The sequence below is a fragment of the Loxodonta africana genome, chromosome 9 (genome assembly GCF_030014295.1).
Source record: "Loxodonta africana isolate mLoxAfr1 chromosome 9, mLoxAfr1.hap2, whole genome shotgun sequence".
In the NCBI taxonomy this organism is placed as follows: domain Eukaryota; kingdom Metazoa; phylum Chordata; class Mammalia; order Proboscidea; family Elephantidae; genus Loxodonta; species Loxodonta africana.
The window spans coordinates 71,481,083-71,585,229 of NC_087350.1; the positions used below are offsets into that span (position 1 = coordinate 71,481,083).

Consider the following 104,147-nt stretch of genomic DNA (forward strand, 5'->3'; position numbering starts at 1 on the left):
AGTTTTTGCTAAGGAAATAGCTGCATGCAGTATTGCTCATGAGGTTAGGGTCCTGCATGACACACCACAGCTCCAGCAGACAGTTAAGCTCCTGCTTAGGTCTGGAAATTACACACTTCTATAACTCTGGACCTGGTTCTTTTAACAGTATAATCCACAGGAATATTGTTAAGGATCATATATGAATTAATTTTGTGAATTTTTGAAAACACTAAGGCACTAAAATTACTGTAATGTTAAGTTCTTTCTATAGAAATTACTATTATCAGCCCATAATAAAAATAGAAAATACGCCTGTCATGGATTGAGCTATGCTCCTCCGCCCCAAATATGTGTATCAACTTGGGTTAGGCCATGATTCCCAGTATTGTATGGTTATCCCTATTTTGTGATTGTGATTTTATGTTGAGAGGATTAGGGTAGGATTGTAACACCACCCTTACTCAGGTCACCTCCTGATCCAAGGTAAAGGGAGTTTCCCTGGGATGTGGGCTGTACCACATTGTATCTCTCAAGAAATGAAAGGGAAAGAAGCAGAGAGTTGGGGACCTCACACCACCAAGAAAGCAGCACCAGGAGCAGAGCGTGTCCTTTGGACCCAGGGTCCCTGCGCCTGAGAAGCTCTTCAACCAGGGGAAGACTGAGGACAAGGACCTTTCTCCAGAGCCATTCCCTGGAGCTGACACCCTGAATTTGGACTTGTAACCTACTAGACTTTGAGAGAATAAATTTCTTTGTTAAAGCCATACACTTGCAGTATTTGTTGTAACAGTACTAGTTAACTAAGTCAACGCCCTTACATAATTTTTTTATACCTTAACAAATTCTATCAATACAAAAAGGAAAAGTATTTTTTAAAGTCTTTTTCTCACTTCCCATAGATTATCACTTATCACCTTCCTGTTTTTCCTTCCAGAAATTTTCTGTGTACTTATAAGCTTATTCTGTAGAAGTCCTCTTATCTGATGTATTCAGAAACAGGTTACTCAAAAAGATGGTAACACCAGAAAACAAGGAAGTTTTCAAATAATGGGGTCATTGGACACAGGTGCTAACTTGAAGGATCTAAGATGCAAAAATTTGAGCATCAAAACAAATTACTGCTAGTAATTGAAACACATCAAATATATAGAAATTCTTGAGTTCAGAATGATCCCTTAAATAAGCTCACTGGTTATGACTGAAGGCTGCCAGTGCAACAACTCATTCCAAAATGTAATAAAGGAAGAAAACATCAAGCATTTATCCTGACTTTCCTGTATGAGTTTATTTCAGGGTGGCAAAAATGCCAATGAGAATTCCAGCTAATAAATGCAGGAAGAATGATAGATCAATCCCATTTTGCAACTGCTACTGAAATAACAGAAAGGGCAGCAATTATCAATAGATTGTAAAATCAAGGTGAAACGTTGATAGGGAAATTTATAACGAAGAAATTGGGCTGGTACCAACTGGACTCACTGATCAACTTTACTATCATTAAGTCTGGGACAACCCACACATTATGTACTTTCTGATGTGATGCAATATACAGTACACCACCTGTGAAGGATTTGTGCCTAAAAAATTGAACCAAATTGACCAAAATTCTAAATCTAATTATACAGGGTATAGAAAAGCCTGGTAGCATAGCGGTTAAGTGCCACGGCTGCTAACCAAGAGGTTGGCAGTTCAAATCCGCCAGGCACTCCTTGGAAACTCTATGGGGCTGTTTTACTCTGTCCTATCTGGTCGCTATGAGTCGGAATCGACTCAACGGCAGTGGATTTTTTAAAGCAAGTTAAAAGACACCATGAGGGAAAAAACAGCTAAATTCAGAATGTGGGATATTCTACAAATTATCTACTTTCTCTAAAAAAATCAATGACTTTAAGAAAGGGGGAGGCTACTGTAAGAGACTGAAGAGACATAACCAAATGCAACGTGTGGACTTTATCTGGATGCTGCTTTGAACCACCAATGATAAAAACACACTTTTGAGTCAATCATAAAAGGACAAATACTGTATGAGACCACTATTACAAAAACTCATGAAAAGGTTTACACACAGAAACAATCTTTGGTGGTTAGGGAGAGGGGAGAGGAGGGGAAGGAAAAACACTAACTAGACAACAGATAAATGGTAACTTTGGTGAAGGGTAAGACATTACACAATAATGGGGAAGTCAGCACAACTTGACCAAGGCAAGGTCATGGACACATCCAAACTCCGAGGGACCTAATTACTGGGCTGAGGGTTGGGGACTACGGTCTCAGGGGACATCTAGCTCAACTGGCATAACATAGTTTACAAAGAAAATATTCTACATTCCTTGGTGAGTAGCATCTAGAGTCTTAAAAGCTTGTGAGTGGCCATCTAAGATACTTCACTGGTCCCAACCCATCTGGAGCAAGGGAGAATGAAAAAAACCAAAGATATAAAGGAAAGATTAGTCCAAAAGACTAATGGACCACAACTACCACCAGACTGAGTCCAGTACAACTAGATGGTGCCTGGCTACCACCACTGGCTGCTCTGACAGGGATCACAATAAAGGGTCCCAGACAGAGCTGGAAAAAAATGTAGAACGAAATTCTAACTCACAAAAAAAGGCCAGACTTACTGGTCTGACAGAGACTGGAGAAACCCCACAAGTATGGCCCCTGGACACCCTTTTAACTCAGTACTGAAGTCACTACTGAGGTTAACTCCTCAGCCAAATATTAGACAGGCACATAAAACAAGACTAAATGGGCACACCAGCCCAGGGGCAAGAAGGAGATGGCAGGAGGGGAGAGGAAAGCTGGTAATGGGGAACCCAAGGTTGAGAAGGGGGGAGTGCTGAAAGTCGTGGGGTTGGCAACCAATGTCACAAAACAATACATATATTGTTTAATGAGAAGTCAATTTGCTCTGTAAACCTTCATCTAAAGCACAATCTAAAAAAAGACATTTTTGAGACTACTGAAAATTTAATATGCAGTGAGCATAGATATTAAGGAATTACTGTTAATTTTTGCAAAAAATGTTAACAGAATGCGGCTGTGTTTAAATAAAGTCATCAGTGATGCGTATTGCAGTACTTATGGTTGAAATGAAAAAAAAATTATTGTTGTGTGCCATCAAGTTGATGTCAAAAACATGAGAAAATGTTAACAATTGATAAATCTAGCCGATAAGCGTATGGGTATGTTATTAATAGCCTGTTTTTCTGTATGTCTGAAAATTGTCATGATAAAAAGTAATGAGAAAATGAACAAATATTAGGTTCTCAGAAGTAAATACTTTTCAAACGCATATATCTAAAACACACACAGTTAAAGCAGAGGATACATGGGCCAATCTTTTTATTTCAGGCAAGGTTTTTTTAAAGTACAGGTCAACTGGAGTTCTCACTGTTTTATTACATAAATCACAATGCATCATCTATTTAAAAAAATGATAAATGGAGAAAATATTTTTAAGGATTTCATTTTACTTGGATCCACAACCAACACCCATGGAAGCAACAGTCAAGAAATCAAAAAACATTGCATTAGGCAATCTGCTGCAAAAGACCTCTTTAAAGCGTGGAAAAGCGAAGATGTCACCTTGAACACTAAGGTGCACTTGACCCAAGCCATGGAGTTTTCAATCGCCTCATATGCACACGAAAGCTGACAATGAATAAGGAAGACCGAAGAAGAACTGACGACTTTGTGGTGTTAGAGAATATTGAATATACCACGGACTGCCAAAAGAACAAATCTGTCTTGGAAGAAGTACAACCAGAATGTTGCTTAGAGGAGTGGTGAGGCTATATCTCACAGACTTTGGATATGTTATCAGGAGGGATCAGCCCCTGGAGAAGGACAGCATGCTTGATAAAGTAGAGGGTCAGCTAAAAATAGGAAGACCCTCAACGAGATGGACCGATCCAGTGGCTGCAACAATGGGCTCAAGCATAACAACGAATGCGAGGATGGCACAGGACTGGGAAGTATATCATTCTGTTGTACACAGGGTCACTATGAGTCAGAACTGACCCGATGGCACCTAACAACATAATTCCTAGTTTCTGTTGCTTTAAGGTGGATCAGGAACTTAAAGATACAAATGAAAGAACCTGAATTCAGAGTCCCAGAATTTTATTTTTTGCAAGCACCCCCAATGATTTACAGCTATCTTAGCCACAATTTGTCAGCAACTTTTTTTAGCTGTTCATCTCTGAAGTTTTCCCCACTTTCCTATTTCATTGGTTTAAAAATATTTAACTTACAAAAGTACAATGACTGTCACTGGCATAAACAGGTCTGAGCACAAACACTGACTCCAGATAAACATAAAAGCCAACTGGTGAAAGCAGTACTTCTGCACAATACCACAAGGTAGCCCAGTGCTGAGTCTTCAGCACATTGTAAGCATCAGTCAGTGTGCTTTAATCTGGCTAGTCAAAGCCAGAGAAGAATGGGGATGAGAACAGGGGCTCCTGTTGCCCAAGTCTAAGTGTACGTCCACACCCACAGTATTATACTATACATATTAAGATGACTTGCTTTTTCCATTTTGTATCACGAACACTGTTCCATTTAATAGCTCTTCCTTTAACAGCTGTGTAGTGTTACATGGAAGCACCATAAACTCATCATTCCCTGCTAACACTGTTCAAAAAGGGCATAACCTACTAGTACAGCAATTTCTTTTGGGACCCTGGTGGCACACTGTTTAAGAGCTCAAGCTGCTAACCAAAAGGTCAGCAGTTCAAATCCACCAGCCACTCCTTTGAAATCTATGGGGCAGTTCTCTGTCCTATAGGGTTGCTACGAGTTGGAATCAACTCGAGGCAACAGGTTTGATTTTGGTTTTCTGGTCCATGCAGTGTAATGGTAAAATTGGGGTAAGGAAAAAATTTACAGAAGAGTAGCAGAATGCACACAATCTCCTGAATTTTAGTCCCAGAGAGATTACAGCCAGGAACAGCAAGACTAGTACACCAAGGAAAGGGCTCTGAGAAACCCAACTCCTACAATGATCTATTTATTTAAAACATTTATAAGTGGAAGACAGAATATATCTAGACAATACGTAACAATGGTAGCTTCTTGGCACAGCAAATTAGAAGAGAGAAGCCTTTACAAATCTGGCAGCCCATTCTTTTACTGAGTTAAGCCTGCTGTCAGTTCTTTGCCTAGAAACTATAAAAGGGGGGAAGAATTGACTCCAGGGTTATCCAGATTTTCTCAATGAAAAATTAGGTTGCTTGTATTTGCTATCATAAACAATGCTGTAGTAAGTATTGGCTTATTTCTAAGTATACATGTAAGAGAAGTACTTAGAAATGGAGATTATGTGTATTTAAAATCTTGACAGTGTTAAATTGTTCTCCAGAAATGTTGCACCCATTCACACTCCATTTCCTGTATGTGGATCCTGGTTTCTCAACATCTTTGTCACACTTGTCTCCTTATAGCTCAAGACTATCCAATCTCCATTCTTCTTTTGGTGAAAATGATCTTAGTTGCAAGAGCTCCAGTCTCATCTAGTCATTGACCGATAATTCTTTTTTCTCTTACACGGGTCTCAAGTTAGAGTACAAATTTAATTTAAAAGGGCTTGGGTCCCAATTCTGACTTTTAGCTGCCATCTACCAAAATGTAAGCCAAGGTATGACAAGCTCCAAAAACAGAAATTAAGTTCCTAATTTATATTATAGTTATTACAACATGTTTCCATCTATAGTTGCACTATCCAAAACAGTAGTTATTAGCAACATGTGGCTCTTTAAATTAATTAAAATTAAAAATTGATTTTCTTAGTCACACTAGCCATATTTAAAGTGTTCAATAGCTGTCCGTGGCTAATGGCTACTGTATTGGACATTGCAAATATAGAACCTTCTATCACTGCATAAAATTCTGTTGAAAAGCAGTATTTTAAAGCATAAGCTCTTTGGGCAAAGGAACTATGACTTCTTAATCTTCTCTTCCCCAACAGCACACTGTAGATATTCAATAAAAGAGTTGACAAATGCAAATACTAATGCAAAAGAAAGCAGGAAAAAAGTTTATTTTTTAGATGACACATTCCAGGTGCTTTTGTACAGTTTAACTCAGCTATATCTATACAGAGCATACAGTCATTTCAGCATACAAGTTATTCCACTTTGAATACCTCTATTTTAAGGTTAAAAAACCATTTTAAAGGCTTTGTCTTATTTCTAAGGAAAATGAGTCAATATGCTTATTATAACTATTTTTTTTTGCAGTGCTGAGTACATCGTAAGTAGTTTATAAATTTTCTTCGTCAATAAATTAAAGGTAAAACCTGAGGAATTAAAAATTTTATTATCAGAACTGCATAGCAAAGCCATGTCCAAAAAATGAACCCAAAACCAATCCTGTTGCCATTCAGTTGATTCTGATTTCATAGTGGCTCTACAGGACAGAGCAGAACTGTCCCATAGGGTTTTCCAAGGAGCGCCTGGTGGATTCGAACTGCTAGACCTTTTGGTCAGCAGCCATGGCTCTTAACCATTATGCCACCAGGGTTTCTGTCCAAATAACAAAAAAATAACAGACATACAAAATAATATGTAGATTAAGACAACCTGTAAAACGTTTATAAATCCAATTTTAAAGCAAAACAAGTATGTTAGGAGAGATACTAAATGATACCCAGGCTAACTAACAAGGTTTCATCTTATTTTGAAAAATGACAATGCAACGAAGTTGTCCAATGTTCAGTCGGCATACCTTATCCAATGACAACAAACTGCTGAGCCATTTGGTTGTTTGGAATTATTTAGGCCAAAGTCAGTCCTTGTATGCGGCACTGGGCAGTCCTAAATTCAAAGTGCAAACGCCTGGATGGAGACGTAGCTTAATTTAGTTGTTTATTTATGCTACTTTCCCACACTAACACACAATGCTATGGGAGTAATTTTATAGCTCTAACAACTCCTGTTACAGGGTAACGGGCTTGCTGACAGAATACAAAAAGGCCACAGATCATGCACAAGCTAAATGAATGTTAGAGGACATTTTAATTGGCAATTTTCAATTCTGTTTATTTAAGCCTTTCATAATTTTTTTTCTTTTTAATCTTGTTTGAAATCACTGGTGATAACCACTTTTAAGTACATGCTTTATCAAAGTAAATGGCATGGAGAAGCACCCAAACACTTAAACTCCATTAGCTAAAAATAATACCTTACATGTACATAGCATTTTAGAGTTTTTGAAGCAATTCCGCACACTCCATTCTATTCTATTCCTCACAACAGCCCTGTGAGGTAGGCTAAACGAATTATAATTATCTTATAGGTAAGGCAGTGGAGGTAAAGAAAACAAATGACTTATACAGAAGTCATAAATATAGTACATGGTAGAGCTAAGGTGATTAATTTTAAGTACTTTAAAAGAGATGAAGCAAAAATCTTTTTTATATCAAATCCAGAGATTTTAAAGACTAGTGGTTTTTAATATAAATTGTTTCAAAAATTTAGCTCCTATATATCTTATTACATGAACTCATTATAAATTTGATTTTAAAGGTAAATTAGACTCATTGCTTTGGTACCTCAGAGATACTGGAAATGTGAAAAAAAAAATGCATTCTTTAAGCCTTTGCTCTCTGAAAAGTTCTGATACTAATAAAGATGCCTTTACCAATCGCTTACAATTTGACTTATTTTAAAATTGGTGTAAACTTAATAAGCTCCAAGCCAAAACAAACACATTCACCTACCTTCTGCCTACATACTGAGAAATGCTCTACATGTCCATTCCCAAGGACCCACTTACATTGAACAGGTGCCATTAAGAAAACGTATCAGTTTAAACTAACTTAGCTTAAATCATTTTAATCAAAAGTTAGTATCTCATATTGATTCAGAAATAACAAATACTGCTTCAGTTTAATAATTGGGTAGTCTGAGGAGAAAAGTACTATGGCAATTTCTGGTATTTATTTATAAATCAGTATTAACTTGTACCTGGTATGCTCAACAGTCTCTTTTGGATGAAAAACAATATACACCAACTGTTACCCATTTAAACTCTAACTTACTCAAAATTCTTAGAGTATTTAGGTTAATCAAAGATTCCAGGTAATGAAGTTATCATATGTGACATGTCAAGATCATAAATATTTTTAGAATGTGAATACTGTAAGATACACACAAAAGTAAAACTATTCTGAATATGAGGTAATCTTTCTGTGATAATTAAGAAAACATTCATGATTTCTTACAATGTTTCAGTGCCCACATTATGAAATGTCAATTTTGGTTAAACATAGCTGGAATAACTTATTGTTACCTGGATGCTTAGTAAACTTAGGTTGGCCATACACTTTCCTAAAAGAATACATCCACTATAAAAATAAAATCAAGGAAGAAACTTTTTCAAACCCAATTTTAGGTGACTGTATAAAGTGAACTACATTACATTCGGTTAGAATTTTTTTTTTTACAAACTATAACAAATTTACTTTTTTCATTTTCTGACTTACTAGCAAAACATCATTTTTAAGATGCAAACTTTGTTATACCACTCAACAGCAGCAAAACTATCCACACAATAAGTCAAACTTCACTAGTTTGGGAAATCTGAATACAAAGTACCATATTTTTACACAGATAATGCAAGTGTCATAAGCATGCTATGTGTGTGCACATCATTTACATGGGCGTGTTATTTGCAAAGATATGGTAATCAAATTTTGACTGCCACATCACTGACACTCAGATATTTGTTGTATGAATTACCCATGAATGAACACTGCTCTAACATTTTTTTCTTCAGAACTATTAAATATACTTGATGATCTTAAAACACAGTCCCTAATTTTTTTAAGTATGGCATCGCACATTTTAGAGTAATAAGTCTATACTCTCCTCTTCTAAAATCATTACTCTTTGAAATAAACATTTCCCATATATATCCTTTTCCAAAGTTTTCTCCCAATTGTGCCAAAAGAAACAATTAAAAATATATAAATAACTATAATTTTATGGGAAAAGTATATAGGGAAAAACTAATTATGCTAGGTAAGTCATGAAATAGAACATCAGCCGAATTAAAATATTTCATTACAAATATTTACTTTTATTATTTATACCACCAAGGATGAGCCTAAAAAAAAACAAATTATACATGATACCATTCATGCATTAATTTTATAAATAAGTAAATATAAGCAAACCAATATGTCTCTTTAGATGAAAACATGGGGAGAAATTACTGTTGGCAGAATAGAGTAAGCAGGGCAAGTCCCCACCATACAGCAGTTCATGTTTGTCAAAATGGTACAGATGCCATCAATTAAAACAATGTTCAGATAGATATGCCCCTAATACTCTGACTTTATTAACCTAACTCCTGGAGCATACGAAGAATCACTGTATGTTAACCCACCATATGCATTCAGTTATGAAATGCCTGGTGTATATGTGTACCAAGTTAAAGATATGGTGAGTCCAAAAAGTCCAAATGAATTATAAAAAATTCTTTTTCTAAAGTGCTTAAGGCAGCTCCTTCATTTCCTTATGCAGTTTACTAAAACTGGTTTGGGATGCAACTGTTAGAAGAAAAATGCAATACTAAATGCATGTTTTAATCAAACATGTCTTACTCCTGTCATACACCCATTACAGTCAACCTCTCATGCATTTCCTTTATAGAAAGCAATCATGTTTGATCTGTCAAAACAAAGAGTAAATAAAGCAATAAAAAATACCTTAAAGGGTTAACTTTTTACAAAGTATTAAATTCAGCAAAAGGGCCCAAAACTTTTAAATTTAATTCAAATGTTAATGAAAATGTTATGTATTATGGTCAGGTTAATAGCAACCTTATTTGGAGACTATTTAAATAGGCACTACAATTGATTATTTTCCAGTTTAAAAATGAGGGTGGCAAACTTTTGCTAGTTTAACTTAAAAGCAAATAAACTTAAAACAAAACAAAAAAACCTCATACATTCTGTTCTTTAGAGACCTTTAAGGAGAAGCATCAAACAAAGGAGAAGCAGAGGAAGAGAAAAGCCTCAGATTCTTATTTTGAAGTAATAATATTATAATTTAATACCAAGGATCACATGCGATGAGAACGTGGAGTCTGGATTTACTAAATTTGTATTTATTACTACAAAACCTCTGAGAAACGAAACCTCCCTAGTGAGATTAATGTATTTTCCAAACGAATATTATACATAGCCGTTGCTGTCGAGTTAATTCCGACTCATAGTGGACCCTACATTATGAATATTAGAAAAGCCCATGTGCAAGGTCTCAAACGATGGTATGAGCACAGGGAGAATCACATGCACTCCTCCAGCACCTGATTAATATCTCCCCCAACCCCCTGCAATAGAAGGCCCTCACCAGTATAATACAGTGCTTTCTGGCTTAAGTATCAGTTGACACTGCATGGGGCATGGAGCAAGAGCATGCCTAGAGGAAGAAGGCACTGAATTAATCAGAAGATACATTTATAATATATAAGACATAATCATAAAAACTGTATACAAGAGCTTCTGGCTTTTTCTGTCATGTTTGCTAAAGAGAACTCTGTAGCTGTTCACATAAAGCAGCTCGACCACTACATTACCGTTTCAGGTTGAATTCTATTGAAAAGGGATTATAAATTCCTGCTTCTTTAAGTCCTGGAATAATCCCACTATAGGGAACAGAACATAAAAAAATTTCTTTCAAGGTTCTCTGAGGAATAAAAACTGAAATTATATTTGCGAATGAAAAGAATACCTATGGGCATATTTTAATTCTCTAAACTTCCTTACAGTCTTTAAAGTTACCAACATATCATCAGAAAACAGTGAAGATAAAAATTTCCTCTGGAAAAATTATACTCCAGTTCAAATGAAATTTCTCATTTAGATTTGTTTTACCAACAGAACACAACAGCCCGTCAGTAAGCAGTAAACCTGAAGAGAGAAGAAGCTACCACTATTCCCCACATGTCTGTCTGTGAAAGCAACTCCAATGCAGGCAGCAACAGGCACTTACTGGAGAAGGCTGTCACAGCACAAGACATTTGAAATGAGAATCAAAGAAAGTCAAGGAGGAAAATTAAGTCTAAAAAATTAAGGAAAATAAAAATTCAGATATCTTAAAAATGCTCAAGGAATTCTTAAATACTGTAATCACAACTTTCTGTTTGGTTTAAAGGACTTGGGCTACAAGTTTTAATTCACTTTTTAAGAATAGATACGTTCTGGTCAATAACTACAGGTTTTACTCCTAGTTATTTTACACATTTTCCCCTAGTTTATGAAAGATTATTCTGTGTTGATTGCTGGAAGAATCATACCCCTTTTCATAGCAAAAGAAGTGAGAGGAAAATAACCTCTGGATGGTCATGTTTGAAAACTTCATGTACTTTTTTTTTTTTTTTCAAAACAATTTCATATCTTAAAAAAGCAGATACAAATTACTTCAGTACAGAATACTTTTAAGCATCTCCCTTTATAACCTGCCCTTCTAAGAAAAAAAGTGAACAGGGTAGGTTTTTCTACCCTCAATATAACTTTAATAAAATTTTACTCCTATTAAAAATGTTAAAAATCAGTATAACTATTAACAGTTCTTACCAAATTCAACTGGGAATTTTATCAAAGATGACTACTCAAAGTGGGATTAAACTTGGCAACAAAGTCAGAAAATTGAAAGCTTAAAAAAAAATCTTACCCATCATCCAAAGTGACTGAATGAAAAGAAGTCTAATTAAGCAGGGTAGCATATAAAGAATATCCCCTTGTCACCCTTTTAGTGCAACAGGTGCAGAACTGAAATTTGGGTGATCCTGGTAACACAGTGGTTAAGTACTCAGCTGCTAACCGAAAGGTTGGTGGTTTAAACCCACCAGCTGCTCCACAGAAGAAAGATGTGGCAGTCTGCTTCTCTTAAGATTACAGACTTGGAAACCCTGCAGGGCAGTTTGACTCTGTCCTGTAGGGTTGCATGAGTCAGAATCAACTCAACAGCAATGGGTTTACGCTATTACATCTAAAAACGCTCCCTATGTACTCTCTATTTTGATTTATAACCATAAGGGAAATATTACACAATTTTGGAAAAGAGAAAGTTATATACAATGTAGTCAACAAACAAAAGAGATAATCTGGCAAAACTCAACAAATTTATAAAAGGGGAAAAATAAACCATTATAAGAAAACCTTTCTAGCATCCTCAATCAATGATCTCAATTTCTAAAAGAACAGTATATTTTAAAGCTTCAGTGTAAGAACTGAATAATAGGTAATTATTAGATTTAAAAAAAAAAAGAAAAAGCACAGAGAAAAAAGGCAACGTTTAAAAGCTTTCCACCCCAGGTTCTACAGTTGCCATCTGTAATTAGACATATTAGAAGAGCCCCCCCCCCAAAAAAAAATCCAAGAAACACAAAAATAAGTTTCTATGTAAAAATTTAAACACTGCCTTTTTTCCCATTTATTCTTCAACATGTCAGTTTCTTGCTCGATATCTGCTTGTTTCTACGAAATTGCACGGTAAGTTTCTGCAAATGCTTCATACTAGACTCATAATGCTAATAGATTCCAGGCCTTAAAGCAGAAGGTAGCAAACCTGATTTGCACCACTCAGAAATTTCTGTGATTTGTAACTACACAGAAGAAGTCTCCCAATCAAAATGGGGGTAAATATTTTCTGAGTAGGCATTACTGAGTAACATTGTTCAGGCTGCTAGATGAACCAGTCATTCCATTTTCACTTTTCTGAAGTGTTCTAATAGCACTTGGAACCTGCATCCCAGTATTCAAAGAAAGTCCACCACACCAAACCTAAGAAAAGACAAAAACAAAGCTTCAGTCAGATTTCAAATCAAATTAGAACTTCAAGGATCCTTTAAATTTCCATTTAAAAGGCAAAATGTCACACTTATGAACATTAATAAGTTCCAAACTGATAACTTTCATATTTGAGCTGAGGGGAAGTGGAAAGGCTAACCCAGATTCTTGGAGAACCACAGAGGCCAGAGAAGTCTGTGGGAGCATTGCTCACTGGTGCTACACAAAAAAGAGGAAACTCAAAGCTGCAGAAATTTAGAGAATCCAATCTAGTCAAAAGATATCGGCTTATCATTACTGATCCCAATCTTCACAACCAAGAGAACAACTCAAAGAATCAACTTCTTTATCTCAATTACTGCTTCAGGTTTGATAAACAGGTAGCCTTTGAGGTTACATGAATCAAAGACCCCTCTGTAGACAGACATATTGCTGTTTCCTCCCTAACTTGATAACAATAAAAATTCTTTTATAATTCTTTAAGAAAGACTTCCAAGAAAAATGCAAATGGATATACTGATGAACTTGCCATGTTCTATTAATTATTATAAATGTGGATAAGTTTAAAAAAAATAATACTGCTTTGCTTGTAAATTTTGAACAGAGTCAAAAGCATTAGAATATGAAAAGGTAACACCAGCTGCCATGTACGTAGCAGGCACAACTTAAAGCAAGGGAGATTCTAGAAATGCTTTAGTATTCCCATCTTCAATTATACCCTTCAAGTGTTCAATATTTACTAAACAAGTAGAATACTGTAACAAAAATCTACAGACCTGTGGAATTTATAACTATATAATTAACATTCTAAATTATCAAAACAGGCTCAGTAACAACTTCTAAAATACATAAGCAATCCTCTGATTTTAAAACTACATTACTTTTTTTTTTGGAAATTAAGTGATTCAGAAAAGATTTACTCAAAATATCTAGCACAACAGTACAAAGGCAAATCAACAGAAAACAGTTTTTTCAATAAACGGTACTGGAAAAAATGGACATCCATATGCAAGAAAAATGAACTTCAAACCATACCTCATGTCATATACAAAAATTATCTCAAAAGGAATCACAGACCTAAATGTAAAACCTAAACTGGAAAACTTCTAGAAGAAAACATAGGAGAAAATCTCTGTGCTCTCAAGTTAGGAAAAGCATGATCCATGAGAGAGAGAAAAAAAAATTGATAAACTGGACTTTATCCAAATGAAAAAGTTTATCTCTCTGAAAGGCTATTCAGAAATGAAAAAGCAAGCCACAGACTAGGAGAAAATATTTGCAAAACAAATATCTGATAAAGGACTCATAACTAAAATATACAAACCAACTTAAAATTCAATGACAAGAAAATACCGAGTAAAAAATAGGCAAAAAGATTTTAACAGTTTACAAAAGAAATCATACAATGGCAATAAGCTCACGAAAAAATGCTCAACATCATTAGTCATTAGAAAAATAAAAATGAAAACCACAACAAAATACTACCACACACAGCAACAAAATCTGATAATACCAAGTAATGGCAAGGATATGGTAAATTCTCATCAACTGCTGAGAGAAATGCAAAATCATACAGTCACTTCGGAAAACAGGTGGACAGTTTCTTATACACATTCACTTCACTACATGACCCAGCCAGCAATCCCACTCCTAGGCAGTTACCCAAGAGAAATGAAAACTTACGGCCAAACAAAAATCTGTATGTGAATGTTTACAGCAGCTTTATTAATAATCACCCAGAAACAGAAACAACCCAAATGTCCTTCAACTGGCGAGTGGGTGAGTACATACATATATGGAACACTGCTGCTGTGCACCACTGAGTCAATTCTGACTTATAGCAACCAGTATGGCAGAGTATAACTGCCCCATGCTTCCTTAGGCTGCAGTGTTCACAGGAGCAGATTTTCTCTCACAGAGCAGCTTGCCGATTCAAATCATTGACCTTTTGGTTAGCAGCTCAGTATGGAACACTACTCAGAAAGAAAAAGGAAGATACACACATGATATGGATGAATTTCAAACACATCATACTACAGAATATAATTTTTATGTATTAACATTTACTTCAACAAAATATACAGTCTATACACAGATTTGGGTTAAGATGGATTAGGGTAAAGGAGAGGTATATTTGTGGAGAAAAATAAGAGCCTCTGTGTTCCTAAATATACAGTACAGATGATTCTCATTGAAGTTGTCAAACCAAACTAAATGTAAAGTAAGTACTAACCATAAAACCAGGAAGCACAGGCTGAGTAAATTTTGTCTTAAAGGAATACAACAATTGTTTTGAGTTTGCATCATAGAAAGAGAGTTGACCTAAAAAGAAGAAAAAAAAGCCTAATTTATTATACAAAAAAAATGACATTTAATGAAGATTAAGATATAATTCATGCAGAAAAGTAATAACTAATGCACATTTTGTCATTAATTTTTTGTTAAAAATTATAAGGACTGGACTTAATAATTCTCACTTGAAAATCAGTAATAAGCATGCTATAAGAAAAGGCTCAAATCCAATTCCATCTACCTGGTTTTTAAGACCCTCCATAATCTGGCATTATTCTACTTATTCAAGTATAAACTATTCTTTATCATTATTTAACAAATGGTTTCATTAGCTCAGTAAAAACCAAGACTATTCCTTTCTCCTTATTTTTACTATAACCAGCCTCTTTACCCAAATCCTACCACCATTTAAAGTTTACTCTATTAAACCTTGCCTTCTAACCACTTGAGACCATATCCACTACTCCAGCCATTGAAATCATATTATAGCCATCACTGCTTAAGCCTTGTTAGTTTTTAAAATCCTCTGACAGTCTCTTTCAAAAGGATCATGCCACTAAAATAACTCTTTGATCTTCTAATTTTTCAACCTAAAAGCCTCCCTATACCTGCTCCCCCTTCTTAGAAGTCTTCAACCATGGCTATCCTCTTGGTTTGTACCCTGACCTTGAGAATATCTTCAGCCTATTCCTGTTTCTCCTATGCAAAATGTAGATGCTTTGTCCAGGCCCTCTTCTCTACGATGTTCCCTTATTAAATCAACCGCCACCAGATAAGCAGGAAGAGGAAAACTATTACTTATTATGCTTACTAATAAAGCACTGGGTGCTTCATATACATTACCTCAAAATAATAAGCAACTACATGTGGTCACGAAGCTAGTAAACAGCAGAGCAGGAATGCTTAATTATATTATTCTGTGCAATCCAGTAGCCACTCTGTGAGACTGTCTCAAATATTTAGCTTCAGCTCTACTTCCTTCTGAGTTCTAGACCTGAATTTCTAAATGCTTGACACACATGCCACACGGCTGTTGGACTGGCATCTCACTCTTCCCCAGGACTCTATATTCTCTAACCTGTCGATGACATCACCATCCTCTTGATCACACTGGCTGGAACCTTAGAGTTACCTTCGATTCTTCTTTGTCTCTTCTCCCAACCCATATTTAGTCACACAGTCCTATGAATTCTACTTTTATAGCACCAAATCCATTCTTCCTCTTGATTCCCACCGCTCAGGAGCTTTTACCACTCAACACTTACTGAGGGCTTACTATGTAACAAAAACTTGCCAGGCAGTGAGGATACAATAGCCTCCAATCTCTTCCACCTATAACCATTTACTTTCTGACTAATGTTTGTAAAATTAGATTCTCATCACATGTATAGTTTTCTAAAACCATCAGAAGCTCCCTCCCCACAACTAAGGAAAAAAGACCAGTCCATTATACTTGTTCAAGGCCCTCAGAATCTGATGCCAGATCCTTTTTACATAACTTCCTTCCCCTTCTTGTAACCTATGCTCTAGGTTAACTTCTCATGAACCTTTGAGGAATCACAAAGTATGCATGGGAAAGGAGAGAGAAGAAAGAAGATAAACAACTGGTGTCTTGATAATCAAAAAAGAAAAAAAAAGTACACTAATACATTTGCCATCTATCATGAGGAAAATTGTTTTTTAACTGATTCAAGGTAAATACATACAAAAGAATGCAGCAAAACTGACATGTCATCACCAAAAATAGATCAAACCAAAATTAAGTTTTCTTTTTCATTTGAGTAGGTAGGTTGGTAGTTCATGGAATTATCTGGCCATAATGTTATTTAAAAGGTAAATTTTGGTTCAGAAAATGGATTTGGATGTGGTTATAAGACAGTAACCTAGGTCACTGTTATTTTTACTATTTATTATTAGCCTTAAGAGTTAATGTGGTGAGAAGCATTTAGGGAACTACGTTCATTCTTTAGCGCAATACTATATCATCTTTAAAAACTGATGCATTAGAGAAAATATTTATCAAATAAGATTCAAAGAGCTCAAAGCTTAAAGAAATTCTGCAAAAGATAAATATCAACTTAATTTTTAGATAATTTTAAAACGAGGGGAAGCTTAGCTAAATTCATTAAAATGAAACTTACGAAAGACAAATGTAATATTTCTTGAGTTTAAAAACAGCACAAATAACCCAACAATGCCTACTATAAGAGTAAAAAGAATTTGACAGAAGTCCACGAAAAAAAGATCTGGTGGGTCAGGTAGCTACAAGCTCAAAATAGGTCCACAGTGCTATCAAATCATATTACTAAAAATAGCATTGCCAAATCACTATAGTCCTCTGCTGGGCAGAGGTTTTGTGCCCTACTCTAATAAGAATCAATCTTTAAGAAATAAACTGACGAAACAGTATACAACCATATGAGATTATAAGGGTTTGGAAAATCAAACTGTAAGAGAAACAACTTACGGAACAGAAAAAGCAATGTCAATAGTTTTTAAATAAATAAGGATATCCATGTGAATTTGGGTTGGGGAGCATAGGATCAGGAAGTGTAATTCTACGTTTCTTCAAGTGACAAAATTGAAGAGCAACAGGACCATAAGTTACAGGCAGACAAATTGAGTCAATTTAAGAAAAATCTTCTAATCAAAACCTGTCTAACAATGAAACAGGCTCCCTTCTAACACAAACTTCACATACAAGGAAAAAAAAAATTCTTCAAGCAGGAGTGGTGACTACCTGCAGAGACAGCGAACTAAGGAATATAAACTGTGTGGCAGATGGACTAGGTAATTTCTAAGGTCTACTCCAACTTGAAAAATCTGATTAAACTACTTTTTACATATGATAAAACAAGGTAAGGAAGGGATTAAAATGGGCAAAAGAAAACAGTGCTAAAAATGAAAATTAGCCTTTCAGATTTACTTATTTTCTATCAGATTTACTTAGTGCTATAGATGATTCCTTTTGTAGAGCTCTAAGCCACCATCTCACACTCTTCCAGTCAATCCTACTGAAATTATGTTTGTGATCAAATCCTAGCTGGTCAAAACACTCTTACTACAGTACTAATGGAATCTCTGCATAACGGTTACCAATGAAAAGTGCTGAAACACAGGCAACTACGATTAAATATTTCTCTTAAGAGAAAATAAGTAAACTTACCTCCATCAAAATCACAAAATACGCCTATTTTCTCAGGAACAGTAACATCCAAGGCTTTGACTTTATTATTATGCTTTGCTGCAAATGTGTTTTGTAGCCAGTTATTGACATGGATACACCAACTAGTGTTTGTCTTTCCCAATTGGTCAAATTTCCCCAAAGTTTTGTATGCTACTCCCACACTGTAGGATTTACAGTCCTTCTGGGCCTTGACCTCCCAATAATGTTGTCCGTTTTCAATAGCAGTGTCTCCTACAAAAGACCAGAAAGGTAGATTTGACTATCTTTTCCAAAAAGCCAAACCAATTGCCATCAATTCAATTCCAACTCATAGTGACCCAATACGACACAGCAGAACTGCCCCCCATAGGGTTTCCAAGGCTGTAATCTTTATGGCAGTAGATTGCCACATCTTTCTCCCATGGAGTGGCTGGCAGGTTCAAACTGCTGACCTTTCAGTTAGCAGCCAAGTGCTTAACCACTGTGCTACCAGGGCTCCTTAAAACTCCTTACTAGTCACACAGATTTTTATCTATCACTTGTCCCACAAAACAGCATAAAAAGGTTGATTCAAGCACTCTTTCTGTAAGAATGAGCATATTAACACACAGAACTAAATGCAGAGTGCCTACTGTAACTTTAATATTTACTCCTTCTTCTGAGTATAAAATGCTTCAGATTTTTTCTTCCTTACTACCCTCTCAAAGCTTACACATATATAGAGAGCACTGTGTAAAGCTACAAGATTTTTATAAGTAGCAATAATAAGACAACTTAAAACTCCCCAACGTTAAGTAGACTTCATCAGGGAAAAATGTCTGCAAAGATTCTTCCAATACACAGACAGGCCCTCCAGCTCTGGGTGAGTGGAAAGCCCAGCAGGGTGAGTGTGACATCTTTAGTCTGAGGTAATGAAGAACTATTACACTTTATCCTACCCAGCACTGTGTATGATTCCCCAGTAAAACGATCTCTGCTGCCTCTTACTGCTGGTGGTCTGGAGCCTACAGATGTCCGTTTGGGGGATGGCGTACCACTTCTATACAAACAGGAACAAAAACAAAAACAAATATTCTGTGCTGTGTTTCAAATGCTAAAATTAAAAATTATGGTTTATAATATAATTATGTTTCAGAAATAGCATCATTTTATTTGATCTAAAGTATTATTAAAGACAGTTGTTGATTATAAACACTCAAAATTAAGAAACCATGAACACAAGGCAGGCTGAAAGCACCAATGTCATGCAGACTGAGCAAGGTTTATAGAAAGAACACAGAGTTAAAATAAAAAACAATGCCAAAATGAGACAAGATGTGGCTGAAGGAAAAAAAAAAAAAAAAGAACTCAAAAAAGATAAAATAAGTAAAGGCAAAAATGGGCTCCTTCTTATTATAACCACAGCTAAATAATCTTTTTGAAAATCAGTAGGCACTTTTGTTGTGGGTTTTTTCTTCTTGAAAAGAGAAATAGTAATTGTATAAATCCGTGCACAGGATAATGTCAAATATTATAAAGCATTTCTCCCACTATAATGGACAGGATTCAAGCTGACTCCCCTTATATCAAATTATATGACATGGTAAACTGAACAGTACTAGGCCTTTTACTAACTCTCAAAAACTCGAAATAGATCAAATCCCAAAGATGTTTATAAAATAACATTTCAATTATACTGAATCATTCTATTTAAAAAATAAGAAAAAAAATTTAGTGACGATTATCATAAGATTACTACTTAGAGGGAATAGGATAAATCCCTATCTACATTGTCAACACTAATTAGAAATAAAAACACTTTTCCAGTAGAGCTGCGCTAGAATTTTTTTCCTTTGGAAAAGGTCAATTTAGTAAATTTAACAGCTATCAACTAATAAGAGAAATCCCTGACAAGGGGGAGGCTAATATATAGATATAATTGTAAAGCCATTTCACATGATTTCGTGTACTGCATTCTGCATTATTCTGATGTCTCATTCTCAAAAAGAAGATTCACTGGACAGTTTCAAAGAATTAAACAGTGAACTCAGGAACTTTCTATTTAGCCAGAATGACATTAAGTAGCTTAATTGTAAGTCTACAACCACAGCCTTCCTACAATTTAGTTTTTCCCAAAGTTAAAAACATTAACTTTTAAAAATTTTCCAACATTAAAAATGCTAAGAGTAGCTCTATTTTCACACTCCTGCGGGGTCTGGCGGGGGGGGAGGGCAGTGTCTTGAAACTGGAGCTGTTCAAACCATGTTCCTGAACCCAGCGGAATCCACAGATGCCACCGAGACTGCATGCTGCAGGGCTCCGGGAGGAAGCGCCACTTTAACCAGCTGTATTTTTCTCTTTTTAGATTAGGCTTCTGGAAACATTTCATTTGAAGAAACCATTCTGTTGCTTTAAAAAAATGTGTGAAAATTGTTCTACATGCAACATTAGAAAGACATGCAAAGTAAGGGGCTTAAAGGAAAAATTGTTCTACCATGGTTTATAAATGACAACAAAGAAGCGTTAAGGTCTCCAGGACCCCCATGCAATGTAAGAACTCAATGTGATTTACAAAGTTACTCTCCAGAATGTCATCTGAAACTGATCATCTGAAATGTAAATACACTCTGCCCTAGAAACAACGGGTGGGCACTCAGGGCGAAAGGCTACCTAGCTGAAAGAGTCACTGAAATATCATTGCACATTAACCTTCCTCCTTCCAAGTTAACTCAATTAATTGTAAATATTGGCAATTAATAGAAAAGATAAACATAGTTTTTAATTGATCCTGAATGTCAATGTGGAAATTGTTTTTATAACTAGAGACAGAAGATGGGGCACTAGCTCTTCATTCTATTTAATTTCACTTCAAACCCCAAAGCTTTTTAATACTGCTGGTACTATCCTTACACTTAACAGTCATGACTACGATTGCTTGTTAGCTGACAGATGGGGCAAAGAAAGTAAAAAAGATTTTGTTGTGAGGCAAGAATCAGATGAAAGGAGACCAGAGGGTGGAGTAGACATGTGATTACGGGTGAGGAAGAATTAAAATAAGTCATGAAAGAAGAAGTCTAGTGGGGTAAACCAGTGGTCCTCAAAACCCAGCTGCACATCAGAATCACTCGAGGAACTTTAAAAAATACAAATTACCAGCCTCCACTCCAGACTACTGAATCAAACTATCAAAGGGTGGAGTTCAGAAATATTTATTACTTAAGAATCATAGGATTTTATACTCAGCTGGGATGGGGAGCCAGAAGTTAAAAAAAAAAAAAAAAACTCCCCTAACAAGGGGTGGGGTCAAAAAGGTGATGCAAAAGACATTCTTATACAATCTGCCCCAAGGTACCCCCCATACTCAGTTGCTATGGCACATGAGGAACTTGGCTGTGGGGCAGCTGAGGGAAGGGAAACAACTCCTGGCAGGAGCCACATCTTCTCATCTCTGAATCCTCAGTACAGAGCAGGTGTGCAATATCCAACTAAATGAATGAGCCCAGCTAACTGGGTAAAGAGAGTAAGTGATGTTATTACCTAAGGACTACCTATACCTTCCTGAATCATACAGTCCTAAACTGGAGAAACATAAACCTTTGGGATTTTATAATAAATTGGTTGTTGTCAATTGAGAAAGTTTAACAGAATCAATCAGGAAACTACTTCAGATACACTGAGATTTCAGCTCCTCAGACAGCAGGCCAGAAGGTCTGCTGGGATGAGACATGCATCCCCAGGTAATTCAGGGCAATTAGAAGTAAGTAAGAGAAGTAAGCAAGTAAAAGAAAATCATGTGAATAAGCAGAAAACTTTCACTTAGCACTGCCTCGAAATAAGATAAGGTTTCTTGTGATAGCTAGAAAAAGAACTTTTTTTCAAAGAAAAAAATTATAACTTACCAGTAGTAAAGAAATAAAGGGAAAGCATGGGGAAAAGAAAAACAGACATAACTATTCAGAATGACAGTTCAGTTTCAGTAAAAAGTCAAACGAAGAGAACTCTTCCATTGTAGCATTCCAGCCTTCTGACCTTAAGCACATTTGTGCAAGTACAACAGCTTTTATTGTCTTATGCCACACATGTCCCTCCCTCTCCCCCCACTTCTTAAGGATACTTTGGTTACTTAACTGTCTGAATTAAGGCTTTTTTTCACCAGATCCCGGAATGATCTTTGCCACCCAATTCATCTCGTTCACTGTTACTAGAGAAACCTCTGATCCCCCTACTTCAAAATCATTAAGTACTTCCATACTGCCTACAGACTACCTAGTTTGGCATTTCAGGTTTTTTTTTTGTAATTTGGTCCCAACCTGTCTTTCTAGTCTTCTCACCCCTACACAGCACTGTACAGCTAAAACACCAGTCAGTGTTCCTTAAATTCACTCAATCTGCCTTAGTGCCCTTCCTCTGGTTGCTCCCCGTCTCACTGCCAAGTCCAAATGTCACACATTCTTCCACTTCCTGGAGAACCAGTTCAAATACCATTTCCTTAATGAAGGTCTTCCAGATCCTACCAGGCTAAACAACCCTTCTGAGGAGTCCAGCTCCAGGTTAAAATGTTACGCGTGATCTTTCAGAATCTACTACATGCAGTTACAGAGGCTTTACCTGGCTGCCTTCCCTACACTAGGCTTGGTGCACAGCCAGTGCACTGCAGTTTCTGGACAGAGTTGTAGTCAAGGACTCATCCCCCACTTTTTACCACAGCACCTCCTGCCCCAACAGGCTGGCCAAGCTCATAGGCAATCCTAGCCAAGGCACCACCATCCAGAGGTCTCCTTGTGTGTGTATTTAGGGGGGAAGGAGATGGCTAAAGATACTTTTCTCCACTGTGACTCAGTACTTTTCCACTTATAGTCCTTCCCCTCTGCCCCCAAGCCCAAACCCTCAGGTCTATAAAATGGCTGAGGCCTTTTGTCTGGGGCTCCCTCAGCAGGGAGATAATCCCCCATTTGTGCTGATCCACCCAGTGCCATTCTGTGAGAAAAAAATGGAACAATGGAGGAGCCGGCATTCTTTCCTTTGTAGCCTCTTGATTATACTTTCACCAACCAAACCAAATCCACTGCCATCAACCGTATAGGGTTTCCAAGGCTGTAAATCTTTACAGAAGCAGACGGCTGGTGGGTGAAGAACTGCCTACCTTTCAGTTAGCAACCCATCCCTTTAACCACTGCACCACCAGGGCTCCTTTACACTTTTGAAGTAAGTGAATAAAGGCTTGATTGCTACATTCAATTTGGCTTGTTGTCCTAATTGACCACCTCGACACCTGGCAGCTCTCACTCTCTTCCTCTGAACGCCTGTATTCACACTTACCGTTAGGCATAGTCTATACCTTGCATTATTGCTACTGGTTTATATATATATATATATATATATCATCTACATGAATTACAGCAAATGTTTTGAAGGCAGAGACAGTGTTTATCCCTATAACTCCCATAGCCTCTAGCATGACATCCTGCACTCAACAACTATTTATGGAAAGAATAAATATATATAACATTCTAGCAATGGCCTACATATAAAATATCCTTAAAAGGAAAGGAAGAATGAAATAATGTAGCCTGAATGCTAAATACAAACAGCCTTAAATCTCCAAGTGACCAAATCAAATCACACAGGCTCTAGTAAATCTAGCACCACTTTACAATTTAAAGTACATTAACTATACAATCATTTTCACTAATGAAGAGCAAATAAACGGAAGAGAGAGGAAAAGAAGATAAATTTGAGAAGAGAATACAATATATCTGGTTTCTGGTAAAGATGTGTGTGTGGTATCTTCAAATTAGCACATTATTACTTATGCAACTTGAAATGATTCATCTTTCCGGCACTGTTTTAATATAAGCATTGACTTTTTTTTTTTTTTTTATCCTTGCTGCTTTTGAAACTGTAGGACTGTTGTAAAATACAGAACACTTCAAATCTGCCTAGTGTCAAATACAAATATAAGCAAAGCTATAATGTTAGATACACTGAGTACAGCACAACAAGAAAGGTGCCAGGTATGAGTAAATGCAGAAAATATCAGGTGTGGGAAAATAATTCAAGGAAGACTTTAAAGCAGAGCTTACTGTTTTGTTATCATATGCAATAAAATCCAAATAATATGCAGCACGCTATAATGCTATAAATTCAAAACATAAGCTACCAGTACAGACAGTCTACACAGAGCAATAGTTTAGCTTATAAGGGCTGCTGCAATGGCTTCTGCTTATTGATTTAAAAAAAATTAAAAGTTATTCAGCCAAGCTAGATACGCTAAGTCCTAGAACTAGACAGACATAGATCATCACCTTGTATGTTTCTTCAGTGAAGTAACATGGACACTGTCAGATAAAAACAGGCAACTGTTAAAAGACTGTTTTATAACAAATTTAACAGCTTATAGTAAAATTAGACCAAAAGCCTGCTGGGGAAACTTTTTCGATTCACTGTGTAACTCACAGTGACATTTACCTTGATTATATCATGTGAGCAAAAATTTCCTTCATTAAAAAAGAGGTTCTCATACCTTGGTACTAACTAAATGAGTCCTGACAATAACAAAAGGTCCTCAGGCCTGCCTCTTCTGTTCACAAGGGTGCTGATTAGGGCAAGACTCTGGGATTGGACACGTTAAAAGCTGTTATTCAGTGAAAACCTTCTGGTGACACAGGCTAAAATTCCGTAATTATACTAGAAACTTTTCTCTAAGCAGTTCAAGTTGTTACAGACAATGTTAAAGAAATGGGATACTGGAACAAAAATGTAAAAGTAAGAAGAGGATTAGGAAAGAAACTAAGAACAAAGTAACACAAATGACAAATTCAAGTACTGATAAACGGTACTGTATTTTTCACTTTGGTGCTTCTAACATATCATAACTCATCCTGGTGCACAGAAGAAGAATTTTATTGTAAGTTACTGTCAATAAGACGAATGTACAAAGCATCTGTCCAAATAACGGCTTTAATGAACTAGCTTACCTGCCCTTGTTCTCTTTTCCTTTACTTTTAGTTTCTTGACCTTTTCCTCCAGTAGGATCCCACTCTACACAGGTATCTTCAACTTTCAGGTTCAAATGGGACGATGAGTTATCCAAATTGAAGTTAAGTGCTATCCAAGACAAGATTTCAAGTTGTTTTTTTTTTTTTTAAAGTAGCATACCAAGAAAAAAAAAGGCATACCTCCACTTTCTGAAGCATAGCTTTCATCACTATATTATTTTCCTGCTCAATTGACTTAACATTGTATACAGAGAAAAAAGGTCAAATTCCTAATCCTAGCATTTAAGGCCTTGATGATAAGGGTGAAATTCACCATTGCTACCTTATTTCCCATTATTCTTCATTACATACCCTGTGCTCCAACCAAATACACTTTACTTGTATGCTCACTGTCGTTTCTGCTATTCCTCCTGTCAGAATCTCTATCACACAAAGTAGCCTCAATTTACTGTTAATTGAATTATCAGTTGATTACCAGGTGATTGCTAAGAATAAGAAGGGGAGGCAGGTAGAATTAAAAATGAGAATGTGATATGTTATAAAAAATTACAGAGCCTGGCACACACACATTTTCTCTGATGCTCTACTATTTAATAATTTCATACTTAAAGACTCATTAGTTTCAAGTTAAGGTAAGCAAGGAGAAACTAAGGCCAGTTAAGGTAAGCAAGGAGAAACTGAGGCCATGATCAAGGGAACTGACCCAGCTGATAATTTATGTGGCAATGGGCAGAGATGGGAAAAGGGCCACTTAAAAGGAAAAACAAAAACAAACCTGAAACAAAACTATGCTTTCCAGATGAGCTGGTATTTGGGGGGAACTACCTGAACTATTCAGTAATTTACTGAGAGCTGTTTAATTCAGAATATCAGCATAACCTTCTCCTTTTGGAAATTGATGCTAAAATCATTTAAATTTATTGATTCAAGGCTGAGCAATGCAGCTTCTCCTACTTTAAAAGGCAATTTCCCAGAACCTCTGTCTTAAGCAAGTTGTCACTAGTATGCAGTTATTCTGCTTCTGTTAGTTTTATTTCCCTCCAAATGTTCAAATTTCTGGTAATTACCCAAGGAAGGAATATTCTCTTACATACCACATTTCACTGAAGATACCAATTGATTTAGCTAAGGCTTCAGTATGTCTGTGAAGTACGTATCATCAAACAACAAAATAAGCATATAGAGAACCTAATGTTTGCCTAATGAGTTGAGAATCTTTTTATCCTCTATTGTTCTGTAAAGAGCACTTTAATTTCAACTATGCATCTGATGACCTATTGTTCATTGTCTTTATTTATAAAAACAACATTCTAAATACAAATTTACTGACCACAATAGTTTCTAGTAAATGTCTTACTCTGCAAGTTAATAGCTTTCAAAATCTGCATTGAAACAGAAATGAATTTACAGAAAGAAAGAATGCAGTTTTTCAGTAAAAATGGAAATAGAATTCCTTAGTAGGTAGGTTACTAAAAAGTTAAGATTCAATCTGTTTATGCAACGAAGCGGTTTAATCTAGCAGAAGGTACACTAAACTGCATTGAGACTCTGAACTGCCTTAAGAAAACAGGATTAATCCCTATATTAGCTATTAGGTAATTCATGTGAGGACATCCGCATATTTGAAGGAAAGAAATAAATGGATTAAACTGTAAGCTGCCATTAATTCTCAGCTGCCTCTTAAAATCCTAAAGCTGTTCCTAATGTTTGATATGCTGGAGAGAAAGGCCAACAGCAATCCTGGAGGTAAGGGTGGCAGGAAAAGGTACTATCCCCAAACCACCTGATGCCAGACCTATCAAATACCACAGCTCCCAAACGGAAAAATATGGGTTCAATCCCAGGGGTGCAATTTTTTTTTTTTTTTGGGAGGGGGACACTAATTCTTTATGGGACCTCAGTTCAGTTACAGAGCCTCTCTAAGGAAACTGAGATAACACCGTATAGCAAAAGAAAAAGACCGACCTCAAAAGAGTAGGTCCCAAATGTTAGTCTGGGCTTTGGTATAAGTCCTGTTACATAGCCAGATATTAATTTCCATATCTTTAAGAGTCTGTGAAAATAAGGTGCTAAAAATCAGAGTACAGATATGTTTCATGTGTTTTTAACTTGTGCTGGCAGCTGCTTTCTTGGTACTGTAAAATTATGCCACAGCCCTTTTTCATTTGAGGTTAGAGAGTAATTTGTGATTTATAACATGATTTACCTTTACAGGGAAGTAAGGGATACTATGCCTTAAAATTTTTGGTCATAAGAACTTATATTTCTCTTAAAACTTCAACAACATCAACGCCAGAAGAATGGTGTTACATACATTGGATGGACAAAAATTAACAATGTTTGCTATTTTCTATACCAAGGACCATAAGTGGCAGGAAATGACTTTTGGTAGGCCTCAATTATTTAATCTTCCCCTCTCTTCCTTTCCCTCCAGTTCTTCAGTTATACACTTATTTCTGTCCACTGGTCGAAAAGGCTGCAGCAAATCGAATAAATTAATGTTTATTCAACTTGCCATTTTCTTGAACCTGAACTTTTCTTATGGCGCTACTGCTCTCACTAATAGCCACTTCAATGATATAGAATAACCCTAGAAAATCTGTAACCCATAGCCACGTAAGAGACAAATTTTGTTCTGGGTCTCCCTGAAGGTCAGGTCCACCATTTAGTACACCTCAGTGTTGAGTTTCAGTCTAACTCCACCCTAGAGGGTTTACCCAACAGGGACAAACCTTAAAACAACTTAATCGCCTTAGCCCCTCTCTACAAATCCCGAGACCAAGAGTTTGACTAGTAGGATTTAGACATTGCTAATGTCTAGCAGTCACTCTAGTTCCAAGTAAACTATAAGTTAGCTATCTATCTTCCTGGGCCTGTGGAATTCACATAAAAATGTATAATTTACCACACTGAGGTCCAAGTTTGGTCACTAAATATAAAGGGTAAAAGAAAAGGAACAGAAGAAATAGATACAATGCTTTTGAGGGGGGATAATAATAATAATAATGCAATTTTACCTTGACAAGAGCTACAAACGGTTCAAGTTATGCAGAAAATAGTATTTGCCTGTAAATATGACTGTGCTTTGAATGGTAAAAGCCTCTGAAGAAATCTCAGTAACATCTCCATTTGATAACAAGTAATACAAATTAACTGCATTTCTTGCTTGATTATGTTATACATAGTTCTCAAATAAAAACATTTCAAAATTCACATAAATTATGTCAAGTTAGTCTTTTTAGGCCTTAGTGATGTAAACATATTTTTCTGAGTTTGTCTAGTCAATACTTATGAGCCTCATATTTTGTTTTATTCTGCTATGATATTTTTATATCATCCTCCAAATTATACCAAATTTATGGCATGCAAGCCTATTCAAATGTTATATTAGCTAGAGGTCAGTGACACCCTCAAGGCCAAGCACCTACAACATCTGGAAGTAAACCAGTCAATTATCATCTCACAATTGAAAGAATCCCTAGTTTTATGGCCTTTGAATAAATACCCGAGAAATCTTCTGTGCTCAAATATGTTATTCTAGGGAGTTTTAACTAAATCCAAATTGATCTTAGAGACTAGAAGAACCCAGGTTTCAAGTCCACAATAAAAGCTGGCAGAGAACTTGGAAATGGACTCTTGTTCACACTCTTCCCCAGCTAGTTCTAGGGATCCTGGAAAAGTCATTTAATATAGTTAAACTTTACTTTTGACTGCAAAATGGGTGTCAATAATGATCTCTCTAGATGGTTTCACTTATCAAATGAAGAATTATGAGAATGCTTTGTAAACATTAATAAACTATATAAATTTAATCACTGCAATAAGATTCAGGCAAACAGAAGGGAACCTGAAGTAAACTGAAGAGGTATTTCCCTGTTATTGATCCATAATCCATTCCTTGAGAAAACTCTAAGGAAATCTGTGATACTTACATACTTATACTATGATGAAATCTGTAAACTAAGCACCAGAGAACACATCATTATCAACTCAAGTCTATTTTACCCATCTGAATACAATCATAAAGGAAAACCTAATGGAAACCACTACCATAACTCGATTTTCCTGGTTTTATAATTCCTACTGTAGGGAGCTCTGAGGGAGTGGTGGTGGGGGAGAGGGGAGAAAGCAAACCATGAATGAAATGAATGTTTCTTGTCACAAAGTACCAAATAACATCAGATACTAAGTTGTTTTATGTTGTATAGTATTGATCTTACCTTTGGTCTCTAGAGTCACTGGATCAGAATACTCTCCAGCCACAGCCTTGTTACAAGCTCGAACTCTGAAATTCATATACTTTGCATCAAATTTTAAACCTGCAAAAATGATAATGGCTTTCAGTAAAGGAATCTATCCCAAAAGTATGAGTATGAACCTTTAAACAGATATTTTGTCCTCCTTCAGAGTATCGCCTTATTCAGGAAGAGTAAGAAATACGTTTTATCTATATCTTCTTCAAAAGAAATAAATTATACATTTTATCAATGGTTGTTTATTTTTTTTAACCATGTGATAAAAGGATACCTTTCAAGCCTCATTAAAAGAAGTATTTCTTTCAAGAGAGCACAATTTAAAATAACATAGCCAACTTCTGCAAAGTTGACACCCCAAAAGATTTTTATGTTTATGAGACACCGTTTCATGTAAAAAATAAATTTAAAGAGGAAGTGAAGCATACTGATTAACGGCATAAACTCTGAGGTTAGTTAGCTCTAGATTAGAATCTCAGTCCAAAAGTTACCAGATACGGAACCTTCAGCAACTTGAATGATAAAACCAACCAACTGTTGTAAAGATTAAAAGAGATGCACTATGTGTTAACCCTCAGTACAGCTCCTGACAAATGGTAAGTGCTCAATGATGGTAACTACTAAGGTTAACTGTTTGTATATAACAAGCACTGAACAACTCAGGCAATACTTAGCCATTTCAAATATCCAAAGTTCTCTTTGGAGATATCATTTTAAAGGCTTTTCAAAAGACCAGCCTGCAAATTTCTAATACCAAGTCGCAGCTCTACTTTAGGTATTAACATGCAGGTAATACTAAAACAGTAAAAACAACCGTATTTACAATATCAATGAAATACGGGGTTTTGTGTACATACGGTAATTTTTTTATTCAGGCAGAAAACGAAGGAAAAATTAAATGTTACTCTGAAATACTGTTTCCAGAACATCCCTTCATATTTGTTTAACATATATTCTGTTTTGCCAGGTCCGCAAACGTCCTGAAGCAATTATAACAAAGATTTTCTTGGTATTTCCATGAAAATTCACTTTGATAATGAATATATAAAAAGTCAGCTCGGCTACAGAAATGTAGTAATAACTCCATCCTTACAGGTACTCAAAAATACTTTTCATAAGTGCATTTATTTTCTGAGAATGACATTCATAAAATGCAGCTGTTTTACCTGATAGTGTATATTCAGTACCCTTAATATTATCGATTATTTCCCAGCATCTCTCATCCTTTACACGTGGAAGTCCGTCAAAATTTGTTTTCCTATATTCCAGTGTAAAATGGTCAATCTTATTATCTTCTTCTGGCATTCTCCATGCTACTGTTACAGAGTTGTCAGCCACCAAACACTCTACTGGATCTATCTCTGGAGCTTTGGGAACTGGAAAAAACAAACAAAAAAACCTCACTTATTATAAAAAACCAAACCCAGTGCCGTCGAGTCGATTCTGACCCATAGCGACCCTATAGGACATAGTAGAACTGTCCCATAGAGTTTCCAAGGAGCGCCTGGCGGATTTGAACTGCCAACCTTTTGGTTAGCAGCATTTATTATAACACTAGTCAAATATTTATTCGTCAAACTATATCTTTTCATTTTGCTTCTGAACCATTACAGTGAACCAGGTTAAGGGAAGCGATATCCTAGTAAATGCAAAAAAATTATTTTTTAAAGCACCTGTAATTGTTAAACTATAAAAAATTCAGGTTTCTAAGTTTTTCATAGATTTATTAAAAGTTTACTAAAATCCTAGTTGACAAAAAACAAATTCCCACATACTAAGGATAAAAGAATCGAGAATGACTTATTTCTGAACACACTGCACTTTTACTTTGCTGTGTCAAACATTTATATGGTAGAGCATATAAATCAGTATTGATAAATTGTTTTAAATCAAATGATTAAAATAATTCAAACTTGCATTTTCATTATATTTTTAAAATCTGTCTTTAAAAGAACTGTAATTTCTCAGTACTAAACAAAAACGAACTTCACGTCCCCTAAAAAATACTTTGTTGTGATTGTTAATTGTTGTCAAGTTGGCTCCCATCTCATGGTGACCCTATGCATGATGAAATGAAACACTGCCCAGTCCTACGCCATCCCCGCGCTTGGTTGCGGATCTGACGATTGTGACCAATACGGTTTTCTCTGATTTTCAGAAACAGACCACCAGGTCTTTCTTTCTAGTCTGTCTTACCTGGAAACTGCTGAAATCTGTTCAGCATTATACTGCTGAGTGCACAAGTGTACTATAACGTCTCTGTCTCCCTAACTACTAATGAACATAAGAGCTACTAATGCACACAAAGTATGTGCCTTAAGGGAATATGACCCACCCTGAAGAAACTCAGAACTCCATTAAACTATCTTAGTGGGGTAAAAGGGAAAGGAATGCTCCTAATGCCAGTAAATCTAGACTAGGCATCGGGAGATGGTCACCTGCCCTAAACAAGGGCAACAAATAACGTCCATTACCCACAGTGGACCTCCTACTTTTATTACCCTCTTTTACCTTTTATTACCCCTTCCCCCTACTGAATCTCTCTACATGCTTTTCGGCAGGCAGACACGGCTGTCCTGTTAAGTATATTAATCCTGGCAGAGAAGGGCTCTGGCATTCCTCTTCCATGGTGCAAAATGGGGCATACTTGGATGCGATCATAGTATCACACCCTGGGATGGAAACTAACATTGGAGACTCAAGGCTGATGAGAATGTTTGTGGTTCTACTTATCCCTGTCCTGTTTATTCTGTTAGGAATAAACGCCTGTTGACCATGCCATTAGAACAATATCTGGCCTATGCTCTGCTCCAAATGGTCTTCACTAAGAACTCGAGAATACAGCACACTGCACATAGCAGTGTGAAAGCTTCCGCTACAGACAGGTGGTGGCTGCATCTGAGGTGCACCGGCCAAGAATCAAACCCAGGTCTCCCATATGTAAGGTGAGAATTCTACCACAAAACTACCACTGCCCCTGTCTTAGGCCCCATCCTCCAGACTCTGGGTGTTGGCCATGCCCTCTGGATTCTGGATGGAGGCCCCTTGCCCCTGGGCTTCAGCTCCACCTTCCAGGCCCTCCCTCAAGGATGGCAACTCTGCTCCCTAGGCTTTAGGCAGCCTCATTCTCCTAGTCCATCTGAGTGGCAACCCCACCCCCTTGGCCCTGGCAAGCCCTGTTCCTCTGCCCCTTGAGCATGAGCCCCACTCCCTCAGCTCTGGGCGGCAGCCCCATCCCCCTGGAACACCTTAACGGCAGCCCCACACTCTGGAACCCAGTTGGCAAAGACCTGACTCTTTGAAACCTAGGAGGCTGTGGTCCCAAGCTCCAAGATCCAGGAGACTGTGGCCCCACCCTTTGAAATCAAGAAGGTCCTGCTTCCTGTGCTCCTTCTGCTGGTCTCTGAGCTGCTCCAGGGATGATTCTTTCCTTTTCTTGGAGGACAAGGGACATAGCTCCTCTGGCCCGTTTCCTGCCTGTAGAATTCCAAGAGGCAGACAGCATTCTTTCCTTTTGTTCTTTATCCCCTTCAGTCTAAACTGATGACTTTTCTGCTGTGGTAGTTAGTTAGATCTATGAGTTACAGGCTTAATTTCTTTAACAAAAGATTGTGTAGCAACATTCTTGGTGAACATTCTAGGACATGTGTCCTTAGTTTATACAACAGTATTTTCCAAAACATTAAGTTCTGTTTTCATTTTGTACACCTCATATTTAAGTCCATCTCTTTCCTCTCACATTTTACTATAAGTGGCAAGGAGAAACCACCTGGCCCCTTTAACATCTTGCTTAGAAATCTCATCAGCCAGATATCCAAGTCCATCATTTACAAGGTCTACCTTCTACCAAACATCTGAACATAATTCAAACAAGTTCTCTGCCACTGTATAAAAAGCATCACTCTTCCTCCGTTATCCAACAACATGCTCATCATTTTCTTTTAAAGCTTCACCAGAAGCACATTAATATTCACGTTTCTAGCTACATTCTGTTGCTACCACTGTATGTATTCTTTAAGATGACAGAAACTTTATAGCTCTCCTCACTTCCTTTTGAGCCCTCACCAGAACTGCCTTTGATGTTCATAATTCTACCAACAGTCTCTTCAAGGTAATCTAGGCTTTTACTATTAGGCACCTTAAAGTTCTTCCAGCCTCCACCCATTACCCGATTCTAAAACCACTTCTACATTGTAGGTATTTGTTACCGCAATACCCCACTCTTCTAGTATTAAATTCGATCTTAGACTTAGTGCTGCTGTAACAGAAATACCATGAGTAGGTGGCTTTAACAAACAGGAATTTATTTTCTCACAATTTAGGAAGCTAAATTCGAGGTGGTGGCTCCAAGGGGAGGCTTTCTCTCTCTCTCAGCTCTGGAGGAAGGTCCTTGTTTCTTCTGAGTTTCTGCTCCTGGGCAATCTTCATGTGGCTTGGCATCTCTCACCTCCCCTCTCTGCTTCTTCTCTTGCTTGTTTAATCTCTTTTATATTGTGTGAAACTATGAGTCCAACAGGTACTGTCTTTAAACATTTTGTTGATAAAAAGAGAATTTAAAGGCTTTATTCCAGGTATGCAACACTGGTTCAACACTCGAAAATCCATTAATGTAACCCATCACATCAATAGGCTACCGAAAAAAAAAATCATATGATGGTATCAATAGATGGAGAAAAATAATTTGGCAAACTCTAACACCCATTCATGATAAGTACTCTCAGCAAACTAGGAATAGAGGTAAACTTCCTCAACTTGATAAAGAATACCTACAAAAATTTACAGCTAACATCATATATAATGGTTAAGATCAGGAGGTCCCCTCACAGCATTCCTAGTCAATGCTGTATTGGTAGTCCTAGCTAAATGCAACAAAGCAAAAAAAGGAAATTAAAGGTATACAGATTAGGAAAGAAGAAATAAAAATGTTCTTTGTTCACAGATGACATGACTGTCTATATAAAAAACCTAACAGATCGACAAAAAAGACTGTCTTAGAATTAATAAGCCATTATGCTAAGGATGTGGGATACAAGGTTAATGTACAAAAGTCAATTGCTTTCCTATATACCAGCAACGAGCAACTAGAGTATGAAGTTAAAAACCCAACGCCACTATCCAGATACCATTTATAGTAGCACCAAATAAAAAGGAATACTTAGATATAAGCTTAAAATATGTACAAGATCCATATTTAAAAAACTATAAAACTCTGATGAAAGAAATCAATAAAGATCTAAATAAATGGAGTGATATTCCATTCTCATGAACAAGAAAACCCAATATTGTTAAGAAGTCAGTTCTTCCCAGCATGATTTATAGATTCAACACAATGCCTGTTAAAATCCCAGCAAGTTATTTTGTGGATACTAACAACCTGATTCTAAGGTTTAAATATAAAGGCAAAAGACTCAGAATAGCCAATACGACACCAAAGAAGTACAAAATCGAAGGACTGATGCTACTTGACTTGAAGAATTACTATAAAGTTACAATAATCAAGAATCATGGAACTTCTCATCTATTAGAATAAAAACCAAATTAAAATCTTAAAACAGAGTTTACAATGGTATAAATAACCAAACCAAACCCACTGCCGTCGAGTTGATGCCGACTCATAGCGACTCTATAGGACAGAGTAGAACTGCCCCATAGAGTTTCCAAGGAGCACCTGGCCGATTCGAACTGCTGACCTCTTGGTTAGCAGCTGTAGCACTTAACCACTATGCCACTAGGGTTTCCATGGTATAAATATATAGGTATTAAAACATTTTCAGAAAAATATAAACTGGTGAAATCTCTCTGACAATTTAATTATCTATCCAAATTTAAAATGAACATACACTTCCACTTCCACAAAATGTCCTCGAGGCACAGTGACACATCTCTGTAAACACACTAAGCATTTTGTTCATTACTACATTGTCTCTAAAGACTATAAATCTCAATACTTTTCAAGAAAAAATAATTACTACCTTCAGCCATGGGAAAAAAAAGGAATAGAGCTATAGTGATATGGAATAAACTTTTACATACTTTTAAGTGACAAAACAAAATTACACAACAGTGTATATACATACATATATGGAGCTCTGCTGGCACAGTGGTTAAGCGTCCGGCTGCTAACCAAAAGGTCAGCAGTTCGAATCCACCAGTCACTCCTTGGAAACCCTATGGCACAGTTCTACTCTGTCCTACAGAGTCACTATGAGTCAGAACTGGCTCTATGGCAATGGGTTTATGTATATTTTTATATTTATAAACTCTATTTAAAAAGGGGCTGTATATTAGGTTTAACAAGATGAAACCACCATTTTTGAGGGCCAATATTGTCAAATATTATATAGGTATGATTCTGTCTATACAATTATATGTTTCTATAGACTTTCTGGAAAGATAAGCACAGGATAATATCACTGGTAGCTTACAGGGAGCACTGGAGTCTGAGATGAGAGAGTTATTTTTTATTTTATATCCTTTTGTACTATTTTAACTTTTTTTTTTTTTTTACCACATACATATGTTCTTTTTTCTATTAAAAATAGTTTAAAAAAATAAACACTAAAGTAGCCTTAATATGGGAACAGATAAGAAGCAAAGGGCAACTTCCCTCTCTAGGTTGTTACAAATTTTTCTCTGCTCGTCCACTGAGATGAAAACTCTATTAAGAATGTTCTATATCTGATATGAGCCCTGCTGGTGCAGTGGTTAAGCACCCAGCTGCTAACCCAAAGGTGGGCAGTTTGAATCCACTAGTGGATCTGCAGGAGAAAGATGTGGCAGCTTCCGTAAAGATTCCAAACCAAACCAAACCAAACCCGCTGCCATTGAGTCAATTCCGACTCATAGTAACCCTACAGGATTTCCAAGGCTGTAAATCTTTACATAAAGATTATAGTCTTGAAACCCTATGAGGCAGTTCTACCCTTATTATGGAAGGAGCCCTAATGGTGCAATGGTTAAGCGCTTGGCTGCTAACCAAAAGGTTGGCAGTTCAGACCCACCAGCCACTCCATGGGAGAAAGATGTGGCAGTCTGCTTCTGTAACGATTACAGCCTTGGGATCTACACATACAATGTAACCCTGATCCAAATTCCAATGACATTTAACGAGATGAAGAAACAAATCACCAACTTCATATGGAAAGGGCAGAGGCCCCAGGTAAGTAAAGTATTACTAAAGAAGACAAACAAAGGGGGAGGCCTTACATTATCTGATTTTAGAACCTATTATACCACCACAGTAGTCAGAACAGCCTGGTACTAGTACGACAAGTTACATAGACAAATAGAACAGAATTGAGAATCCACACATAAATTCATTCATCCACGTATGGGCAGCTGATATTTGACAAAGGCCCAAAGCCAGTTAAATGGGAAAAAGACAGTCTTTTTAATAAATAGTACTGGCATAACTGAATATCCATCTGCAAAAAAATGAAACAAGACCCATATCTCACACCATGCACAAAAGCTAACTCAAGATGGATCAAAGACCGAAATATAAAATCGAAAATGATAAAGATCATGGAAGAAAAAACAGGGACAATGCTAGGAGCCCTAATACATGGCATAAAATAGAATACAAACCATAACTAACAATGCACAAACACCAGAGGAGAAACTAGATTACCGGGAGCTCCTAAAACTCAAACACTTACGCCAATCAAAAGACTTTACCAAAAGAGTAAAAACACAACCTACAGACTGGGAAAAAAATTTTGGCTATGACATATCTGATAAGGGTCGAATCTCTAAAATCTACAGGATACTGCAACATCTCAACAACAAAAAGACAAACCACCCAATTAAAGAAAGGACAAAGGATATGAACAGACACTTCAACAAAGAAGACACTCAGGTGGATAACAGATACATGAGGAAATGCTCAAGATCATTAGCCATTAGACAAATGCAAATCAAAACTACAATGAGATACCATCTCACTCCAACAAAGATGGCACTAATCCAAAACTACAAAATAATAAATGTTGGAGAGGTTACAGAGAGACTAGAACACTTATGCACTGTTGGTGGGAATGTAAAATGGTACAACCACTTTGGAAATCAATTTGATGCTTCCTTAAAAAGCTAGAAATAGAAGTACCATACTATACAGCAATCTCACTCCTTGGAATATATCCTACAGAAATAAGAGCTGTCACATGAATATATATATTCACACCCATGTTCATTGCAGCACTACTCACAGTAGCAAAAATGGAAACAACCTAGGTGCTCATCAACAAACAAATGGATAAACAAATTATGGTACATACACACAATGGAATACTACGCAACAATAAAGAACAATGATGAATTTGCAAAAACTCTCACAACATGGATGAATTTGGAGGGCATTGTGCTGAGTGCAATCAGTCAGTGGCAAAAGGACAAATATTGTATGAGGCCATTATTATAAGAGCTCAAGAAAAGGTTCAAACAGACAAGAAAACATTCTTTGATGGTTATGAGGGTAGGGAGGGAGGGAGAGGGGAATTCATTAACTAGATAGTAGACAAGAATTATCTTACGTGAAAGGAAGGACAACAAACAATATAGGGAAGTCAGCACAACTGGACTAAACCAAAAGCTAAGAAGTTTCCTGAACATAACCAAGTACTTCAAGGGACAGAGTAGCTGGGTCTGGTTTCTGGAGACCATGGTTTCAGGGGATATCCAAGTCAACTGGAATAACAAAGTTTATTAAGAAAATGTTCTGCATCCCACTTTGGTGAGTGGCATCTGGGGTCTTAAAAACTTGGGAACAGCCATCTAAGATGCATCCTATTTGTCCCAGCCCACCTGGAGCAAAGGATAACAAAGAATACCAATGACACAAGGAAAATATTAGTCCAAGAGACAAAAGGACAAAATAAACCAGAAACCCCATCAGGCTGAGAACAGAAGAACTAGATGGTGTCCGGCTACCATCAATGACCACACTGACAGAGAAAACAACAGAGAGTCCCTGACAGAGCAGGAGAAAAGTGTGGAACAGAACTCAAATTTATGTAAAAAGACCAAGCTTAATGGTCTGACTGAGGCTGGAGGAAACTCCGAAGCCATGGGCCCTGGCCACTCTGTTAACCTAGAACTAAACCATTCCTGAAGCTCACTCTTCAGAAAAAGATCAGACTGGACTATAGAACACAAAATAATACCCATGAAGGTTGTACTTCTTAGTTCAAACAGATACACGAGACCAAATGGGAGGCTCCTGTCCGGAGGCAGGATGAGAAGGCAGGAAGGGACAGGAGCTGGTTGAAAGACATGGGAAACTTGGCGTGGGGAAGAGGAGTGTGCTGTCACATTATAGGGACTTTAACTAATGTCACATAACAATACATAAATTTTTATATGAGAAATGAACTTGAGCTGTAAACTTGCAACTAAAGCACAATTAAAAAAAAAAAAAAAAAAGATTACAGCCTTGGAAATCTATGGAGGCAGTTCTACCCTGTCCTACAGGGTCTCTATGAGTTGGAATCGACTCAACAGCAACAGGTTTGGTTTGGTTTTACATCTGATAGCTATATAAAACCCAAAAACCCAATCCTGTTGCTGTTGAATTGATTCTGAGTCATAATGACCCTACAGGACACGGTAAAACTGCCCCACAGGGTTTCCAAGGAGCAGTTGGTGGATTCGAACTGCTGACCTTTTAGTCAGTAGCCAAGGTCTTAACCACTGTGCCACCAGGGCTCCGATGGATATATAAAGGAGGGTGAAACTTTGAGGTTTTAGGGTCATAGTGATGATAAAGACAGACATAAAATCAATATGACTCCTAAAAGTATTTTCTCTTCCTTTCTATAAAGGTTTTAGAAGTTGTTCTTAAGAGACTCCTATTTCAAGATACATTTCCTAGCCTGAGATTTAGGTCCATATCCCCCATAAGTAAACAACTGGATGTTCTTTTTAAAAATAAAAGCTCAGTTCACTGGTAATCAGTGGAATTTTGGTACTACAAACTTCAAATTTTCAAAACTAAAGCAAAATCCAGTCTTTTGCCAATGGAATTCCAAGTGTCAGATTGAGATGATCAAACTCATTTTTAAACTATTTGACAGTCTAAATAAACCCATGAAAAATATTATTTTCCCTTTCATAGCAGTTTCACTCTTAAATAGAGCACTGTGGATGACAATATGAAAACCAAAAACCGGTTGCCGTTGAGTCAATTCTGACTCAAAGTGATGCCACGTGTTTCAGAGTAGAGCTGTGCCCTATAGAGTTTTCAATGGTTGTGATCTTTTGGAAGTAGACTGTCAGGCCTTTCTTTCCAGGTACCTCTGGATAGATTCAAGCCACCAACTTTTCAGTTAGTAGCCAAGTGCTTAAGCATTTGTACCACCCAGGGACTCCGAAATGAAAATATAATTCTGAAGACCAATGTATAGGTAGATACCCACTGACAAGTATCAACAACTACAGTTTCTTTTCTCATCCTACTGTTATCTTTTCTTTCTATAAACTCCTCTAGAATTTCTGATCTACACCTCACAAGTTACTACTTTACTTGTGCTACCCTTACAGTTTCATGACTATTAACCTTGTGTTTCCAATCCTATTTTAAAGTTTCTGAGGGGAAAGAAACGGTTTCATATGGTCAACATTCCCCATTCGCAAACAGCTAACCTTGGGGCGGGGTGCAGGGCAGGGGGGAGGACAGTTTCTAACAGAAGACCTATAAGCAAAATACTTCACTTCCAAGATATTCCGAGATCTCCCAAATTATCATGTCCAAAACAGTTTTAACTATCACATTAACAGCATTACTTTATGCTAAGTAAAAAGAATACTAACCAAAAGGTCCTTAATTGGTTCTTAACTGGGCAATATTTTGAGATTCAATTTCAAATAGTTTGGCCATTGGAATATCCTCATACTAATACTCTAGGAAATTAACATTAACACATTATTACTGGAAATAAAAATTTCATCTGAGCCAATAAGAACCACACAATAATGACTGCAGCTAACACTCAACGAGTGTTAACTATGTGCCAGGACTATTTAAAGTGCTCTTTTTTTTTTTAGTAGTACCAGTTCATATAATCCTGATAAAAATCCTAGAAGGATAACATTCACATTTTAAAGATGAAGAAAATGAGACACAGTTAAGTATTTCAGGCTATATTCCTTTTCTCTGCCTAACTAGCAATAAAATATACACTCAGTGGGATATTTAGAAAGGAATTTTTACCATCACTAAGTAATTCTATAAAACTAAAAACTAGTAAATTTCATTAGCTGAATGAAGAAAAGAAATTGTGCTATACTTTTTAAATATTTATATACCAACGTGTTCATTACGGGAAAATCTTGCAGGAAAAAAAATTTTTATACTAAACTTGACATGTAATACATGTATTTACCTGGCAAAAACTTCAAAGTCTGCAGCATCTGTCTTTCCCGAGAGAAATCCACCATTAAGTGAGTCATGTTGTCACTGACCTTTGGTTTCAAAGAAAGGCGAAAGGCTGATGCCATTGTGACTCTATGGCAAACATAAACATTTTTTAAAATAAAAGAAGAATCAAATCACTTTTTTCATTTATAAAATGAAAGATAGAAATTGATTCGCTTTAATGATTTCGGGAACTATAACTAGATAACGAAGTTAAACAGAAATTTGCTCTTAAGGGGTTTTAAAAAAATTAAATGAAAAGCTACAAAACATCTCTTAATTTAAAGATATATTGAAGACTTTTAGCAATTTTTCTCCTGCCAGTTCTATAAAATTGCATATATATGCAAATTAACAGACCGAACATTCATCTGAACCTCTGCACACTCAATCTCACTGACTTCCTGATGCCAGCCTCACTTCTTTTCATATGCCAAATAATGAATGGTACATACACCCTGGTTTAAACGTTCTAATAGTCATAGCTACCCTGCATACCCTCCAATACTGTGTAGCTTGCACCTGCCAAAGATAGACCATGGATGCGAAAGGAGAGAAGTAAATCACGACCAGTGAATACCAAACTAGTAGGTGTCACTCTGACAGCTACGTGGAAGGATACTATGAGAAACAGCCCTGTGAAACTATATGCCATGAAAATAATGGGGCTTCAATAAACCAATTATTAGATGAACATGGAGAGAAAAACAAAAAAGAAAAACGTCATACCACACCTCACTTCACTGAAAGTATGGGGAAACTGGCCTGTCAATAAGAGCTGTCAATTAAAAGAACTCCTCATATTCTATTAATTTGCAATTTTATCTCAAATTTTAATTTTTCATTTTTCTAGTAAATTTCCAAAAACACCACAAAATAATTCCCCTTATTATCTTTGATCAAAGAATGATATAAAACTACTGTTCATGAATGTTGTCCTGCTTGTACACAATTTGGGAAAGGAAGTAAATAGAGCAGGAAGGGCAAAGGGAATACCAGGCTTAATCAAGCAGATGTGTCAAATCAACCCTACAGATCAACAGGATGAAAGATGTCAAATTGTTCTCGTATTCAGCTATTTTATTTCATCTTAAAGACAGAGAAGTAAACACCTCATTTAATAGTAAAAATGAATAAACAGCAGCTGATCTATTCATCAAGAAAGTGCTATGCTGAAATACAATTTATGAAGAAAATTCATATTTACTGAACACTTGATTTGTGCCAGGCATAATGCTTAGTGCTTCACACATAATACTTTAAAGTATTAATTCTCAAATAATGAAATACCAACTAGAAGTCAGAAACAAAGGCTATGCCTTCCATATACTGTTCTTTAAAGCCTCAAGTATCTTTTGATTTAACACCTTAGAGTTAAGTACTTAATAAATGTTCACTGAATCAGTAAATAAAGGAATCCTGGTGGTACAGTAGTTAAAGCACTCCGCTGCTAACCAAAAAGGTCAGTGGTTCAAAGAACCTACCAGCCACTCTGCAGAAGAAAGATGTGGCAGTCTGCCTTGGAAATCCTATGGGGTGGTTCTACTTTACCCTATAGGGTCACTTCAACAGCAGTGGGTAGGTGGAAACAGTAAATGGGTTCAAAACTACTTGATTCTTCTTTAAACTTAATCAACTATTTAAATATTTATAGAGAACTGTTGAGAAAAAAACATCAAAAAGTATTTTAGGGAATTTTAAATCTGTAAAACTTTAATCAGTATGACACCACAGAAAAGGAACGTACTCCCAAAACTACATTAGAAATGGTTATCAAAGCCTAAAAGACAAGGATAATGATTCTTATTTTTTAGTCCATGAAAACTTCAAAACCTCTAGGAATCAATTTAGATGTATAATACTATAGATACTTTTATGAAAGACTGAACTTTTGTTTTTAAACTGAATATATTTAGACAATTGTGCCTCAAAGCCCAAGCAATCATAGATCATGAAAATTCATACAGAATTCTCTACACTATAGGATCCATGTGGTTTGGGCATGTTTTAATTCACTTTGACATTCTTGGTTTATTTCTAACAGTACAAACTGAGTACAAAGACCCTTTCCTCCCTGGGTTTTTTTTTCCACAAAGATAAAATAACTAAAAATATGGATGAACTTTTAATCTCCTCAACCTACCAAACTAATTAACTTGATCTTCCCCTTCATAACTCCTCTCTTTGAAGAAACAATAACTCCCATAACATACTTCGATTAATCATCATCCAATATTATTAAGCACCCATAAGTAGTATACTAATGATTTATAAAGTTTCAGAGATTTGCTACATATTGTCTTCTTATTTCTGTCTTTACTTTTTCCTCTCATGCCCCACTTGCTCCTGTATAACTTGTTCACAGCAAATAATAAATACTGAGTTTTCATAGATATATTTACTTTTACGTATCTGACTCCCTGCTCAGGTGTTACACACCCTTCTTTAAAATACCCTCTTTGTCTTCAGATAAAGGAATAGCTTTTTCTTCCTTTGGAGAAAATATTTCATTATAACTATGTTTGAATTATTTTTATGTTATGAAGTTGCAATGATAGAAATCTAGATGTTCGCTCCCTGGAAAAGCACTTGGAAAATAAATGAGATGCTTGGACATTATGAAGCTAAAAATCAAGTTTTAGCAGTTGGTTACCAGGACTGGGGAGAGGGAGGAACGGGAAGTTACTGCTTGATGGGTACTGAGTTTCTGTTTGGGGTGATGAAAAGTTTTAGAAATAAGACAGTGGTGATGATTACACAATGTGTGAATGTAATTCATGTAATTCATGTAATGGGTGGCCAAAAATACACAGACTTTGAAACAAACAAAACAAACAAACAAGAAAATCATGGAGAAAATAGAGTTTACCCTGGGCAGATAAAAGGCACCCTAACTCCTGAGATCACCTAGATGCTGATGAAATCAAGACTAAAGACTGGCTCAGAACAGGAGGTAGAAAAGTCAAGCTTCAGTGAAGAATACATTCAGCCATGAAAACTGGCCAGAAAATTAAATTATGTCAAACAAATCTGAACAAAAAGGAAGAAGTCAGGGGCAAAGACAGGATTTGGGGTAGCACAGAGTCATACAGATCTACAGGAGAGGAACAATAAGATTTCTGCAAGGTCTCCTGCCAAGTCTTTGAAGAGCCCCAAGCCTGATTGGGAAGTAACTTCCCCAACCAGAAAACCAGGGACCACAGCTACACTTAGTGCAGTCATGGAGTAGGTGGCCGAAACAGGCAGGTTGGATTACTCATGGCAAATGCCAGCAGACACAACCCAAATCTACCTCATTCAAAAAAAAACTGAGCGGTGTAGCATCCATTCCTCATAATCAATACACCTTTCCCCTTCAAACTTTCATAGTGTTCCTTCTCCAACACCTTCTACATGCGGGATTTATAAGAATGACCTTTGTCTTTAACTACCCCCTGATATAAGATACACAAAATGTAAAAATTTCTTAACATTTGTACAAAGAATGCTGTGAGTGCCATGTGAACCTTGCCTTTAATCAAAGAAAAGACCACGAGAGAAAGGGAGATTTAGAATCAAAGCTTCAGTCAAGATTAACAATAGACACTGTTTTTCACACAAATGTATGATGTATAATTTTGTGAATTATCTGATAAATAAATTGATCTCGGATTCACAACGGTGCATCGAGGAGCTGCACCTTTCAGAGAATCTCAAATCCCCAGACGAAGAAACCTTAAGCAACAATTACACTACGGTGAATTCCCAGTGACTAACCAGGCAGGTTAAAGCCACCCCTTCTGTTGTAACCCATTCCAAATGTTGCCAGCAGCTCCTTAGCCCTTTGAGGTGTTCGTTACAGGAAGTAATAAATGCCCTTTCTTAATCCTGGCTCTACCAATTAGAAAGACCTTTGAAGCCAAAGCCTTTCATCATTTTCTTTAACTTTCTCCTGGTATAAACTAGACAGTAGTGGCATTAGAAGTAGACAGAGATGGCACCAGGAACAGGATGGAATGAGAATGCAAAGGTGTTAAGGAGGGCAGTGAAGTAGGAGAGCTTTAGCTCTTGTGGACTATTCAAAATGCTGTGACTTCTCAGAAAATAAGACCTTTATATTTAAAATTGAGAACAATGAAAAATGCATTCCAGGGATATATATATATTTCTAATTATTCAAAATGGTTCCCATCAATTAGTACAGCCAACTAAGAACTGCGCTAAAACTAAAACTAACTATATTATACCAGAAATGAAATTCTTTGGGAAATGCATAATTTTCCACCGTTATGTTTTAAAATCATGCTGCTATATTGATTATTCCAAGAAAATATATAGAGGAAACTTTTTTATACTTAGCCATTAGGTATTTCTAATTTTACCCAATGAGATTCTAATAAAAAGCTGTTTCTGAATTTCATTTCTGACTTCAATATTGATACTTAAATAAAAACGTAGGTTTTTATACCATACCTATCCTTGATCTGTCTGGCAGCCTTGGAGCAAGTCAGGGAGAAGAGAAAGAAGGCAGTTAGTGCTTTTCATGCAAGTTTCAATGGCAGTGACATGCAAGAAAAGTTAGGATATAAACCCTGCAATAGATTATTAGTTCATATTCACCGAAATATAAATTACAGGATATTTTTATAGTTCATATAAGCTTGCATAATGTGATGTTAGAAATATAGTAGAAAATTCATACCTGTGTAAAAATCACCTTAAAAAGAGGAAAATTTAACACTTCAAACTAAATCCAGATCAGTATAAATGTTTTTTCTTACCTTCAGATTATCAAAACACACCTCCACTTTCTCTCATTCAATCAGACATGCAACTAGAACAATCAACCTCCTTCATGGGACACAGTTCCACGCATCCTGATGGTTTCTTATACGTTTTAAATCTGCTCTCCAGTTTTTCTTCAGAGATCTCTTTCACAACTGATGTTGTTAAAAATGGTTGCTCCAAATTTTCTTTATATGCCTCACAGGGTAAGGACTTCATATTCTGAGAACCTGCCTCCCTACATATAAAACTAGGTTGTGGTGTTACAATCCTTTACTCCAAAGAATGAAGTCATAATGCAAAAATTCAGACTAGGAGAAATACTTTTTGCAATGGGGTCTTACCCTCACATAACTTCACAGAAGCTGCTACTTAAACCTACTATGCATAGGATTTTTTTTTTTTTTTGAGAGTGTTAGCAGAAGTTTAGGAATGAGACACAGCTATTACTTGGTGCTCTATAGTCATGAAAAACACAAAAAATGTTGGCCCATTTATTTACATATAGTATAGTATAATATATGGTGCAGTGTTCTATATATTATATAAAAAAATTGTCCCATATATTTACATATAATATAGTATAATATATAAGATATGGTGCAGTGTTCTATATATTATAATATATAAAAAAAAAATCTTGTCTCATATATTTACATATAGTAGTATAGTATAACATATAACATACGGTGCAGTGTTTAAGAGCTACAGCTGCTAACCAAAAGGCCAGCAGTTTGAATCCACCAACTGCTCCCTGGAAATTCTATGGGGCAGTTCAACTCTGTCCTACAGGGTTGCTATGAGTCGGAATCAATCCAACAGCAATGGTTTGTTTTTTTTTTTTTTAGTATAATATATATTTAAAAAATATTTCTCCCACACTAATCAGCATAATGATGCATCTGGTATAGACTACGGCTGTTTTACTCAACAATTTATCCCCAGTGCCTACCATAATGTTCGGCACATAGTAAAACTTAATAGTGATTAAATTTAATCAAATATTAATTAGATGTATATAACAACGTTTCTGTTGCCTCTCTTCTTCAGTTCAAATATTATTCTTACTTGTTACTGGTCATTTTTATACCCACCTTAAAATAGTTTGGTCTGAGTACCTTTCTATACAAAAGAACAGAATTGAGAATTAGAAAATCAGCATATTACACAGTTCTAGCACTACCACTAACCAATTCTGTGACCTTGTATACTAACTGTTCTAGTTCTTTCTTTATTAAGATATTTTTGGTACTTAATATTTCTAAAGATTCTTTCCAAACTCCATATTCTATAGCCAACAACCTAATTCTGTGGCATTTAGAATACGTGCCATAAGTCATGACACTGCTTTGGTTAGAATAATAAGAAATGTAAAGAGGGTCAATTATATTGATTTTTAAAAAATTGTTGTCATTATAGCTAGATTTACAAACCAAAGATTTTAAATACAAGTATTAAGGTGTAGCGGAAGGGGGCGCTACTCTGCTCCTGATGTTTCCTTACATGTGGAGGAAATGCCGCTAGCATTACTCCCTTAGCCTCTCTCTTTATCCCCTCATTTCTCCTGAAGATATTACATGACTTATGGGTTCCAAAGAAGAAAATGGAAATGACTAGCTCAGCACTTTCTCTTCTTTTTCTTGGCAGCTTACTCTGAGTCTCATAGAGAACATATATTTCGCTCTTTCCTTCTATGCCGTAGTATGTATCAGGTCACCTCCCCAGAGACCTGAGGTAGCCATGGGTGGGTAAGTATGTCTAATTATATGATTCGGCATTAGGAAGGCTGCCCATTAACATAAGCCATATTCTTCAATATCATTTTATCAGCTTTATTCTTCTTTTACCTTACTTCTTAGTTGGTTGAGAACTTGATTAGGAGTGTTACTTACCAGTCATCCTCAAATAACCTAACAATATAAACACCATTATTGTTTTTTAAATCAACCATAAAGATTCAATTCTGTGCCTAGTGTTGCTTAATATGGTGCCATTTTTGTTTTGTGTGTGCATGGGTGCACATGCACATGCAAAGCTTACATGGCTGGACTACATACATACGGACTGTTTGTGACCAACCAGAATACGCATAGATGAAAATCAGATATTCTAGGAAAAACTGCTGTCCCATATATTTACATACAATACATCCTATTGGTAAAACTGAAGACCCTGTGTTTCCTCTTTCATTTAAGTTCAAATTTTACTGTATACATACTGTGTAAGTGCAAGAGGGGTTGAAGTTATCCTGTACGATAAAAGGGTAGAAAGTACTAGGTCCAATTTCAAGAAATACCTTAAATCAAAATAGATTATATAATCTTTTTTCTGGAATTTCTTCATCCAAAGCAGAGAGCTGTCCAAAAAATACATATGACTACTAAGATTGATTCTAAGTTTCAATTTAAAGAGTAGTGGATTGTTTTAAATATCTGTTTTGTAGGTACCAACTAATCCCAGGATTTACCACTGCTCTGTCTCCAACACACTTATTTTCATATACATAATTCCATTTAGTGAGTTATAAAGAGGCTTTAGTGAATGCTTAGACTTATTTTGGGGCTATGGCATTGCATATAATGGAAAGCCTCCAAGAAGCATTAATCACATTACTCTGCTCAACATCACTATTTACCCCTTCCACTGAAATCTTGTTTGCCAACACTTCCCTTCTCTTTATTTGTGTAAGATGGCTCTTCTCTCCCTCCCTCCCTCCATCTCTCAGTTACTTATTTATAGAACAAATCTTACAGTTCCGATCTTTTATTTCACTGGTCATAGGAATCTATCACTTAAGACCAAATTTCCTTAAGCAGAGCTGCAATAAGAGTATAATATAAGAGTAATCACAAAGGGTGCCTCATAATTACCAATTAAATATGAAGAAATAAAATTCAAATTCTTTCCCAATCTGTCTTGCTTTTAATCTGCAATGAGTAGATATAAAAACTATTTTCATCTATGAATTTATGTACTTTGAAGATTAAACATCTTATTGTTTCTATATTTCTTCTAAATCGCATCTTTTTTTGGTTCTATAGAAAGATACCGCAGGCAAAGGATTCTAAAATAATTCTCTTTATGGAGCAGCTAATTGAATAGTATTTTCCAAACACATTTAAAATGGGAATAATGATAAAAAAAGAAAAAAGGAAGTTTAAGATCTTGCTTACTGTACTCAAGGTGAACAAAATTTGAGATTTCCAAATTTGTTTCCCATCATCAGAAATTCTGAAACTCATCAGCAAAAAATAAGGAACATTAGACCAAGGTTTAAGAGAGATGAGTTTCAGCCCAACACATTAGCCAACAAGTCATTTAACTGTTTCAGTATTCAGAATCCTAAGATATCTTTGAGCCCTCAAAGTTCATAAGCCATCTTACCTGTAGATGTTGAATTTTTTAAATTATCTGTTGACTCTGAAATGTGAACTAGATAATCTATTTTACTTAAGTGTTTTAGTGAATACATAAAAATTTTAACAATCTAAATAAAATAGAGGCTGAAATGGAGAAAGAGGCAGTAAGGTAAAAGTTAGTTGTAATTAGAGAACTGATAAACACCAGCAAAAATAAGAATAACCCTGTTACTGAATGATCACTGCTGAGAGAGAGGTACACTAAGACTGTGAAAACAATGAATCTGGCAAAAGCCAGGTGTCAAATGTAGTATTTGCCTGAAAGACTTATCTTTATTTTGATTTGTAGGAAAGTCCAATAGAGTTTTCAGTTAAAAACCTAAAAATCACACAACTCTGAGGAACTCTTCAAGTCTTGTCTGTGTGTTCAATATTGTTTCATTCTTCAGGTTTTCCTGTTAGATTTGGGACACCTAATTTTGTTGTATCTCCTCAAAACAATCTGAAAATGACGAAGGGGCAAACAATGCTTTTTCTTACAGTTTTTACAATTTTACACTGATGCTTCTATTCTAATCTCTAAAAATATATTAAGGAATAACCTGAACAAACATGGGGACTCAATCAAAGAGAGTGAAAGAGATAGCCTCAAATGGTACTTTCCTTTAGGTAAAAATATCAACCTTCAAAAAAAAATACACAACAAAAAAGTGGATAGTAGTTGAATCCGTACATTGCAAGTTTTGTTTTTTTATACATATATTTATCTATTTATAAGAAGAACTATTTTTCAAAGAACACGATCATTTAAAATCCTTTTGCAAACCAAAAAAACAAAACAAACCCACTGTCGTCAAGTCAATTCCTACCCATGCAAAGCCACAGTAAATAACTCGAAACTCTGAAATGCAGTACTGAATGAATTTGCTTGATGACCAACCATATTTGTATAGCAGGAGATTGCATCTTACATAAATATCCACAAATGAAATAAAAGGTGAAATCAAGTTGGAGCAACACTTAAATACTTAGATTTGTTTTTAAGTTGCCTCCATAACTGAAACATTCATGCTTTTATTAAAGGTTTCTCCTCTCCCAGCATTCCCGACGTCAGACCACAGAAGGAGCTTCTGCCACTAACAGCTGCCCTACTCCAGGGATACTTTCAAGTGATATTTCTGCTCCTTTGAAAGTGCTGAGTGAGCTTCCACCCACCCGTCTCCTTATTCGCTCCTCCCCGTGGTCAGAGCCCGACACTCAATGAACTATAAATATTCCAATGGTGAGTTACTGTGGGTCAGAAGTGGGAAATACACTGAGCCCATTCTTCCTTTTTTTCATCTGTGATCAAAGAGAGATGACATTATTCCCCTTTCACCTCACTCTGATCTTTATTCCTTCATAGTCACCTGTGGGCAGGCTATCATACTACCTTTTAGTCTGGCAAATGGGTGATTATGAGGCAAGACTGTGATGTGGTGATTGGTTAGTTAAGTTGAATTAGAAATTGTTCCACAGACCCAGCTGTTTTCATAGTTAGAACTCAAGGTCTAAACTGAGGGTAGAAATAGGAATACTAATTTTGACAAAGGACCTAAGCAGTGTTCTGTAAGCCAGCTACTGCTAGAAAACCCAGGCTTGGTGGCTTTCGGCTGCTTATCCATCCAGTAATAAAGCTAATGATCCGCATCCCATTTGCTAGTAACCTTTCTGCATATATTTACTATTAACCAAATTTCTAACTTTTTTTTTAATAAATGAAAGTATGTTCTAAAATCTATTTGTACTGTTTTCACTTGTTCACTTCAGACTGTATAATGCTAGTAAATGGTACAGCTTTACATTCAGTTCTCATGCTGAGGTGCTGTCACAAGATAATTTAAATATTAATACTTAAAATACTGTTTTTGAAGATAATGAAGGATTTTTGTTCTATAAGCTCTTCATATTAATCTGATTTCAGCACTTTTATATGAGATATTCACAAACAGCGAACCTTAAAAGAATTTATTTTTCCAGATATCTAACAATATATGGCTAGTTAAATAAATAACCTTCAAAATCATCTCTCCCTGTTCTGTCGGCAACTCAGTATTGAGACAAGACCATGCAGCTGACCATGAAAAGTGACCTTAGTTTTTGACTTGGAATCAAACCATCACCTGGATAGTATCTGTATAAACTACGAAAATAATTGCAAGCAGCTCTCAGTTAAGCATTTTTCTTGAAGATAAACTGAAATTTCTGACCGGAAACACTGAAAAATAACTCATTTCACCACATCTCCAAACTGTTTAAGCTACTAAGTAGTACCATAAAGTGACAGAAGACAAGACCAAAGGAGTAAGATGGAAGAAGCAAAGTGGCAGATTAAGAAAATATATTTAAACCATGATGTAAATTTGACAGAACCTTTCCAATTTACAATAAGCTGGGAACAAGTTTTAATGGAAACAAAACAGGAAAGAACAAAGGAGATAGTGAGGATTATAGCATATAGAAGAAAGAGAAGGAAAAGGACTTTAAAAATGTCATCGGAAAGAGAAACTTGGAACAAATTTTTATCATAGTTTTTCCTAGCATCAGACCCTATGTAAATGCAACTGGATTCATATGATTTTTCAGTACTTGTGTTCACATTTTACAGCTTTCCTGTCTTCTTCCTCACTGTACCAAGCTGGCAGCTGTTAATTCTGTTATGATTATGCCTGCCAGGCCCGTTCCACTAGAAGGGGAATCTGTTGACAACTAGGGAACAGAAAAAAAAAAAATTACTAGTACTATCTACAAATTTGGAGCACTAGTGGTGCAGTGATTAAAGCAACAGACTGCTAACAGAAAGGTCAGGGGTTTGAAACCACCAGCAGCACCATGGAAGAATGATGCGGCAGTCTGCTTCTGCAGAGATTTACAGCCTTGGAAACCCTCTGAGGTCATTATGAGTCAGAACTGGCTGAACAGCAGTGGGTTTGGTTTTGGCGGGTTTTAGTTTCAAAACAAGAGTCGACAGATGACGAGAAACAACCTGAGTGGAGGATATGAACGCCTGTCCATGAACTCTATGATACTGATTTTGACCACCCAGACACCTTTTGCATTCTGTTTGTTTCTTAGCTGTGTTCCAGATATTTGAGGTTATCATATATATGCCATCATATATATGCTTTTAGGAGAGGTGATATATCATACTTTTAAATACTTTAAGTATGATACATTTCCCTCATAATTCCTTTATATAATAAATTTCTATCAAGGACAAAGGTAAAATTCCTCACAGCCCACCTCCAAATTTTTAGAATTAGTTAGTTTACTGGTTTATAGCAAAAGAACTTTTTGCTTTGATTCATTCTGCTAAAAGAAGGAATCAATTTTTGAAGTTCAATTTCAAAATGCGGAGATGTAAGCTAGCAAAGTTACCTTCTCAAGGAAGTTTTTTTCTACCTCAAGTTCACAGAAAAATTATAAAATGAAAACATTATAGATGCAAAGGAATTATAAAGCCAACTTTCTAACACCAATACAGCTCACTACATAGGGCACAAAGGCCAAGTAAATAACATCAAACTCAAAGATGGGATGTCTTGATATGACAACTACAGATTCTATATTTTGCTAATTGTAGACCTTAATTTCCTACTCATTTCACATCATTTTAAAATATATTCTACATCCCTCTGAATTTTGATTTAATAAACTGGTAATCATTTAAAAATGACTATTTAAAATAAGAATTAGAATTCAGAATCTCTTAAACACTAGGATGTCAGTTAAAACATTAATAGGCTTTTTGTTATATTCTTTATATTTTTATATTAAACATAACCTTTACAGAAGGAACTACATTTTTCTTTTAATAAAGCATTCAAACAATTACTTAAGTAGTGAGACATCTGTCCCCAATAACAAATTTCACAAAGGTACAATGCTCATATGCATCAAGTGATGATATATTTTCCCAAGTGGCTCATAGAAAGAAATAGAAAATTAGATTTTTAATTATGCTAACAGCAATATCAACCTTTCCTTAGCCATGAAACACTTATAATAAAAGTATGACTCAGCTCAAGTACACAAGTATCACTAAAACAAATTACCAACAGGAAAGTAAAAAAGAAAATAGACGGGCTCATCTGAATTGAGTGTTAAGGTGAAAATTAAACTGAAATAATTAATTTGTTCATGACCTCAAATACACACACTACTAAGAATCTATTTTGGAATAAATAAACATCTAGTGTTATCAAGAAATTCCAAGCCTTTTTTGGTATTAGAAATGAATGAACACATCAAAATTACAGGGGAAAAACCATAGTTTTTTTTAACGTATGTTCCCTTTAAAGTAGATTTAGTTTTTTTCAGTTTGTTTTCTGTACCTTTGAAAATTCTTCAGGTTCCTTTATATCTAGTGACCGTGTTGCAAATTCTAGTAGTTCTTCAGAGTTCTCCAGGGCATTATTACATTGACTAAGCTGACTCTGGAAAAAAATTAAAAACCACTAAAATAAAGTTTTCTTTAACCATTCAAAGCTTATATATTATGTTAGAATGAACTTACACATTTAATTGCAATAATTGAACTAAAAATATTTTAGAGAGCTACTGAAGCAATGGAATCACGACCAGTCACACACGTATAACAAATTATTTTACTACTTTGTACTTAACATCTTTCCATAATTTGTCCAAAACAGCTTAACTGCATTCAGATAAAGATACACTCATTTAAAACACAAAAAAAGAAAATAAAGCAATTTGAGTAGCCAGGGCTAAATTTACTTAAAGGTTCTTTTCAATCAGAGTAGTCTGAAAATTATCTACAATTTAAATTAAAATACCAAAATCCATCTGCAGACAACAGCCTCTGTAGTGAAGACTAAATTTTTTGATATTTCACTATTTAAGCTTAAGTATAGATCCAGTGAGTTGAGAATTTTATTACTGCATTTATCCACTCCTCAAGTAATACATACTACTATAAATGTAAATTTATAGTTTCCAAGACTGGATAAAACGAGAACCACAAATGCAAGTACCTAGATTTCAAATGAAGAGGAATAAAAGATGGCAACCGTTATAGTGATATACTCTGTCTTCACTGCTCACATATTAATTTTACCAAATACAATCTTTCTTACTCAGTTCTCTCTTTCCCACTCTACCATCTGTATGTCTAAAACTAAGCCCAGTCATGTGAGAAGATTGTTAGCGGTACTTGTAAAAAAGAAACCTATTTCTAAACTTTTAAATGTATCCAAGATTCTTCTTCATAATCTTTATTAATATCTATTTATTCCACATGCAAATCTTTTTTCTTCTCCTTAAGATTAGGACTAAAGTTAAGCTACAGTTCAAAGATCAAAAAACCCAGATGACATGGCATGAATGACATTAGTGCTCTCCTTCAACTTAGTACTGACTTTGCTTAAATGTAACTATAAGACCCTTATGCACTTTACTCTTTGATTATCTTAACAACTGAACCGCCTCTTACCTCAAATAGCCTGTCTTCCCTTTACCAAGTAAGCCTTTTCTCCCCCCAAACTCTTCAAACCGCTTCTAAGGAACTATTTCTTAATTTGGTTCATGATCCATCTGGATTACATACAGCTATATACTGCTTATATTAACATTATTCTTAAGTCGGTTAAATATTATATACATTTTTTTGTTTACTCTGCCTTTCCCTCATAAAAGTCTAAACTCTTTGACAAAAGGATCTGAGTTTCCTTTCTTTTGCATTTCTTCCAAATCAACCTCTGTTAGAATAAGAAATCCAAGGAGCTACTTTGCTCACTACTACATACCCAAAATCTAGCACAGCAGTCACTCAAATTTTATTGAATGAATGTATGAAATGTAGTTCCCAGGCATCAAATATCACTAACTTACCCCCATAAATTGTGTTAGTAAGAAACTCTCTAAGCTAGGTTCTCAAATATGAATTCTGGACACTAAGATGTAAATATTTTCAAGGCTTTTCAAATTCCTTACAACTCAAAACTAGCTTCAAAACTAGGCAAGCATAACTAGACATAATGATGAAGGTAAAATAATTTTTCAAAAATCCAATGTAGTAGGATAATTATGAGTTTAATTTCTAATTATGCTTTTTTAAAGTCATTATTGCAAGAGCTCTGCTATCCAATATATTTGAACTTTCAGCAGAGAGAAGAAAGGAGAGAGGAGAGAAAAGAACCAAAGGGGAGGGAGGTAGTCAACTGCCATTAACTGAAAGCTGGCAATATAAGAAGATACATAAATTAATACAGGACAACTAGGAAGTATTTTTCTAACCCAAATTGCAAAATTTCTTATCTCAAGATGAATACTGTCAGTAGTTTAACCTACCCAACTGAAAGTTTTAAATGTGCCTTTTGGCTGCGTCTACATCCCTACTAACAATGCCAGAAAAACAAACTGTGCATATAGATATCTAAGCAAAAGGAAGATCCTTCATCTAAGTGACTTCACCTCAGTGACAATGTAATAAAAGAAACAGAACTACAGGTACCAACCAGGCATTTGGAGGTTAGAGGTAAGAGAAAAAGAAAGTATTAGCAGTACTGGATCATCCCTCATGCCAGGGATGGCTACAGGTAGCTGATAAAAACTGATAATAAGACAATGCATATTCAATATGCATGAGATTTTTGCCCTCACTAGGGAGAGAAAAAGGTACGATAAAAGATTTAACTCATGCTACTTTGATGGCAGAACTGAAATACATGATATGGGCTGGGCTGACAGAAATGTTGGCTGGTGGCAGGTGAGGACCGTCAGAGTTGCTCTAGCAGAGAGAAAGTATGGGGAGTGTAAAGGGGAGGTTTGAGATTAAGAAGTGAGAGCATAAAGGGTATTCCAAAGGACCTGGGTCCAACACAGAAGACCAGAAATCTGCACAGGATGAGTCCATGCATTAGGTCTTCAGAAAATGCTGAGTTTTCCTTTCTTCTCCAATCTTGTTTAGTTTTTTAAATGAATGATTTAAATAATATTGACCATCCCCTCCCCTTAAACATAAACAACAAACTTTAACCTGGAAAGTACAAACAGACTTGAGAGAGTATTTAACACTTGGAAATTGTGTGTATGCCATATGTGTGTAACAGGGAAAGAGAACATTTGTAGTCTCCCATAGGTTTCAGATTCTCAAGGGTATCTATGACCAAAACAAAGAACTACTACTCTTCAAGACAAAGGTATACTTACATACAGAAATTCAAGTTTTACTTTCAATAAAACATTAAGTATACAAAAATTATTCATATTTAAATAGCTGTATGATCTCACCTGTAACTCTTGTGATTTACGAGCTTGTTCCTGCTTGATACTGCTAACCATCCTTTCTTTCATCTCATCCAATATAGAGTACAAACTATCAAATTCTTCATCTAACTCTGAAAGGATGTTAGAGGAATTGTCCTGTTTAAAAACAAACAATGAAACAATGGTTTTACTGAGGCGCTATCAAATATTTAAAAAAAAAAACAAAACTAAAATATATGTATTTATCAAAAGAGAGAACAGATTCACACTATAAACTACCTGTTAGTGGGCTGACTGGTGTCCCTCAAAAAAATACGTTCAAGTCCTAACCCTCAATACCTGTAAATGTGACTTTATTTGAAAAGAGTCTTTGCAGATTTAAATAGTTCACATGAGATCACACTGAAGTAGGGTGGGCCCTAAACGGATATGAGTGGTATCCTTATACAAAGAAAAGACACACAGATACACAGAGAGGAGGCCATGTAAAGACAGACAGACACAGAGGGAAGCTGGCCATTTAAAGATGGAGGCAGAGACTGGAGTTATGGTACCACAAACCAAGGAATGCCTGAGGCTACCAGGAGCTAGAAAAGGAAGAATCTTCTAGAACTTTCAGAGAGACTTGCCCTGCTGATACCTTGAATTCAGACTTCTAGTTTCCAGAACTATAAGAGTATAAATTTCTGTTGTTTTAAGCTACTAGTTTGTGGTACTTTGTTACTGCAGCCCTAGGAGACTAATACACTACCTTGTTGCTGTTGTTAAGTGCCGTCAAGTCCATTCTGACTCATAGTGACCCTACAAGGCAGAGTAAAACTGCCCCATAGGGTTTCCAAGGAACAGCTGGTAGATTCGAACTGCCAACCTTTCAGTTAGCAGCCAAAGGCTTAACCCACTGCGCCACCACAGCTCCGGTTCAACAAGAGTGTACCTTAATTCCCCTCACTTGTTTCTGAAGTCTAAGCTAGGGTTCTAATCATGTATTCAAGCTTGAGTAAATCCTAGCTTAAAGTCTCTTTTTCCAGATGTCAAATGCAATGATCCTCTTGTCAACAGATCAAGGGTTTTAGAACCACTGCCTTTGCTAACTTAAAGAAGGTGGGTTCACCAAATTTTCCAATGAAACAGTTCAATAGTTAAGATGGTGAAGATCATAATCAACTAACTTCATTTACAGCAAATTGAAAAATAAAGGAACTATAAAGACCATAAGGTTTAACAGGACAAGAACCAGACAATTACGAGGTTAAAACAAACAAAAAACATGTTTCCTATTACATAATATAAAAGGATCCACTGTCTAGAAGTATCCTACAAATCTTCTATGCTTATTTCACAAAGGAAATTACCCTTAAGTTCACTAAGGCACATTTACGAGAAAGAATAAAAAAAAAAAAAATTTTTTTTTTTCCTATCACTAGATTATCTTGAGGTCCTTTTCACAATCAACATTCGACTACTTATAGTACAGAATCCCTGCCCAATTCCAGGACCATTTCCTTAAATATTCCTCTCCCTCCTTACTGGCCACTTTACCTTTTACGTTTCTGATTCACTTTCATCTAGTACTAAAACTAGGCCTGTTATCTACATTTTTCTATTTATTGTAAAAGACATGTTTTACTTCCCAGTACTTTAAGAAAAAACACAATTTGCTCATAATTGAAATTACAAAAAAAATCAAATGTGTAATGAAAGTGAATACTAGACTATTTTCTAGAAAGTACTATTCCAGAGTCTTCCTTTTTCCTTTATCTGGTCTTTCAAAACAGTATCTTGCAATGACAGCAAGGAAAGCATTTTTACTTTATTTGCCATTTAAAAACCCTGCTCTCACTTCTGTTAGTTTATAATTTAGAGTTAATGGAGTATATTTATACTTCTCATTTGACCCAACAATCATTCACTGTGACATACTTACACACAAATTTAGTAAAGGATTCATACCTGAACTCCTTTTAATGTATGATTCAGTGTATCAATAAAGTTCTGAATTTCATCATTTTTATTTGCCAGAGTTGAAATAATCCTTTGTAGAGCTTCCTAGAATTAAAACAAAACAAAACAAAATCAAAACATCATGGTATTTTGGTTAAAGGGAATTATAACCCTCATAACAATGGTTCATTAAACAAACCCTTTATTGTGGAGTATGTTGAGTGTTAAATTAGAACAACTGTAAACCTTCTCATTGTTCAAAATTTCCAAGGATTTATAAGTACAAAAGATATGTATTTGTACTTCTTAATAACCTCTTATTCCTAGTATACAACTTGATCACTGTTATACCTTACACACCAAACATAATCAATATTATTTCATATCAGTAGTATTATTTTAGGTCTTAGAGCCATGGCAAATGAATAGAGTCAAATCCTTAAACTGTAATACTAAGAAAGAAGACCAGTGACACCAAGAATTAGCTGCTTATCCTACCGGTGTTCCTCCATCAACAGCAAAAAAAACTGGAACTTCTAACACACCTTCAGGATATGAGGTGTAAGAGTAAAGAGACACTGAAATTCATCAATATTTTAAAATTATTATCCCTGAAGCTGTTTAGGGCTTTCTTATTTTATAAATAAGAAACAATAAATTTGCAGCTAGAATTACAAATTCACTGAAATCTTACAAAATGCTGTAGAACCATAATAAAAAATGTGAGCAATTTTAGTAGCAAATGCCCCAGACTTTGACAATGTTTCCTATTTCGATAAAACACTTGGTAATTTTATTTTCTCATAACTTCTATTTCAGTGCTATCCAACAGAAATTCTGTTATGCTGGAAATATTCTTCATCTGTGCTATCCAATACAGTTTTAGGACTAAAGTGTGCCTGACCCAAGCCATGGTATTTTCAATCATCATATATGCATGCAAAAGCTGGACAATGAATAAGGAAGACTGAAGAAGAATTGATGAATTTGAATTATGGTTTTGGCAAAGAATATTGAATATACCATGGACTTCCAGAAGGACAAACAAATCTGTCTTGGAAGAAGTACAGCTGGAATGCTTCTTAGAAGCGAGGATGGCGAGACTTGTCTCACGTGCTTTCGACATGCTAGCAGGAGGGATCAGATGCTGGAGAAGGACATCATACTTGGTAAAGTAGATGGTCAGCAAAAGAGCAGAAGTCCCTAAAAGCCTGTGAGTGGACATCTAAGATACTCCATTAGTCTCACCTCTTCGGGAACAAGCAGAATGAAGAAAACTAAACATACAAGGGAAAGATTAGTCCAAATGACTAATGGACCACATCTACCATGGCCTCCACCAGACTGAGTCCAGTACAGCTAGATGGTGCTTGGCTACCACCACTGACTGCTCTCACAGGGATCACAACAGAGGGTCCCTGGAAAGAGCTGGAGAAAAATGTAGAACAAAATTCTAACTCATAAAAAAAGGCCAGACTTACTGGCCTGAGGGAGGCTGGAGAAACCCTGAGAGTATGGCCCCTGGACACACTTTTAGCTTAGTGATGAAGTGACTCCAAGGGTTTACCCTTCAGCCAAAGATTAGGTAGGCCCATAAAACGAAACAAGACTAAAGGGGCACAACAGCCCAGGGGCGAGAACTAGAAGGCAGGAAGGGACAGGAAAGCTGGTAATAGAGAACCCCAGGTCGAGAAGGGAGAATGCTGACATATCATGGGGTTGTTAACCAATGTCATAAAACAATGAGTACTAACTGTTTAATGAGAAATTAGTTTTTTCTGTAAACCCTCCTCTACAGTGCAATAAAAAAAGAAATGGGCAAAGAAAAAAAAAAAGAGAGGAAGTCCCTCAATGACACAGCTTGACACAGTGGCTCCAAGGACAGGCTCAAACACTGTAATACGGATGGCACAGGACTGAGCAGTACTTTGTTCTGTTACACACAGGGTCACTATAAGTTGGAACGAACTCGACGGCACCTAACAACAACGACAAGCCATATGAAGCTAATGCACTCTTGAAATGTGGCTAGCACAACTGAGGAACTAATATATTTTGTTTTATTTAAATTATTTCAATTTAAATAGCCACATGTGACTATCAGACACATATGTCATATTGGACAGCACAGCTCTGGTTGCTTAATAACTTTGCATGGGTAGCAATAGCAAAACCATGCCAAAAAGGTACCTGTATCTTCTCAGTAAAAATCAAATTCAAGTATTTTTACTTTATATAATATTTCCAGAAATAGGACTTGTTATTGTAAACACCTATAAGCTTGAAGACTATAATGCCTATAATATTTTGTAAGATAAAGGTTCTCCTCAAAATACAATCAGATATTGATTAGAGGTTATATATAAAGAGCCCAAGAAGTAATCTGATGAGGAAACATTTTATACAAATATTCATAAAGCATTATAGTAGTGAAAAATTAAAACAGTTCACATTAATGTATTTCTTAGAGTGTAAGGCATTATGCTAGGCACATTACATGCATGTTTTCATTTACTTCTCACAACAATCCTTGGCGATAAGTAGGTATTACTCTCATCCCTGGTGCTGTCTAGGACTGTCTGTTTTATTCCTAGACTATTTCTTCTCATCCTTACAGCTGGTGGTATTTTAGTATAAGAACTCAAAAAAGTTATACTATGAAAGACCAATAACATTAAGAGTTAGCTGTTTATCCTGCAGTTACTCCCCCGAGAAGTAGGTACACTAAGATTTGGATACAAAGGATAACAACAGGATGGCAGAATGGAGCCAATGTCTGGGGGAGGGGAGGGGACAGTTGGAGGGGCAATGGTGATAGTACCCATCCCATTAAAACCCCATTACCATCGACAGAGAAATAGAAAAAGAGAGCAGAAAGACTTAAGAAGAAAGAGTCTTCCCGGTATTCATCCAAGATAGTATTTAAAACCAATACAATGGAAGAGTAAAAAAAAAAAAAAAAAGGCTCTACACTATCCTTGGACTCCAGGTGTGTTCACATTGTCGTTGCTGTTAGTTGCTGTGGAGTCAGCTCTAACTCACGGCGAACTTACGTATAACAGAACAAAATACTGACTGGTCCTGTGCCATCTTCATGATTGTTGGTATGTTTGAGTCCACTGCTGTGGCTATTGTGTAGCATTTTCCAGACCAACAGGGCTCATCTTCCAGCACTGTATCAGCTAATATTCTGTTGTGACCCATAGGGTTTTCACTGGTTAATTTTCAGATGTAGATCACCAGGCCTTTCTTCCTAGTCTGTCTTAGTCTGGAAGCTTCACTGAAACCTCACCAGCATGCTGTTTATTAAAAAAAAAACAAAAAACCTACTGCCATCAAGTCAATTCCAACTTAGCAACCCCACAGGATTTCCAAGACTGTAAATCTCTACGGAGGCAGACTGCCCCATCTTTCTCCCTCAGAGCCACCAGTGGTTTTGAACCACTGACCTTTCGGTTAGCAGTCCATTGCTTTAACCACTGTGCCACCAGGGCTCCTAGGGTGTTTATAATAGACTTTAATAAGATTGGGCTCTTTCTGGTTAATGGTATCTACTTTCCTCGCCCTTCTATCCCTCATAATGGCAGGATTATATCCACATTGTACAGATGAAAAAATGGAGGATTCAACCAGTTGTCCAAAGTGACACTGCTAGTAAGTGAAAGATTATGCTTAGTCTGCTTCCAAAGTCCATGATCTTAACACTTAAGAAGACTGCCTCTGAGTCTAACCAAATACCCATCATGTATCTATTATATGGATGTATAATTGTCACGGATTGAATTCTGTCCCCCCCAAATCTGTCAACTTGGCTAGGCCATGATTCCCAGTATCCTGTGATTGTCCACCACTTTGTCATCTGATGTGATTTTTCTACGTGTTGTAAATCCTATCTCTACGATGTTGATGAGATGGGATTAGCAGCAATTATGTTAATGAGACAGAACTCAATCTACAAGACTGGATTGTCTTGAGCCAATCTCTTCTGAGATATGAGAAGCGAGCAGAGAGACAGTGGACCCCCCACCACCAAGAAGGAGCACCAGGAGCAAAGCGCGTCCTTTGGACCTGGGTCCCTGCCCATAAGAAGGTCCTCAACCAGGGGAAGATTGATGACAAGTACCTTCTTCCAGAGCTGACAAGAGACAGAAAGTCTTCCCCTGGAGCTAATGCCCTGAATTTGGACTTGTAGCCTACTAGACTGTCAGAGAATAAGTTTCTCTTTCTTAAAGCCATCCACTTGTGGTATTTGTTACGGCAGCCCTAGATGACTAAAGCGATATCCTTTTAAAATTTTGTTTGCTCAGAATTTTGAATGACATAGAAAAATGCTGGAATTTTCAAGTAGGGATCACTGCTTGAGTTTAAGCTTTGTCAATTGCTAGGCATACCTAGTAAACTGCAAAGCAAAGATGATAATATTCTATCTAGAACAGGGGCTGAAGAGTCCTCTGAAAGTAAACTTACGCTAGGAAAAAGAGGAGTTAGGCCCAATGAATTGACCCGGTAACAAAACTCCAGTCATCAGAGGATAAATGTTAAGTTCAGTAAAAACTGAATGAAATTTATCAGAAAACTGTGGAACACTGGTACATAAAAAAGGACAGATGGAGCTCAGGGAAAAAAAGAACTCTTCCTAGCACAAACACCTTCCTACTTTTGTTTTTTGGCCTAAGTTTAGCAGCAAACATATTTGCAGCAAAAGCTCTGTGGAGATAGCTGTAGTATATATTACTCCAGGTAAGTGAGCTCTGAGCTCCGATGATTCTAATGAGATGCCTCCCTACCTTTTTAAACCCTTGCCATCTATTTACTAAATATAGTCAAAGACATCTAAATATTTTAGTTTTGAGCACACCTTCAAGCTAAACCCCCTGTATATTTAAGAGTTACCTACCTGCTGAAAGTTACTAGGCTCTGATCTAACAGTGATGTTAGAGGTCAGAATATAGCCTTTACCAACTGCAACCTTCTTATTCTCCTTAGAACAGCACTGTCCAATAGAAATATAATGCGAGCCAATAGTAGCACACCAAAAAAGTAAGAAACAGGTAAAAGTAATTTTAATATTTTATTTAGTCCATAGGTCTAACATATTACCATCTCAACATGTAATCAATTAATGAGCTTTTTTTTTTTTTTGCACAAGTCTTCAAAATCCAGTGTGTATTTTACACTTCCAGCACATCTCAATTCAGATTTGTTACATTTCAAGTGCTCAATAACCATATGCGGCTAGAGGCTACCATACTGGACAGCACAAACTTAGAGGCCTATACCATCCCCATATACATATATATATACACATGTACACTCATATATATGTATATATATATATGTGTGTGTGTGTGCGCATGCATGTTTCCATGAGTACGGCCAGGGAAAAGGGATATTGATTTGCTTGTTTTGCAATTAATAATAAACATAGTAAAGCTCTTTCTGAACTTTTTTTCATGGAAGACCAGAATTTCTATACATGCTTATATTATGTCAGATTCTTGAATTATAATAGCTGTATGTGGATAAGTTAAAATATTAAAAACAAGTTCCGTTACCAGAATTTCATTAATTTCTCAGCTTTTATTTATGTATATACTACTTCTAGAAACTGAAAGATAATATTGTAACATTCCAACCAATCAAACCAAGCCTGTTGCCATCAAGTCAATTCAGACTCGTAATGAACCTATAGGGCAGAGCAGAACTGCCCCACAGGGCTTCCAAGGAGCATCTGATAGATCTGAACTGCTGGCCTCCTAGTGAGCAGCTGAGCTCTTAATCACCACTGTGCCACCAGGGCTCCATTAGAATATTACTGCCTCAAAAAAAAAAAAAAAGGTGCATAAGTAGTACTCCTCTAAAACCATAGTAAAAGGGAGAAATACACTCTTCCCTCTTGTAAAATTTACATGCTCACTAATGTTTTTGGTTAAAGAATACTCTTGCTAGGGATCACAAAGAGTGCAAATGTCCACATGAAGGCTGTAGCTAAGAAAAACAAGACTCCACCTGAGCATAGTTAGTATGTAAGTTTTACACATTCAATCATTACGGTAACACTGTCCACTGTGTATGGGGCTGTCCCAGATCTCTAAGAAATAATACCCGCAGATTACAGTTAATTTTTATCTTTACCATTCTCCTTTATTTCATCCAAAATTACACTATTGCCAGGGCCTGAAAATCAATTCTTCTCAATTTGTGTTCGCCCCAGAAGTATTAATAGAAATACTTCCGGAAAAAAAACACTACAATCTGTGTGTTAAGCCTTTAGAGGACTGGTATTCTATATAAATTACCTAAACGAACAAACAAAACCCAACCCGTTGCCGTCAAGTCAATTCTGACTCAAAGTGACCCTACAGGGCAGAGCAGAACAGAACTGCCCTGTATGGCTTCCAGGGCTATAATCTTTAGGGAAGCAGACTACCATATTTTTCTCCCGCTGGTGGGTTCAAACTGCCAGCCTTTTGGTTAGCAGCCAAATGTTTAACCACTGCAACACCAGGGCTCCTTATTATAAATTACCTAGGGCTCTAAAATATACTATACTTCCCCCCACATGTGATTGGGAAGGAAAGATCTTTGAGAGGCTGATACGGTATCTCTGGAAAACATGGTGTCATTCTTTGAGGAGAGAGTGGCTCCATGGATCACATTTTGAATTTAACTGGAAGTTGTAGTTCAGCTTGTGGTTCTATCAAAGAAACACCTAGCAAAAGGGTATACATATTGAGAAAGGTAACTTTACCTTTACTGCCAAAGCTAAAAAACACTGAAAGCTGAGATTGTGCTCAGGGAGTGCTACTCTCTAACCTTCAGGTGGGAAGAGCTGCTAAACCTTGGCTGGAAAACTCCTGTAAGATGCTGTGAGGATGGACAAACCAGTTGTAGAAGGCTTTGGAGCCGCAGAATTTAATGTCACCTACAGTTTCAAAGGTATCGAATGCATTAATAAACACAGCTACAAAAGAAACAACCATCTATATCAGCAAGAATGAGAAGCTCAAAGCAACTGAGGAGACCTTGGTAGCTAACGCAGACGAAGTGCTGCTTCTACCCTAAGTTTTTCCAAGATTAAAAGAAAAAAAGGGTGGTAACCTGAAAGCTCCCCAAGGGCAGGCTGTTAAGACAAGGGCTGCAGAAGTTCTGAGGCAACTTGCCCTTTAATCTGTTACTGTTGTGGACAGGGTGAGCAAATTCATAACACAGTAACCAAGGCCTCATACTTTGTATTTGTTATGGACTGAATTGTGTCCCCCCCCGCCCCAAAATTTCTATCAATTTGGTTAGGCCATGATTCCCAGTATTTTGTGATTGTCCACCATTTTGTCATCTGATGTGATTTTCCTACATGCTGTAAATCCTACCTCTACAGTGTTGACGAGATGGAATTAGTGGCAGTTATGTTAATGAGGCAGGACTCAATCTACAAGATTGGATTGTGTCTTCAGCCAATCTCTTTAGAGATATAAAAGAGGGAAGCAAGCAAATAGACAGGAGGACCTTGTACCACCAAGAAAAGCATGATGAGAGCAGAGCACATCCTTTGGACCTGAGGTTCCTGCACAGAGAAGCTCTGAGACCAGGGGACAATTGATGACAAGGACCTTCCCCCAGAGTTAACAGAGAGAGAAAGCCTTCCCCTGGAGCTGGCACCCTAAATTTGGGCTTCTAGCCTACTAGACTATGAGAGAATAAATTTTTCTTTGTTGAAGCCATTCACTTGTAGTATTTCTGTTACAGCAGCACTAGATAATTCTGTGACAGTTAAGGTTGTGTGTCAACTTGGCTGGGCCATGATTCTCAGTGTTTTGGAAGTCATATAATGTGATCACTTCCTTGCTGAGATTTGACACATGATCACCGCCATGATGGAGTCTGCTGGGAGTAGCCAATTAATCGAAGGGGAGTTTCCTTGGGCGTGTGGTCTACTCAGATGGGCAGACATTCAGGTAGGGCTTGGTGGGGCTTTTGATTGTTCTGGATCCTGCAGCTGGCTCCTGTTTGTCTGGCCTCCAGTTCTTGGGACTTGAACTAGCAGCTTACCTGCAGTCTTGCCTGCCGGTCTTGGGATTCATCGATCTTCACAGCCTGTGAGCAACAGCCCTGCTCTCTGGCCTGCCTATCTGGGGTTCACAAGCCCCTGCAATTACATAAATCAGAAGAAGTCTCTTTCCTAACCTACAGACTTGGGACATTACAGCTTCTACAACCATGTGAGTCATTTCCTTGTATAAATCTCTCTCTATATATATTTATTTATACGCTTTACTGGTTTTGCTTCTCTAGAGAACTCAGTCTAAGAGACAGTATTCTAAAAGAGTAGAAGTCCATTGGGTGGCCTGAGAAATAAATTATGAAGAGGACTAGGGCTTCCATTGTCCTGGCCCTAACAAGGATGAGAACCAGCAAGACCTAGGGTGAAAGTGGCCTAGAGGATATAAAAAAACTAAGGAATTGGAGTGCAGTAGAGATGGAAAACAAGTTACAAGCAACTAAAATATTTAAGACAAACTACTACCAACATGTAAACCTTATAAGAACTAAAGGACTAGGATTACATAATGAGTTCTGAAATTTAATGCTAGCTTACAAAAAAAAAAAATTTTTTTTTTTTTATAAGCTAGCATTAAATTTATGCAAGCAGCCCTGGTGACGCAGTGGTTAAGAGCTACAGCTGCAAACCAAAAGTTCAGTGGTTTGAATCCACCAGCTGCTCCCTGGAAACCCTACTGGACAGTACTACTCTGTCCTAAAGGGTCGCTATGAGTCAGAATTAACTCAACAGCAACAGGTTTCGTTTTAGTTTGTGTATGTGAAATGAGGTGAAGGTTTTCTCTGTAAGTGGTAGGAGTCATGGGATAGGTATATAAGGATAGTGTGTGCTGAATCTAGTGGATACACAAGGGGAAGCTGGTTGGATAGGTACCAAATCCAGATTTTTAAAAAATGTTTTCTAAATATGATGGCTACAGTTCAGGGCAGAATATCCATATATTCTATATTCAAAAACTTAAAGAGACAGAAAAGAATAAAAGGATATTCTAACCTGGCAAGTTTCCTACCCCAGTGTGTCCCTCCAGGGTCCTCAAATACAATCAAGAGCTTTTATAATGGAGACACAAGTAATTGATAAGAAGTTGAGGAGGAAGCTCAAAGAGAGTGGTGAAGTCTTTCTTCATGAATATGATGTAACAGAAGGAGCACCACTGGATAGAAGCCTCGCCTCTGAACTCCAGACCATTTTAATCCAACTGCCTACTTGAATCTTCACACTTGGATATCTCACAAGCACTTCAAAACTCAGTAAGTCATATCCCCATTAAATCTGAGCTCTCCTCTAGTGTTCTATCTCTGTGAATGGTGCTGCCAGTTGTAAACTCAGTAATCTAGTCTGTGGTCATCATTTTCTCCCCTCCCACTTCTGTTCTACATGCAGTCACCAAGTTCTGTAGATTGTAGCTCCTAAATAGTCTAGAATTACTACTGTTTAGTACAAATCACTATCATATTTCAACCTATACTCTTGTAGGGCTTCTTAATTGGCCTCTGAGCCATTCTTTTTCTCCAATAATCAGTTTTCTGTAATACAGGTAGGGTAATATGATAGCATCATTGCTCTGCTTAATAGTGTTCAGTGGCTTCCCACCGTTCCTTAGATAAAATCTAAAATCTTTAACATGACCTGTAAGGCTCCAACAATCTGCCCACTGCCTACCACCCTGCTTTATCTCACACCAAACTTCCTCTCTCCAGCTGTACTCCAGCCACAGTAGGCTGCTTGAGTTTCTCTAACATGCCTTGCTTCCCACCTGAGAGCCCTCACATATGCCAGTTCCTCTGCCTACAATCATGGTGAAGGAGTGCAAAGAAAATTTTCATCCACTCTATGGGATTCTATTCACCAGAAAGGATGCCTATAAGGGCCTCAGATTTCAACACAGATCTCAAGTCTCCTGTTATATTCCAAACATTGATGGGTAAAGTTACAGTCAATATAAAGTATTTGTAGCTTATATTTCTACGTAATATAATTGTATTTTGCAAGACCTCGGGTAGCCACGACTGAAAGCTCTAAGTAATATAGGTCTGAAGAAATTTGACAAATGTGAATTTTGCTGAATCTTAGTAAAACACATATGACATATGTCTCCAGAGGAAGTGTGCTCAGGCAATCTCAGCCATTATCCTTTGTTGTTGTTTTTGTTGTCAGGTGCCGTCGAGTTGGTTCCGACTCTTAGTAACCCTATGTACAACAGAATGAAACACTGTTCGGTCCTGCACGATACCCACAATCGTTATTATGCTTGAGCCCATTGTTTTAGCCACTGTGTCAATCCATCTCGTTGAGGCTCTTCCTCTTTTTCACTGACCCTGTACTTTACCAAGAATGATGTCCTTCTCTACGAACTGATCTCTCCTGAAAACATGTCCAAAGTATGTATGATGCAGTCTCGCCACCCTTGCTTTTAAGAAGCAATCTGGTTGTACTTCTTCCAAGACGGATTTGTTTGTTCTTTTGGCAGTCAATGGTATATTCAATATCTTTGCCAACACCAAAATTATCCTTTGGTCAAGCACTATTACCAGGACCTCAAAAAAACACTTTAAAACAAAATATGGTATATACATACAATGGAATATTATTCACCTATAATGAGAAAGAAGTTCTGAAAGATGCTACAACATGGATGAACTTTGAAGACATTATGTTAAATAAGTCAGATAAAAAACGAAAAATATTGTATGAGCCCACTTACATGAAATATCTAGGATAGGCAAGTCCATAGAAAAAAGTTTATTATCAGTTATCAAGGGCTGGGGGAAAGAGGGATAGGCTAAGCTATTGTTTAGAAAAAAAAATTGTTTAAGGGGTACTGAATTTCTGCTTGAAGAAATGAAAAACTTTTGCACAACATGGTGAATGTAATTAATGTTGCTGAACTGTACACTCAGAAATGCTTAAGGTGATAAATTATTTGTTTATATTTTTTACAACAATAAAATTAAAAAAAACCCTATTTCATCAGGATTAAGCCTCTCAATTAATTACTTGACCTCAATTAGGCTAAAGCAACTTCCACTAACAAGAAAAAGGGTTTTATACACCCCAGCCAAGCACAACTGCAACCATTCCCATGGAATGGGTCAAAGTAATCTGGGATTTACAAGGCATGTGGTATCCTCTTCAAAGGAGTATAGATGAAAGGTACACTTTACGATAACTATCAATCTTGTAAGGTAGAAGAAAACACAATCAACAGACTGAGCAAAAGAATAACAGCTAACATTTTTATAGTCTTAAGTGCCAAGCACTACCTTAAGCTCTCTCTATATATTAATTTATTTAATCCTCTGAAGTAGGATGTTCTTATCATCGTCATTTTAAATGAGGAAGCTGAGGCACATAAGAGTTTAATTAGCTTGCCCAGGATCTCGGAGCTAACATGTGGTAGAACCAGGACTCAAAAGAAGGAAGTCTGATTTCTAAGCCTGCACTCTTAACTATTACACTGTACTAATTGATAAGATGAAGATCAGAAGTTCATGAAAAGTAGCTCAGAACATCTAAGGGTACTATAAGGATGGAGATTTTACTTCAAGACTGGAAAAAATTGGAACCAATCAATATGTTACTGTAACACATACTATCCTGCCAGATACAAGGGCAACAGAAATACCTATTCTTACTCAGGCATATCATCTTATGAATCTGAGAACATGATGACTTTCACTATTTTGAAATGGTGTAGTTCCACTGGTTTTAGCCTAATATAGGTGACAATGTCAAATTCAAATGTGAATCTTAATTTCGCTGCATTCAACAACAACAAAAACACTGCCAACCTGGGCTACTTATCTGGAAACTATCCAGTGCAACAAGCCCCTGAAGATATGATGCAGAAACTTCCTGTCCTTAAAATCAGGTGGCAGAAAACCAATATACCCAGGTTCATACACTACCCTGAATCAGGGGATCAACAGCTGTGTGGTCATAATTAGAGAAACACTGTGACATATAGGTATCTCACCAGCATCTACTCAGACCAGGAGACAATTTCCGAGTAAAATTCGGTATTAGTATTCCAGATGATTGAGATGCACAAATCTAGAACCGTCGCAAACACCATTAACAAATCCACAATCTAAGAGGGTCAAACTTATTATAGCAATTCGGTTATTATTTATTAGCCACTCTCTATGTGTCAGGCACTATGCTATTAACATGGAGCATCACTTTAATCATCACAACAGACAACGAAAGTATGTTTCCTCAAATAACCCAATTAAAAAATGGGCAAAAGATATGAACAGACATTTCACTAAAGAAAACATTCAGGTAGCTAACAGATACATGAGGAAATGCTCACAATCATCAGCCATTAGAGAAATGCAAATCAGAACTACAATGAGATTTCATCTCACTCCAACAAGGCTGGCATTAATCCAAAAGACACAGAAACAATAAATGTTGGAGAGGCTGTGGAGAGACTGGAACACTTATACACTGCTGGTGGGAATGTAAAATGGTACAACCACTTTGGAAATCGATTTGGTACTTCCTTAAAAAGCTAGAAATAGAACCACCATATGATCCAGCAATCCTACTCCTTGGAATATATCTTAGAGAAATAAGAGCCTTTACATGAACGGATATATGCACACCCATGTTCACTGCAGCACTGTTTACAATAGTAAGAAGATGGAAGCAACCAAGGTGCCCATCAATGGATGAATGGATAAATAAATTATGGTATATTCACACAATGGAATACTATGTATCGATAAAGAACAGTGACGAATCTGTGAAACATTTCGTAACATGGTGGAATCTGGAAGGCATTACGCTGAGTGAAATCAGTCAGTTGCAAAAGGACAAAAACTGTATAAGACCAATATTATAAGACCTCAAGAAATAGTTTAAACAGAGAAGAAAGTATTCTTTGATGGTTATGAGGGGGTGGGAGAGGAGTATTCACTAATTAGATAGTAGATAAGAACTACTTTAGGGGACGGGAAAGAAAACACACAACACAGGGGAGGTCAGCACAACTGGACCAAACCAAAAGCAAAGAAGTTTCCGGAATAAACTGAATGCTCCAAAGGCCAGCGTAGCAGGGGCGGGGGTTTGGGGACCATGGTTTCAGGGGACATCTAAGTCAACTGGCATAATAAAACCTATTAAGAAAAAAAGAAAAGTATTAGTCTTCCCATTTTATGACTGAAAATGAAGCTTAAAGAAGTTAAAAAACTTGTCTTAAGTTACACAGTTGTCAAGTGGCAGTCAGGATTCAAATACAGGAGGCTGCCTCCAAAACCTGTGCTTTCACACTACCCTAGGCTACACTGTTACGGACATATGAAACCATAAGGTTCCAGCAACCAGAGCAAAGGTGATCAGTGAAACCAGCATTGCCCACCTCATAACCTCTCCTCTGAGTTAGGTAACAAGAGCTGAAATCCAGGAAACTCTATCCAACTGGTACCCAACCAGCTGACCATACCTATGGCAACACTAGCAACAGTATTATGCGCAGATGTGATACAAGGCCCTGAAAAAGACTAAGTATTGTTGAAGAATTTGAAAATCTGATAATCATAAAATGGCTAATTCATGGCAAGTTGCTTCTCTCCAGTAGTGAAACAGTTGGAAATACTGCCTGTATACAAACGCAACTGAGATAATCCAGAGGAAAAAAAAATCTACTGCTAGTAAAGAACTAGTAGATCACGCTGCCTTTCTACCCTGAGCCCAGCTCTACGATAACAAGGCAGAAGAGGAGGCACTCTCTCACCTAGGATTTGCAGAAATATAGCCCGTGAGAGGCTGAAGAAGCAGCCTTAATCTTGTGCCATTGCCAGTAAATTGGTTGTTTCAGTGAAGTCTAGGAGGCTCATACTCTGCCAAGGAAATCAGAGATACCGCCAGCTAACAACAAGCATGGAGATGGGGGGAGGCAATGGGCACTCTCAGTCCCATTGGTAGAAGCGGAAACTGACATAACCTCTCTGAAGGACAGCTTGGCAACATATATAAATTTTTTTTTAAAGTCCATACAGGAGGCAGAACTTACATGGCACCTTATGCTGTCCCTCTGCATCAAAGACCCAAAAAAACTAAGTAAAACAGATAAAAGCATCAATCCTGAAACCTGAGCATCAAGTGAAGGGATAAAGAACTAGATTGAACACTAAATGGAAGAAAAAACTGAAGGAAAACAGAGAATGTGGAGAGATAGAGTGGAGGTCCCCTGCCAACTAACAACACACAGCATCGCCATCTGGAAGCATAGCTAGCAACAACCCCAGACAGTGAGTACGGGAAGACAACTTCACAGAGTCCCAACAGGACACAGAGCACCCACCCTGTATGCCATCTCTCTGTTCCCGCCAGCCCTTACCATGCAACTGCAGCTAGAGCATCCCCAGATCAGGCATGCCATCACACTGGGACCACATTGCCCCTCTCCTGCCTCCACTGGATCAGCAGGTGAACGGTGGGAAGAGCCCATACCACTCCCCATCTGTCACCCCCACTTGTCTGGCAAGGGGCTACGAATGCTCCCACACTGCTGGACCAACATCAGGAGGCAGACAGGGCCTGCCCAGTCCGCGCTTAGCCACCTCGCTAAACTAGTGTACAGTGAGTCAGGCTTGCCCTGCCTGCTGCTACCCTGTCCACCTGGACAAGGTGGTGAGAGCTATCATTCCCACAGACAAGCAAACAGCAAAGCATGCCTGGCCCACCTGCCCAGATATATCAAAACAAAATAAAGAAGCAGGACAAGACAAATGAACATACACTCAATCAATAAAGAAAATAATATCTTAATGCCTTGTAGACAGCAGACAATATCAAAACATAAAAAAGCAGGACAAGATGGCTCCAGCAAGTGACCAAAATATAGAATCAGATGACCTTCTGGTAGAAGAAAAGGCAGTGGCACCACCTGATGTGGAATTCAAAGACTAATACTGAGAGCTCTCCAACGGATTAGGAAAGAGATCAAGGAAAACCAACAAAACCAAGGAAAAGATAAATAAAATCACAGAAAACCAGGCAATACCAATGAAAACATAACCAAAATCAAGGAAAACACACAAAGCAACAGGGGATTTCAGGAAAATAACATAAGAACAAAATTTCAAAATAAATAATTAGAAATTATACAAAAATAGCAACTAGAAATCCAAGGGATAAGCAACAAAATTTCAGAAATAGAGAGCAGAAAAACAATTTAAAGAATAAACAAGATCAAAAGTTGATTCTTTGAAAAGATCAACAAAATCAACAAACCACTGCCCAAAATGACAAAAGAAAAATAGAAGAGGAAGCAAATAATCCACATAAGAAATGAAACACGAAATATTACAACAGACCCAACTGAAATAAAAAGGATCATAACAGAATATTATGAAAAGCTGTACTCCAACAAATTTGAGAACCTAGAGGAAATGGATATATTTCTGGAAACATACTATCTAAAGTAACAAAAACTCAGAAAATATGAAAAGACCCATAACAAGAGAAGAGATTGAAGAAGTAATTTTAAAAACTCCCAACAACAAAAAAAGCCCTGGCCCAGGCAGCTTCACTGGAGAATTCTACCAAATATTCAGAGAAGAGCTCACACCAGTACTATTCCAGCTATTTCAGAGCACAGAAAAGGAAGGAATACTCCCAAATACATTCTATGAAGCCAGCATAACCCTGATACCAAACCTAGGCAAAAATACCACAAAAAAGAAAATTACAGACCAATATCTCTCATGAATATAGATGCAAAAATTCTTTAAAAGTCTAGCCAAGCTTTGAAGAGTTGAGTCTGGGGTCTTAAAAACGCTAGCAAGCAGCCATCTAAGATGCATCAATTGGTCTCAACCCACCTGGATCAAAGGAGAATGAAGAACACCAAGGACACAAGGCGATTACAAGCCCAAGAGACAGAAAGGGCCACATGAACCAGAGACTACATCATCCTGAGACCAGAAGAACTAGATGGTGCCTGGCTACAACCCATGACTGCCCCGACAGGGAACACAACAGAGAACCCCTGAGGGAGCACGCGAGCAGTGGGATGCAGACCCCAAATTCTCATAAGACCAGACTTAATGGTCTGACTGAGACTGGAAGGACCCCGGTGGTCATGGCCCCCAGACCTTCTGTTGACCCAGGACAGGAACCGTTCCCAAGGGCAGCTCTTCAGACATGGATTGGACTGGACAATGGGTTGGAAGGGGATGTTGGTGAGAAGTGAGCTTCTTGGATCAGGTGGACACTTGAGACTATGTTGGCATCCCCTGCCTGGAGAGGGGATGAGAGGGTGGAGGGGGTTAGAAGCTGGTGAAATGGACACGAAAAGAGAGAGTAAGAGGGAGAGAGCAGGCTGTCTCATTAGAGGGATAGAAATTGGGAGCGCGTTGCAAGGTGTATATGAGTTTTTGTGTGAGAAACTGACTTGATTTGTAAACTTTCACTTAAAGCACAATAAAAATTACAACAACAACAAAAAAAGTCTAGTCAAGAAGGACCCCAGTGGTTATGGTCCCCACACCTTCTATTAGCCCAAGATAGGAACCATTCCCAAAGTCAACTCTTCAGACAGGGATTGGACTGCACAACGGGAAAGAAACAGATGCTGGTGAAGAATGAACTTCCTGCACCAAGTAGACACATGAGACTATGTTGGCATCTCTTATCTGGAGGGGAGATAAGAGGGCAGAGGGGTTCAGAAGCTGGCAGAATGGACATGAAAAGAGAGAGTGGAGGGAAGGAGTGTGCTGTCTCATTAGGGGGAGAGCAATTAGGAGTATATAGCAAGGTGTATATACGTTTTTGTATGAGAGACTGACTTGATTTGTAAATTTTCACTTAAAGCACAATAAAATTAAAAAAAAAAAAAAAGAGTTTAAACACACACACCAAAAAAAAAAAAAAGTCTAGCCAATAAGAATTCAGTGTCATATCAAAAAATATACCATGACCAAGTGGGATTCATATCAGGTATGCAAGAATGATTCAACAACAGAAAATCAGTCAATGTAATCGAACACATAAAAGAACAAAAGAATTACACCATCATCTCAATCGAAGCAGAAGAGGCATTTGATAAAGTCCAACACCCCTTCCTAATAAAAACTCTCAATAAAATAAGAATAGAGTGAAATTCCTCAACATAATAAAGGGCTTCTATATAAAATCAACAGCCAACATCATTCTCAACAGAGAGAGGCTGAAAGCATTCCTCCTGAGAATGGGAACAAGACAAGGTTGCCCTTTATCACCAGTCCTATTTAACATTGTACTTGAAGTCCTAGCTAAAGAATAGGGCAAGAAAAAGAAATAAAAGCGAGGTAAAAACTATCCGATAGTCACAGATGATATGATCCTATACACAGAGAACCCCAAAGGTTGCACAAGAAAACTACAGGAACTAATAGAAAGATTTGGCAGAGTAGCAGAATACAAGATCAACATACAAAAATGAGCTGGATTCCTATATGCCAACAGAGAATTTCAAAAAGAAAATTAGAAAAACAATACCACATACAGTAGCCCTTAAAAAGGATAAAAAAGAATAAATCTAACCATGGAAACCCTGGTGGCATAGTGGTTAAGAGCTACAGCTGCTAATCAAAAGGTCATCAGTTTGAATCCACGAGGCACTCCTTGGAAACCCTATGGGTTTACTTTAGAATAAATCTAACCATGGATGTAAAAACCAAAACCAAACCAAACCCAGTGCCGGTGAGTAGATTCCGACTCATAGCGACCTTATAGGACAGAGAACTGCCCCATAGAGTTTCCAAGGAGCACCTGGAGGATTCGAACTGCCGACCCTTTGGTTAGCAGCCGTAGCACTTAACCACTACACCACCAGGGTTTCCATGGATGTGAAAGACCTATAAAAAGAAAACTTCAAAACTCTATTGCAAGAAACCAAGAGATCTACATAAGTGGAAAAACATACCATGTTCATGGATAGGAAGACTCAACACTGTGAGAATGTCAATCCTACCCTAAGTGATCTCCAGCTATAACGCAATTCCAATCCAAATACCAACAGCATTCTTTAATGAGATGGAAAAACTAATCACCAACTTCATATAGAAAGGAAAGAGGCCCTGGATAAGCAAAGAATTATTGAAGAAAAATAACAAAGTAGGAGGCCTCATGTTACCTGATTTCAGAACCTACTACATAGCCATAGTAGTCAACACAGCCTGGTAGTCAAGTAAGAGCCATCTCACGAAAATACATATATACACCCATGTTCAGTGCAGCACTATTCACTATAGCAAAAAGATGGAAACCACCTAAGTGTCCATTAACAAAGGCATGGATAAACAAATTATGGTCTATACACGCAATGGAATACTACACAACCATAAAGAACAATGATGAATCCACAGAACATCTCACAACATGAATGAATCTTGACAGAATTATGCTGAGTGAAATAAGCCAATCACAAAAGGACAAATATTTATGAGACCACTATTATAAAAACCCAAGAAAAGGCTTACACACAGAAAAAGACAATCTTTGGTGGTGAGGGGAAATCAATAACTAGATAATAAGACAAGTGTTGACTATGGTGAAAGAAAAGACAACACACAATATAGGCAAAATCAGCATAACTTGACCAAGACAAAGCCACAGAAGCTTCCCAGACACATCCAAACACTTTGAGGGACCAAGTTACTGGGGCTGAGGGAGGGGGACCATGGTCTCAGGGGATATCTAGCTCAATTTGCATAACATGGTTCATGAAGAAAACATTATATATTCCACTTTGATCAGTAGCATCTGGGGTCTTAAAAGTTTGCAAGCTGCCATCTACAATACAGCTACTGGTCCCATGATGTTCAGAGCAAAGGAAAATAAAGAACATCAAAGACATATGGAAAATATCAGTCCAAAAGGACTAGTGGACCACATGAACCACAGCCTCCACCAGCCTGAGCCCAGAACAACTAGATGGTGCCTCGCTACCACCACCAACTGTTCTGACAGGGATCACGATAGAGGGTTCCAGATAGAGTGGGAGAAAAGTGTAGAACAAAATTCAAATTCACAAAAAAAGACCAGACTTACTGGCCTGACAGAGACTGGAGGAACCCTGGAGACTACTGCCCCCAGACATCCTGCTAACTCAGAACTGAACCCACTTTCAAAGTCCACCTTTCAGCCAAAGATTAGACATGCCTCTACAACAACAACAAAAAAAAAAACAAGTGAGAAAGGTGCTTCTTAGTTCAATCAAATATGAGAGACCAAATGGGCAACACCTGCCCAAAAGCAAATACAAGAAAGCAGGAAAGGACAGGAAACCTGGACAAACGGACACACGGAACCCAGGCTGCAATGAAAGGGAAAGGAGGGGGAGTGCTGACATGCTGCGGGGATTGCAACCAATGTCACAAAACAATTTTGTATAAATTTTTGAATGAGAAACTAATTTACACTGCAAACTTTCACCTAAAACACAATTTAAAAAAGTCTATGCATATGGACTCCATAATTCTATTCCTACTAATTTATTCTAAGTAAATGATTAAGGGTCTAAATAAAGACTTGGCTACAAGGATGTTTATCTTTGTGTTATTTAGAACACTAAAAGATTGCACTTTGAAGGGTGGCGTCTGGGGTCTTAAACGCTAGCAAGCTGCCATCTAAGATCCATCAATGGGTCTCAAACCACCTGGATCAAAGGAGAATGAAGAACACCAAGGACACAAGGTAATAACGAGCCCAAGAGACAGAAAGGGCCACATGAACCAGAGACTACATCATCCTGAGACCGGAAGAACTAGATGGTGCCTGACCACAACCGATGACTGCCCTGATAGGCAACACAACAGAGAACTCCTGAGGAAACAGGAGAACAGCGGGATGCAGACCCCAAATTCTGATAAAAAGACCAGACTTAATGGTCTGACTGAGACTAGAAGGACCCCGGTGGTCATGGCCCCTAGACCTTCTGTTGGCACATGACAGGAACCATTCCCGAAGCCAACTCGTCAGAGATGGATTGGACTGGACAATGGGTTGGAGAGGGATGTCAATGAGGCATGGACCAGGTGGACACTTGGGACTAGGTTGGCATCTCCTGCCTGGAGGGGAGATGGGAGGGCAGAGGGGCTTAGAAGTTGGCAAAATGGACAAAAGAGAGTGGAGGGAGGGAGTGGGCTGTCTGATGGGGGGGAAAGTAATTGGGAGTATGTAATAAGGTGTATATAAGTTTTTGTGTGAGAGACTGACTTGATTTGTAAACTTTCACTTAAAGCACAATAAAAATTATTAAAAATAAAAGATTAAACAATACAAATATACAACAAAAAGTACTAATAAAATCAAATAATACATCCATACAAAGGAATTCTGGGAAATGATGAAGTTTCATAGCAATATTTTCAACAGGGAAAAATATTCACAACATATTAAGTGAAAAAACAAATTATAAACAGCACATACAGTATGATACCATAATTTTTCAATTTTCTATAGGAATAAAAAAAGATTGAATGGTAATACACACAAATGTTAAGAGAGGTTATCTCTGTGTGATAGGATTATGAGTGATTTTTATTTTATTTTCATTTACCTATATTTTCTATTTTCTTATAACAAACTTTTATTTATAATTTAACAAGTGTACAGGCTGGCTGAGCTAACACTTTATTGTGAATTAGTTCAGGATATAATTAACTATCAATCGACAAGCATCAATAATCAATATTAGATTCTACTAGAACCTTGTGGCTGGGAAGAAGCACCAGCCGAGGGTGAAAAACAGAAATAGAAGGCTGGAGACAAAACCCACAAACTTTTAAAATATTTTCAACTTTAGGTTGGAATGGAATTTCTACCAGTATAGCAAAATTCATTATGTGTTTGCTACCTGAATACTCCTCCTTACATTCAGCTGGGCACTGCAAACAAGGATTGTGATAAATCAAAAGTTTTGTTTCATTATATTTCTAATTTTTAAAAAAACCACACCAATATAGGAATTGAAGGAAAATTCCTCAACATAATAAAGGGCATCTATACAAAGCCAACAGCCAACATCACTCTAAATGGAGAGAGCCTGAAAGCATTTCCCTTGAGAACGGGAACCAGACAAGGGTGCCCTTTATCACCGCTCTTATTCAACATTGTGCTAGAGGTCCTAACCAGAGCAATTAGGCTAGACAAAGAAATAAAGGGCATCCGCATTGGCAAGGAAGAAGTAAAATGATCTCTATTTGCAGATGACACGATCTTATACACAGAAAACCCTAAGGAATCCTCCAGAAAACTACTGAAACTAATAGAAGAGTTCGGCAGAGTCTCAGGTTATAAGATAAACATACAAAAATCACTTGGATTCCTCTACATCAACAAAAAGAACATCGAAGAGGAAATCACCAAATCAATACCATTCACAGTAGCCCCCAAGAAGATAAAATACTTAGGAATAAATCTTACTGAAGATGTAAAAGACCTATACAAAGAAAACTACAAAACTCTACTACAAGAAATTAAAAAGGACCTACTTAAGTGGAAAAACATACCTTGCTCATGGATAGGAAGACTTAACATAGTAAAAATGTCTATTCTACCAAAAGCCATCTATACATACAATGCACTTCCGATCCAAATTCCAATGTCATTTTTTAAGGTGATAGAGAAACAAATCACCAGCTTCATATGGAAGGGAAAGAAGCCTCGGATAAGCAAAGCATTACTGAAAAAGAAGAAGAAAGTGGGAGGCCTCACTCTACCTGATTTCAGAACCTATTATACAGCCACAGTAGTCAAAACAGCCTGGTACTGGTACAACAACAGACACATAGACCAGTGGAACAGAATTGAGAACCCAGATATAAATCCATCCACATATGAGCAGCTGATATTTGACAAAGGACCAGTGTCAGTTCATTGGGGAAAAAGATAGTCTTTTTAACAAATGGTGCTGGCATAACGGGATATCCATTTGCAAAAAAATGAAACAGGACCCATACCTCACACCATGCACAAAAACTAACTCCAAGTGGATCAAAGACCTAAACATAAAGACTAAAACGATAAAGATCATGGAAGAAAACATAGGGACAACCTTAGGGGCCCTAATACAAGGCATAAACAGAATACAAAACATTACCAAAAATGACGAAGAGAAACCAGATAACTGGGAGCTCCTAAAAATCAAACACCTATGCTCATCTAAAGACTTCACCAAAAGAGTAAAAAGACCACCTACAGACTGGGAAAGAATTTTCAGCTACGACATCTCCGACCAGCGCCTGATCTCTAAAATCTATATGATTCTGTCAAAACTCAACCACAAAAAGACAAACAACCCAATCAAGAAGTGGGCAAAGGATATGAGCACACACTTCACTAAAGAAGATATTCAGGCAGCTAACAGATACATGAGAAAATGCTCTCGATCATTAGCCATTAGAGAAATGCAAATTAAAACCACGATGAGATTCCATCTCACTCCAACAAGGCTGGCATTAATCCAAAAAACACAAAATAATAAATGTTGGAGAGGCTGCGGGGAGATTGGAACTCTTATACACCGCTGGTGGGAATGTAAAATGGTACAACCACTTTGGAAATCTATCTGGCGTTATCTTAAACAGTTAGAAATAGAACTACCATACAACCCAGAAATCCCACTCCTCGGAATATACCCTAGAGATACAAGAGCCTTCACACAAACAGATAGATGCACACCCATGTTTATTGCAGCTCTGTTTACAATAGCAAAAAGCTGGAAGCAACCAAGGTGTCCATCAATGGATGAATGGTTAAATAAATTGTGGTATATTCACACAATGGAATACTATGCATCGATAAAGAACAGTGAGGAATCTGTGAAACATTTCATAACATGGAGGAACCTGGAAGGCATTATGCTGAGCGAAATTAGTCAGAGGCAAGAGGATAAATATTGTATAAGACCACTATTATAAGATTTTGAGAAATAGTATAAACTGAGAAGAACACATACTTTTGTGGTTACAAGGGGGGGAGGGAGGGAGGGTGGGAGAGGGTTTTTTACTGATTAATTAGTAGATAAGAACTGCTTTAGGTGAAGAGAAGGACAATACTCAATACATGGAAGGTCAACTCAACTGGACTGGACCAAAAGCAAACAAGTTTCCGGGATAAACCGAATACTTCAAAGGTCAGCCGAGCAAGGGCAGGGGTTTAGGGACTATGGCTTAAGGGGACTTCTAAGTCAATTCGCAAAATAATTCTATTATGAAAACATTCTGCATCCCACTTTGAAATGTGGCGTCTGGGGTCTTAAATGCTAACAAGCGGCCATCTAAGATGCATCAATTGGTCTCAACCCACCTGGATCAAAGGAGAATGAAGAACACCAAGATCACACGATAACTAAGAGCCCAAGAGACAGAAAGGGCCACATGAACCAGAGACTTACATCATCCTGAGACCAGAAGAACTAGATGGTGCCCAGCTACAACCGATGACTGCCCTGGCAGGGAGCACATCAGAGAACCCCTGAGGGAGCAGGAGATCAGTGGGATGCAGACCCCAAATTCTCACAAAAAGACCATACTTAATGGTCTGACTGAGACTAGAGGAATCCCGGCGGTCATGGTCCCCAAACCTTCTGTTGGCCCAGGACAGGAACCATTCCTGAAGACAACTCAGCAGTCATGAAAGGGACTGGACAGTGGGTAGGAGAGAGATGCTGATGAAGAGTGAGCTAATGATATCAGGTGGACACTTGAGACTGTGTTGGCATCTCCTGTCTGGAGGGGGGATGGGAGGATAGAGAGAGTTGGAAGCTGGCAAAATTGTCACGAAAGGAGAGACTGGAAGGGCTGACTCACTAGGGGGAGAGCAAGTGGGAGAATGGAGTAAGGTGTATACAAACTTATATGTTACAGTCTGACTTGATTTGTAAACGTTCACTTGAAGCTCAATAAAAGTTAATTAAAAAAAAAAAACCAGCCAAGTTCATTAAAATATGAAGATACCTACTTTGAAAACCATATATCCAACAAGAATCTAATTATATACATATACACATAATTTTGACAACAACAAAAAGACACCCTAATCATAAAATGGGCAAAAAATTTTGTCTTAGTTACCTAGTGCTAGTACAACAGAAATACCACAAGTGGATGGCTTTAACAAATAGAAATTTATTCTCTCACAGTTTAGGAGGCTAAAAGACTGAATTCAGGGTGCCAACTCCAGGTGAAGATTTTCTCTTTGCTGGTTCTGGGGGAAAGTCCTTGTCATCAATCTTCCTCTGGTCTAGGAGCTTCTCAAGGCAGGGAGCCCCAGTCCAAAGGATGTCCTCAGCTCCTGGCTCTTCTTTCTTGGTGGTAATGAGGTCCCTCTCCGCTCTGCATGCGTCTCTCTTTTGTATCTCAAGAGATTGACTCAAAATACAACCTAATACTGTAGATTGCATACTGCCTCATTAACATAATGGACAGCTCACAACCAAGTAAGACCATAACCACAGGCATAGAGGCCAGGATTTATAATACAAAGGACAATTACATCAGATCACAAAATGGGGGACAGCCACACAGTACTGGGAATCATGGCCAAGCCAAGCTGATACATATTTTGGGGGAACACAATTCAATCCATGATAGACTTGAATGACATTTCACCAAAGAGGACATTCAAATGGCCACCAAACACGTGAAAAGATGATCAACAACACTAGCCATCAGAGAGATGCAAATAAAAATCACAATGAGATACCATTACACTCCCGCTAGGAAGGCTAAGGTTAAAAAAAAACAACAACAAATGTTGGTGAGGATGTGGGGAAACTGGAACCTTTATCCATTGCTGGTGGAAATGCAAAATGGTTCAGCCACTGTGGAAAACAGTGTGGCAGTTCTTCAAAAAAGTAAAACTAGAACTAAGATTTGACACAGCAATTTCACCCCTAGGTATATACCTAAAATACGTGAAAGCAGAGTTTACACCGATATTCATTGCAGCACTATTCACAACAGCCAAAAGGTGGAAAAAACCTAAATGCCCATTGATAGATGAATGGATAAACAAAATGTGGTAGATACATACAATAGAATACTACTTAGCCGGTACGAGAAATGAAGTCTTGATACATGCTACAGTATGAATGGAGCTGGAAGACATTATGCTGAGCAAAATAAGTCAATCACAAAAGGACAAATATTGTATGACCTCACTTATATAAAAAGACAAGAAGAGGCAAATGCATAGAGACCAAAGTTTATTAGTGGTTACCAGGGGCAGGAGCAAGGGGGAAAAGGAGGGTTAAGAGTGATGGAAAAATCACTTCGATTAAGAGTAGGGCTGCACAGCTGATTATGGTAATTGCTGTCAATTAGTCGTACACCAGTAAAAAGCTGAATTAACAGAAGTTGTGTGATATATTTACAACAATGACAAAAAAAAAAAGCAGCTGCTGAGGCTGCCAATGTACAACTAAACACCTCATGGGTTTTGGCTCCTTGGTTTGAAAGTTTAGGGTCATGGTTTCATGGGACATCCCAGTTAACTGGCCTAATAACATGTTTAGTGCTTCTGTTCTACTTCCTAGTTCATTACTAGTGCCTGATGTCTTAAAAGCTTGCAAGTGGCCACATAAGACACAACAATTGGTCTCTTCACCTGGAACAGCAGAGGAAGAAGCAGAGCCAGAAATGGGAGAAGGATATGGAATGTGTAGCCAACTGCCTCCTTTGCCATAAGACCAGAACTGGATGGTGCTCAGCTACTATTACTGAACATTTTGATCAAAGACTCCAGAGAAGAATCCTGATCAAAAGGGGAGAAATGCAGAACAGAATTTCAAATTTTCATGGACTCTAGACTTTCTGGAGCCATAGAGAGTGGAAGAACCCCTGAAACTATTGCCCTGAGATAATCTCTGGGCTTTGAATCAAAAATATCCCCTGACGTCTTCTTAAAACCAAACAACGGTTTAGCTTAACTAGTAAAAAAAAAGTCTGCCTTGAGCATTATGCTGTTTTAATAACTATCTACATGGGATCAAATTAACAACACTAACTAAAGAGACTGGATGGGGGCAATAAGTTTATGTTAATGAGGGAGGAACAACTCAGAAAAGGAGGGTGAGAATGGCTGCACAACTCGAAGAATGTAATCAGTGTCACTAAATTGTACATATCAAAACTGTTGAATTGGTGTATGTTTGCTGCATATATTTCAACAACAAAGTAAATAAAATTTAAAAGAAAAAATATGACGGTATCTATATTTCAATATAGTGATGATGTCAGGATAGTGCTCACTTACACTTTTCTTGCTCATAACTCTGCTTTAGAAAGCTAACACCCTCAAAAAAGAAAAAGAGCTGGAGAGAGGGGTGACGTACTATAGAAAAATACTCATTTTACTTGGGCAGAGAGAGATCAGATTTTAATCTAAATCATGCTCTACAGCATCTATCACCTATTTTTTTCCACTAGAAGACTTAACTAGCTTCTTTAAAACAAACAAAAGCCCACTACTTGATAGTTTATCCCTGTTGACATCTTAAGTTTTAATTGCTTTAATCATATCACCATCTAGAGGTAAAGGATTCAGCAAGAAGAGTGGTAATGGAAAAAGCCTGGGCTGTGAAGCCAGACCTGGGTTTGAATCCAGACTACCTCTAGCTAGCTGTGTGATTTTGAACAAGTCACTTAACTTCTTGGAGCTTCATCTTCCCATCTGTGCAATAGGGAAAAGAGCTGTAGTGAAGGTTTAAAGCAGTCTAACACAACACTGGATGCAGAATAATACTCAAATTTCATTTCCCTTTCCTTTCCTCAGAAATAAAACTCCGGTGGCGTAGTGGTTAAGTGCTACAGCTGCTAACCAAAGGGTGGGCAGTTCGAATCCGCCAGGCGCTCCTTGGAAACTCTATGGCGCAGTTCTACTCTGTCCTATAGAACCGCTATGAGTCGGAATCGACTCAACGGCACTGGGTTTGGTTGGTTTTGGTTTTCCTCAGGAAACCAATTTTTGACACAGAAGAGTAATTTTGGAACATGGGACAACTGATCGGTTATCTGGATATAGTGGGGTCTTTGAACTGCTACGGTATAATATGAAGGCACAGGACACCAAACACCAGGCTGGGAAAGGAAGCCAAGTATAAGTAATACGCCGCTTGCTGCAGGCTGCCATAACTTCCCCTACTCAGTTCAATCTCCCTAGTCTAGGTTTGTTCTGTCTTGTACAGTCAAGCATCACCTGTCATTACTCCTTTCCAAGCAGGAAGTATAAAATACGCAGGGAAAACAGTGGAAAAGCAAATAAGTGACAAAGTACGCTCCTGGTGACTTCCATCAGGGACCACTTCCCCCTCCCTCTCTACCTTTGTTACTTCTACAGCATGTACCTTTCCTAGAAACAGCAGCCCCCATGAATGTGAATGATCTTGTGTACAAAAATTTAACTTAAACTATTAAATTCCAAGCTCCAAGATTCTAGAAAGCCACAAATGTATATCTGTTTCAACGTTTTCTTTGAGCATGTACATTTCATCTGGTGAAGAAACCTTTGGGATTTTATCTTAAAACCACTTAAGGACATAATCAAAAGGTTTGCGTATCAAACAAAGCCACCTATCCATAACACCTCCTGTTCACGAAAGTGTCCCAGAAACTCGATATAAACAAAATCCCTCTGTTTATTTCTAGGAGATAATACTGTGGTTTTCTGTATCCAACAGTATGCCTAACATACCCAAGGCAATTATGTTTTCTTCCTCTACTCAGAGAAAGCATCTGTTGCTAACACAACACTGAAGTCCAAGTTATTTTCACAGACAAAAAAAGCAGCTGGTCAAGCTAATCCATTTGCTGGCCAGTCACCATCAAGCTTCTGTAAGACTGTCCTGTTAACTTAACCTCTATTGTCAGATAGCATGAGTCAGAGCTTTCAATCCTTTCAATTAGGATTTAACTCTTCTTTGGCACCATCATTGGAAATTATTTACTAGATATAAAAACAGGAAACATACTTTAAATAAGGACAAATGTAAAATGGTTAGGCTGCATTAGAAAAGCAGTTTTACAAATTACCAAGAACACGGCAAAGTTATTTTGAGGTTGGGATTATGAAACTAATAACCATAGCTAACACTTAAATAGCACTTCTGTCTGTTAGGTACTGTTAAGAGGCTTTTAAAATTTAACTCAAGCCTCACAATAAAAAAAACCCTTTGAGGTAAGTAAAATTATTATCTCTATTTTCATAGATGAGAAAATGGAGACACAGACCAAATTACTCGAACTCATTCAGATAAAAAATAGCAGGACTGGAGACCTGGCTCCAGAGTCATCCTCTTAATAATTCAAAGCCCAAATCCCAATTCCTTATAAAGAGATATATAGTCAGATCATCCTCAATTCTGGCTACTATTTTCAAAGTAACATTCTATAATAGGAAATAATCTCAAAAAGTCACAGCAGGACTTTTATTTAAAAAGAAACAAATATCCAGTTTAGTCCATTGTGATTTGCGGCATGTAATTGTGTAGTAATTCATATGAGAAAAGGAAGCTTAAGTTCAGAGCACTAAATCAGTTATGAACATTAACATCAGATACTCTTATTAAGCTATAAAACAAAAGGGCTTTTTTTTTTCATTAGAAAGATTATTTGATACCACCAGTAAAATTCAACACTTTTTCTAATATCGAGAAGTTGATTCTCAAAGTTATCACAAATAAGATACGTTAGTACCAGTATAAGATACGTTAGTACCAGTATAAAGAATAGCTCATTTTCTGCTACCTTGGGGAAACTGCACTGGCACAGTATAGGTACTCAAACATATCATTTGGGATGAGATTAAGCAGATTCAAATCTTAGTCTAATGGCTAGTGGCATGACCTTGCAGAAAACACAACCTCCAACTCTTAATTCCTCATTAGGGTGGGGGATAATGCATGCTGACAAAATACAATCCAGATGAACACACTTTTATTACACTCTTTTACAGCACACAGTACTCTTTGTAAACTTGGAAACATTGTATGTGTTTTCATAAGGAATTATTTGACTTGATTTTCATAATAACTGTGTAAAAGTTCTTACCGCCACTGCAAGATGAGGAAATAGATTAATGAGTTAACTGATTTGCTCCAGATCACAAAAGTTAGTAAACAGCACCCTGGAACCCAAGCCTCGGAATTCCAAGGTTTTGCTCTTCCATTTCATCTCAGCTAATTTCCATTCAGGTATCATATGACTTTTCTCTAAAAAGTTAAATAAGCTGCAAAATACTTTACAAATTTAGGCAGAAAATGTTTCAAATGTGTACATATTAAAAACACAGAAATGCAGTTTTTTCAAAAAAAACACCTAATAGTCATGAACATAAAAATTGAGTTCACACCCAACTGAATTTCAAGATGCACGCATACAATGAAATCATGTGCACTGTTGCTAAATACTTTTATACCCGTTGCCATCCACTCCATTCCAGCTCTACTGACCCTACAGAACAGAGTAGAACAGCCCCATAGAGTTTGCAAGGAACAGCTGGTGGATAAGAACTGCCAACCTTTTGGTTAGCTTAGCAGCCGAGCACTTAACCACTGCCCCACAAAGGCTCCGGATAATAAATACTATTACAGTCAACGCTTACCACATCACTATTCTCACGTGCACCCACCGCTCCTCAAGGTGAATCCAGACAAAATTATCAGAAAAAGTTGTTCTTATAAATCTTTTCAGTGCTTTCTACCTGATAATGGAATGGCTTCTTGGATATGATCTTTTCTAGTTTTTAAACCAGCTATATGTTTAATACCACGCGTTTTTCCTTCCTCTACTGTCCTATATTTCAGTTAGGCTATAATCTAACAAAGAGATCAGGCTGTGATTTCTACAAAAGGATTATGACTGAATATTCGTAACTCACTTCTAACTGCAGTCAAGACATTAGCTATGTTCTCTATTTTTCTCTTAATTCAAAAGGTAAGTCTCTATATCTCCTTTCCCTGTTCGGAAAGTATACAACATTCCACAACAACCACTAGGTAACTGTGACCAGCAACACCAATTAGCCAAAGAGGGTGGGACGCTGCCCTGACAACAAACACTAAGACCCGCTTACAGTCAAGTCACCGGGGGTGGGGGTGGAGGTGGGGGAAAGAACGTACAAAAGAGATGCGGTCTCTGATCTAAATAACATGTATTGTGCCGAGAGGCGACTTGGTTGAGCAAAGAACACCAGCTTCGGCGTCAGCAGGAGTCCGCGAACAAGGCTGTGCCATGGTTTCCTCACCTGCTGCGAAGAAATAAACCTTCTCATTTTTTTTTTTTTTTTTAGCATCTAGGTTACCAGGCTACCGGAATCACAGGGGGCCCAGAGCCCTGCAGAAAGTGATGGGCTACGAAACCAGGAACCAGGGTCCGGGAGAAGCGCAGGGCAGAGGCCAGCTCCGGTCACCGGGCGCGGTCCCCGTACCCGGGCGGGTGCCGCGTCGCCCCCAGCCCGAGCGGCTGGGCAGCCTTGCCCTCCGCTGCCGCTGCCAGGCCCGCCCGCCAGGCCTGCGCCCCGCCCGGTCGGCCCTTCGCGCCCACTGCCCACCCAGCCCCGCCCACCCTGCCGGCTCACTGGCCCCGCACCCCTTTCTCCGCTTACTTTCTGGGAGTCCATGGCTAGCGGCTGAGCTCGCTGGGCCCGAATCCGCGCCGAAGAACCGTCTGAAGAGGCGAAGGAAAGTGGGAACCCCCCAAACCGCTACCCGCGGCCGCGGCTCTCCCGCTCGGCCTCCAGCGCCGCCGCCTGAGCCTCAGTCTGCACCGGCGCCGCCCGGCCACTCCCCGTCCGCGCCCAGCCCTCGCGCGCGCCGTTGTCGCGCCGCGGTTGCCAGGGTGAAAGGGCGGCCCAGAGAAGGGAGGGGCGAGGAGAGCCCCGCGCCTGCGCGCTACCGCCAGAGGGACCTGTGTGAGAGGGTCGCGGGGAGGTGCATACTAGGCAGCGGCGGACAGGAGGGAGCTTTCGCCCCTCGGTCGCCGGCAAGTGTTTCTGGAGCCTCCCGTTCCTCCATCCTTTTACCTCAGCGTGCGCCAGTGCTACAGGCTTTGGCATGCACCATTGAGCATCCCCAGCCGGGCCCGTGGGGAGGGCGCGGGAAGGAGAGCTCGAGTCCCGGAGGTCAGCCCCATCTCCATCCTGCGCGCATATGAGGCACCTCCCCACACTGGCCCGGGCCGGACCCAGGTGCCAGTGAAATTGAAAGGGCTGGGAAACGTAGGAAAGGGCCCTGAGCGGGACCTGGTGGAAACGTGGGAGAGGGGCGGGGCGGGGCGGGGGGAGGGAGGCACGCGGCGAGACGTGGATATGGAACTAATACAGACTCTGGGGCCCAGTAGACCTTTCCCAGAGAGCCTTTCTGGGCACTGTACTTCTTTTGTAATTTTGAGGAAGACATTCGCCCTGAGCCTCAATTTCATCTTCTGTTGTTAGAATTAGCATTTGAAGTGCCCAAACTCGTTGCGGCGGAGTCGATTCGACTCATAGTGGTCTCATAGCACAGAGTAAAACTGCCTCATAAAGTTTCCAAGGAGCCCCTGGTGGATTCGAACTGCTGACGTTTTGGTTAGCAGCTGTAGCTCTTAACCACTACACCACCAGGGTTTCCTTGAAGTGCCCAGTACATAGTTAATACTCACTAAATTATAGTTATTAGTGAGGACTTAGAACCTGCTCAGCCTGGGCAGGGGATACAGTGCATGCTTACGAAGGCTGTCTTGGAAAAGTTCTTCCTCAAGCAGACAGGCCTCATCCTCCATTTGGATGACTCTGGAGAGGCTCAGAAAAATCCAATGGCGTAATTGCTTAGGATCCATGAATGAAAGGGAAATACGTATTGAGTGCCTATTGTGTGTCAGTTCTATGAACTGAGAATTAAGCAGTGACAAGGCACTGCCTTCCTTGAGTTTACAATCTATTAAGAAAAGGCCGACCAAAAAAAATACGTTTTATATAACTGTATGTGTTACAGAGTAGAACTGAACCCCATAAGATTTTCAAGGCAACCACCTTTTGGAAGCAGATATCGAGGCCTTTCTTCCAAGGCACCTCTGGGTGGGTTCAAACCACCAACCTTTCGGTTAGTAGTCTTAACCAATTGTGCCACCCAGGGACTCCTGCAGCCTTTATAAAGTGCTATTAATGTAAAAAAATATATACATATACATATACATGGGGTAAAAGGAACCAAGAATATAGGGAGGGTTCTGTCTTAGACAGGAAGGTCAGGGAAGGCCTCTCACAAGAGTGACCTAAGTTAAGAGAAGAGTAAGCCATAAAAAGATCTGGGGGAAGAGCATTCTCATCAGAAGGAACAGCAAATACCAAGGCCCCGTGCAGGGTATGAGCTGTTTATTTGAGAAACAGCATTTAAATTCTCTGTACATGGGTCTCCTTGACTGTGATATCCTAGAGGGCAGGGACTCCTTTGACTCATTTCTGTACAGGGCTTGTCACATAGTAGGCACTTGATGAATTTTTTTTTTTTTTTTTAACCTAGACAGACATGTACAAGAAATGGGACAAAGGGTACAAAAGTGAAAACGAGTTTAGCTGAGTCTGGTAGGGTAGTGCTTGGCCAGGATCCAGGGAGAGGCTATGTCTACTGCTCCTGCCATTTGAAAACAGGAATAGCATATAGTCCTGCAGAGAGATACTCCCTCTCTTGGTGTCAAGAAAAGGGAGCCCCCATCAAGGCCTCCTGGATTTTGTGAGGAGCAATGAGTGCAGCCAGGTGCCCAGCCACCAGCCTACTGCTGCAGCCAAGTGGGCCGAAGAAACCTTTTCCTCTGCACTGCAGCTGAGTCAGTTCCCCTGTGAGGGAGTGATGCAGCCTAGGTGGTAGAAGGTATTAGAGGTCAAACAAACTGACTGCGCACTTTCCAGCCCTGCCTGCCACTGTGGGGCCTGACACTAGAGGAAAAGCATTTGGCCCTGTCCCCAGGGGCTTCACCTCACTACTGTCAGAGGGCAACTCCTGGGCACTTTGACTGATGGGCACAACCACAGGAGGAGGCTGGAAGAGGCTTTTGGAAACGGTGAGTCAGTGAGTCACAGCTGAAATGTGATCATTAGGTTCTGTCACAGGGCCACACCCCAGACTCCTTGCTTCCATGCTCCACTAGTTCTGCTGCTGCAGCCCAGCCAGGAGCCTGCGGTTTTTGACAGCTTGACCCCATTTGTCTTTTGCCCTTGCCAGATCTCAGGCTCTTTGGCCAGTCTGGCTTCCCTGTCTAACTCACCCTGTGCCCGCTGCATCCCATCGTTCCCATCCAGGAACATCTAGTCCTTTCTGGCTGAGCATTGTCTCTTTCCCAGCACATCCAGGTTCTCCGGACACAGTTCTTCACTGAGCTGAGCACTAAGTCTGCCCACCCTACCCCTTAGCATACCTCCAGTTCTTCTGTCCTTTGGGCAGGCCCTTTGCCTTTTCTATACTTCCTTTTTCACAGCCAAGTTGGATTGGAACATTTCAAAAGTAGCTTTACTGACAAACTAAAGCAGCTTCTCTCAAATGTGATCCTTGGGCCAGCATCACACTGAGCTATACAGCTGGAATGGACTGTGTTTGGAGGAGGTGAGATCCCTATTAATGGAGGTGCCCAAGCAGGGGCTGGGCATTTGCTTGGCAGAGCTGTCATAGCAGGGGATCAGACGCCAGAAGGGTGCCTGGAAGGGACAACTTTTAACATCTTTATGAACCCTGAGGCCCTAGCATTCTGAAAAACTTGTTAGAGGTGAAATTCTCAGGCCTCATCCCCAGACCTACTGAATCAGAAACTCTGGTGGTGGTGGCGGGGTCCAGCAAGCTCCTCCAGGTGATTCTGATGCACCCTAAAGTTTGAGAACTATTGAACCAAGGAAAAAAAAATTAAAAAAAAAAAACTACAGTGGCATAAAAACAGATGATGTTTCAACACTTAAACATGTCTGATTCTGAGATAGCATATATCTAGTCACAGATTTTTCATTTGACAAAAGCTTCCAGGAACTCCTTTCTGAGGAAACCCCGAGTTAGGATAGTCTCAGGGTCGGCACTGTTGATGTAAGGAGCTTGAGCAACACTGTCTGTCCCGAAGAACGCCGAAGTCACAAGGTAATTATGAGCCTAAGAGACAGAAAGGGCCAAATAAACCAGAGACTACATCAGTCTGAGACCAGAAGAACTAGATGGTGCCCAGCTATAACCGATGACTGCCCTGACAGGTAACACAACAGAGAACCTCTGAGGGAGCAGAAGAGCAGTGGGATGCAGATCCCAAATTCTAGTAAAAAGACCAGACTTAATGGTCTGACTGAGACTAGAAGGACCCTGGAGATCATGGTCCCCAGACCTTCTGTTAGCCCAAGAGAGGATCCAGTCCCAAAGTCAATTCTTCAGACAGGGATTGGATTGGACTATGGGATAGACAATGATACTGGTGAAGAGTGAGCTTCTTGGATCAAGTAGACACATGAGACTATGTTGGCATCTCCTGTCTGGAGGGGAGATGAGAGAGCAGAGGGGGTCAGAAGCTGGGCGAATGGACACGAAAATAGAGAGTAGTGGGAAAGAGTGTGCTGTCTCATTAGGGGAAAAGCAATTAGGTGCATGTAAATTTTTGTATGAGAGACTGACTCAATTTGTAAACTTTTGCTCAAAGCACAATAAAAATTTAAAAAAAAAAAAAATTGTCTCTCCAAGAACCAGGGCCCCTGTCCTATCTGAGTGGTGCTAGGCCTTGCCTGAAGCCCTGAGCAGTCTCTTAAGTTCTAGTATCCCCTATCTTTTGGGAGAGAAATTTCCTTCCTTTAAGTGTTGCCAACCATCTTGCCTTTTGGGAGTCACTATAGGGTCATGGAGACCCTGGTGGTGTAGTGGTTAAAAAGCTTGGTTACCAACAAAAAGGTTGGCAGTTTGAATCCACCAGCCACTCCTTGGAAACTCTATGGGGCAGTTGTACTCTGTCCTATAGGGTTACTATGAGTCGGAATTGAAGGAAATGAGTTGTTTTTTTTTTTTTTCTATAGGGTCATAGGCATTCAGTCAGCAGTCTGAGTTAACACTGCTGCTTACCCAATGTACAGCCTTCAGTGAGCCAGTTAACCTCACTAAGCCTCTATTTCCTTATCTGTAACATAGCAATCATAGTAGTAGCAGTTCCCTCTCAGGGTTGTTGTGAGGACTAAGGGAGATTTTGTATGTAAAATGCCTGGCTTAGTACACATTCAGCAAATGTGTACTATTACTATTATTACTCTGCTACACATCATGTCCTTCTGCACCACCCTTGTGTGGCTGGCATTCCCTCTCAGTCTTTGGGACCTTAAAAGTCCTGTTCCCACCCCTCATTCCCATTTGCACTGTTATACTTGGCTTTTCTGAAGCATAATCACTAGCTAAATGGCAGATGCTGCCCTTTGTTGAAATCCAAAATCTTCACCCATTGCTGTCTGCTAATATCTGGCCTGAGCCCTGGTGGACCCTGAGGTCTCTCTAAGTCTCAGCTTCCTCAGCTCTGAAATAGAGATCATAACAGTGCTGCCTACAAGGGCTGCTGATAATTGAGATACATGAGACAATTCATGTAAAGTGTTTAGGGCAATGTTTAGCATACAGTAAGCACTCAGATAATGTTAGCTGTTACCATTATCTCTTCCCAACCATAGAAACCTGTCTAATTCTGTTTATCTCCTTCTGACTGAAAACTAAACTTCCTCCAAAGCTCTGGAACTCAGTACTAACTCATTATAGGCATTTAGAATCTCATAGGCGAGAAAGGATAGTCTGCTTTGATGTGGGCTGGAGCTCTTCAGGGTGCTCTTGCTCCATATGTGGAGAGCTTTAAGCAAAGTGAAAAGCAGTCAATGGACATGAACCCAACTGGTAAAGAGCTTGGAAACCATGTGAAAAGAGACACAATCAACACACCCATAAGTATTTAGCCTGGAGAGGAAAAGGCTCAGAGAGGACACCGTCATTGACTTCAAATCTCTAGGGCTATTGTGTGGAAGAGGGAGTCAGCTTGTTCTCTGCCACTCCATTGTTGGGACTAGACTCAATTACTGGAAGATACAGGAAGACAGATTCTCATCCAACAAAAAGTCCAACTTTCTACAGGTGAATTTACCATTCCTAGTTACGACATTGGAAACCCTGGTGGTGTAGTGGTTAAGTACTACGGCTTCTAACCAAGAGGTCAGCCGTTCGAGTCCACCAGACACTCCTTGGAAGCTCAGTGGGGTAGTTCTACTCTGTCCTACAGGGTCACTGTGAGTCGGAATCGACTCAATGGCAGTGGGTTTTTTTTTTGTTTGTTTAGTAACAAGATTACTCAGCAGCCACTCTCCCTCTGGATATGGTAAGGGCCAGGTTGAGACTGGGAAGATAAAGGGTGATAGCGAATCAATTGAACTTCCATTCCATTGGTTAAGCACCCAGACTCTGGTACTAGACTGTTCCAATTCAAACTTCAACTTTACTAACTTTGTGAGGCCTTGGGTAATTACTTCACCTCGTTGAACCTCAATTTTCTCGTTTGTAAAATGGGAATATTTAACAGTACTCACTTGGTAGGTTGTCATGAGGAAAAATGATATGTAAAGTGCTTAGAATAACGTCTGACATGTAGAATATGCATAATATCTATTATCTTTTAAAATAAACCACTCTTCTGAGTGCAGCATCAGGAAATAATGGTGTCTGTGACCCTGGTGGGAGCCCTGGTTGCACAGTGGTTAAGAGCTGGACTGCTAACCGAAGGTTGGTAGTTCAGATCCACCAGCAGCTCCTTGGAAATCCTATGGAGCAGTTCTACTCTGTCCAATAGGATCACTAAGAGTCGGAATTGACTCGATGGCAACGGGTTTGGGTATTTTTTTTTTGTCTTGGCGAGCCCTTCGATACTGCATTGCTGTTGCTATCCCAGGTTAAGATGATACTATGTCAGCACTTCCTGAGAAAACAAGCCTCTTGAAATCCATTCCTCATTCTGAAGGTCAGTCTGGACTTTTCCATGGCAATAAGAGTTTGAGGGCGGAAGGTGATAGGATGTGAGCTGGAAGGGAGGACTTAGACAAGCAGACAGGAAGGGAAAACTGAATCTAAGCCAAGCAAACAGCCTGAGCAAATGAAACAAGGGAAAAGCAAACTCCAGGAAAAGAAGGTTTTCAGTAGGAGTTGAAATGGGTGGGAAGGGCAACCTTTGATGCCCAACAACTGAAGAAGTGTCACAAAAACTTTGGAACATACAGAAGATGGAATATTCTGTAGTCGTTAAATTATCTTTACATAGCATAGCAAATTTACAAAGCAAATTGGGAGAAAGCTTATAATATATAAATTAAAAAAAAATCCTTAGCTGGAATATTTTTTCTAAATACAATTGGATAATGTCTACTAGAGAGAAAGTAACTAATACATTTTGTACCAAAAAATTTTTCTTTCGTTTATACCTTTCACCTTAGGAAAAGTAGCATTATATGTGAAAGCTCAGCCTGGGCTCCTGTTATTAAATATAACACCTACAAGTGTTACATGTTTACTTTTCTGCTTACATAAAAGAGAATCAAAGACAAATAAATTGACTTGGGAATAAATTCAAATTTGGCATGACTTCCTCATAAAGAAAGAAAAAATAAGGAGGTGGAGACAGAGATTAGAAGGAGTTAGATTGGGTCAACATTAGAGGCACTAATACACAGCATAAATTGGATGCAAACCATAACTAAAAATACACAAACACCAGTATATAAGTTAGATAACTGGGATCTTCTAAAAATTAAACACGCTTATCAAAAGACTTCACCAAAAGAGTAAAAAGGGAACATACAGACTGGAAAAAAATGTCTGGCTATGACAAATCCAACAAAAGTCTACTCTCTGAAATCTATAGGAAAACCCAACACCTCTACAACAAAAAGACAAATAATCCAATTAAAAATTGGGCAAAGGATATGAACAGACACTTTACCAAAGAAGACATTCAGGCGGCTAACAGAGACATGAGGAAATGCCAGTGATCACTAGCCATTAGAGAAATGCAAATCAAAACTACAGTGAGATACCATCTCACCTGGTATTACTGGTACAAATCAAAAATAAATAAATAAATGTTGGAGAGGCTTCGGGAAGATTGGAACTCTTATGCACTGCTAGTGGGAATGTAAAATAGTACAACCATTTTGGAAAACAATACAGCACTTCCTTAAAAAGCTAGAAATGGAAATACCATATGATCCAGCAATCCCACTCCTAGGAATATATCCTAGAGAAATAAGAGCTGTCACATGAAGAGACACATGCACATCCATGTTCACTGCAGCATTATTCACGATAGCAAAAAAACAAAACAAAACAAGAGCCCATCGACAGATAAGTGGATAAACTATAGTACATGCACACGATGGAATACCATGCAACGATAAGGAACAATGATGAATCTTGGAAACATCTCACAACATGGATGAATCTGGAGGGCATTAAGCTGAGTGAAATAAGTCAATCACAAAAGGACAAAGACCATATGTATGTATGTATCACTACTATAAAAACTCATCAAAAAGTTTACACACAGAAATCATTTTTGATGGTTACGAAGGAGGGGAGGGATGGGAAGGAAAAAACACTAACTAGATAGTAGATAAGTGTTAACTTTGGTGAAGGGTAAGACAATACACAATACTGGGGAAGTCAGCACAACTTGTCCAAGGCAAGATCATGGAAGCGTCATAGATATGTTCAAACTCCCTGAGGAACCGACTTACTGGGGTGAGGACTGGGGACCATAGTCTCAGCAGACATCTAGCTCAATTGGCATAACAAAGTTTACAAAGAGAATATTCTACATCCTATTTTGGTGAGTAGCACCTGAGGTCTTAAAATCTTGTGAGCAGCCATCTAACATACTCCACTGGTCCCAGCCTGTCAGGAACAAGGGAGAATGAAGAAAACCAAAGATACAAAGGAAAGATCAGTCCAAAGGACTAACGGATCACAAGTACCACAGTCTCCACCAGACTGAGTCTAGCATAACTAGATGATGCCCGGCTACCACCACCAACTCTGACAGGGATCACAATAGAGGGTCCCGGACAGAGCTGGAGAAAAATGTAGAACAAAACTCGATAACTCACAAAAAAAGACCAGACTTACTGGTCTGACAGAGACTGGAGAAACCCTGAGAGTATGGCCCTGGGACATACTTTTAACTCAGTACCGAAGACATTCCTGAGGTTCACCCTTCAGCCAAAGATTAGACAGGCCCATAAAACAATAATGCACATAGGTCAGTCATGTACAGTAGACTAAATGGTCACACAAGCCCAGGGACAAGGATGAGAAGGCAAGAGGGGACTGGAAAGCTTGATGAATGGAAATGGGGAACCCGAGGCCAAGAAGGGGAGAGTACTGATCCGTTGTGGGGTTGGCAACCAATGTCACAAAACAATGTGTATTGTTTAATAAGAAACTAAATTGCTCTCTAAACCTTCATCTAAAGCACAATTAAAAAAAAATAATAACCTTAAAAAAAAGGTGGGCGGGAGTCTGATATAAGGTTTGAATTTCATGTCAGGGTGTTGGGATTTGAGCATGTTGTAGATGGGAAGCCACTTATATTTTTATGAGCAAAGTGCTATTTTTAGGCAACTTGATTTGGCAGGAGGAATAGGAAGGACATGAGTGGGTTGAGTCTGGGGGTGAGGAACTGGCTGGGGACCCAGAAGCCCAGACCTCTCCTCTGCACTCTCTACCCCTTTCCCTTCTCTGATTAGATCCCCTCACCCATCACCCCTTCCCACCATTAGAACACATTGATTATCTTGGCATTATAAATCTGTAAGTAGTTTTTCAGTCAAACAGAAAAAATAAAATATTGGCCTTAATGAAATCTGTTGGCTTTCTTCTTCCTGAGTCATCTAACACAAGGGTCAGCAAACTTTTTCTGGAAAGGGTCATACCCAAAAACCAAACCCACTGCCCTCGAGTCGATTTCCGACTCATAGCAACCCTATAGGACAGAGTAGAACTGCCCCATAGTGTTTCCAAGGAGCGGCTAGTGGATTCAAACTGCTGAACTTTTGGTTAGCAGCTGAGCTTTAGGCTTTCCAGACAAGATGGTCTCTGTCACAACTATGCAACTCTGCTGTTGTAGAAAGAAAACAGACAAAACATAAAGGAATAGACGTGGCCGTGTTCCAATAAAACTTTATTTATAAAAATAGGTTAGGACCTGGATTTGACCCACAGGCTATAGTTTACCAAACCCTGACCTAAAAGAACATTAAGTGTTATTTCTCTTAGAAAATAATTCTTTGATTCTTCTGTGCCTCTAAATACTCCCTGATCCTCCCTCTAGACCCTTCCCATATGCACATACATGGCCATCCCCACCCAGTTTCTGAAATACCGTTGATGCCGTGATGGGGTAATTATCTCTGGAGCAATAACAAGCAAAGCAGTGTTTTAGAGTGAAAGGGCTTTAGAGTTAGACTTAGATTTGAGTCTTTGCTCTGCTAACTGTGTGATCTTACACACAGCAGTAACGTCTCTGGATCTCCATTTCCTCATGGGCAAAATGGAGATAACAGGTGCAACGTTACAGGATTGTTATGAGGGTTAAATGTATGTAAAGCATCCAGCCTAATGCTTCCCATGGAACAGGCCTTCAGTAAATAGTAGTTATCAACCCACAATGGCTCTATAAATAGCAGAGCCAAACAGGACAGAACCAGCCAGAAAGAATAGACTTCTGGATCCAACCTTCAGGCTAGTACTGGCTCTAGAGTGAGAAGCAGAGAGGATCACTTACATATACTTAAGACTGGATAAGAAAGAAACACTAAATTTGAAGATAATGCTGAAAGACAGATTTTTATCAAATGCTTCTGATTATTTATTAGGCAGTCCCACTCTACCAAATCCACTTGGCTGGTGGTGGTTTGGGAAACTTGTCGCACGCTTCCATTGAAGTAATAAGATCCTGCTCTTTCATCCACAGATTCTCAACAGCTGGTGAGTGGGAGAAGCTAGTGTAAACAACCTCCTCTGAGTTTATTCTTCTGGGCTCAAGAGACCAATCACCTTTTCTTCAGCTGAAAAATAAACACATCAAGAAAATGAATGCTTATCTCCTAGGGGAACATGAAACAAGGAGAAGCAATCAATAATAAGAAATACCATGGGGTCATCTTTAGAGAAGACACTGTGAAATGTAAGAAAGATAAGTACATGTAAATTAAGAAATAAGAGAGACATCTGAGAGGCTGGGTTGGGATCCTGATTCTACCCCCTTACCAGCTGTGTGTTCGTGGACAAGTTACTTAATTTCCGAGCCTACAACTCCCATGTGCAAAAAGAAGATAATCATGTATGTTCTTTTAAGGTTGTTGTGAGGATTAAATGGGTTAATAAATAAAAGTGCTTAGGACATTGCCTGATACATAGCAAGGAATGGTAGATTAGTGTTTGCTGTTATTGGATTTAGTATTAGTCTTTGACAAAAAGGTTTTTAGAACATCTGAGCAACTGAGTCAAATGAACCCATAATTAATCAAATTCAAAGCTAATCTACAAAGTCTGCCTCTATGGTACTCTCAGAGACCCAAACCTGAAAGTCAAATGAAACTGGATTTCTCACTCCTGTGACTCAGTTGACAGGGGACAGGTCATACCAGAATAATGGGTAGTCCCATAGTTTGGTTCAATTCAATACTCAGTGATTGAGTAAATGTACTGAAGTTGATAACTGTATTGTAGTTTTGTACAATAGCCTGATTTTTAGGAAATACACATTCAAATATTTAGGACTAAAGGGCTATGATGTACATATATTCTCAAATGGCTCAAAAATACTAGGTATACTTCCATTCATAGGTATCTATATCTATCTACCTACTTATAGGAGAGAGACCTCTCAGAAATGATAAAGCAAATAAAGCAAAATGATTAACAACAGGTGTAACAAGAGTCTATGGTGTTCTATGTACCATTCTTTTTCTTGCAGCTTTTTTTAAATTTGAAATTATTTCCAAATAACAAATTTTTAAAAACCCAGTTGGGATGGGAAAAAAATCAAAATAAAAAAGATTGAGCATGCCTGTCAAACAAATTGAGGAGCCCTAATGGTGCAGTGGTTAAGCACTCAGCTGATAACTGGAAGGTCAGCAGTTTGAACTCACCAGCTGCTCTGCGGGAGAAAGATGTGGCAATCTGCTTCTGTAAAGATTTACAGCCTTGGGAGCCCTACCGGCAGTTCTACTCTGTCCTTTAGGGTCACTGTGAGTCAAAGTCGACTTGACGGCAACAGGTTTGGTGTTTTTTTAATCAAACAAGCACTGCGCCACTGCAGGAGCAGCAGAGGTGACGAGACACGGTCCTGAACAACAAGTCCAGTTCAGTGTGCAGACTTGCACTTAACTGTCAGGTTTTTAGTTTGGTACCCCTGTTTCTGATGCTTCCTGAATCCTGTTTCACCTTCCCTAGAGAATACCCTCTAGCTGTCTGCTGAGGATGAGGAGTAGGGGCAGTTGCCAGATGGCACAGAATAAGGGATGGTTTCTGGAAGACTTTTTTTCTTAATATATGTTTTTAAATTTTTTTGAGTTATAACTGAGATATAGTAAAGTGCACAAATCTTAAGCATGGATGGATAGTAACTTTTTTTCATATGTATGTATCCATGTAACATCATCTAGATGTTACATATGGAATATTTCCAGCACCCAAGATGGTTTCTTATGCCCCCTGCCAGGCCAATCACTCTCCGAAAGTAACCATTATTCTTACCTCCAGAGTGCTGGTGGCACAGTGGTTAAGAGATCAGCTGCTTGCCAAAAGTCCAGCAGTTCAAATCCACCAGCAGCTCCTTGGAAACCATATGGAGTAGTTCTACCTGACCTATAGGGTTGCTATGAGTTGGAATTGACTCGACAGCAATGAGTTTTTTTTTTTTATCCTTACTTCTGTCACTCTAGATTTGTTTTGCCTGTTCTTGAACTTGATATAAATATAATCATACTGTGTGTACTCTTCTGTGTGTAGCTTTTTGCTCAACATTATGTCTGTGAGATTTGTTTATGATGCTCAAATACAGTTAGCTACAAGTTCATTATTAAAAAATTTCTGTGCAGTATGCTATCATGTAAATATACCACAGTTGATTTATGCATAATACTGTTAGTGAAAGGAGTCCTGGTGGCACAATGTTAAGCCCTCAGCTACAAACTAAAAGGTCGGTGGTTCAAACCTACCAGCAGCTCTACGGGAGAAAAGGCCTGGTGATCTGCTACAGTAAATATTACAGTCTAGGAAACTCTATGGGGCAGTTCTACTCTGTTATATAGGGTTGCTCTGAGTCAGAATTGACTCGATGGCACACAACAACAAACAAGAGCAACAATTCTTAGTGGGCCCTTGACTTATTTCTCGCTTTTGGCTATGATAAATAATCCTGCCATGAACTTTCTTGAACATGTCTTTTGGTACACGGGTTTATGCATTTCTGCTGGGTACACACCCAGGAGTGGACTTACTAGGTCTTAGGGCATATATGTATTTTTAGATTTAACAGATACAGCCAAACAGTTTTCCAGTGTGCTTGTACTGATTTATTTTCCTGTGAGCAATGCATGAGAGTTCCAGTTGCTCCATATCCTAGTCAACATTTTTAATTATAGCCATTCTGGTGGATGGGTCGTGGTATCACATTGTGGTTTTAATTTGCATGTCCCTGATAACTTATGATGTTAGGCATAATTTTAGATGCTTATTGGGCATTTGGCTATTCTCTTTTGTGACATGCCCATCTAATCTTTTACCCAATTGAATTGTCTTTCTTTTTCTCATTGATTTGTAGAAGTTCTTCATAAAACGTGGGTAGAAGTCCTTTATCAAAATGAGTATAGCAAATAATCTTCGTCCAATCTATGGCTTGCCTTTTCTCTCTTTTAATGGTGTCTTTTGATAGACAGAAGCTCTTAATTTTTATAACATCAAATTTTAAGCAACTTGAAAAGGAATCATTTCATTTAGAAGTGTGGTCCATCTTTCTGAGTTTGCTGTAATACACTGTCATAGAACTTGTGCAAAGCAGGAAAACCATCTTTGTTCCAGGGTTCAGGGTTCTGCTTACTGTCCCAGCTGTCATCGAGATTGAACATTACCAAACGCAAGCTATATCATGCTATTCTAGGATCTCTGGTGCCAGTAAACAGGAAGAGAAGGATCAGTCTTGGGTACTTCTTTGCCTGGAGGGTTGTTCTTGCAGACCTTGTTGCAACAAAGCTTTCATCCCTAAAGACAGGATGAAGGTTCCAGGCCCGGGAAAACATTGCCTCTGCCCTCTTCTTTGCAATTTCTGTGTTAATAATCTGATAGAATTTTGCATAAGATTTATGCAATTCCTACAGGTGCATCCCCTTCAACAAAGTAGAACAGAAAGAGCATTCTATTATACACAAACGATAAGGTTTTATTACCTTTAACAAGGTGCGGCCTGAACAGATGCTTGGCCTACTAGTTAATTATTGTCACATCAACTGTTCAAAAACTATAGTCACCATTTGACTGTTTTTGACCTATAAAAAATGAGAATTTCATATAGTCAAGTTACTGTTGTTGATAGCTTTGCAAATAGGTGATGTTGAAAGTATGCCAGGAAATAAGATTCCTGAAATCAAAGCTGTTTTATTGTACACAGTACAGAGTTAGATGCTCAATAAATATTTACCAGATGAATTTGAGGGCGCTGAGGTGGGAGGATCCCCTAATCTCTGGAAACTGTGACTATTTTAGGCTATGTGAAAAGGGGGAATTTAGGTAGCAGGTGGTATTTAGGTTGCTAGTCAGCTGACCTTAAAACAGGAAAATTATCCTGGATTATCTGGGTGGGTCCAATCCAAGCATCAAAAAAAAAAAAAAAAAAAAAACCAAGCTAACCCCATTGCAATTCTGACTCATGCAACCCCATCCATGAGTCCTTAAAAGTAAAAAAGGGAATTGGAAGAGGGAACCAGAGAGATGGCAGCATGAAAGAACTTGGACTGATGTTGTTGGCTTTCAAGATGGAGAAAGGGGGCCATGAGCCAAGGAAAGAAGATAGCCTCTAGAAGCTGGAAAAGGCAAAGAAAGGGGTTCTCCCTAGACCCTCCAGATAGGAATGTACCCATCTAGCACTCCAGTCTTAGCCGAATGAGGCTCACATTACATTTCTGAGCTATAAAACTGTAAAATAACTTGTGTGTTTTAAGCCACTAAATTTGTGGTAATTTGATATAGCAGCAGTAGAAAACTAATACAGAGCTGATGCCATTAGCTCCCATTGTGGTCTGCTGTTAGAAAGAGACCTATGAAACTCATTTTGTTTCTTATCTTTAAGGTTGTTGCAAGAATGTTGCTTACCACATCATACAATGTTCTTTTTATGAGGAACCCTAGGGGGAAAAATCCAATCTGATCTTAGAACCAAGAAAAATTTACATTTCTTAAAATCTTTTCCCTTACTAGCATGATGAATTGGGTACCTGGCTAAGTTATTGTTGTTGCTTTCATGATGGTTGCTAGAAATTTCAGAGCTAAATTTAAGTCTTACGGTAGCAATTGTGTGGGTAATTTTGGTATAAGCTTTTTAGCCTAATTTCTGGCTAATTTTGTTGTTCCACCTTTCTCATCCCCACTTATACTTAATACTAGCTTATATTTTATGTAGTTTATATACCAGTGTAAACCACCTCTATTCTGGAGTCAAGGCGTAGAAACTGAACTCTAACTAGTTTAAACCAAAAAGGGAGGAATTTTTTTTTTTTTTTTAACATATAATGACCTCTCAGGAAAAACTGAAAATAAAGACATGGAGGTCATCAGAACTCATCATTATCTTCTCTAATAATCTCTAACTGAAATTTA

At 38.1% G+C, this 104,147-nt stretch overlaps 2 protein-coding genes across 3 annotated transcripts in view; both read right to left on the minus strand.

The window, feature by feature from the left end:
• Positions 1 to 5,023: 5,023 nt before the first annotated feature.
• On the minus strand, positions 5,024 to 89,031 carry FSD1L (fibronectin type III and SPRY domain containing 1 like). 2 transcript variants are annotated; one of them, XM_023545079.2, is made up of 14 exons: positions 88,871 to 89,031; positions 58,222 to 58,317; positions 56,296 to 56,427; positions 53,379 to 53,480; positions 45,335 to 45,357; positions 40,851 to 40,972; positions 30,639 to 30,848; positions 29,440 to 29,538; positions 25,199 to 25,328; positions 24,527 to 24,559; positions 19,181 to 19,281; positions 18,243 to 18,494; positions 15,018 to 15,106; positions 5,024 to 12,778 (listed from the first exon to the last, which is right to left on the minus strand). In XM_023545079.2, the coding sequence occupies exons 1-14, from the start codon at positions 88,883 to 88,885 to the stop codon at positions 12,656 to 12,658; spliced, it is 1,527 nt and encodes a 508-aa protein (XP_023400847.1). In that variant the 5' UTR covers positions 88,886 to 89,031; the 3' UTR covers positions 5,024 to 12,655. The 2 variants fall into 2 exon arrangements, with proteins under 2 accessions (XP_023400847.1, XP_023400848.1); XM_023545080.2 differs by lacking the exon at positions 24,527 to 24,559.
• Positions 89,032 to 98,424: 9,393 nt separating this feature from the next.
• The window catches only part of SLC44A1 (solute carrier family 44 member 1), a 180,665-nt gene continuing 174,942 nt past the window's right edge, over positions 98,425 to 104,147 (minus strand). The window contains exon 16 of the mRNA XM_010587786.3: positions 98,425 to 99,337. Within this exon, the coding sequence (XP_010586088.1) occupies positions 99,323 to 99,337 (15 nt within the window). The 3' untranslated portion in view covers positions 98,425 to 99,322. The remainder of the gene's footprint in view (positions 99,338 to 104,147) is intronic.

Bases quoted from the DNA above. Each gene is read 5' to 3' on its own strand.
- FSD1L (XM_023545079.2), bottom strand. The intron at 56,428-58,221 runs GTATGAATCCTT...GTTTTTAAACAG, and splicing joins ATACATTAAAAGGAGTTCAG to GACAATTCCTCTAACATCCT. The intron at 15,107-18,242 runs GTAAGTTTACTT...TCTTCTTTTTAG, and splicing joins ATTTTGTGATTTTGATGGAG to GTCAACTCTCTTTCTATGAT.